This window comes from Capra hircus, chromosome 13 (genome assembly GCF_001704415.2).
Source record: "Capra hircus breed San Clemente chromosome 13, ASM170441v1, whole genome shotgun sequence".
In the NCBI taxonomy this organism is placed as follows: Eukaryota; Metazoa; Chordata; class Mammalia; order Artiodactyla; family Bovidae; genus Capra; species Capra hircus.
The window spans coordinates 319,615-463,793 of NC_030820.1; the positions used below are offsets into that span (position 1 = coordinate 319,615).

The window sequence follows — 144,179 nt, forward strand, 5'->3', positions numbered from 1 at the left end:
AATAAGTATGACAGTCAATACTCAAAAAACACCCTCCCCTCATCTATTTTCTCATGGAATGCTACTGATATCCTAAGAGTATGTTTACACAGCTCTGAAATCACAGGAAAACATGTTTGTTTGTTTTTTTAACCTGGGAATTAGAGCCTCATGGCAAAAGCAGTATTTTCGCCCTGTGAAAGCTAGATAGTTGCAGCCTCAAGCCTGCCAGAAAAACAATCTGGTTCATTTTTCTCTTAATTACAACAACAAATTTGGACAAGTATTTGAGTTTTCTGAAGAAAGAGCCTGAATGCGATTCTTGCTGGGATGTCACCTGACCGTAAGGTCTCACTTAGTTAGGGTAGCTGCAGGTGTGGTAGTCAACACTTACAAAACACTCTCCTTTGACCGTGGAATGGTACTGTGTTTCCCAGGTGTTGTTTTCCCAGCTCTGAAACTGCAGGGAAATGTTTTTATGAACCTGGAAATTGGGGCCTGATGGTAAAGCAATATTATCCCCCTGTGAAAGCTGGAGAGTTGCACCCTCAAAGCTGTCAGAAAAACATCCTGATCAATTCTTCATTACAGCAAGAACTTTGGTCAAGTTTTGAGTTTTTGAGTCTTTTGAAATAATCTGCTTACTTGGAACTTCTTGCTGGGAAGTCATTTGACAGTACAGTTTCATCTTATCTAGGTAACAGTTATGGGAGTCAACACATACAGAACACACTCCTGTAACTGATTTTCTCATGGAATTGTACAATTCCATGTGCCCTAGGCATGTCTTTACACAGCTTGAAACTGCAGGGGAATATGTTTTTCTGAACCTGGGAATTAGGGCCTGATGGTAAAAGCAATATTTTCCTTCTGTGAAAACCTGCAAGAAAAATACATTGATTCATTTTTCTCTTCATTACAACTCTTTTCAAGTATTTGATTTTCCTAAAAAACAGACTGCTTGCCACCTCTTACTGGGAAGATATTTGACAGTATGGTTTCACCTAATTAGCATAACAAGAGGTATGGCAGCCAACACTCACAGAACACTCTCTCCTAACCTCTTTTCTCACTGAATGCTACAGTTTATCCTAGGTGTGTTTTTTCACCACTCTGAGAATGTGAGAATCTATCACATGTTTTTGTGAACCTGGGAATTTGGGCCTCATAGTAAAAGCAGTATTTTCATCTGGTGAAATCTGGATAGTTGCAACCTCAACCCTGACAAAAAATATACTGGTTCATTTTTCTCTTTATTACAACCACAACTTTTATCACATAGTTTAGTGTTTTGAAAGAAACAAGCTGCTTCCCACCTCTTGCTGGGACATCTGACATTGCAGTTTCACCTTATCAGGGTAACAACAGGTATGGTAGTCAACACTCCCAAAACACACTCCCCTAACATCTTTTCTCATGGGGACACAATGTACAATTCTGTCACTGAGTGTCCTCACACAGTTCTGAAACTCTAGGGAAATATGTCTTTGTGAATTTAGGAATTGGGGCCTGATTGTAAAAGCAGTATTTTACTCTGTGAAATCTGGATAGAGGAGAGTGAAAAAGCTGGCTTAAAGCTCAACGTTCAGAAAACTAAGATTATGGCATCTGGTCCCATCACTTCATGGGAAATAAATGGGGAAACAGTAGAAACAGTGTCAGACTTTATTTTTTGAGGCTCCAAAACCACTGCAGGTGGTGACTGCAGCCATGAAATTAAAAGACGCTTACTCCTTGGAAGGAAAGTTATGACCAACCTAGACAGCATATTCAAAAGCAGAGACATTACTTTGCCAACAAAGGTCCATCTAGTCAAGGCTATGGTTTTTCCAGTAGTCATTTATGGATATGAGAGTTGGACGGTGAAGAAAGCTGAGCACCAAAGAATTGATGCTTTTGAACTGTGGTACTGAAGAAGACTCTTGAGAGTCCCTTGGACTGCAAGAAGATCCAACCAGTCCATCCGAAAAGAGATCAGTCCTGGGTGTTCATTGGAACGACTGATGTTGAAGCTGAAACTCCAATACTTTGGCCACCTCATGTGAAGAGTTGACTCACTGGAAAAGACCCTAATGATGGGAAGGATTGAGGGCAGGAGGAGAAGGGGATGACAGAGGATGAGATGGCTGGATGGCATCACCGACTCTATGGACATGGGTTTGGGTAGACTCCAGAAGTTGGTGATGGACAGGGAGACCTGTCATGCTGTGATTCATGGCATCACAAAGAGCTGGACATGACTGAGCCATTGAACTGAACTGAACTGAAGCCTCAAACCTGCCAGAAAAAGCACTGTGGTTCATTTTTATCCTCACTAAAAAAAACAAATTTGGTCAACTATTAGAGTTTTCTGGAACAAACAGGCTGTTTCACACTTCTTGCTTGGAAGTCATCTGACATTTCAGTTTCACCTAAATATGGTAACAACAGGTATGGCAGTCAGCACTCACAGAAAAGTCTCCCCTGACCTCTTTCCTCCTGGAATGGTTCAGTGTGACTTAGGAGTGTCTTTACACAGCTCTGAAACTGTACAGAAACCTGTTTTGTGAACCTGGGACCTGGCACCTGTTGGTAAAAGCAGTGCTTTTCTCCTATAAAAAGTGAATAGTTGCAGCTTCAAAACTGGCAGAAGAAAGCACAGTGGTTCATTTTCCTCTTCATTTAAAAACAACTTTGGTAAAGTATTTGAGTTTCCTGAAAGAAATAACTGCTTACTATTCCTTGCTGTGACGTCGCCTGACATTGCAGTTTCACCTGATCATGGTAACAAGTATGGCAATCAGTACTCACAAAACACACTCCCCGGACATTTTTCCTCCTGGAATGGTAGAGTGTGTCCTAGGAGTGCCTTTACAGAGTCTGAAACTGTGAGCACACATACTTTGGTGAAACTGTTAATTGGGATCTGATGGCAAAATTAGGATATTAACTTGTGAAAGCTGGATAGATGCACCCTCAAATCTGCCTGAAAAACAGTGGTTCATTTTTCTCTTTATTACAACAACAACCGTGGTCAAGTATTTGAGTCTTCTGAAAGAAAGAGGGTGCTTGCCACTTCTTTTTGGGAAGTCATCTGACAGTAAAGTTTTACCTATTCATGGTAACAATAGGTATGGCAGTCAACACACAGAAATCTCTTCTCTAACCTCTTTTCTCATGGAATGTTACAGTGTGTCCTAGGATAGTCTTTACATAACTCTGAAACTTAAAGGAAACATACTTGTAAATCTGGGAATTGGGGCCTAATGACAAAAGTCGTATTTTCCCACTGTGAAAGCTGAATACATACAGCCTGAAACCAGCAATAAAAACACATTGGTTCATTTTCCTCTATATTACAACGAGAACTTTGTTCAAGTATTTGAGTTTTCTGTAAGAAATAGGTTGCTCTTTGCTGGAAAATCATCTGACATTACAGGGTAATAACATCATCAGGGTAATAACAGGTAATGTAGTCAACACTCACAAAACACACTCCCCTGACATCTTTTCTCATGTAATGTCACAGTGTGCCCTAGAAATGATTTTAAACAGTCTGATACTGCAGGTAAATATGTTTTTGGAAACCTGAGAACTGGGGACTAGTGGTAATAACAGTATTTTCCTCCTGCAAAAACTAGATAGTTGCAGCCTCAAACTTGCCAAGGAAAAAAAATTAAAGCAGTGGTTCAGTTTTCTCCTCATTACAACTACAACTTTGGACAAGCATTTGAATTTTCTGAAAGAGATGGGCTGTTTTCCATTTCTTTGGGGATCTCATCTGATAGTATAGTTTCACTAAGCAGGGTAACAACAGGTATGGCAGTCAGTACTCACAGAACACTCTCCCTTCATTATTTTTTCCATGGAGTAGAACAATGTGTCCTAGGTGTGTATTTACACAGCTCTGAAAGTGCAGGGAAACACTTTTTTTGGATACTGGAAAATGTAGCCTAATGGTAAAATCAGTATTTTCCTCCTCTGAAAGGTGGATAGCTGTAATCTCAAACTTGCCAGAAAAACACACCGGTTCATTTTTCTCCTCATTACAACTACAATTTTGGTTAAGTGTTTGAGTTTTCTGAAAGAAACAGGTTCCTTGCCACTTACTGCTGGAACTCGTCTGACACTAGAGTTTCACTGATTAGGGTAACAATAGGTATGGTAGTAAACACTACAGAACACGCCCCTTGGCCTCTTTTCCCAAGGAAATGTACAGTGTGCCCTAGAACTGTTTTTAGACAGCTGTGAAACTTCAGAGACACGTTTTCTTGGAACCTGAGAATTGTGGCCTGATGGCTAAATTAGTATAATATCCTTGTGAAAGCTGGAAAGTTGAACCCTCAAACCTGCCAGATAAACACACTGATTTATTTTTCTTTTCATTATAACAACTTTCATCAAGTATCTGATTTTTCTGAAAGAAACAAGCTACTTGCCACATCTCCCTGAGAAGTCATCTGATAGAGTCTCACCTAATCAGGGCAACAACAATTATGGCAGTCAACACACAGAACGCTCACCCATGATCTCTTTTATCACAGGATGAAACAGTGTGTCCTACTTGTGTCTTTACACAGCTCTGAAAGTCCAAACATGTTTTTGTGAAACTTGGAACTGAGCCTGATGGTAAAGGCAATATTTTATTCCTGTGAATGCTAGATATTTGAAGACTTACTTGTGGGGAAAAAAAAATGCTGTCGTTTATTTTTCTCTCCATTACAACAACTGTGGTCATGTATTTGAGTTTTCTAAAGTAGCAAGCTGCTTGCCACTTCTTGTCAGATGGAAATTCATCTGACACTAGTTTTACCTAATCAGTTGGTGACAAGGATGGCAGTCAACACTCACAGAACCCTCTCCTACTGTGAGGGAATGTTTAATAGGAGGATTCCTATGTGCTGTTTCTCATAAGTCCTCTGTTCCTTATCAGTTTCTGGCAACATAAATGAGTGGAATGGCATGCCACTCCCAGGACTGAGGTCATAGGATGAGACAGGCTTGAATCTCCTTCAGTAAACATTCTCCTTATGACAAAGCTGTTTAGTCTCGATCCTCTTTCTTGAGATATGGATTGTCTCCTGACTCTGTGACAATTATTAATCCCTTGCTCCCTTGGTAATGGTTGCTGTATGTTTGGTTTTCTGATCTTTATCACTGCCGAAAGAAATTTCTTGTACAAAAGCCTATATATACTCACAGAAAGATCATTAAAGCACCCTTCCTCCACCAGAGGCTTGGGTCCCCATGTCTCTCTCTCTCTCTCTCTCCAGCTAATTCTCTGGAGTGTAGAAACCCGCCGAGCTCATTCTCCTGCCTGGGCTTCCAAGAGCTCCTCGAGAGGGCACCCTGTGTCTTCGTGAGTGGTACAAGCCCTATTCAAGGGTTTTATTGGTTCTCTGCATAAACCAGGGAATATTAGCTTCTTTCTCTCTTTCACTTTCTTATTGTCGACTCTGGACTGCCAGGTTCCAGTCCATTAAAGGACCGCAATATCCCACGACCACCTTTGTTATGAAATGATATAGTATATCCTAGGTGTGTCTCTACAACGCTGAGAAAGTGCAGGGAAGCATATTTTTTTGAACCTGGATTTGGGCCCTAATGGCAAAAGAAGTATTTTTCCACTGTGAAAGTTAAATAATTGTAGCCAGAAACCTGCCAGAAAAACATCCAGGTTCATTTTTCTCTTCATTACACTAATAACTTTGGTCAAGTTATTGAGTTTTTTAAAGATACAGGCTGTTAGCCACTTCTTGCTGTGTGTCATCTGGCAGTATAGTTTCACCTAATTGGTTTAACAACATTACAGAAGTCAACACATCGAAAACTCTCCCCTGACCCCTTTGTTCATGGAATGGTTCAGCGCATCCCAGGAGTGTTTTTACAAAGCTCTGAAACTGCAGAGAAACATGTTTTTGTGAACATGGGAACTGAGACCTGGTGACAAAAGCAGTGTTTTCACCTTATGAAAGTTGAATAGTTGCAGGCTAAAATCTGTCAGAAAAAAAAAAAAAATCGTTGACTTTACTCTTCATTACAACCATAACATTTGAGTTTTCTTAAAGAAACTGGCAAGCGAGAGGTGCTCACTACCTGTTGCTGGGTACTCATCTGATAATACAGTATCAGATGTTACCCTAATTAGGGTGACAACATGTATGGCATTCAACCCTCACAGAACACTCTCCCTGACCTTTTTTCTCATAAAATGGTACAGTGTGTACCTAGGAGTATCTTTACAGAACACTGAAACTGCCAAGAGACATGCTTTTTTGAGTCTGGGAATTGGGCCTGATGGGAAAATTAGTATATTCCCCCTGTGAAAGCTAGATAGTTACACCCTTAAATCTGCCAGAAATGCACACTGGCTTATTTCCCTCCTCATTAAAAGTACAACTTTGTTCATGTATTTTAGTTTTCTGAGACAAATTGGCTGCTTGATACTTCTTGCTGGGAACTCAAACAGTACAGTTTCTCTTAGTCAGGGTAACAACAGGTATGGCAGTCAACCCTCACAGAACACTCTCCTCTGACCTCTTTTCTCATGGAATGGCACAGTGTGTTCTAGGTGCATATTTACAAAGCTCTGAGGCTGCAGGGAAAACTTTTTTGGGGAATCTGGGAACTGTGTTTATTTTCCTCCTGTGAAAAGTGAATATTTGTAGCCTCAAGCCAGCCAGAAAAACACACTGATTTTTCTCTTCATCACAACAAAAATTTGGTCAAGTATTTGAGTTTTCTGACAGGAATAGGATGCTTGCCCATTCTTGCTAGGAAGTACTCTCACAGGACAGTTTCACCGAATCAGGATAACAAGAGTTACTTGTACACAGGTACACTTTCCCCTGACTTCTTTCTTATGGGTTCTTACAGTGTATACTTGGTATATCATTAAGATCTCTGAAACTGCAGGTAGCACGTTTTTATGAACCTGTGACCTGGGCCTAATGGTAAAAGCAGTTTTTCCCCCCATGAAAGCAGGATAGTTGCAGTGTCAAGCCTGCCAGAAAAATATACTGGTTCATTTCTTTTCTCATTACAGCAAATACTTTGGTCAAGCATTTGACTTTTGTGAAAGAAACTAGCTGCTTGTCACTCCTTGCTGGAAAGTCATCTTTTATTACAGTTTCACTTTATCAGGTAACAACAGATGTGGTAGTCAAAGCTCACGAAACACACTCCCCTGACATAGTTTTCATGGAATGGTACAGGGTATTTTAAGAGTGTCTTTACACAGTCTAAAACTGTAGCAAAATATGCTTTTATGAAACTATTAATTGGGATCTAATGGCAAAATTAGCATATTCCCCCTGTGTAATCTGGATAGCTGCAGCCTCAAACTTGCCAGAAAACACACTAGTTCATTTTTCTCTTCATTACAACAACAGCTTTGGTCAAGTATTTGAGTTTTCTGAAAGAAACAGGCTGGTTGACACTTATCGCTAACAAGTCATCTGACAGTACAATTTCACCTAATCAGGGTAACAACAATTATGCCAGTCATCACTCACAAAACACTCTAACCTGACCATTTTTTCCTCATGGAATGGTAGAGTGTGTCCTAGGTGTGTCTTTACACAGCTCTGAAACATCAGGGAAACACTTTTATTGTGAACAGGGAACTGGGGCCTGATGAAGGAAGCACTATTTTCTTCTTGTGAGAGCTGGATAGTTGCAGCCTTAAATCTGCCAGAAAAATACTCAGGTTTAGTTTTCTCTTTATTACAACAACAATTTTGGTCTATTATTTGAGTGGTCTGAAATAAACAGGCTGCTTGCCATTTGCTGCTGGAAAGTCATCTGACAGTACAGTCTTACCTAATCAAGGTAACAACAAGTATGGCAGTCAGCACTCTCAGAACACTCTCCCTTGATATGTTTTCTCATGGAATGGTACAGGATTTCCTAGGAGTGTCTTTACACAGTTTGGAAACTGCAGGAAAACAAGTTTTTGTGAAACAGGTAATTGGGGCCTGATACCAAAACACTATATCCCCCTTTGAAACCTAGATAGTTGCAGCTTTAACCCAGCCAGAAAAACACATTGGTTCATCCTTCTCTTCATTAAGCAGCAACTTTGATCATGTATTTGAGTTTTCTGAAACAAACAGGCTGTTTGACTCTCACTTCATTCTGGGAGTCATCTGACAGTACAGTCTCACCTCATCAGGGTAACAACAGGTCTGACAGTCAACACAGAGCACTCTCCACTGATCTCTTCTCTCATGCCATGGTACAGTATATCCTAGGATTATCTTTACATAGCTCTGAAATGGCAGGCAAACATGCTGCTGCGAGCCTGCGAATTGGGGCCTGATGGCAAAATTAGTATTTCTGCTTTGGAAGCTAGAAAATTGCACCCTCAGACCTACCAGAAAAATACATTGGTTCATTTTTATCTTCATTACAACAACTGGAGTCAAGTTTTAGAGGCTACTTGCCACTTACTACTGGGAAGTAAGCTGACAGTACAATTACACCTAATTAGGGTTACAACAGGTATGGCAGTCTGCACTTACAGAACATTTTTACTGAAAGGTTGTTGCTGAACCACGAAAGATGCTGGGATTCTTGGCCTCCAGAGGACAAGAATTCAATCCAGGGCCAGTGACGAGGATTGATCACTTAGAGATTTTGTGTAATAAAATTTTATTAAAGTATAAAAGAGATAATGCTTCTGACATAAATGCCAGAAGGGCGTCCCCCTGCTTGTCTTTAGCTGGATGTTATATAGCTACTAGCAGTCTGCTAATTAGAGAAAGAAAATGTCTCAAAACTCAGAGACTGGCACCAGGCCCCTCACCCACAACATGCATCTTGAGATAACATTGGCACAAAGTGAGTTGTCCAGGGCCATAATCTGATTGACATGAATCTTGAAGAAAGGCAGGTTGCCAAGCAAATACAGTCTCATTAACATAGCTTAAGAGAATATTTGCGAGTAAAACATACTGGTTTGTCAAGTTGGTTCTGAGTCTTAGGGAAGAGACTTGAAGATGGAGTCTAGGGTAAATAACATAGGGTTCATTAACAAAGCTTAAGAAAAACATTGCCATAAGAAAAAATGCATTGGTTAGCCCAAGGTTTGAGAAAAGTTAAGTTCAGGTGGAGCCAGGTGGCAACACAGAATTTTTAAGAGAAATCTCCTTTTAAATTTGTATAGCAAAGGGGAATAAATCTTAACACTTGTCGTTTGTTTCCTCCTGCTGCTTAAGAGAGACATAAAAAATGTCTGACGCTTAAGCCTATTTCCTCTGTTTGGAGACCCCTGGCCTTCCTGCTTGTTAACCTCTCATTACTTGATATTTTTTCTCATGGAATGGTACAGGGTCCTAGGGGTATATTTAAACAGCTTTGCAACTGCAGGGAAACATACTTTTATGAACCTAGTAACTGGGGCCTGATGGTAAAGCAGTAGTCTCCTCCTGTGAAAACTAGATAGTGGGTACTTCAAGTCTGCCAGAAAAACACCCTGGTCCATTGTTCTCTTCCTTTTCAACAACAGCTTTTGTCAAGTATTTGAGTTTTCTGAGTGAAACAGCTGCTTGCCACTCCTTTCTGGGAAGTCATCTGACATTCCATGTTCACATTTTTAGGGTAACTATGTATGGTCATCAATGATGACAAAACACACTCCCCTCATATCTATTCTCATGGAATGGTACGGTGTGCCCTAGGAGTGTCTTTACACAGCTCTGAAACTGCAGGGAAAAAAAATGTGTTTTTGTGAACCTGGATAAAGGGGCATGATGTTAAAAGGCATATTTTCCTCCTGTGAAAGCTGGTTAGTTGCAGCCTCATTCCTGCCCCCAAAATATCCTGGTTTATTTTTCTCTTCATTGCAACAATTTTAGTCATGTATTTATGCTTTCTGAAAGAAACTGCCTGCTTGAAACTTATTGCTGGGAAGTTATCTGAAAGTACAGTTTCACCTAATCAGGGTAACAACAGGTATGGCAGTCAACGCTCACAGAACACTCTCCCTTGACATCTTTTCTCATGAAATAGTACATTGTATCCAAGTGTGTACTTACTTAGCTCTGAAACTGTAAGGAACCATGTTTTTGTAAACCTTGGATTTGGGGCCTGATGTAACAGGCAGTATTTTCCCCCTGTGAAAGCTGGATGGTTGCAGGCTCAAACCTGCCAGGAAAACAGAGTTTCATTTTTCTCTTCATTAAAACATCAACTTTGGTCAATATTTGAGTTTTCTAAACAGTTTTCTAAAGAAATAGGCTGCTTACCACTACTTGCTGGAAATTTTCTGACATTACAATTTCACCTTATCAAGGCAAACAAAGTATGGTAGTCAACAATCACAAAACAACTATCCTGACATAATTTCTCATTGACTGGTACAGTGTGTCCTAGGAGGATCTTTACACAGCTCTTAAACTACAGGGAGACATACTTTTGTGAGCCTGTGAATTGGAGTCTGATGGCAAAATTGGTATATTCCCCCTATGAAACCTGAAAAATCATACCCTCAAACTTGCCAGAAAAACACAATTTTGATTCATTAAAACAATAACTATGGTCAAGTATTTGAGTTTCCTGAAGGAAACAGGCTGTCTGACACTTTTTGCTGGGATGTCATCTGACAGTACAATTTCACCTAATCACAGTAAAAATAGGTGTGGCAGTCAACACTCACAGAACACTCTCCCAACTTCTTTTCTCAAGACATGGTACAGTGGGTCCCAGGAGTGTCTTTATACCACTATGGAACTGCAGGGAAACATATCTTTGTGAATCGGGGAATTGAGGCCTGATACAAAAGCAGTTTTACCCCCTGTGAAAGCTGAATAATTGTCTCCTCAAACCTGCCAGAGAAACACTCTATTTGATTTTTCTTTTCATTACAACAACTACTATGGTCAAGTATTTGAGTAGTCTGAAAGAAGCAGGCTGCTTGCCACTTCTTGTGGGAAATCATCTGACAGTGGAGTTTCACCAAATCAAGGTAACAACAGGTATGGCAGTCAACACTCACAGAACACTCTCCCCTAACCTTTTTTCTCATGGAATGGTACAGTGTGTCCAAGATGTGTCTTTATGCAGCTCTGAAACTACAGGCTTGCTTTAGTGCTTGAAAGTTGCTCAGCCATGTCTACCTCTTTGTGACCCCATGGACTATACAGACCATGGAATTCTCCAGGCTAGAATACTGGAGTAGGTAATTTTTCCCTTCTCCAGGGGATCTTCGCAAGCCAGGGATCGAACCCAGGTTTCCTGTATTGCAGGTAGATTCTTTACCAGTTGAGCCACAAGGGAAGCCCTTCTCATTCTTATGGAATGGAACAGTGTCTGAAACTGCAGGAAAACATGTTTTTTTGTGAACCTGGGAATTGGGTCTGATTGTAAAAGCAGTATTTTTACTGGTGGTGAATTCTGGGGGATCTGGCTTCTGGCTGCTGTTGCGGGAGTTAACTTCAGAATTTTGAGCCACCAGAATAAAATAATTGCCCCCAGAACATTGTGAAATCTGTGGGAAATACCATGCCAAGGAAGGGTCAAGTGAAAAACATAGTTGTAATTTGACCATTCTACTAAAATGATACAAATATGCACAGACACAGAAATAGTGACATGCTATAACATCTAACATCTGACACCATGACTGACTTAGGAAGTCAGAAGCTATACAAGCTGCAATTAATGTAGAGTGGTTTTGTTTGAGAGGATGTGCCCATATGTGGCAGAAAGTATACCTAAGGTGGCCTGTCTGCCAAGGGTGATGGAATGAGGCTTGGCAAACCTCCTGGTTGGAACAATTAGGTGAGGGAGCAAAATTTGCTGGATTTAAATCTTAAAGCAAGAGCCTCATGAATTCTCTCTACTGGTGAAAGAGACCTAGGCTGAAGAGGATAAAGAAAGAATATTTATGGCCCTTAGGATCAGACCTAGTGGGGCTCATGCCAGAGGCCTGGAGTAGAATTAGGGAACTGGAAGTCACAGCAGGGATACTCCCTCTCATTGAAGTTTTCTCATGGAAGCATAAAAAAAACCCAAGTCCCAGGCAGAGATCCTGAAAGACAGCTCTTCTCACAGGGTGGGCACTAACGCGCTTCCAATGCAGTAGTTTTCCAACAGCAAGTGGAAACCAGAAAGAAGTCAGCAGGGGCGAGTCCACGCAGGGCTCACCCTCCGCCTCTGTGGTTGGACCTGGAAGGCCAGGTGTGCCCACTGCCCCTATCTGCCATGGAGGAGAGGGGCATCTAGTGGGGCCTCTGCCTCGAGGAGGTTTGTCAAATGAATCAGACTTCCCTATTTGAAGAATGGGCACTGGAGCAGAGGGCCTGAGATTCTCTGGGCAGGCAAGGGGATTTGTTACTCAATCTTATATGTTTCTAGAAATTCCATTAGTGAGTTTTCCCATTTTCTGCCTCCAGTGATGAATGTTGGCAGAAACTACTGAATTTGACAGTGTCTCCTGACAGAGACCCCTGACAGGGATTTTGATCTTCCTGGTATGAGCCAGGGAAGTTGGGGGCAGCAAATGGAAAGTGTAATCAGCACAGTTTCTTTTGACACAGGAGCTTGAATAGCCTCTCTCCCACTTCCCCTCACAATCAAGCAAAATTCTGGCAATGTCATTTTGGTATTTACAACTTTCCTGGACTACATGGCCTAACTGTACAGTGAAAGAAACTTAGGAGCTGAGATGGTGTATCTCTATCAGAAAGGATCTGTACAAAAAGGGTCTTTCTCCAGAAAGGGTAAGAAAGGAGAAATGGTAGGTGACAGGAAAGTGTAGGTGAGGTGAGATTGATTAATGCTCAGTCGTTGGGAATAGCAGAGACAATTATTTGGGGATAGACTAGAGATTAAAAGGAGGGAATAATGTTGGCTTGTGGAAGGGGATTGATTGCTTTGGGACTAAATGGGGCAGAGAAAGAAAGGAAATCAGAGTTTACTTTTGATTGCTAGATTATGGTCCTTTGAATGCAATAATCCACAGGGCTTTATGAGACGCAGGATTTATTTAGATCATGCAATCCTATCTCACAGCAAAGTGAAAAATGCAAGAGAGCTCTCCACTCTACTTAAGAACTAAGTCATAACCAATTTCTTCCTCCAAGGATTTGCATTTGCCTCTGAGTCACAGCATTCTGTTTTCAGGAACTGGATAGACCAAGGCTGTGCCTGCTTCTAGTTCATCCTCATTTCTACTGTTAGTCCTTTCAGAGATCCAGCCCAAACAAGGGGGTTAACAGGCCATCCTGTCTTTAGCCAGTCTCTGACTCCTCAGAGAGACTGCACTCTCAGAAAGATCACTCAGCTTCTTAACACACCTACCATCTCCACTTCTAGAAACAGCAAATGCCCTCAGTAGAAAGCTGTTTCTGTCTCCCTTAGATTGTCACCTGGGAATCCTTCATTAACTCATAAACTGTGATGCTCTTAAGCAAGATGTGTATGTGTGTATGTAAAACGTTTCTTACTATCTGAACATTTACATACACATAAGAATGGAATGGCTGCCCCTCCATTATTCTTGCCTGGAGAATTCCAAGGATAGAGGAGCCTGGCAGGCTATGAAGGGGTCACAAAGAGTTGGACACAACTGAGTGACTAACACTTTCATATGTATTCATATGCATGTGTGTATATGTACATGTATATGTATATACAAAGCAACTTTTCTAGTTGTCCTTATTGGGAGGATTGGTTAGAATTGTCTAGAATGTCATTAATGGATGTGAATGTCCCTTTACATACCCACTGTAATGATGAGGCACAGAAAAGTTAGATAACTTGCTTAAGTTCAAATCTTGGCAAATGGTGGACCTGGGATTCACCCCAGGAAGCCCTGCTCCAGTATCTGCTGCCTGCAGGGGTAAAATACATTGCTTTTTGGTGACATAAGAACAAATCTTGGAAAATCATGAGGAATATATTTCTGGTATTCATTCCAATATTTCTATCAAAGATAGTTGTTGTCGTTCAGATGCCCAGTCCTGTCTGACTCTTTGCGATCCCATGGATTGCAGCACACCAGGTCTCCCTGTCTCTTACCATCTCCCTGGAGTTTGCCCGAGTTCATGTTCATTGCATCGGTGATGCCATCCACCCATTTCATCCTCTGACGCCTTCTTCTCCTGCCCTTGATCTTTCCCAGCATCAGGGACTTTTCCAGTGAGTCGTTTGTTTGCATCAGATGACCAAAATACTGGAGCTTCAGCTTCAACATCAGTCCTTCCAGTGAATATTCAGGATTGATCTCCCTTAATTGACTGGTTTGATCTCCTTGCTGTTCAAGGGACTTTCAGGAGTCTTCTCCAGCACCACAGTTCGAAGGCATAATTTCTTTGGTGTTCTGCCTTCTTTACGGTCCAGCTATCACAATCGTACATGACCACTGGGAACACCGTAGCCTTGACAATACAGACCTTTGTTGGCAGAGTAATGTGTCTGCTTTTCAACACACTGTGTAGGTTTATCATCACTTTCCTGCCAAGAAGCAACTGTCTTTTGATTTCATGGCTGCAGTCACCATCCCCAGTGATTTTAGAGCTCAAGAAGAGGAAATTTGTCACTACTTTTAAGCCTTTTCCCCTTCTATTTGCCATGTAGCAGTGAGGCTGGATGCCATGATTTAGCTTTAATATTTAGTCTTAAGCCAGCTCTTTTACTCTCCTCCTTCACCCTCATCAAGAGGTTCTTTGCTTTCTGCCATTAGGGTGGTGTCATCTGTCTATCTGAGGTTGTTGATGTTTCTCCTGCCTATCTTGATTCTGGCTTGTAACTCATCCTGCCCAGCAGTTCTCGTGATGTGGTCAACGTATAGATTAAACAAACAGAGTGACAGCAGACAGCCCTGTCATATTTCTTTCTCATCCCTGTCATATTCCTTTCTCAACTTTGAACCAATCAGTTGTTCCATACCAGGTTTTAACTGTTGCTTCTTGACCCTCATACAGGTTTCTCAGAAGACATAAGAACAAACCTTGGAAAATCCTGAGGAATATATTTCTGGTATTCATTCCAATATTTCTACCAAAGATTACTATAATAGTAAAGTAATTCAGGAATATGTCATAGTCAGAAGATAACACAGGCCAGCCAAAAACTAGAAGTAGTCTGCATGTCTGTTAACAGAAGAATAATATGTTGCATATTCATAAAATGAAATACTACACACCAATAAAAAGGACTGAACTATTGATACCTGCAGCGTGGATGAAACTAAAATACATTATTCTAAGGGGGGAAAGTGCCCTCTTCTTTTATGTTTTAAAAGTTTTAAGTTTTCATCTGATATTATCTCAGGGATTAGTGCAAATCTAATCCTTGTGTCTGGTGAAAAGTCTCCTTATGTAATCTGTAATTTTGAGTTGTGAATTAATCTTTAAGTGGGCTTTATCAATGACATTTTTATGTCCGGTCAACAGTGATTTCAAGAGTACTTAGTTTTGTCCTCCTTTTGCTAGTATACCCTCCTGCCCCAAATTTATGAAAATTTTTTGACTGGGGGCCTTTTGAGACTATGAAGCTTATGTAAATCTGACTTAAATTTGTAAAAGTCAGGCCTGTGGTTATGATTTCCCAAGGAAGAGTACTGTTTTCTATACAGAGATGAGGCCAAGACAAATAAGCTTTCCCCATGTGCTAGTGAGTTGACTTTTTTGATTCACTGAGGATGTAATTGGGAATTTTACAGTTTTGGTTCCAACTTCCCACCTTGGTACTGTCAAGACCTTGTATCCCATAGCTATGTGGTCAAAAAACCACACACCCTCTGGTTACCTAGGGCCACAGCTTCCAACACTAACATCAACCCCACACCACCACCCCTACTAGGGCAGTCCCAGTACCAGGCCATGTTTATCTGCTTCATGGTTTTTGACCCCTGTGAATTTTCCCTTCTTTAGTGGCTAATTTTGCCTTTAAAAAGATGTCAGCTACAGTTTAGCCAAGATTTCTAGTTTTTGTGGTGGGAGAGTTTTCAGATTTTCTGTTCCCTCAATGTTGTTAATCAAATAAGTTTTAGAAATGCTAAACTCACCTCTTCCTTGGAGATTTTTTCCCTTCTTGTTCCTTGGAGATTTGCATCATTAACTTGCAAAGGACAAGTTAAACCTTTTTTGAACAATGTATGCTAAAACTTCTCTTGTTGTGGGTTTGCCCCTGAATCACTGTGTTGTTTGCATATGAATGAGGCAGTCTATTTCATGAGAAAGTTCATAGATGGTCATGGGCTTCACTGTTTCTTGCTGTCACTACTTTAACCTGTCAATAGGATTGTGTTGTACTCACAGGATGGAGGTGGGTAGGGAGGTTGCTTTCTGCTATAGCATGAAAACAGGTACCAGTTTTAAAACAAATGTCAACACTATTCATATGTGTTTGGAAGCACAGAAGAAAAAATCACCCTATTTTATGCCATTTAATAGGACAATTTGAATCTGTTAGGAGGTGACACTTTTCCAGAATCAGTGGAATAAAGGCTGTGAAGGAGGGTCAAAAAACCTGATGCCACAGTATAACTATAGCTTTGCCCACAGCTGCTTCCCATCTAAGAAGGAACCAAGGATGTGAAAAGTCTTAGAATACCCTGTACAATATTTTTATTAGTCAAAACAGTTGAAAGTCAATGCTTAATCCATAACCTGCTTGTTTCTAATGCTACTTATTAGATCAAGACTCATGCTCAGAATTTATTGCACAGAGAACTAGAGATTGAAGGACAATTCCATAAAGCGACAGCTCTGTAATTTTGTAAACTTGGCAGGTTGTTCCTCTGATTCTGGGTTTATCCTCTGAACTCTATCAAAGTAACTAATTATAATTTTAGGAATTATATGCCCCAACAGGGACAACAGAACACAAAGAACTTTGATGGTATAAAATTTTCCAAAGTATAATTTTTAAGGTTAACATGATTAATCAGACATCTATTAATTAGAAACCCATTTAGGAAGATTTATAAGTTACCGATTAGATATCAAAGATATAGAAATGGGAGAAAAATCTTATGCAAGGGTTAACAAGAAACTGTTCCTCTCTCATTCCCTAAAAAAAGGAAAATGAAATCCAGAATCCACTCTGAATACTTAAGAATCTCCCATTGAGATAAATGCTAATCCTGTTTTTCAATATTTGCAGCTTAAAAGTTGCTTGTGTTCATCAGAGGGGTTCCAAGTCCATATCTGCCTTAGAAACTCCTAATCTTTCCCTCCTGGTCACACATACCATTCAAACTCTCCACCCAGACTAGGTTCCTTTCTTATAAACTCACATAGCATCTCTTAATTCTTTTATTCGTCCTTCTTATTACACTCATTAATTTCCATCTCTCAAAACATGAACTCCATGAGAACATACCTCTAACATTCTGAAAACTCTGGTATCTTGAAGACCAACGATCGGAATGTTCAGAAGGAAGCCAGCCCTGGGCCTGCATGTGTTCTTCCCTCTCCGGTGACACTGACATTCATATTACTAACGTTTCTCAGGAGCTTACCTTTCGTGAGGCACTTGAGTTACAGATAAGTAAGATAAGTCACTGTGGCAGAGATGCTGGCTCGCAATGCTCACTTTTCTTGAGCACATGGCAAGACGACACAGCCCAACCCCACTGCAAGTTGGCTGTGACCTCTCCCAGGACGTGTGCACAGAAGGGACTCAGCCCAGCTCTAACACCCCCTGGAAGCACTCCTTGTGCTCTCACCTCCACAGCGACTGGGGCAGAGTGAACACAGCTGCCTCAGAAGCCACACATTACACAGCCGGAGTATCCCTTGACCTCGGTCGTGCAGAGGAAAACCTGCATGACAGACTCTGCTGTCTGGGACGGCTGAACTCGGTGAAACAGTAATAAAATTCTCCTTGTTCTGAAAGCCCCTGAGATTTGGGAGTCTGTTAACACAGGTTGTCTAGGATGGTCATAACTTTCCTTCCAAGGAATAAGCGTCTTTTAATTTCTTGGTTGCAATCACCATCTGCAGTGATTTTGGAGCCCCCCAAAATAAAGTCAGCCACTGTTTCCACATCTATTTGCCATGCAGTGATGGGAACAGATGCCATGATCTTCGTTTTCTGAATGCTGAGCTTTAAGCAGACATTTTCACTCTCCTCTTTCACTTTCATCAAGAGGCTCTTTAGTTCTTATTCAGTTTTTGCCATAAGGGTAGTGTCATCTGCCTATCTGAGGTTATTGATATTTCTCCTGGCAATCTTGATTCCAGCTTGTGCTTCATCCAGCCCAGTGTTTCTCATGATGTACTCTGCATGTAAGTTAAATAAGCAGGGTGACAATATAAAGCCTTGATGTACTCCTTTTCCTACTTGGAACCAGTCTGTTGTTCCATGTGATTTTTCCAGTGGTCATGTATGGATGTGAGAGTTGGACTATAAAGAAAGCTGAGCACCAAAGAATTGATGCTTTTGAACTGTGGTTTTGGAGAAGACACCTCTGAGTCCCTTGGACTGCAAGGAGATCCAACCACTCCATTCTAAAGGAAATCAGTCCTGGGTGTTCATTGGAAGGACTGATGTTGAAGCTGAAACTCCAATACTTTGGCCACCTGATGGGAAGAGCTGACTCATTTGAAAAGATCCTGATGCTGGGAAAGATTGAGGGCAGGAGGAGAAGGGGATGACAGAGGAAGAGATGGTTGGATGGCATCACTGACTCAATGGACATGAGTTTGGGTAGACTCCGGGAGTTGGTGATGGACAGGGAGGCCTCGCGTGCTGTAGTCCATGGGGTCTCAAAGAGTCAGACCTGACTGAGCAACTGAACTGAGCTAATACAGGCTAGACTGTCTAATCCTGTTTTAAGTTTCAAGAGGGTCACATGTCCTAAGAAGACATAACCTATTATTGTGGAATAGATTTCAAAGAACCTCGAAGACTGGAGCAAAGAAGTGGATTGCATCTCAGTGTTTGTTTCAAAAGCTGCAGGCTTTGCCGCAACCAAGCATGTATGACCAAGTTCAAGTAGGTCAAGATACCACATAGTGGATGTTCTTCCATTAGCATGCTGAGCGAGTTTCTCTAAGGACTTGGTCGTATGGAAGTTTACCCCTGTGTGCTTAGTTGTTTAGTTGTGTCCAGCTCTTTGTGACTCCATGCAGCCCGCCAGGCTCCTCTGTTCATGGAATTCTCCAGGCAAGAATACTGAGTGGTTTGCCATGCCCTCCTCCAGGGCGGCATCTTCCTAACCCAGGGATTGAATCCAGGTCTCCCACATTCCAAGTGGATTCTTTACCATCTGAGCCACCAGTAAAGCCCAAGAATACTGGGTAGCCTATGCCTTCTCCAGGGGATCTTCCTGACCCAGGAATTGAACCAGGGTCTCCTGTACTGCAGGCGGATTCTTTACCAGCTGAGCTACCAGGGAAGCCCACACATGTCCCAAACATCTTTCAAAAATGAAAACTCTAATTCCATTATTTCACCCCAGTCTCTGAGGGAATCTGTCCTTTGGGCTTTTCCACTGCTATATTGACAGGAAGGGTCAGGTGCAGTATTCTGAATGGCCCAGGAGACCAGGTCAGCTCAGTGTCACAAAGGGTTAGTAGCATCCCTTGCCATCTGCTCCAGTGCCGGCCACTTCCAAACCTCAGGAAAGAGGGGACCTGAGGGCAGCGAGTTTCCATAGGCAACACAACAACTACAATGAGGAGAAAGCCTTGGATCTTTACACTCATTCCTGAGTTTCTGTGAACCTCTCAAAGAAGCTAAAGCAAGGGTTCGGGATTCATCAAGTCAAAGAGGAAGAGAGGAACAATGAACAGACAGGATGGAGGATGGACACATATTACTTTTAACAAAGTAATATTTTTCACTGCCTAGGCAAATAACTTCTGTGAATTTCTTGTATGAAAAAGAACTTTTGTTTTCTTTTTACTTAGTTATCACCATCATTAGGTTTTGATGCAAGTGGAAATTTACAATAAAATGAAACAAATAGCATCAAGTTACAATTCTGTGATAAGGTGATCTGTAATTCAGGCAATGAACTGCTTGAGGCTCATATCTTGATCTCTTACTCCAGTTGCTGCTGATGCCATTTGAAGAAAATACAGATGAAGAGAAAAATAAGTATCACTAGGCTAAAAAATTAGACAATTACAAGAATATAAATAACAAATTTATAATGGATTGCAATACAAATAAATAGCATTTTTAGTATAAAGCTACATTTGCAGGAAGAAGCTACATTTGCACTGCTTAGTAACAAATATGATTAAAATACACCAGAAACATGTTAAAGTTGTATGAGTCACATATATATGTCACAGTTCACATGAAGTTTCACTGAGAATAAGCCATCTGAAGGCCATGTGTCCTGATCTGAAACTATCAAAGGCCTTTCAAGCAAACCTCATGGCTCAGAAAGATGTTCAAAAAGCTGCCCCATCCAGATCAATCTGACTTGACTCCACTTTTAGTTTTCAAGATAAGCTATAATCTTCTAAAGGGGATCATAATGTAGACTGATGTAAACAGATACTGAACAAGAAGAAACTTTTCTGCTGGCACAGAAGATTTACATCACCATTTTCCCAAATGTTATTATTTGAAAGGATGGGTGAACCACACATTTATAATACTGGCAGAAATGACACTTTAACACTGAGATAAAGGACATAGGAAACTACTGATACACATTTTAAAAAGCACCAGTCTCCCCTTCCTTTTCTTACTTCACGCCAATTTAAGGTTTTAGGCTAAAAGCTCAGGTACATCTTATTATCTCTATTCTTCTTTGGACTCTTTAATGTTTCTCATTCTGTAAATCAGGCTCCACTCTTAAAGGACTTGGTAATAAAAAGTCACATGCCAAGTACTAGCCTTAAAAGACACTTCTATCATCTACCCAAATCACACATACCCAAATCTTGTAGAAATACCACAGCTATCAACAAGGATTTGGGCCATAAAAGAGTCAAAATTTGGCTTCCTCCACCATCAGTGTCAGCCTGACCAAAGCTTGCTTGCTTTTTATCACAGTAGTAATTTTGGATTTCTTCTTGTAGTCAGAGAGGCTTGTGGCTAACTGGGACCTTGTGCCAAGATAAAGCAGCGGGTTTGTACTCACGGGTTCAAGCCATGTGAGTTGAATGAACCAGCTTCTCATCCATTCACACTTACAGTTTAATGGGAAAGAAAGAAGTAGACTGCCTACATGTTGCTTCAGAATGAGAACTCTAAGCAAGCTGGGGTCATTTGCCAAGAAATAAATAATAAAAGGAAGAAATCAAGGAAACAATAACTTGGAGGTTTCAAACTTTCCCTCTAACCAGTGAACAGACACTCTGCTCTCACTTCTCACACAGAAGGCTCTGCACCCATTCCCAAGTGAAGTTTATTTAACTTACCTAACTTTGATATTCTATTACTAAGTAACTGATACTGCAATACAGGGAGGTATGATAATTTATTTTTTGAATCAAAATCATATTTCTATGCACTTGACTTCTGGATTAAATATATTACCTACAGGAAAAATCTATCAACTCCTATTGAAATTTTAATCTAATTTTAAATTATTTGGGGTTGATATTTTCCTTTAGTTTTATATTCAGGAGGAACTTAAAATGAACTTAAAAGTTGCAAGTGGAAAGAAATTAAATTTGATTGTGTACATCTCTCATCAGAATATTAAAAAAAAAAAAACTGTAAAAACAGTCCCCATAGCAAATACTTCAACTTTTAATGAATCCACATCTCCAAACTATTTTCTCCTCTTCCTCTATTTTTTTTAAAGTATTGTTGAGAAAGAAAATATATTTTTCTTATTATATAATTAAATACTATCAGAAGTCCAACTGGAAATTGGCCTTATATTTATAAAAAGCCAAAGTAGATTTTATTTCTTCATTCCGTCCCCTTTAGTAAAATACTTCACTTACAGAAAAAGAATTATTTCAATATGAGGGAGGGGGCTTGGGGCGAAGTATCATACAGAAAAGCCAAACTATGAAGCCTTTCTTATTCCATACTGTTGGACTTGAATTCAATTATCTTTGAAAAATTTTTTTAGCTGATTAGAAAAGAAACAGAATACAGTGCCAGGAGGGCAGGTTCAGCTTGTCTCTGCTCCAGAAAGGCTTCCTGGTATCAGGGAGATGGAGCTGCCTCCCTGGAGGTACCACTGGAACTGGTGCTCTGGGTGAGGTGTCAGAGCCCCAGATGGTAGTCGGGCGAGAAGTGAGCACAAGTCAAGGTTTTCCCAGCCTGTGAGTTCTGTGATGGCCTCAAACTCGAGATTGTGTTGCTGTCTAAAGAGAAAAATTATCAGCAACTTTTAATGTCATCACACTGGGCGATGAGACTATCAGGTGACTAAGTGGGAAAGATGAAAAATAACCAACTCTAAAAACTGGATTCTGTCAGAATAAAAACTCCCTTTGCGTGAGGCTTACAATAGGCTCATTCAGCCACATCAGGGCAGAGTTTCAGAACCTCCCCCTCCTCCAGTGAGCCCATGTTCAGTTAATACAAGGTAAGGGTTATCTAAACAGCAGATAGCAGTGTACTGCATATTTCTTCTTAAAGATGACAGAGTAACATGGAAATTTACATTATCATATGCAAACTAGATAGCCAACGGGAATTTTCTGTATAGCCCAGGAAATTCAAACAGGGGCTCTGAATCAACCTAGAGGGGTGGGATGGGCAGGGAGATGGGAGGGAGGTTGAAAAGGGAGGGGGTATATGTATACCCATGGCTGATTCATGTTGAGGTTTGACAGAAAACAACAAAATTCTGTAAAGCAATTATCCTTCAATAAAAAATAAAAAGAAAAAAAAAATGACAGAAGCTTTTTGAATTCCATAAACCTGTACTATCTGGACTCAAAGGGTGTACAATAAACTTCAGACACCTTTCATAGCTTGGAATCTAATATTATGAAATTACTCTAAGACATAAATCAGATAGATGGATGGACTTTTTAAAGGACACTGGGCCCCCGGGTACTTTTAGCAGACTAAGTATTGAGACTTATAGCAGTAAAATTCTTTACAAGATTAGGGAAGAAGGGAACGAAATCACACCTTTCATTTTCAGATACACACTTTCGTTAGTTCTTTCATCAAAAGCATATCAGTGAAGGAAAGTCAGAAATGTTTTTTGTTATTATTAAACTGGTTCAAGAGCCAGGGAACCCCTTGAAATGGAAGCAAAACAACACAGTGTTCAAGTTTTCATCATAAGATTACCTTGTACTGGCAAGACGTAGGAGATTTCCAGCTTCAAAGAATATTGCTAAAGGAGCTTTTGGAAAACGTTTTGGCTAAAAACAACCAAACTCTCTCCTGTAAAACTGCTACTTCCTTTTGAATCTCCAAGGTTACATTGTGTTTGAGACGCTTGGCAGTCATGGCTTCATGGGCTGTGCTGCTTGATTATCTAAACCCTTAAGGCAGAACAAATATAGCTAATATTGAGCTAACTGCTGCCCGAGTCCTCTCACTTAGGAGGTGTTGCTCAGAGGGTGAGGAGCCCACAGGCCCATGGTGGGAAAACTGGAAATGTTAAAGGTAAGAAATAAAACACAAGAAGGGAGGTTCAGAGTTAGGAACATTTCCAAGCTTTTTTCTACAATAATCTCCAAGGCCCTCTCAACTTCTATTTCTAAAAAGTACCCCTGTATATGGCACCTGATGTTTCTTACAGTTTGACAAAAACCAATACTCAAACAAGAGGAAGCAAGATGTCTGCTACACTCAGGGTGCTCAGCTTGCCCTGCTCTCACAGCAAGGGCCTGCAGCCCTGTCTGTGCCCGTAACAGTGCTCCTGACGCTGGGGACCGCGTTCTCTGGTCAGAGCTCTGTAGCCCCGAGTAAACAAATGTGTGCTCACCTCGGCCCCAAACAGACCCTAGCACCGTGTTTGCTTTTCTGCATCCTGATTGTCATGCCTGCAAGATTCTCAAACATGCACGAGGCTTAACGCCATGAGACAAAATGGCTGAAGATTATTGTTTAAGAGAAGCTTGCTCATTCAAAAAGAAAATAAGAATTTGGTTTAAACTGCAGACAAAAGGGGAAGTTAACATATTCTTTTGGTCTGTATTCTTGGAAACAGTGTCCTTAGGCCGACGGTCCCTTATCAGCATGCTGACTTTTGCGCTGTCTCAATGAGTCTCCCAGCGCCTCTGTGCCAACTGGGCAGGGCTGCTCCAGGCTGTCATCTCCCACCTCACCGGACCCCTCGTCCTCCCGGGCCTCCCTCGGGGGCTCCGGGTCCTGGGCATCACTCTTCTCCACGTCCCCGCCAGCAGCCGGGCCGTCCTCCTCTTCCTCCTCTGCTTCCTCTTCGTAACCAAGGTCCTCTTTCTCGTCCTCGTCATCTACAAGGCTGTCCTTGTTCTCTTCTTCATTTGAATCATCCTTTTCCTCCTCCACATCCTGCAACTGTTCAGTTAAATGAATCTCCTCTGACCTGAGATTCTGCTCTGCAGAAGAAAGAGAAGGGAACATTCTCTGATTAAACAATGGGCATTCAAAATGCTTTCACTAGTATGTAGAATCTAAAAAAATAAAACAAATGAATGAATATTATAAAACAGAAACAGACTCATACAAACTAATGCTTTGTACCGACTCAACAAACTAGTGGTTACCAACCGGAGGGGCAAGACAGGAAGGGGAAAAGAGGTACAAGCTACAAGGTATAAAATCTACAAGATACAAGGATGTAATATACAGCATAAAGATAACCAGTATGATAACTTAAAATGGAGTATAACCTATAAAAATAATGAATCAACTCTATTGTATATTTGAAACATATACAACATTGGACATCAACTATACTTCAATTTTAAAAAGGTCATTCAGCAGTCGATTGCACTTTGCTGTGAAATGAAACAGTGAGGTAGAGGATGACTTTCTCCATCTTGAAACCATGTTACTGCAAAGGACAGATCTCTGGATGGCATCCTAGCCCCATCCAGGGTGTCTCTACCTCTCTCTGGAGACTCTCTGACCAAGCTGACTTGGGCACAGCCCAGGGGCATGGAGGGCAAAGGTTCCTCTGTACTCTGTGTTATGCACCTTGTAGAATGCTCAGCAGTTTTTAAACACTCACTGGTCATGGTGATTGGTTCAAACTCTGACTTAAGCAGAGCCAGTTGGGAGTCTTGTCCAGGAATTTTTGGCCAGAGTGAGGAGGAAAACTTTCTCTCCTTTTGCAGGGATTGTTAAACTGATGAAATGTGAGTTGGGGCTGTTGAAAGCCACTGAATCAGCTTCACAGAGACAGAAACCTATCATCTTTGGGCTGAGCATAAAACCAGAACATCCTTGGATTTTTCAGCTTTGTAAACTAATAGATGTTTCTTTTTTCCCCTCAGTTACTTTAAACTGGGATTCTGTTACTTTTAAGAATTCTAAGGAATATAACATAGTTTATAATTATATATGAAGTCTGAAAGCCTTAAAAACTTTAAGAATTTAAAAAGAAATATAAGCTTATTTAAAACTCATGTAAAAGTCAACAATTACAAAGTCTTATTAGTCTTCAACACTTCCCTGGTGGTCCAATGGTTAGGACTCTGCACTTCCCCTTCAGGAAGTGCAGGTACAATCCTGGTCAGGAAAGAAAGATCCCACAGGACACAAGTATGGCCAAGAAAACAAAGTCTTCCTGCAAACAACAGGAATAAAAGCATGGAAATCCAGGGGTATTTGTTCCCAAAAACAGTGTGAAGTAGTGAAAGGATTTGGGAAGACTGCTTTTATGGCTCAGAGTCATTATTGGTACACAGGAGAAACTCAGTGAGTGCCACTTCCTCTCCTGCCTTGCTCATCCCAGTTTGAATGAAGGAAAACATGTCAACTGATTAATGAAGGGCATACAATTCAAGGGAAAAAGTAATGGCCAAAATAAAATGTTCTTTAATGGAAGAGAGGAAATAAAAGAATTCTTGCTCAAATCTATCTAGAGAACACATTTCAAGGAATTTGGTGGTGGTGATGGTTTGGTCACCAGCAAACCACAGGGAAATTCACTATGAGCACAGAAGGGCATACCACAGACTTCTAAAGATACTCTATCTCATAAACTTGTCAAACTTACCAGAATGTTCAGATATATTCCTTGGAAGTGGCAAGTAGAAACATTCAGATATTACTACCAAGACCTGGAGGGAAAACAGTGATTTTACAGTGAGTGAATAGGACATTTATTACCAAACAACCTTAAAGTTAGGCCTTGCTTCTATAACCAGATATTCATATATAAATATAGAGCAATTGGTCAAAAGTCCAAAAACAAGGCAAGGGCAAAATTAAGAATTTTCTATTTTTCAAATGTGGATATAATGCTGGAAAACACTATTAATTTCAAACAGAGGTCACAAAGTCAAATGTATACACACAGTCCACTAAAAACAGATGAATTAATAAGCTAGTGTAAGAAAACAGACACTCTCAGCCAAGTCTGAAGTGATCCTTTAAAAAACCTTACTATGGCAAATGATACCACTGTCACGGCAGAAAGCAAAGAAGAACTAAAGAGCCTCTTGATGAGGGAAGATGGAGGAGGAGAGTGAAAGAGCCAGCTTAAAACTCCACATTCAGAAAAGTAAGACCCTGGCATCTGGTCCCTTTGTGAAGTGAAGTGAAGTGAACTGAAGTCACTCAGTCGTGTCCGACTCTTTGTGACCCCGGGGACTGTAGGCCGCCAGGGTCCTCCATCCATGGGATTCTCCAGGCAAGAATACTGGAGCAGGTTGCCATTTCCTTCTCCAGGGGATCTTCCCGACTCAGGGATCGAACCCAGGTCTCCCGCATTGTAGGCAGACGCTTTAACCTCTGAGCTGTCCCTTTACTACACAGCAAACAGAAGGGGAAAATGTGGAAGCAGTGACACATTTCCTCTTCTTGGCTCTAAAACCACTGAGGACGGTGACTGCAGCCATGAAATCAGAAGACAACTATTTCTTGGCAGGGAAGCTATGACAAGCCTAGATAATCGTGTTAAAAAGCAAAGACATCATTTTGCCAACAAAGATGCATATAATCAAGGCTATGGTTTTTTCCAGTAGTCATGTACTGATGTGAAAGCTGGGCAATAAAGAAGGCAGAGCACTGAAGAACTGAACTATGATGTTGGAGAAGACTCTTGAGAGTCCCTTGGACGGCAAGGAGGTCAAACCAGTCTGAACACTCTTTGGAAGGACTGATGCTGAAGGTGAAGCTCCAATACTGTGGCCATCCCATGAGAACAGCTGACTCACTGGAAAAGACCCTGATGCTGGGAAAGACTGAAGGCAGAAGGAGAAAAGGGCAACAGAAGATGAGATGGTTGGATAGCATCACTGAGTCAACGGACATGAACTTGGGAAACTGCAGGAGATGGTGAGGGACAGGGAAGCCTGGAGTGCTGCAGTCCATGGGGTCGTGTAGAGTCGGACATGACTTGGTGACTGAACAACAGTATGATAAATAAAATGAGTCTGTATATGGGTTGTCCCTCACCAGTGGGAAACTCCTGATTTTCTGGAAGAGTATTTCAGGGTGTAGAATTACTAAGAGTGTTGTAATAAATTACTAGAGGTGTACCGGCAGGACCCTGAGGGATGGGATGGGGAGGGAGGTGGGCGGGAGGGTCAGGATGGGGAGCACATGTACACCCATGGCTGATTCCTGTGACTGTATGGCAAAAACCACCAGAATACTGCAAAGTAATTAGCCTCCAATTAAAAAAAAAGCAGTGGGAAAATAATAATAATAAAAAGAAATTACTAGAGAGACAAACTGAGAAAACACATCAATGATGTGAACTAGATCTTATTTTAAAGAGTGACTGACTGGCTTCACCTCCAACCTTGATTGCAGCATTGACTCACTTTCTACTTACTACTAATAAGCTGTTTCCCTTGATAAACTACAAGCTTCCTAGAGGAAGGTTCATTCTGGCTCATGTTCCACACCTGGACTGTGGGCTGCGATGATGAAACTGATGGGAAGATGTGTGAAACTGGGCTGAGGTAGTCGGGGTCCCTCGCTCCCTACACCCTCCACACGGCCTCCACACAGTAGCGCGCAGCAGAGAGAGACCAGTGTGGGAGGAAGCCGCCCGCTGAGAAGGGCTGCACTGGCCCTCCTGTACTGAACTAACTCCTGGGCTTCACCTTCACTGTGAACAACTGCCCAATGTTTAAAACAGAACAGTACTTCATAAATTTAAGGGGTTCAAAAATTTTTAAACTCCAAAGTCATGTCCTTTTGATTCAATTTTATAAACATCAAATGAGTAACTCACTTTGACTATTACCACCTACATATTCATTTATTACTTTACTTAATATTTGGTTCATTACATTTAAGATATGTTAAAATCTGGGGGGAAGGGTTCAGAAAAAGATAAAAAAAGGAAGTTGTAAAGCAATATGTAACAGGGAACTCAAAAAATGAAGAAGGCTCTTTGATAGATACTTCAGAGATATAGAGACGACAATCAGTTCTGGGGGTGGGGAAGGATCCAGAATTACCACTTGAGAGAGACGGCCTTTGGGGCCCTGGATGTGGTTAGGAGAGGACGAGCACCACCAGCAGTCTGACTCATGTAAGCAGCACCACGCTGCACACAGAGGCTCTTGGATACAGTTGCTGTTCAGTCGCTCACTCATGTCCGACTCTGTGACCCCATGGACTGCAGCACACCAGGCTTTCCTGTCCTTCACTATCTCCCGGAGTTTACTCAAACTCATGTCCACTGAGTCGGTGATGCCATTCAACCATCTCATCCTCTGTCGTCCCCTTCTCCTCCTGCCTTTAATCTTTCCCAGCATCAGGGTCTTTCCCAATTAGTCGTCTCTTTGCATCAGGTGGCCAAAGTATTGGAGCTTGGATCCAGAGAAATGCCTAAATGACAGACAGAGGAAACCCATGTGCAGGGCAGTGGGATGCACGAAGCACCGAGGGTTGGAGAGGAGCAAGCTCCAAGCTGTTAAACTGATGTGAACAACAAAGAGGAAAACACTTCCACCTGAAAAGACAGAGTCTGAAAACCAAATGATAGCCACATGCTTACAGGAGCTATTCACTGAACATAATGCTTTTTTGTGACTTTCTTTTTCCTTTCTTAATACCAACTGAAGCGAAAATTTTTGGTTTGGTCACATTGCAAAGGAAAGAAGAAACACCTGCCAGTGACAAATAATTGGCATTTACAACAAAGCCTGGAAGGGAGTAAGTCCCACCTGTGAGATACCTGGGTCATTTAGAATGCTACGTAAGGGGACCTAGAAGAGACTTACAGGACACCAGCCTCAACCCTGTCAGCTGTATGACCCTGGGCAAGTCACTTAACTGTTTTCTCACTTGCACTCTACTCTCTCAAAAGGATAAGTCTGGGGTCAGTCTACCACTAAGGGCTGTTTCATGTCTCTAATACTAAATAACGCCATTACACCGTCATCCTTCCCAGAAACTGGGAGGAAAATCCTCTCGTTCCATCAGTTCAGGATCTTTTTTCCAGTCTAAAGAACCACTCTCTCGTGATGGGCCACTTTCTGAGCCACTAAACATGGCACTGTTTACAAAGAGGGCCTATACAGGAATGGCACCCTCCTCTCCTTCTTCCCTCTGACAGTTTGATTTTCTGGTTTCAGCTTAGCAGCCAGCCAGGCATCTAAAAGAGGAGAGCAGACAGATTTGACATCTTTCATAGAGAGTGAGAGCTACACCTCCTCATACTAGAGACCCTCTCTGTGGAAGCACTGTGCTAGGAAGCCGTCAGCAGCATATACTGGGTTGACCAAAAAAGTTCATTCCAGTTTTCCCACAAGATCTTGGGGAAAACCCAAATGAACTACTGGCCAACCCAATAGAAAAATGGTTCACCCAAGTTGCAAAATTCAGACAGTATCTACACCAACTGAAATGGAGACCAGATAAGAGACGCAAAAGTTTGCTGCCCATATATTCCATGGCTTTTCTGCCTGTCCGCAGCTTTACTGTTTTCCATCCTTCAAAGCACAGTTGCCAACGTCAGAAAGTGACGCAACCAGAGCCATCTGATGTACACTTACGGGCCTTCCCCATGTTGGTTTAAAGTGCAGAATATAGACTTCATTTCTAAAACTGAGCCCTTGGGTTACATGCGAAAAATAACATGGAATTAGTATAGCCACTATGGAGAACCGTGTGAAGGTTCCTTAAAAAAACTGGAAACAGAACTGCCATACAACCCAGCAATTCCACTGTTGGGCATACACCCCGAGGAAACCAGAATTGAAAGAGACACGTGTACCCCAGTGTTCATCGCAGCACTGTTTATAATAGCCAGGACATGGAAACAACCTAGATGTCCATCAGCAGATGAATGGATAAGAAAGCTGTGGTACATATACACAATGGAGTATTACTCAGCCATTAAAAAGACTACATTTGAATCAGTTCTAATGAGGTGGATAAAACTGGAACCTATTATACAAATTGAAGTAAGTCACAAAGGAAAACACCAGTACAGTATAGTAACACATATATATGGACTTTAGAAAGATGGTAATGATGATGCTATTTGTGAGACAGCAAAACAGACACAGATGTAAAGAACAGACTTTTGGACTCTAGGAGAAGGTGAGGGTGGGGTGATTTGAGAGAATAGCATTGAAATATGTTTATTACCATATCTGAAATAGATCACCAGTCCAGGTTTGAGGCATGAGACAGGGCGTTCAGGGCTGGTGCACTGGGATGACCCTGAGGGATGGGGAGGAAGGTGGGACGGGGGTTCAGGATGGAGAATACATGTACACCCATGGCTGATTCATGTCAATGTATGTAAAAAACCACTACAATACTGTAAAGTAATTAGCCTCCTTTTAAATTAATTAACAACAACAAAAAAACACTTGATAAAATATTTCAACCATTACTAGTCTCAATAAAGACAGCAAACAAAAACCAAATTAGCAGTCTTGCTTTGACTTCCCATCTTTTAAAATTATGGAAAAAAAAGAAAGACGTAATGGTGAGGCTTATGGGAAACAAAGACTTGATCAGGAAATCACTTCTCTATGGGAAACGTCGTGCCCTTCCTGGCCAATGCACATATTAACATTTCATGCAAAGATTGGCACAATAAAGGACAGAAATGGTATGGGCCTAACAGAAGCAGAAGACATTAAGAAGAGGTGGCAAGAATACACAGAACTATACAAAAAAAAATCTTCATGACCCAGATAACCACGATGGTATGATCACTCACCTAGAGCCAGACATCCTGGAATGCAAAGTCAAGAGGGCCTTAGGAAGCATCACTACAAACAAAGCTAGTGGAGGTGATGGAATTCTAGTTGAGCTATTTAAAAATCTTAAAAGATGCTGTGAAAGTGTTGCACTCTACGTTTCCCATAGAGAAGTGATTTCCTGATCAAGTCTTTGTTTCCCATAAACCTCACCATTACATCTTTCTTTTTTTCCATAATTTTAAAAGATGGGAAGTCAAAGCAAGACTGCTAGTTTGGTTTTTGTTAGCTGTCTTTATTGAGACTAGTAATGGTTGAAATATTTTATCAAGTGTTATTTTTTTTGTTAATTAATTAATTTAAGGTTGCCAGCAAACTTGGAAAACTCAGCAGCAGTGGCCACACGACTAGAAATAGTCAGTTTTCATTCCAATCTCAAAGAAAGGCAATGTCAAAGAAGGTTCAAACTACCAGACAACTGCACTCATCTCACACACTAGCAGAGTAATGCTCAAAATTCTCCAAGCCAGCCTTCAACAGTATAGGAACCATGAAAATCCAGATGTTCAAGCTGGATTTTGAAAAGGCAGAGGAACCAGAGATCAAATTGCCAACATCCATTGGATCATTGAAAAAGAGAATACCAGAAAAACATCTACTTCTGCTTTATTGATTACGTCAAAGCCTTTGTCTGTGTGGATCACAATAAACTGTGGAAAATTCTTAAAGAGATGGGAATACCAGACCACCTGAACTGCCTCCTGAGAAATCTGTATGCAGGTCAAGAAACAACAGCTAGAATCAGACATGGAACAACAGACTGCCTTCAAATTGGGAAAGGAGTACGTCAAGGCTGTGTATTGTCACCCTGCTTATTTAACTTACATGCAGAGTACATCACACAAAATGTTGGGCTGGATGAAGCACAAGCTGAAATCAAGATTGCCAGGAGAAATATCAATAACCTCAGGTATGCAGACGACACCACCCTTATGGCAGAAAGTGAAGAGGAACTAAAGAGCCTCTTGATGAAAGTGAAAGAAGAGAGTGAAAAAGCTGGCTTGAAACTCAACATTCAGAAAACAAAGATCATAGCATCCAGTCCCATCACTTCATGGCATAGATGGAGAAACAATGGAAACAGAGACAGAGTTTATTTTCTTGGGCTCCAAAATCACTGCAGACGGTGACTACAGCCATGAAATTAAAAGATGCTTGTTCCTTGTAAGAAAAGCTATGACCAACCTAGACAGCATATTAAAAAGCAGAGACATTACTTTGCCAATAAAGGTTCTTCTAGTTAAAGCTATGGTTTTTTCCAGCAGTCATGTATGGATGTGAGAATTGGACTACAAAGAAAACTGAGTGCCAAAGAATTGATGCTTTTGAACTGTGGTGTTGAATAAGACTCTTGAGAGTCCCTTGGACAGCAAGGAGATCAAACCAGTCCATCCTAAAGGAAATCATCCTGAATATTCATTAGAAGGACTGATGTTGAAGCTGAAACTCCAATACTTTCACCACTTGAAACAAAGAACTGTCTCATTAGAAAATCCCTTGAAGCTGGGAAAGATTGAGGGCAGGAGGAGAAGGGGACAGAGGATGAGATGGTTGGATGGATCACTGACTTGATGGATGTGAGTTTGAGTGAACTCTGGGAGTTGGTGATGGACAAGGAGGCCTGGCGTTCTGCAGTCCATGGGGTTGCAAAGAGTGGGACATGAGTGAGCGACTGAACTGAACTGAACTGATGACTCACAAAAGGAAGGAGACCCTCTGACGTCACCGAGATCAAGCTCCACATGACGACACCCATGCCTTGCTTTCAGTCCCCAGTTAAAGGCAAAGGTGACAGGGATCAGTGATCCTGAGACCTCACTGCAGGCAAAGCTTCTAGTTGTTGTGTCACTTGCAACACACACTACAGGTGCAGAAAATGCACGTTGAGCAGAGATCCATGCTTGCTGTTTTACGGAAATGTATTAATAGAAAACGTATGACTCTATTACTGCTTTGAAATTATTATTTCCTTAAATTACGTTCTCTTCCCAACTTCTTTAAAGGAACAGTATCACTTGGTCACTTGAATAGTCTAGAATCAACTCCCTTCTTCAGATCAAGTCTCTAATAACCTTCCTACACCGATAATTTGACTCAGTTTCCAAATAAACTTAGGGCCCAGACAGGCCTGACTTTTTCAACTTAAAGTCAACCTCAAAAATAAAATTCTAAACTATTCATGCTGAGAAGAGTTTTCAATGTTTGGACTTCCCTGGTGGCTTAGACGGGAAAGCGTCTGCCTATAATGTGGGAGACCCGGGTTCAATCCCTGGGTCGGGAAGGTCTCCTGGAGAAGGAAATGGCAACCCACTCCAGTATTCTTGCCTGGAAAATCCCATGGACGGAGGAGCCTGGTAGGCTACAGTCCCTGGGGACACAAAGAGTCGGACACCACTGAGTGACTTCACTTTCACTTCCAATAGGCCCATACTCAACTACATCCAGGATAACTCCATCTCAGAATCACCCAGGATCTCATATTGTTTCCCCTACAGAAGCCACACACTCATGCAGCTCCAGAGTAGACAGCAGATGGGAGAAATACATTGATATCCACAAAGTTATATCCAAAGTCAAATTATTTTAGGCCAGAGGACTAAGGACACGTTAATTAGCAATAAGATTAATACAGCAGAATGGAACATACCCAGGACTACTGAATTACCCAGGACTACTGAATTACCCAGGACTACTTAAGTTCTATCCCTACCCATGAAATTAACAACAGCAGTCAAATGACAAATACAAACCATATATGAGGTAAGCATACCCATGGCAAAATAAAATCAAGCCTCCTTGGCACCCTGGAATATGACTTTGTAGCACCAAGTTATGGCTTGCTATAAAGGTGACTGCTAATATTTTCCTTAAGTTTATTTTTTAAAAGACCATGCAAAAGAGCTAAAATACATTACAAAATGTAAGGACAGACTCTAAGACAAACTTACCTGAAGGGTGATCCTTTTTCTATAAATTTTTAGTCATTAATTATTCCTATTTATAATATAGTGTTTAAGAGCTATGTGATTAGTATATAGTATAATAACTTTTATGAACTTCTTGAGTTTAAAGCTCAAATTGATCAAGAGTAGGTAAAGAAAAAGATTTCAAAAATATATAACCAAGAGAAAAACACACTCAAGCATTTACAGTTCCCATATAATCAAGTATAAAGTATAAAATTATTCCAAGCCCTATCTAAAAGTCTAGGAAGAAAGTATACAGATACCTGATGGATAGGGATTTTCAAATTCAAAGAAGACGTAGTGATATGGTTTGCATCTCATTTTTTCATGTAACAATGATTGTGATTTTTTTTTAAATCCACACTATCTTACAAAATCTACCTTGGGAAAACTGGAGTATAAGAAGCTGGTCATATTTAGATTTTCAATTTGAGGATATAAATAGGAAAAATCATCTTGCTCAACAAGGAACAAATTCACAGCTTTGGCCTTATCACAACAGTGTTCTAATCAAGTAGGCAATGTGTGAATTCACAGCTGACTCAGTTGTCTTGGAAACTAACTTATCAACTCAAGTTAAGTCTCTATTTCTCTCTTCAACACTGCCTATATTTTGGGTGGCACATATCTTCAGAATATTTAACAGGGGGGATTGGGGGATAATAATTTAATGAATTTTCCATTATATCTCAAATCTCCATTGAAAGTAGTATCATACAAGCAAATGTTATTTAACTGCTTAGATTATACACAAAATGATGTTTGTTTATGTGCTTTTTCTTTCTTGGCGGCTTTCTAGTTTTGCATGAAACCAACTGGCTTTAAAGACAAGAAAAGAGATTCACGTTTTCTCTTACCAGACCCATGAGAAGGCCAAAAATCAAGGTGGCTATCACAAAAAAGAAGTAAGAACACCAAGCAGGAACTCCAAGGGTCACTGTGAAATAGTTGTGAAGATGCTGTAAACAGAAGAAAAAAGTAAAAGCAAAAATACATATTTATAAAGAGAACTAAAAATGTTTGAATCTCCCTCTTTACCACTTTACTCAAGTCTACAGTTCTATTTATATGAGCTCCCACAAAGATCATCCAGCGGATTATACATCTATATTATTTTTCAAGAGCAAGTCAGATTTTATAACACTGAGAATCTGAGAGTAAAAATCAAGGTCGTATCTAGTAAGAGTTATACTTCTTTGAAGTTAATGACCAAACAGAACTCTGGTAGGATTGTTTATCCTTCTTCCATCATGAGATTTTTTTTTGGTCACTATCCCCTAACAACTTATATAACTTAATGTTTACTCATAATATGATATCCATAAAAAATTAAACTTTTTTTTAATTGGGCCTTTATCAATTTTTAAGAAGAACTAAATTACTGCTTATGGAACATCAACCATTTAAATGTTTCCAAACTTCCTTTTTCTAGTCATATTCTTATTGCTCAACATCCAGCCATCCTTTACAAATTTCCTAATCACCATAAAATTTAGACATTTTTCAGCTAATTCATTATGAACAAATAAGATTTCATCAGTCTTTGAAGAAAGTGCACATTTCTTCTTGTTTACTATCCTCTGGGACTCTATTTTTCACTCAAACAGTAAAAAATGAGTGAGGAGATACAATCTGAGCTAGAAGTGTCACATGCTAAATCATACAGGAATTACAGATATGAACTAGCTAGTGTGGAATCAAAGCCCATTTAGACATGGACTTGAAGGAGCCATGTTGCCTCATGATGGCTTTATGATCATCTACTTTAGGCCCTTTTAGCTTCAAAAAAAGTGTTCTTGCCTGGAGAATCCCAGGGACAGAGAAGCCTGGTGGGCTTCTGTCTGTGGGGTCGCACAGAGTCGGACACGACTGACTCGACTTAGCAGCAGCAGCAGCTTCAAAAAAATTCACTAAAAAGCCAATAGTTTTATGATATTTTTATGTCTATAGACAGTTTATCTACAAAATTACGGGGCACAGGATGAAATGGCTCCAAACTAAATGCCACCAGCAAACAGAAATAATGACTTGCTCAGAACTGATGAGGTTAATGAAAACTAGTCCAAGAGTCTATTTAAATATTTCTCAAAACTGAAGTTACTCAAGTATCTCCCATTGGCTTCTCAGTTTGTAACTGTCAATACAATTAGATAATATATCTGTTTCTGGCTTAACTCAGAATAAACAAAACAGATTGTTAACTGGTCTAGAATAGTCTGAGATCTCTTTTCTCCAATTGTTTACTCAGCAATAGAGGCACATCTAAAGACTCAAGGTTTTAAATACTGACACATGTAATTAAAGTGTTCAATAAATATTTATTGAACAAATAAAATGCACTAGCAAACCCTTAAACTAGCCGCAGGAATGCACGCAACTCCTGACTTATAAAACTGCCATCTGCCTTCTGTTGATGGCACTGGTCATTGCTCTATCTTCAGCCAGGGCAACTGTCTAAGAATAATCTAGTACTCTGCAGCCCAAGTAGGCAAAAGAGATATTTAGGATATAAAAGGTTGTTTTGCTCACACTCTGTCAGTGGAAGTTTTAAGATGCATTGTACAGTTCTTTAGGAAATTTGGCATATTGAACATAGCTTATTTATGCTTGTCTTGATTATTCAATTTCATCATTAAAATTAAACTCTGAAATGTGCCAAGGAATTAGAAGACATGGAAAGCCAGTGTGCATTTGTGCTAACCCATGGACATATGAACTCTGTAACTTGCTTTATAAGTAGTATCTGCCCATATAGTTGGAATGAGTAACACATTATAAGTCCATCTGGACAGTGTCTTAAGCCCTTTTGCAAAATAAATGATTTAAGAAATGCTTATTCTAAGTTATTTTCTAGAATTCAGTAAATGATGTGCCTTTGAATCACTGCATTGAGTCATATTCTCAGTGCATTCAAAAACATCCTCTTACAGATTCCACTTCAATTTTCTTGTACTGCCATCCTCTAAGGAATTTGCTTGAGCTTCTTAGAGAAACTCTGCCATCTTGTGGTCTTTTTAGGTGATTACTAAAAAATTACTAAAGCCTCATTAATCAAGTTATGTTTTCAAAACTGTAGCCACAAATCATTATCGTTTACTTTGTCTGAGTCCACAACGGTTTCAAAATACCTTTAAGACTATTAGGGTTCCTGTACTAGGCACATGAAGTTTTTTGTATACATGTTTCCCAGTAATAACTGATTAAAACCGACCTATTTCAATTTTAGATTTCTGTGTTTGTTTCTTTGCCAGGGAAAGTAACTTTTCACTTGTGGAAAATACTGACCCGAGTTCAATATTATATGTGCTCATTACAAGGAAGCATCATATTATTTCCTTAAAATGCATGCAAATGTCATCTGCTGGGCCCAATACCTCATATTATTATGTTTTTGTAATAGCTGACTGAATTAGAGCTAATTTTTAGCTATAAACAGATCTGAATGAGAGGACTACATGAATACACTGTTTACAGCAGAAAAAAAGGAGGACATTCCAACCAGTGGTCAGATGGATTTGAGGAATGGAGCCAGGATAAGGTGTCCATCATTCAGAGGTGGAGCTTTTTATAAGATTCACTCAAAACATAACAGAAAGGTTGAAAGTTGAAAAAAACAATTCCAGGTAGGCACTAACCAGAAAGAAAAAATTATAGTATTAATATTAGAAAAAAATGACCTTATAGAATGTAAATGCAATTTCTATGTGTCAAATTTTACTATTACAAAATTAAACTCTTTTTCTTTAAAAAAAAAATCTGCAAAGTCCAAACATACATATATATACCATATATACTGTACTTCTCAATCACTAATAAGAATATATTAACTGGTTATTCAGAGATGAATCATGTTCTGTTCTTCAAACGGCCTTTTCTCCGCAGTCCAATGCATTCACACAGAATCCATCCATGCTGCTCAAGGCTGTGCCCTGTGCCTACAGAAGTAAAACATCAACTCCTGGCCTTGATGCTCCAAATGTCAAACACAGAAATCATTTGCATGACATAATGAAAAATGGCAACTCCTTGTTATCAGTCAAGCTATAAGTTCAGTTCAGTTGCTCAGTTGTGTCTTGACTCTTTGCAACCCCATGAATCGCAGCACACCAGGCCTCCCTGTCCATCACCAACTCTCGGAGTTCACTCAGATTCACGTCCATCGAGTCAGTGATGCCATCCAGCCATCTCATCCTCTGTCGTCCCCTTCCACTCCTGCCCCCAATCCCTCCCAGCATCAGAGTCTTTTCCAATGAGTCAGCTCTTCTCGTGAGGTGGCCAAAGTACTGGAGTTTCAGCCTTAGCATCATTCCTTCCAAAGAATACCCAGGACTAATCTCCTTTAGAATGGACTGGTTGGATCTCCTTGCAGTCCAAGGGACTCTCAAGAGTCTTCTTAAGCTATAAGAGGTTTGAACAATTATTTATTTTCCCTGGTACTGTCTTTGAAAAGAACACTACTTTATAACAATGTGTGAAGGTCACAATTAATTTCTATCTAATCTCTTTTTAAGGCTTCCCTGATAGCTCAGTTGGTAAAGAATCCTCCTATAGTGCGGGAGACCTCGATTTGATTCCTGGGTCAGGACTATCCGCTGGAGAAGGGGTTCCAGTATTCTTGGGCTTCCCATGTGGCTCAGCTGTTAAAGAATCCGCCTGCAATGCTGGAGACCTGGATTTGATCCTTTGGTTGGGAAGATCCCCTGGAGAAGGGAAAGGCTACCCACTCCAGTATTCTGGTCTGGAGAATTCCATAGACTGTACAGTCCATGAGATCGCAAAGAGTCAGACACGACTGAGCAACTTTCACAATCTCTTCTTAACCCTCAGAACAAATTCTCTCCTGACCTGCAGTTGTAGCAGATTCTGTGCTAAGCTTCTGAAGATTCCTGACACCTATTACAATTATCCTGTTGGTTTAGAAAGTATATATCTATAAGGTTTTCAAATAGCTATCAAAATATATGACTCCTAAATATATTTAGTGTCAAAATATAGCAACAGGCTGAATCCTTACTCTCAGTTCCTGGTTTGCAATGCAAAATTCTCAACCTTTGAGTAAACTTCTCACCAATAAAAGAAAATATCAGAAGAAAACCAAATGAAACTCAAAACTATATGAAAAGAGGACAAATGCTAGTTATTTTTTAATATGATATACAAATGTCAAAAAAAGACAATTAACAGAATTTAAACAAAAAAGATTAAGTTCAAGTCACCAATTTATTTTGTTGCTAAAAAAAAAAAAAACCTAAAGTAGGTATATCTCAAAAAGCAAAAACTATAATACAACTGAAAAACTGAGATGCAAAAGTTTTGTTAAAATTTCTCCAAACATATACTAATATGCACAAAAAGCAGAGCTTTCATGAGCTCCATGAACTGTTGTTGTTCAGTCACTTAGTCGTGTCTGACTCTGTGACTCCATGAACTGTAGCACACCAGGCTTCTGTGTCTTTAACCCAGTCCTACAGCTTGCTCAAACTCATCTCTATTGAGTTTGTGATGCCATCTCATCCTCTGTCATCCACTTCTCCTCATGCTTTCAAACTTCCCCAGCATCAGGGTCTTTTCTAATGAATCGGCTCTTCACATCAGGTGGCCAAAGTACTGGATATTCACCTTCATCATGAGTTCTTCTAATGAACACCCAGGGCTGATCTCCTTTAGGATGGACTGGTTGGATCTCCTTGCAGTCCAAGGGACTCTCAAGTCTTTTCCAACACCACAGTTCAAAAGCATCAATTCTTCAGCACTCAGCTTTCTTTATAGTCCAACTCTCATATCTATACATGACTTTGTATGGAAATACCATAGGCTTGACTAGACAGACCTTTGTTGGCAAAGTAATGTCTCTCCTTTTTAATATGCTAAGTTGGTCACAGCTTTTCTTCCAAGGAGCAAGTGTCTTTTAATTTCGTGGCTGTAGTCACCATCTGCAGTGATTTTGTAGTTGTCTGTATTCTTTCCCTGTCTATTTGCCATGAAGTGATGGGACCGGATGCCATGATCTTCATTTTTTGAATGTTAAGTTTTAAGTCAGCTTTTTCACTCTCCTCTTTCACCTTCATCAAGAGGCTCTTTAGTTCCTCTTTGCTTTCTGCCAAAAGGGTGGCATCATCTGCACATCTCAGGTTATTGATATTTAACCCGGCAATCTTTATTCTAGCTTGTGATTCATCCCGTCCGGCATTTTGCATGATGTACTCTGCATGTAAATTAAAGAAGCAGGGTGACAATATACAGCCTTGATGTACTCCTTTCCCAATTTGGAACCACTCTGTTGTTCCATGTCTGGATTTAACTGTTGCTTCTTGATCTACATACAGATTTCTTAGGAGGCAGGTAAGGTGATTTGGTATTCCCATCTCTTTAAGAATTTTCCCCAGTTTGCTGTGATCACACAGTTCAAGGTTTTAGCACAGTCAGTGAAGCAGAAGTAGATGTTTTTATGGAACTCTTGCTTTTTCTGTGACACAATGGATGTTAGCAATTTGATCTCTGGTTGTTCTGCCTTTTCTAAATCCAGCTTGAACATCGGGAAATTCTCGGTTCACTTACTGTTGAAGCCTGGCTTGGAGAATTTTAAGCATTACTTTGCTAGCATGTGAAATGAGTGCAATTGTGTGGTAGTTTGAACATTGTTTGGCACTGCCAATCTTTGGGATTAGAATGAAAACTGACCTTTTCCAGTCTTGTGGCCACCGCTGAGTTTTCCAAATTTGCTGGCATATTGAGTGCAGCACTTTCACAGCATCATCATTTAGGATTTGAAATAGCTCAGCTTGAATTCCATCACCTCCACTAGTTTTGTTCACAGTGATGCTTCCTAAGTTCCACTTGACTTTGCAATCCAGGATGTCTGGCTGTAGGTGAGTGATCATACCATCATGGTTATCTGGGTCATTAAGATCTTCTTTGTATAGTTCTTCTGTGTATTCTTGCCACGTCTTGTTAATATTTCCTTGAATATTAAGTTCCAAATATGACAAATGATGTATAATCATAATATAGAAAAGACAAATACAGGGAGGTAATCAGATCTAAAGATCTTTTGAAATACTTTAAAGATTTATATACTTAATTCCCTGGCAATTTTGTCAAATCTGGCAGGATTTAGATCACTGTACATGTAGAAAGGAGCAAAGGTTACGTGATACATTCAATATTATGTAAAAGTTCAGCATTTGAACCTAAATAACAGTTCTAAGTTACTGAGAAGACTCAGTGAAATGATACAATCACATATAGCAGCTTCCCAGGTGACACTAGTGGTAAAGAACCCACCTGCCAATGCAGGAGACATGAGACATGTGTTCGATCCCTGGGTCAGGAAGATCCCCTGGAGGAGGAAATGGAACCCCACTCTAGTATTCTTGCTGGAAGAACCCCATGGAAAGAGAAGCCTGGTGGACTACAGCACATGGGGTCCCAAAGAGTCAGACATAACACTGGGCCACATAAAAGGGGCTTGCAAATTTTTCCTTAAAGGGCTACATCATGAATATCTAGGCTTGTGGGCCATATGATCTCTGCCACAACAACTCATCTCTATCACTGTACTGTGAAAGTAGTCACAGAAAATAGGTAATAAGTGAATGTGACTATGTTCCAACAAGACATTATTAAACAAAACAGGCAGCCCAGGCCGCCCAACAAGCTGGTCTGCTGATCCCTAACAGATCTTTGATCTGTAGGGAGATTATGACAATGAGAAATAAGAGGAAGTGAAACCACAGAAGCCCTTTCAGCTTTGAGAAAGGGATTTACTACTGATCTATGAAAATATAACTTTGGTCTTTTGGCCCCTGTCCAATTTAAGTCCTTCTAAACAAAGACACATTCCCACTATGACTCCAGGTAAGAGTAGTTGTATGGCTTAAGAAGAAAAGTGAAATTATAAAACCTTTATAAGTATTCATTTTCCTACTATTTAGAAGCAACCTTCTCACTCTTAAAAACCCCTCTGCTGATATAATCATAAAGGGCCTTATTTACTCACCCATATCTTGCCAGAGATGCTAAAAAGACCAGCCATTCCAGACATCCTAAAAAAAAATAAAGGCAAGGAGAACCACTGGTGATGGATAGCATAATAAAAAACAAAAACAAAAAAACAAAAAAACCTCAAGCCACAAGGACTCCTCCTCCACTTTGTGCAAGACATCATGCTCTGTCCTGAATTCTCTTCCGTTCTGACAGAGCTTATACCCCAGGGCCAGGTTCTGGATTACTCAGGAGTAAACACAGTCAGGTCTGCTGGTCCTTTCTTGCTGCATGGTGCGTGCCTGGCAACATCCCTAACACTGAGCAGCTGCAGGTCTCAGGGGAAAAGTCGCACACTCTGCCCTCACGGTCACAAGCTCAGTGGGCACCTGAGAGGGCGCTGTCCGGCTGGAATCCTCTAGGCTTGTACCTGAGATGAGAGCTCATGTCCTTTCTCTGCCTTCAAACTGTACACACTCTCTCCACCCTGTGCCCTCAGCTAACACACACTCATCTGTCACTGTACAACCAGCAGCTGTCAGGAGGCCTTTCTCACCGTCTCAGCAGCATGTCTAGCCTGGAGTTCACCTGCTTCTTCTGTTCCGATGGAGGAAACTACCCCACCAACCACAGTCCAAAGTCTCCACTTGTGCCTTGGATCCCATCCCTTCTGTCTTGCTAAAGACTTGGTTTTTCCTTTCATCCCATTTTCTGCATCAGCTATTTCTCCCTCTCTGATGGATCATTTCTCTGCATGAAAACATGTTTTACTCTCACTCATCTTTTGAAAGGAGCATCACTGGACCGCAGATGGCCCTCCGACTCATCTTCTCAATCTCCAAAGAGGAGCCTACACTTGCTGCTCCTTCTTCCTCACCTTACCTTTAACCCACTCAGATCCAGCTTCTGCCCTCACTGCTGCACTCCCTGACTCCCTGTTAAGGCCACAATGACATCACATTGCTTCACTCGATGTCCTGTCTCAGACTTCATCTCCCCTAACCCCTTGCAGACATGAGACACAAGGGACTACTCTCTCCTTCGTGCACCTTCTACTTGCCTTTTAGGAAACCGCACACCCCTGCCTGCCCTCCTGCCTCCCTGGCACTCATTTCCAATTTCCTTCTGCTGACTCCTTCTCTACTCAGCTTCTTAACTTTGGAGTGTCTCGTGGCTCAGTCCCAAGCACTTTTCTTTTTCTCTCTCTCCAGGTGACCCCCTTCCTTCTAAAACTTAAAATACCATCTATATGCCTTTTGTGTTCCTGAATTCTCCATGGAGACCTATCTCCATGCATCCAACCTGGAAGTTCTACAAAGAAGTCTGCATCTCAAATTCAATATGTCCAATGCTGAACCCTTAATTTTCTCTTGCTCAAATTAGACCATCAAGTTCTCAAACCAAAATCCCAGGAGTTGTGTGTGTGAGTTGCATATTTGGAGTGTGTGTCTGTCTGTGTATGAATCTTCCCTTTCCTTCACCTTAGTGGAGTCTACCTTTAAAACCTATTTTATTTTTTAATAGTGAAACAAGTATTAAAATATTTTAAACTACATTTATACCATATACAAATCTAAATTTCTTTTAAAAGTATCAACTGATAGTGGTGTTGGATTCACATTAGCAATCATTACATGATCAAAGAGACTGCTTTCTTGTGCTTTATTACAAAATTTATTTTTATTGAGTTAACTACTCAAGTTTCAGAATGCTTTAATTTTTTCCCTAGGCATATTCCTTTCTTTAGGGCTCCTAAAGCTTCAAACAATTGATCCTTTCTATCTTTAAATTCAGTCCTGTCTCAGTTTAATTCAACATCTATTAAGAGACACTGATTTCAATTTTTTTCTTTTTAGCTGAAACAAAAGCCATCAAAGAAGCCTAACATTTATCAAGTTGTTTTTTTTTTTTTTTTTTTTTTTTGTAATTTGGGGCCATGATTAGCCCTGAATCTCAGTCTTCAGGAAAGAGCTGGGAAGGTGAGGGCTATGATCTCATCTCCATATAGAGACTGAGAAGCCTGAGTGATGCTAAGTCACTTGGTTAACTAGTGATTGAGACAGACCTCTCCCACTGGACGGTGGTTTTCCCTTGATAATGGCTAGGTCATTTGTGGGGTGATACACTGGCACCATGTGAATACCCCATTACTCCACAATCTTCCAGAGAAGGCAATGGCACCCCACTCCAGTACTCTTGCCCGGAAAGTCCCATGGATGGAGGAGCCTGGTGGGCTGCAGTCCATGGGGTTGCGAAGAGTCGGACACGACTGAGCAACTTCCCTTTCACTTTTGACTTTCATCCATTGGAGAAGGAAATGGCAACTCACTCCAGTGTTCTTGCCTGGAGAATCCCAGGGACAGGGGGGCCTGGTGGGCTGCCGTCTATGGGGTCGCACAAAGTCGGACACGACTGAAGTGACTTAGCAGCAGCGGCAGCAGCAGCAGCCACAATCTTCTAAGAGGTTGACATCCACAATGTCAAAGGCCCTGGTCTGCCATCAGGCTACTCTTACGCATCCAATCCGCACAGTTCCTATAACACTTAATTGGAAAACTGTGCCTATATTCAGTATTCAGAAGGCATCTGAAGTTGTATGACATTTAACTTTAAAGGCCTGTTCAGCAGTCATTTGTTAACAGCAGAACTGTAGTTTTATTAGCAGGAGCTTGTTCAGCTGGTAAAGAATCTGCCTGCAATGCAGGAGACCTGGGTTCAATCCCTGAGTTGAGAGGGATCCCCTAGAGAAGAGAATGGCTTACCCACTCCAGTATTCTGGCCTAGAGAGTTCCAGGGACAGGGGAACCTGACAGGCTATAGCCCATAGGGTTTCAAAGAGTTGGAAATGACTGAGTGACTTTCACAGAAACACCTGAGGCTGCTTGACCAGTACCAGCGCAGTCTCTAGGACAGTAGCCATGTGTGGGTAGTTTTCAAAAGTCCACAGGTGATTTCCCTGGGCAAGTGAGGATGCAAATCACTGCTCTCAATCATCGCAATGGCAATTCTTACCATTTCAAAAGGCTTCCCAGGTGGCACTAGTAATAAAGAATCTGCCTGCCAAGCAGGAGACATAAAAGACACAGGTTTGATACCTGGGTTGAGCAGACCCCCTGGAGGAGGGCACAGCAACCCACTCCAGTATTTTTGCCTGGAGGATCCCATGAATAGAGGAGCCTGCTGGGCTACAGTCCATAGGGTTGCAAAGACTGGGACACGACTGAAGTGACTTAGCATGTGCACACATGCACACCATTTCAAATTCAGAGAGGTTGAGTTTTGGTGAGTCAATAAGCTGACTTTACAGATTTCTGAAAATGTGAAGAAAGTGCAACACTGTCAGTTTTCACTAGAAAACTAGTGCTCTTGATACTCGTGCCTCCTTAAGAAGAATCCAGTATCACAGATGTAAGCCATACTGTATGATTTCTGGGAAATCAGGCCCACAATAGGGTATATTTTCTGCCCAGTTCTCAAAGAGATCACACTAATATTGTATAAGTGAATAAGAAGGCCCCAGACCTGGAATCCATGACTAAGAAATAAAGCTGATTAGTTTGTGGAGGGAGCAGAGACAGCTCTAATTTGGCCTACAGGGTCTACAACTGGCCTTAAGTAAACTTCCCTCAGAGAGAAAACTGACATCATCATGAAACACTAATGATACTCAGTTCAAATATATCCCTACACCATTTTTTTTTCAACCGGAAAAAAACATAAAATTTTCCAAACTATACAAATGTAAAAGTTTCAAATAAAAGCCCAAGCATTAGTCATGCCTGTCTTTCTGGCCAATGTCAAACAAATATCTTTACAATAGTTGGGCATTTCAAAACCATACCACAAGGCTATGTTACTAGAATTCTGTAAGACTCACTCCTTTAACTATTCCTGTGTTCTGCAGGTCCAGCCGGGAAGACTCTCGCCCAGCTGGCAGGTCATGTGCAAGAGTCAACACTCTGCACCCCCAACCTATTGATAACCGTCCCTGAGGCTGAGACGTGAGGCTGAGGTAAGAGGTGGGAGCAGACAAGGGCAGGGGCAGGGAAGTCTAGTTTGTTATAATAATGAGAGTGACACTCATGACAGTGGGGCTGCTCACAGTGGGGCTGTGAACCGTTTTGGTCTCAGCAAGATTAAAAACCCAGGAGTCTACCTGTGGGCCTGAGTGGGCAGCAGCTGGGAAGTGAGAGTGCCCTGGATCCCTCTCTACTCTTCTGCTCACAGCTCCCCACCCTAGCAGGGCCATCACGAGGCAGGGTGGTGGAGAGACACTGGATCCAAGGGTTCAGAATGGCAGGAACGCTGGGAGGGCACTGGAGTCGCACAGGGAGGCTCTGGGTGAGGAGTGAAAATGCAGAAGAGCCTCACAGGTGCTCTGACAAGAAGCTGTCAGAGGTCTCCAGGCCGAACCACAGGTACAAAGCCCTGAGCAAGGGAAGCTGACCCCTTGAACACAGTCAGAGTGAGGACTAAAAACACTTAATCCCTCCATCCGAAAAAAGTCACTGTCTCTTCAGCCTCCATGACTAAGAAGGAGGCCCAGTATGTTACTGGATTCTCAGTACTGGAAAAGAAATGCACACTTTCCTGGTTAAATGCATGCCTTTCCAGTCGGAGAATGAAGCACACACGGGTGTAAGGCTTGCTCCTGATATCTCAGTTTTGCAGGAAGGGCAGCAACTGTTCTGCAAGGAATCTCTCTCATTTCACCACCTGAAGCAAAGTTGCAACAGGGCCTCCATTAAGAGGCTCCCCTAATGCCTGAGGAAGCTCTCCTAAGTGTCACCAGTGTTGTGCAACAGAGTACTGCCACTGTTAAACTCAGCACCCACTCTGCACTGCCACCAGCAATGGCCCTGCTCAGCAGGCAGAACGCAAAGCCACTCTCACTGCAATAGGACGAGGCCAATCTGCATTATTGCCCTCAACCATGTCCCCAAGGAGGAAGCCAGAATCCTATTTCAGTCTAGTATTAAACTGTATATTAGTATTATAACCCACTCTAAACAGCTTAGTGAAAGTGAAGTAGCTCAGTCGTGTCCGACTCTTTGCGACCCCACAGACTGTAGCCTACCAGGCTCCTCTGTCCATGAGATTTTCCAGGCAATAGTACTGGAGTGGACTGCCATTTTTTTCTCCAGCTAAGCAGCTTAAAGCAACCTCTAATCTTTGTTGTCATCACCAATAATCACAGGAAGAACTGATGGGGAAAACCCACGCCCACTGCATGAGAGAGGCCACGCCCTTCCACCTGCAACACAGAGGGGCACAGGGCACTTCAGCTAGGTTTTGCAGCCCTCATTCCATTGGCGTGGGTAGGGTCAGATTTCATAATAATAGGGTATTATATTGATGATTTTTAAAGAGTTCTTACCTTTTATAGACACATACCAAAATATAATGATAAAATGACACATTTGGTATTTGTTTCAAAACAACTGATAAAACAAGCTATAATTTGATGGTCATAATAGGTGTGTGATATGTATACGGAGGTTTACTGTACTATTTTCTGTATTTTTATGTATATTAGAAAGTTTCTGTAATAAAAAGTGAAAAAAAATTTGAGTTCTTGTACAAAAATTTGGAACAAAGTGGCTCATACCATTATGATTTTCATATGATTTATATATATTACAAGCAAAATAACATGCTGCCTTAAAATACTACTGTAATAAGGAGAAGATGCAAATGGATGAGTTTCTAAAATTTCCACACATCCACTAGTAGCTACAATTTCCAACTTCAATACATCACTCCTAAGATAAGTTAAAAGACAAACATTTTAAAAGGAATGCCTTAAAACCATACATTTTACAAGGGATCATCTGCAAGTTTAAGAATTAATTCTAAGTTCTTTGCATCCTCAGAATTCATAAAGTCTCAAAAATCCTGTGGATCAGTCCCTTTTCCAGCTCACTTTCCAACCTTCTGTGGTATGAAACCTGTACATCATCCAGTGACACCTCCAATTAACAGCTGGGTTGCCATGCTACACTTTTCAGCTGAAGGCCCAGATTCCTGTCCAAACACCTTGGGCCACCATGGCTGCTTTTCAGCAAGCTCTGCAAAATACAGTGACTCAAAATTTCCCTCACGGTTTAGGCGAGCCGGTCTCACAATGACCCCGTGGGGATCCAAGGTGGGGGACACAGAGTGGCAGGGGTCCTGCCCATCAGCACAAGCTGCCTTCTAGCATGTGGGACTGAGGTTTAAACCTATTTTAAAACCACCCATGCTCTGCATCCCCACTGCCACCAGCCTGGTCCATATCACCATCCCTGGGCAAGGCCGCTCCACACAGTCCCCTTCAGCCTCTGCTCATGGCCTGCACTGCTCACACCCTGGCTTCTCACCAGCCACAGGCCTGACCGTCTGCCCCTGCCCTCTCTGTCCTCTGTTTACACTGCTCCCCCTTTTCTTTCACTGTGCCTAACCCTGGCCACCTGACTCTTCCTCAGTACACCAAGCTCTTTCCAATGAGGGACGTGTGAGAATGCTACCTCCATTCCTGGAACGGTCCTCACCTGCTCCTCACCTGGCCAGGCCCTGCGGCCCTGCAGACCCCATCCGCAGTGACCCCTCAGAGCCAGCTCTCCTAGTACCAATCTAACAGAAGCCCGTGCTCCCACAGTCAAGCCCTGACTTAGTAAGGGTTTGTTTTGTTTTGTGATTCTCTACATCCCTAATTTTTTCGTCATCTTACTGTAAGTCACCCTAGGAGACCAGAGGGGTCACATCTGTCATGTTGACTGCTAAACATCTAGCACTGAGAACAGAAGCTGCATAAAATCAATGCTCACTGATTTTAAAGAATGAAAATTGGTAGAATGAAACGTCAGAAGTGTGCTGTTTTTAGAATAAGCCGTGTATTTCTTACAGATGCTATCAGATCACTTATTTCTAAAACGTAACATGATTTGATCCTATTTCAGCAGGGATATTCCTTATGCTTATATATACCAACATAAAATCAATTACAAATACCACATTTCATTCCAAATGAAAACTGTGAACAAGGAATTATTGCTTGACCTTATCTGCCTCACCAAGCATTACACTATTTACCATCATGGCCAAAGGTTACCCCTGCAGTACTCTGCTAAGCACCCAAAGACACCATAGGTCTTCCTCTCCACACAGATGGGTACTTTAGCAATTCCTTCATGAACTCTAATTCAAGAAAAAGGTTCTCCTCTACCTTCTCAATAATTTATAAGGAAGGAGGCATGGTAAATGGTGTTCAATACCACATTTAATAAAGAGAAAAGAGGTGACGGTGCAAAAGTTGGAGAGCTCTCTGTAACCCACCTGAACCTGGATACTAAACCCTAGCATCCTAACAACCAGCTGAAACACACGGGGTCACAAAACCAGAAACACAACATGGGCCAAGCAGGGGCATGTGTCATCTGGGAAATCAGAAGTGAATATGAAAAGAAATGTAGACTTTCAAGGTCTATGGGTTGTTAACTTGAGACTGTCTGTTCTATTAGTAACACTCTGTCATTAAAAAAGCAAGTTACGTTAGAGAAGCTGGGGATTTCCAGCCAGTCAGAGGCTCCACAGATTGCCACTTCTTCTCCAAGATATAGTTCTGCAGGTCTTCGTAGACTCCTGGGCCACGGTAACGGCGGAATATCCCATCTTTTGCACTATAAATTATAAAAACAAAAAATAAACCAATTAAAATAACAAGCGTTACAGATAACAAAAAACGAAAATAAGTACTGGTTTTACAGGTGAACTCCACTCTGAATTTTAATGTCACTCAAATAAAAAAAAAAAGAAATATTATAGTTAGGCATAAATAAGAAAGCATGCACAAATACTTATTACAAATGACAAATTCCAAAGCAGAGAGAATTAAACATTCTATTTTATCACTACACAATTTGCAACTGTAAGCAAAGTCCTTGGCAGTGGCTAATCTGACAAGTTACTTTTTATTATTTTTGCTACAAATTATTTCAATTTTTCTCTTACATCAGCAAAATAGCAGTTGTTATTAAGTTTTAAAAAACTCTATCCACATTTCCAAATTGATATCATCCAAGTCCCTCCCCTGAAAACTGGGTCTCCCTGGTGGCTCAGTGGTAAAGAATTCGCCTGTCAAGGCAGGAGACCTGGATTTGATCCCTGGGTCAGGAAGATCCCCTGGAGAAAGAAATGGCAACCCACCCCAGTACTCTTGCCTGGAGAATTCCAGGGACAGAGGAGGCTGGCGGGCTACAGTCCATGGGGTTACAGAAGAGTCAGACATGACTTAGTCTAAACCACAAATGCTTTCGGTCTTCCCTCCCTCTCACCTTCCTAAGATTCCTAAGGGAGGAGTCTACACTTTTTCCTCTTACATTAACTCATTCACTACTCCTGCCATCGGGGGTCCTGCTTCCATGACTGCATGGAAACTGCTCATACTAGGGGTCTCCAATGACTCTTCAGTGCGGTGTCCCTGGAGCACTCTTCTGCCATTTCTCCTGTGTGTGTCCTGGACACTGTCCCTTCCTCCCTCCTTTCCCTCAGCTTTTCTGACATGAGCTCTCCAACTCTTCTCAGGTCCATGCTCCTTGTGTTCCTTTGCAGATGTCCTAATGGTGGTCACCGATCCTCAGCATGTTTCTTTTCCCACTGTGTCTATTCTCTCACTGTACGTATTTCAACTGTTATCTAATCCCTGGCATGTACCTCCAGTCCAGACCTTTCTTATGATCCTGAAATTAAACTATCACCTAAACTTCTCATTTGGAATTAGCATAAACCCTTCACACTATCTTTTCCATTCTGGTCTCTATCTTCCAAACTGCACTTTATTCTAACAACTTCTCAATAGCTTTGCTAGTTAAACAGGCCTGTCAGTAAGTCAGCACAGGGTTTCCCTTTCTTATAGCTAACCAGTCACCAATGATCCCACCTCCTCAGCATGTCTGGAAACCACCCCTGCCTGTCTCCTTCCCCCTCATGACCTGAGCCTCTCTAGCACCATCACCTGGGATGATCCATCTGTACCTCTCGGGCCACCCACAGAGAAATAGCTATAGTTCTCAGAAGGCATCTCCTTTTCTCCTGGGCTTTTCCATGATACATCCTCTATTTGGAAAGATCTTCTCTACCTTACCTGCTTCACATACTCCTGTTATCTATTAAGAATCATCCCATCTTTCATATCATCAAAAAACTCTCTTTGACCTCCTCACCTATTTGCTGCCTGAAATTAAATTCTCTGCAACACTTGGACACCCCTCTCTTTTAATCACTATCATTCAGTGCAGACCAGTCTTTCTCCCTTCAAATGGTAAGCTGAACAAATGAAGGATATGGACAACAACTTAAGAATCCCGGGACACACTTTTTACACACACACCTACTAATTTCCAATCATTACAAGACCAGAAAATTATTTGAACTTACTGGAAAAATGCTGGGAGGGTAGTGACAAAGAAGCGGCCACTCAAACCTACAAGAAGCAGAAACAAAAAAGTTATAAGCCAAACTCAGACTAACACAAGCATCTAACTTAGGTTGTAAGAACAAGCAGCCTTGATCTTGTTATTACAACCACATAAGTAAAATCGCTCCCATTACTGAATCACATTCACTATTTTTTAAAATAAAACTTTAACCATCTTTATTTACTCAATACTTTCCAGTCACTGACATAAAACTTGCTTATCTTCGCTGTGTTAAACTGGAGTTTTCTGGCTTATATAATACTAAGAACCATATGGTGGCTGAAAGGATAGGTTGTAAAGACATGCAACCTGGGTTAAATAACTAAATTCTCCACTTACTAGCTTTGTGTCCTTAGATAACTGACTTAATCTTTCTGATTATCAATTACCTCATATATAAAATGAAGATATAAAAGCCTAGCTGAATTGTTCTGAAGTTATCTTAGATCATTAAATTATTCAATAAATTATACATATTAAATCAGCCATATATTTAAAAATAATAATGAATGTGACATAAAATCATGTACAAAAACCTTTGCACATTCATAAATTTTGCAAGTACACTCAAGAAATTCTATGTACAGTTCAGCTCAGTTCAGTTCAGTTGCTCAGTTGTGTCTGACGTTTTGTGATCACATGGACTAGAGCATGCCAGGCCGCCCTGTCCATCACCACCTTCTGGAGCTTACTCAAACTCATGTCCATCGAGTCGGTGATGCCATTCAACCATCTCATCCTCTGCCGTCCCTTCTCCTACTGCCTTCAATCTTTCCCAGCATTAGGGTCTTTTCCAATGAGTCAGTTATTCGTACTAGGTGGCCAAAGTATTGCAGTTTCAGCTTCAGCATCAGTCCTTCCAATGAATACTCAGGACTGATTTCTTTTAGGATTGACTGGTTGGATATCCTTGCAGTCCAAGGGATTCTCAAGAGTCTTCTCCAACATCACAGTTCAAAAGCATCAATTCCTGGCACTCAGCTTTCTTCATGGTCCAACTCACACCCATTCATGACCTCTGGAAAAACCACAGCCTTGACTAGATGGACCTTTATTGACTAAGTAATGTCTCTGCTTTTGAATATACTGTCTAGGTTGGTCATAGCTTTTCTTACAAGGAACAGCATCTTTTAATTTCAGGGCTGCAGTCACCATCTGCAGTGTTTTGGAGCCCAAGAAAATAAAGTCTGTCACTGTTTCCCCACCTATTTGCCATGAAGTGAAGCGATCGGATGCCACGATCATTTTTTGAATGTTGAGTTTTAAGTCACCTTTTTTATTCTCCTCTTTCACTTTTACCAAGAGGCTCTATAGCTTCTCTTCGCTTTCTGCCATAAGGGCGGTGTCACTTGCGTATCTGAGGTTATTGATATTTCTACCAGCAATCTTGATTCCAGCTTGTGCTTCACCCAGCCCAGCAGTTTGCACAATGTACTCTGCATATTAGTTAAATAAGCAGGGTGGCAATATACAGCCTTGATGTACTCCTTTCCCGATTTGGAACCAGTCTGTTTTTCCATGTCCAGTTCTCACTGTTGCTTCCTGACCTACTTACAGATTTCTCAGGAGGCTGGTCAGGTGGTCTGGTATTCCCATCTCTTTCAGAATTTTCCACAGTTTGTTGCGATCCACACAGTCAAAGGCTTTGGCATAGTCAATAAAGCAGAAGCAGGTGCTTTTCTGGATCTCTCTTGCTTTTTTGATGATCCGTTGGATGTTGGCAATTTAATCTCTGGTTCCTCTGCCTTTTCTCAATCCAGCTTGAACACCAGAAAGTTCTCAGTTCACGTACTGTTGACCTCACTTAGAGAATTTTGAGCATTACTTTGATAGCGTGTGAGATGAGTGCAATTGTGTGGTAGTTTGAACATTCCTTGGCATTGCCTTTCTTTGGGATTGGAATGAAAACTGACCTTTTCCAGTCCTGTGGCCACTGCTGAGTTTTCCAAATTCGCTGGTATATTCAGTGCAACACTTTCACAACATCATCTTTTATATTTTGAAATAGCTCTGCTGGAATTCCATCACCACCACTAGCTTTGTTGGTAGTGATGCTTCCTAAGGCCCACTTGACTTTGCAATGCAGGATGTCTGGCTCTGGGTGAGTGATCATCGTTGTTACCTGGGTCATGAAGATCTTTTTTGTACAGTTCTTCTGTGTATTCTTGCCACCTCTTCTGAATATCTTCTGCTTCTATTAGGTCCATACCATTTCTGTCCTTTACTGTGCCCATCTTTGCACAAAAAGTTCCCTTGGTATATCTAATCTTCTTGAAGGATCTCTAGTCTTTCCCATTCTATTGTTTTCCTCTATATCTTTGCACTGATCACTTAGGAACGCTTTCTTATCTATCCTTGCTATTTTTGGAACTCTGCATTCAAATGGATATATCTTTCCTCATCTCCTTTGCCTTTCACTTCTCTTCTTTTCTCAGCTAATTATAAGGCCTCCTCACATAATCATTTTGCCTTTTTGCATTTCTTTTTCTTGGGGTGGTCTTGATCACTGCCTCCTGTACAGTGTCACAAACCTCCATCCATACTTCTTCAGGCATTCTATCAAATCTAATACCTTGAATCTATTTCTCACTTCCACCGTATAATCTTAAGGGATTTGATTTAGATCCTAACTGAATGGTCCAGTGGTTTTCACTACTTTCTTCATTTTAAGTCTAAATTTCACAATAAGGGGGCTTTCCTGATAGCTCAGCTGGTAAAGAATCCGCCTGGGAGACCTGGGTTTGATCCCTGGGTTTGGAAAATCCCCTGGAGAAAGGAAAGGCTACCCACTCCAGTATTCTGCCCTGGAGAATTCCATGGACTGTAGAGTCCATGGCGTTGCAAAGAGTCGGACACGACTCTTTTGCACTAAGGAGTTCATGATCTGAGCCACAGTCAGCTTCCAATGTTTTTGCTGACTGTATACAGCTTCTCCATCTTCATCTGCAAAGAATATAACTGAGCTGATTTCGGTATTGACCATCTGGTGATGTCCATGTGTAGAGTCATCTCTTGTCTTACTGGAAGGTGGGGTTTGCTATGACCAGTGCACTCTCTTGGCAAAACTCTGTTATCCTTTGCCCTGCTTCATTCTGTAGTCCAAGGCCAAACTTGCCTGTTACTCCGGGTATCGCTTGACTTCCTACTTTTCCATTCCAGTCCCCTGTGATGAAAAGGGCATGCTTTTTGGTGTTACTTCTAAAAGGTCTTGTAAGTCCTCATAGAACCAATCAACCTCAGCTTCTTCAGCATTAGTGGTTGGGGCATAGACTTGGATTACTGTGATACTGAATGGTTTGCCTTGGAAACGAACAGAGATCGTTCTGTCATTTTTGACATTGTACCCAAGTACTGCATTTAGGACTTTTTGTTGATGATGAGGGCAACTCCATTTCTTCCGAAGGAATCTTGCCCACATTAGTAGATATAATGGTCATCTGAATTAAATCTGCCCATTCTGGTCCGTTTTAGTTCACTGATTCCTAAAATATCAATGCTCACTCCTGCCATCTCCTGTTTGACCACTTTTAATTACCTTGATTCATGGACCTAACATTACAGGTTCCTATGCAATATTGCTCTTTATAGCATTGGACTTTACTTAGATCACCAGTCACATCTACAATTGGGTGTTTCTTTTCACTTTGATTCCATCTCTTCATTCTTTCTGGAGTTATTTCTCCACCCTTCTCCAGTAGCATATGGGCACTTGCTGCCTTGGGGAGCTCATCTTTCAGTGTCATATCTTCTTGTCTTTTCATACTGTTCCTGGGGTTCTCAAGGCAAGAATACTGAAGTGGCTTGCCATTCCCTTCTCCAGTGGACCACATTTTGTCAGAACTCTCCACCATGACCTGTCCGCCTTGGGTGGCCCTACAGGGCATGGCTCATAGTTTCACTGAGTTGACAAGGCTGTGGTCCATGTGATGAGTTTGATTAGTTTTCTGTGATTGTGGTTTTCATTCTGTCTGCCCTCTGGTGGATAAGGATAAGAGGCTCATGGAAGCTTCCTGATGAGAGGGGCTGACTGTGGGGGAAACTGGGTCTTGTTCTGATGGGCAGTGCCATGCTCAGTAAATCTTTAATCCAATTTTCTTTCAATGGGCTGTGATCCCTCCTGGTTGTCTGGCTTGGGCCAAACTATGGTAAGGGCAATGAAGATAATGGCAACCTCCTTCAAAGGATTTGTGCAGAAACTGTTGTATTCAGTGCCCCTGACACTGCAGCAGGCCACTGTCAACCCACACCTCCACTAGAGACTCCTGGACACTCACAGGTAAGTCAGGCTCAGGCTCTAGTGGGGACACTGCTCCTTTCTCCCAGCTCCTGGTACAGACAAGGTCTTCTCTGTACCTTCCAAGAGTCTGTTTCCCCAGTCCTGTCAAAGTTCTGAATCTAATCCCACTGGCCTCCAAAGTCAAATCCCTGGGGGTTCTCAGTCCCTTTGCCAGATCCCTAGGTTGGGAAATCTGTTGTGGGTCCTAGAACTTTCTTAACAGTCTGAGAATTTCTTTGGTATAATTGTTCTAAGTTTGTGGACCTCCTGCTTGGCAGCTCTATGGCTGAGCTAATGGTGACCTCCTCTAAGATGGCTTATGCCACAGGCTGCATGATCCAGGTCTGCTGCAGTCCAGGGCCCCTGCCCCCGCACCAGGCTACAGATGACCCATGCCTCTCTGCAAGAGACATTCAAACACTCAAAAGCAGGTCTGGCTCAGTCTCTGTGGGGTCTCTGGATCCTGGTGTGTACAAGGTTTTGTTTGAGTTATGTTTTGTCTATGTACATTAAACAGATTTTTTTTTCAATTTATTTGAGTAAACCTTTACTGAACACTACTTACACATTCAGAAAACTAAGATCAAGGCATCTGGTCCCATCACTTCATGGGAAATAGATGGGCAAACAAACAGTGGAAACAGTGTCAGACTTTATTTTTCTGGGCTCCAAAATCACTGCAGATGGTGACTGCAGCCATGAAATTAAAAGATGCTTACTCCTTGGAAGGAAAGTTAAGACCAACCTAGATAGCATATTCAAAAGCAGAGACATCACTTTGCCAACAAAGGTCCATCTAGTCAAGGCTATGGTTTTTCCAGTGGTCATGTACGGATGTGAGAGTTGGACTGTGAAGAGAGCTGAGCACCCAAGAATTGATGCTTTTGAACTCTGGTGTTGGAGAAGACTCTTGAGAGTCCCTTGGACTATAAGGAGATCCAACCAGTGCATTCTAAAGGAGATCAGTCCTGGGTGTTCTTTGGAAGGACTGATGCTAAAGCTGAAACTCCAGTACTTTGGCCACCTCATGTGAAGAAATGACTCATTGGAAAAGACTCTGATGCTGGGAGGGATTGGGGGCAGGAGGAGAAGGGGACGACAGAGGATGAGATGGCTTGATGGCATCACTGACTCGATGGACATGAATTTGGGTGAACTCTGGGAGTTGGTGACGGACAGGGACACCTGGCGTGCTGCAGTTCACGGGGTCGCAAAGAGGCGGACACGACTGAACTTACTGACTGAACTGACTTACACATCGTTATGCCAGATACACGCAAAGACAAAGAAAACCCTTAGTCACTCAGGAAATATTTACCAACCACTTTCTTTGTTCTGAGAACTGTGATAACTATTCAAGATACAGATAAGCAAAAACACATCTAGGCTTTGCTCTCACACAGTGTGCAGTCCAATGGCAGAAGGAAAAACTTAATCAAATAATCACAACTATGACTATAAATAGAGATCAATGGGATCAAGAAATGGGGCATACAACAAAAACCTGAATGAGACTAGAAGTAATGAGCCAAATGCTCTTTAAATGTTAGAAGTAAACAAAACTTATGTGGGCACAAACAGTGAGTAAGCCTGGTTTTGGCAAAGTGAAGCAATGCTGAAAGATGGCCCTGACCAGCTCTCATCACTTATGCTCTTCCCATTGAAGAACTAGCTGGATAAAATCAAGAATCTATTCAAATAAAGTGGCTCAAATTTTACATCTCTCTGGTCTCACTGGCAATATGAAACACTGCAGCTTTACTTTTAATAAAATGGGAAATTTGCTTATACCCATTCTATTAGTTAAAGCTATGTTCAGTAAACAGCTTCCCTTATAGCTCAGTCGGTAAAGAATCTGCCTGCAATGCAAGAGACCCGGGTTCCATTCCTGGATCGGGAAGATCCCCTGGAGAAGGAAATGGCAATCCACTCCAATATTCTGGCCTGGAAAATCCCATGGACAGAGGAGCATGGCAGGCTACAGTCCATGGGGTCACAAGAGTCAGAGACGATTGAGCAACTAAACCATATTCAGTAAAATAACTTATTAATTAATGATGAGTCTTCTGAAAATATTTTCTGATATCAAACTATGCAGACTCTAAAACATCCCTATGGCATTTAAAAGAAAATATTCTGAAGGTAATAAAAATCAATTTACAAAAAGAAACATTTACTACAAACTCCTCTCATGACACATCAGGAAAAAAATAAAGGTTGTACTGGCACTTACAAAACCTCAGGTGACCTTAGAAGTCCACTGAGGACTGTAACAAGCATGCTCATCTCAAATACTGTTTGGAAATCCAGCCCAGGAGGGGAACCAGGGTATCTCTTAATGACTTTCCAACTCTAAATTACTAGGGGAAAAAGCATTGCTTTAAGCTTCAAATAATTATTCCAGTTTCATATCTCATTTCTCTCCTAGCTAGAGATTCTTACAAACATCCAAATTTTTCTAAGGAATTACTGTATTAAGGAATTATGCTTTCTTCATATATGACCTTTTAAAACAGAATGAACAAATAGCATCCCCTCACTACCTCACATAGATTTTTTAGAATAAATAGAATGTCTAAAAAATATTAGGTATTACTGAAAGAAATACTTTTAACTTGTTTTTTAAAATCCTTCATGTACTCTTGGTCTTCATTGGCCATGGCAATTAATAAAATACATATAAACCTTAAAATGTGTTCATCAGTTCAGTTCAGTCACTCAGTCGTGTCCGACTCTTTGCAACCCCATGAATCGCAGCATGTCAGGCCTCCCTGTCCATCACCAACTCCCGGAGTTCACTCAGATTCATGTCCATCAGGTCAGTGATGCCATCCAGCCATCTCATCCTCTGTCATCCCCATCTCCTCCTGCCCCCAATCCCTCCCAGCATCAAAGTCTTTTCCAATGAGTCAACACTTCGCATGAGGTGGCCAAAGTACTGGAGTTTCAGCTTTAGCATCATTCCTTCTAAGGAAATCCTAGGGCTGATCTCCTTCAGAATGGACTGTTTGGATCCCCTTACAGTCCAAGGGACTCTCAAGAGTCTTCTCCAACACCACAGTTCAAAAGCATCAATACTTCGGAGCTCAGCCTTCTTCACAGTCCAACTGTTACATCCCTACACGACTACTGGAAAAACCATAGCCTTGACTAGATGGACCTTAGTCGGCAAAGTAATGTCTCTTCTTTTGAATATACTATCTAGGTTGGTCATAACTTTTCTTCCAAGGAGTAAGCGTCTTTTAATTTCATGGCTGAAGTCACCATCTGCAGTGATTTGGGAGCCCCAAAAATAAAGTCTGACACTGTTTCCACTGTTTGCCCATCTATTTCCCATGAAGTGATGGGACCAGATGCCATGATCTTTGTTTTCTGAATGTTGAGCTTTAAGTCAACTTTTTCACTCTCCTCTTTCACTTTCATCAAGAGACTTTTTAGTTCCTCTTCACTTTCTGCCATAAGGGTGGTGTCGTCTGCATATCTCAGATTATTGATATTTCTCCCAGCAATCTTGATTCCAGCTTGTGTTTCTTCCAGTCCAGCATTTCTCATGATGTACTCTGCATAGAAGTTAAATAAGCAGGGTGACAATATACAGCCTTCACGTACTCCTTTTCCTATTTGGAACCAGTCTGTTGTCCCATGTCCAGTTCTAACTGTTGCTTCCTGACGTACAGATTTCTCAAGAGGCAGGCCAGGTGGTCTCATATTCCCATCTCTCTCAGAATTTTCCACAGTTTATTGTGATCCACACAGTCAAAGGCTTTGGCATAGTCAATAAAGCAGAAACAGATGTTTTTCTGGAACTCTCTTGCTTTTTTCATAATACAGTGGATGTTGGCAATTTGATTTCTGGTTGCTCTGCCTTTTCTAAAACCAGCTTGAACATCAGGAAGTTCACGGTTCACGTATTGCTGAAGCCTGGCTTGGAGAATTTTGAGCATTACTTTATTACCATGTGAGATGAGATGAGTGCAATTGTGTGGTAGTTTGAGCATTCTTTGGCATTGCCTTTCTTTGGGATTGGAATGCAAACTAACCTTTTCCAGTCCTGTGGTCACTGCTGAGTTTTCCAAATGTGCTGGCATATTGAGTGCAGCACTTTCACAGCATCATCTTTCAGGATTTGAAACAGCTCAACTGGAATGCCATCACCTCCACTAGCTTTGTTTGTAGAGATCCTTTCTAAGGCCCACTTGACTTCACATTCCAGGATGTCTGGCTCTAGGTGAGTGATCACACCATTGTGATTATCCAGGTCGTGAAGATCTTTTTTGTACAATTCTTCTGTGTATTCTTGCCACCTCTTCTTAATATCTTCTGCTTCTGTTAGGTCCATACCATTTCTGTCCTTTATCGAGCCCATCTTTGCATGAAGTGTTCCCTTGGTATCTCTAATTTTCTTGAAGAGATCTCTAGTCTTTCTCATTCTGTTGTTTTCCTTTATTTCTTTGCATTGATTGCTGAAGAAGGCTTTCTTATCTCTTCTTGCTATTCTTTGGAACTCTGCATTCAGATACTTATATCTTTCCTTTTCTCCTTTGCTTTTCTCTTGTCTTCTTTTCACAGCTATTTGTAAGGCCTCCCCAGACAGCCATATTGCTTTTTTGCATTTTTTTCCATGGGGATGGTCTTGATCCCTGTCTCCTGTACAATGTCATGAACCTCATTCCATAGTTCATCAGGCACTCTATCTATCAGATCTACGCCCTTAAATCTGTTTCTCACTTCCACTGTATAATCATAAGGGACTTGATTTAGGTCATACCTGAATGGGCTAGTGGTTTTCCCTACTTTCTTCAATTTCAGTCTGAATTTGGTAATAAGGAGTTCATGATCTGAGCCACAGTCAGCTCCTGGTCTTGTTACAGTTGACTGTATAGAGCTTCTCCATCTTTGGCTGCAAAGAATATAATCAATCTGATTTTGGTGTTGACCATCTGGTGATATCCATGTGTAGAGTCTTCTCTTGTGTTGTTGGAAGAGTGTGTTTGCTATGACCAGTGCATTTTCTTGGCAAAACTCTACTAGTCTTTGCCCTGCTTCATTCCACATTCCATGACCAAATTTGCCAGGTGTTTCTTGACTTCCTACTTTTGCATTTCAGTCCCCTATAATGAAAAGGACATCTTTTTTAAGTGTTAGTTCTAAAAGGTCTTGTAGGTCTTCATAGAACCATTGAATTACAGCTTCTTCAGCGTTATACTGGTTGGGGCATAGACTTGGATTACCATGATATTGAATGGTTTGCCTTGGAGACGAACAGAGATCATTCTGTCATTTTTGAGATTGCATCCAAGTACTGCATTTCAGACTCTTTTGTTGACCATGATGGCTACTCCATTTCTTCTGAGGGATTCCTGCCCACAGTAGTAGATATAATGCTCATCTGAGTAAAACTCACCCACTCCATTTCATTTTAGTTCGCTGATTCCTAGAATGTCGACATTCACTCTTGCCATCTCTTGTTTGACCACTTCCAATTTGCCTTGATTCATGAACCTGACATTCCAGTTTCCTATACAATATTGCTCTTTACAGCATCGGACCTTGCTTCTATCACCAGCCACAATAAATTATACAAAGTCTTATAAGTAGTTCATAAAACATATTTAATTATACAACATGAATTTCCTAATTCACAAGCAGCTTGTGGCTTACCTTGGGCTAAACTCCACTTCTGCCTCTTATTAGTTTGTCCTATGAGACAGTTAATTTAAACACTCTAGGCTTTAGTTTTATTATAAATGGGCATCACAATTTCTATATGCAGTATTGTAATATTAAGTGGTTTTTGGAGCGGGTTGCCTTTCCTCCTCCAGGGCATCTTCCTGACCCAGGGATCAAACCCGGGTTCCTTTGGCTCCTGCACTACAGGAGGATTTTTTACTACTGAGTCACCAGGGTAATCCATATAATAAGAACTAAATAAATGCTATTATTTTCTTTATTTAAATCTTTGATTCAAAGTTAGAATAAAATAAGAGGATATACAAACACTAATTTAGTTGAGTGCTTTGGATATTGTGTATTATTTTGAATAACATAACTTAAAACTTTATAAATAAATGCAGTCATGAACATCAACGAGTACAGAGAAAATAAAAAAGAAACACAGTGATAGATGGTCTCTGAGATTTCTGAATCTTTCTCATTCAGGTTAGATGGTATAAGAGCACACTTGTTCCCCAATGGCTAGACTAAAGATTATAAAAAATTTACAGTTTTTGACATGAATGTCTTCTATCTATTAATACTGTATTATGAAACGTTAAGGGAGACTTTCATCACCTGAAAAGTTAAACCATAACCACTCTGGAATAGAGAAGCACCCTGTCAGGTTGTAGCTTTAGGATTTGAAAACAAATATGATTTTAAAGATTTATAACAGGAAAGCAGCTCATTTCAAAGTTTGCATAATGGTTCACTGAAACAAACTTCAGAAAGTATGGAAGAAACAAATGCACCTTTTAAATACTTAAAAAGATAAAGTCTGACCACAGGTGTCCCAAAACTTAGGCATACGTTTTATACCTTAAAGGCAACTTTTACCTTAAAATGAATATTAAACAATTAATTCCTTATTAGCAACCTTATCTTAAACACATAGAGCAAAAGAAAAAAAAGGAATTAAAGATTAGGGAAGTAAAAACACAGCAGGGAACACAGGTAAAGACACAACAGAAATTACCTAAATTCAATATGAAGAAAACTAGGACAGCTATTCAGTTTCAGTTCAGTTGCTCAGTCATGTATGACTCTTTGCAACCCCATGAACTGCAGCATGCAAGGCCTCCCTGTCCATCACCAATGCCCGGAGTTTACTCAAACTTCATGCCCATTAAGTTGATGATGCCATCCAACAATCTCATCCTTTGTCATCCCCTTCTACTCCCACCTTCAATCTTTCCCAGCATCAGGGTCTTTTCTAATCAGTCAGTTATTCACATTAGATGGCCAAAGTAATGGAGTTTCAGCTTCAGCATCAGTCTTTCCAATGAATATTCAGGACTAATTTCCTTTAGGATAGACTGGATGGATCTCCTTGCACTCCAAGCAACTCTCAAGAGTTTTCTCCAACACCACAGTTCAAAAACATCAATTCTCTGGCACTCAGCTTTCTTTATAGTCCAACTCTCACATCCATACATGACTACTGGAAAAAACACAGCTTTAACTAAACGGACCTTTGTTGGCAAAGGTCTCTGCTTTTTAATAAGCTCTCTAGGTTGATCATAACTTTTCTTCCAAGGAGCAGGTGTCTTTTATCATCATGGCTGTAGTCACCATCGGCAGTGATTTTGGAGTCCAAGAATATAAAATCTGTCAATGTTTCCACTGCCATCTATGTGCCATGAAGCGAAACGAAGAGATGTTATGACCTTAGTTTTCTGAATGTTGAGTTTTAAGCCTTTTTCTCTCTCCTCTTTCACTTTCCTCAAGAGACTCTAGTTCTTCTTCACTTTCTGCCATAAGGGTGGTGTCATCTGCATATCTGAGGTTACTGACATTTCTGCCAGCAATCTTGATTCCAGCTTGTGGTTCATCCAGTCCAGCATTTCTCATGATGTAATCTGCATATAAGTTAAATAAGCAGGGTGACAATATACAGCCTTGATGTACTCCTTTCCTGATTTGGAACCAGTCTGTTGTTCCATGTCCAGTTCTCACTGTTGCTTTCTGACCTGCATATAGGTTTCTCAAGAGGCAGGTCAGGTGGTCTGGTATTCCCATCTCTTGAAGAATTTTCCACAGTTTGTTATGATCCACACAGTCAACGGCTTTGGCATAGTCAATAAAGCAGCAGTAGATGTTTTTCTGGAACTCTCTCACTTTTTCAATGGTCCAACTGATATTGGTAATTTGATCTCTGGTCCCTATGCCTTTTGTAAATCCAGCTTGAACATCTGGAATTTCACAGTTCATGTACTGTTGAAGCCTGGCTTGGAGAATTTTGAGCATTACTTTGCTAGCCTGTGAGATGAGAGCAATTGTGTGGTAATTTGAGCATTCTTTGGCATTGCCTTTCTTTGGGATTGGAATGAAAACTGACCTTTTCCATTCCTGTGGCCACTGCTGAGTTTTCCAAGTTTGCTGGCATATTGAATACATCACTTTTACGGCATCATCTTTTAGGATTTGAAATAGCTCTGCTGGAATTCCATCACCTCCACTTGCTTTGTTGGTAGTGATGCTTCCTAAGGCTCACTTGACTTCTCATTTCAGGAGGAAAAACTCCAGGTGAGTGATCACACCTTCGTGATTATCTATATCATGAAGATCTTTTTGTATATTTCTTCTGTGTATTCTTGCCACCTCTTCTTAATATCTTCTTCTTCTGTTAGGTCCATACAATTTCTGTTCTTTATTGTGTCCATCTTTCCATGAAAATCTCCCTTGGTATCTCTGATTTTCTTGAAGAGATCTGTAGTCTTTCCCTTGCTATTGTTTTCCTCTATTTCTTTGCATTGATCACTGAGGAAGGCTTTCTTCTATCTCCTTGCTCTTCTTTGGAACTCTGCATTCTAATGAGTATATCTTTCCTTGTCTCATTTGCCTTTTGCTTTTCTTCTTTTCACAGCTATTTATAAGGCCTCCTCAAGTAACCATTTTGCCTTTTTGTATTTGTTTTTCTTGCGGTGGACTTGATCACTGCCTCCTGTACGACGTCACAAACCTCTGTCCATAGCTCTTCAGGCACTCTGTCTATCTGATCTAATCCCTTCAATCTATTTGTTACTTGCATTGTATAATCATAAGGGATTTGATTTAGGTCATATCTGAACGGTCTATTGGTTTTCCCTCCTTTCTTCAATTTAAGTCTGAATTTGGCAATAAAGATTTCATGATCTGAGCCACAGTCAGCTTCTGGTCTTGTTTTTGCTGACTGTATAGAGCTTTTCCATCTTTGGCTGCAAAGAATATAATCAATCTGATTTTGGTATTGACCACCTGTTGATGTCCATGTGTAGAGTCATCTCTTGTGTTGTTGGAAGAGGGTGTTTGCTATGACCCATGCATTCTCTGGGCAAAACTCTGTTAGCCTTTGGCCTGCTTCACTCTGTATTGCAAGGGCCAAACTTTCCTGTTACTCCAGTAGTTCTTGACTTCCTACTTTTGCATTCCAGTTCCCTATAATGAAAAGGACATCTTTTCTAAGTGCTAGTTCTAGAAGGTCTTGTAGGTCTTCATAGAACCATTCAATTTCAGCTTCTTCACCATTACTGGCCGGGGCATAGACTTGGATTACTGTGATACTGAATGGTTTGTTTTGGAAATGAACAGAAATCATTCTGTCGTTTTTGAGATTGCATCCAAGTACTGCATTTTGGACTGTTTTGTTGATTACGATGGCTACTCCATTTCTTCTAAATTATTCTTGCCCACAGTAGTAGATATAATGATCATCTGAGTTAAATTCACCCATTCCAGTCCATTTTAGTTTGCTGATTCCTAAAATGTCGATGTTCACTCTTGCCATCTCCTGTTTGACCACTTCCAATTTGCCTTGATTCATGGACCTAACATTTCAGGTTCCTAGGCAATATTGCTCTTTATAGCATTGGACTTACTTCCATCACCAGTCACATCCACAACTGGGTATTGTTTTTGCTTTGGCTCCGTCTCTTCATTCTTTCTGGAGTTATTTCTCCACCGATCTCCAGTAGCATATTGGGCACCTACCAACTGGCGAGTTCATCTTTCAGTGTCCTATCTTTTTGCCTTTTCACACTGTCATGGGGTTCTCAAGGCAAGAATATTGAAGTAGTTTGCCATTCCCTTCCCCAGTGGATCACATTTTACCAGAACTCTCCACCGTGACTGTCCTTCTTGACTGTCCCTACATGTTTCATTGAGTTAGAGAAGGCTGTTGTCCATGTGATTAGATTGGGGCAGCCATTAGCTTTTATTAATTAACTTCGCTGAGCCTATTTCTGAGTAATATATAAATAGTTTGTTCTTCACAGGATTGTAATGATGCTCAAATGTAAGTGCTCAACACAATTACAGACTGAAGTAAATGCTTACTAAATGTTAGTTATTATCACCAAAGAGAGAATTAGAAGGAAAAAAAAATTTTTAAGTAAAACTAATCTTACTTTCAAAACTGAAATGAAGTTGTCAATATAATAGAATATAAATAACTAAGTTTTATTATTATAAAACTAAAATGTCAACACTGACTAAACTGTAGTAAACTAAACTAGTTTCTATAATAAATTAGTGACTTTAAGGACAATGCTTACTCCTGGCCATGGTTTTACCTCTAATCTAGTGCAACAGCCATGGATGTTTTCTGAGCAGCTGCTGTTTTCTGTCTTGGACTACTAAGCTCATCCACATAAAACAGAAGGTTCAAGTAGACACTCATTAAATTTAATTTTCCAAAGTCAACTCAACTGAAACATCACCTGGTCTACACAATATTAAATAGGCAGCATTACGTAATCTAAGGCCTGTGCTCTCTTTGACTTCTACATCTCAGGTGTAAAAATGCAATGTGTTTATAATCTCCAGTCTTTATAACCCTGAAATCTTACTTTCTACTTAAACTACCTAAAAAAAAATCTCTTATTAGAAACACCAACAGTTGAGTTACAGGCATAGCTAAAGAGTATGCATAAACACTTCAAAAATTCTTGCTTTCCCTTCTTTTAAAAAAGAATGAAATTATCCCTTACTAGCATTCCTGCATATGGCAACCCTGGTGAAAGTTACAGTAATGAAGATTTGCATCCAAACCTTCAACTGTACACAGAAATATCCAATGAACATCTCAAATGTGGAAAAAATAATATCATTGCAATGGTTTCCCACTGCTTATTCAGGAGATAAGATTTTGTAAAAATGAAGCAAATACTTGCTTCCAAGAATACAGACAAGATGTCCCGGAGGTTTGCCCATGAGTCAGCACCACATAAGACACTCTCTCTTCATTCGGCTTCCAGGACTGCTACTTCTCTATCTCCTTCCTACCTCACTAGCCTCTCTTTTTCAACTTTTCTCCTTTCAGCTTCTAAATGTTAAGAGTACCCCAACTCTCAATTCTGAAATCACTGCTCTGCACATATTCCCTGGTGTTGGTGTTTAGTCACTCAGTTGTGTCCAACTCTTTGCAATCCTACGGACTGTAGACCACCAGGCTGCTATGTTCATGGGATTTCCCAAGCAAGAATACTGGAGTGGGTTGCCATTTCCTTCTCCAGGGCCTCTTTCCGACCCAGTGATCAAACTCGAGTTTCCTTCTTTACCACTGAGCCACCAGGGAAGCACACATTCCTTAGGTAATCTCAATTTGTCCCTTTGCTTAAAATACCATCTACCCGATAATTCTTAAATGTCTTTCTCTAGCTCATCTCTATTTGGATTTCTACTAAACATCTCAAAGCTAAACCCTGTTCCAAACCTGATCCTCTTTTAGTCTCTTCCATCTTCACTCTTTTCACAAGTGTTGCAACCAGTCTATCAGGAAATCCTTCTGGGTATTCCAGCCAAATGCATATTTTCAATCCACCCACTTAACACTGCTGCTTCCATCCAAGCCCTTATCCCTCCACCCTAGGCTACTGAACTGACCTCTGAACTTTTCTTCTAGCTTATACGTCTGACCTCTTACAGACAAATTTTCACATAGCAGCCAAATGAATACTTCTAAAAACATGAATCAAATCATGTAACTCCCCCACAAAAAACCTTCCAGTTAGCTTCCTTTCTATCATACTTGATATTAAACCTAAACACTTTACCATGGCCAACAAGAGCCTACACGATCTGGTCTCTAGCACCTCTCCAGTCCCATTTGTCTCAAGGACCCCACTGGCTATATTGTTTCTCAGATAAGCCAAGTACCCCCACCTGCACACACTGTTTGCTCCATCTGGAATGCTCCTCTCCTAAACCTCATTGAAATTCATTTCCTTAATCTGTCAAGACCTACAGTTAAAAAGTCCTTCCCTGGACATCCTATTAAAACAGTGGCTCCCATCATTTTTTACATTTTTACCTTGCTTTCTTTTTCATTACAGCCCTTACCACCCCCAGACATTATTTCCCATTTTACTTTTCTGACTGTTTATCCCCTTCACTAGAATGTAAACTCAATGCAGAACCACGTTTTTTCTTCTTATTCATTTGCATCTTTATTTACCTGCATCATTGATCTTATCACTGGTATACAGAACAGGGCCTGGTGCATGATACCAACTCAAAAATTTGTTGAAGAAACACATTATTTCTAAACTCTATTAAAATATTATTTCAAAGCATTACATTTGTAATTTAAAGTACAATTACAAGCATAAAATAATATAATCTAAAGTGAAATATTATCTAGGCTACACAGTCATGTGTGTGAATTTTTTATCCTAATTTTTTTAAATCAATTACAGATTCAGTAGCTACCATTTAAAAAAATTCTAGAGTTTCTACTTTAAAAATCCTAAGACATAAAACAACCACATTTTGATTTTTTTGGTCTTTATATCTTCCCTGTTTTCATGGAACACTAGACCAGTGACTTTTTTCCTTCTCCAAAGATGCATCATATTTATATTAATACTATGAGTCAATGATGAATTTGCTTTTAAAATATTTTGTCATAGTCAATTTCTCTTCTTTCATTATACATTTAATCCATTCACAAGGGAAAAATAGCTGTAAGTCTGCATTTTAGAAGGAAAGACTATATTTATTAATAATTACATTTTAGAACTATGAATTCATCACAAAACTGTTTAATTTGTTTAATTCAAACTATGCTGTGAATTTCCAGCAGGTAACCCAAAAGGCTGAAATGAGAATATGCCAGATGCTGCATTTCTAAGAAACTCATCATAAAATGGGTCTGGTATTCACAAATTAACAAGACTTACACCTGACTTCACTGGACTCAAACTTTTAAAAACACAAAAACAAGTTTACAGCAGATATGTAATTGTAATGATTTGATCTCCAAATATAAAAACTCATTAAAATAGCAGAAAGTCAAAGTGAAAGTCGCGTCCATTTCTTTGCGACCCCATAGATTATACAGTTCATGGATTTCTCCAGGCCAGAATACTGAAGTGGGTAGCCTTTCCCTTCTCCAGGGGATCTTCCCAACTGAGGGATCGAACCCAGGTCTCCCTCATTGTGGGCTGATTCTTTATCAGCTGAGTCACAAGGGAAGCCCAAGAATACTGGAGTGGGTAGCCTTTCCCTTCCCCAGTGGATCTTCTTGACCCAGGAACGGAACGGGGGGGATTCTTTACCAACTGAGCTATTAGGGAAGCCCATATAATAGCCCAAATCATCAACTAATAATGAAAACTGTTAGAGAAGGCAATGGCAACCCACTCCAGTTCTCTTGCCTAGAAAATCCCATGGGTGGAGGAGCCTGGAAGGCTGCAGTCCATGGGGTCACTAAGAGTTGGATGCGACTGAGCGACTTCACTTTCACTTTTCACTTTCATGCAATGGAGAAGGAAATGGCAACCCACTCCAGTATTTTTGCCTGGAGAATCCCAGGGGTGGAGGAGCCTGGTGGGCTGCCATCTATGGGGTTGCGCAGAGTCAGACACAATTGAAGCGACTTAGCAGCAGCAGCAGCAGTCCCTCAGTTGTGGCCGACTGTTTCCAAACCCATGAACTATAGCCTGCCAAGCTAATTTATCTAAGGAATTCTCCAGACAAGAATACTGGAATGAGTAGCCATTCCCTCCTCCAGGGGATCTTCCTGGTCCAGGGATCAAACCCGTGTCTCCTGCCTTGCAGGCAGATTATTTACTGTCTGAGCCACCAGGGAAGCCCAAAAATGGTAATTGTCCATCTCTAAATAGCAGATAGGCATTAGTGGTTTTGGCTTAAATGCTTAAAAATGTGGAGGCTTAAGGACTCACAGCTTGTAACAGAAATCTCTCTCCATGTGTTTGTCAACACATAGATATTAAATGACACCATTCATTTTGTTGTCCATGTAACTGGTAATTCATTATTTTGTGATTGTTAGACTCACAGCTATTACAGAGAAGGAAGAGCTATATTTCCACATCTACTATCTTTTTCTTTCCTGTGAAAGGATACAACAGGTAGAAATTAAATGTAGATAGGAAAAAAATTACTTATACAGTTTGAAAATTGTCAAATTTGAGATTTAAATCATAAAAACCCAACTTTTCTTAATTTACATATATTACATAGTTATTTTTAAACAATAAATACAAATTTATGGTATCTTTTCAGAATTCAAGTCTCTATCTCCCTCTTGAAAAATTGTATCACTATAATTTTTTCATTATTATTCATTTCCATTATTCATTATTTCATTATCATTTAATTTTCATCATTAACAACTAATGAATGTAGTTGGTGAAAGAATTAGAAATTTACCATTCTGGAACTCTTAATAAAACATCTTGTTCAAGTAAGGTCATCACAGATCTTAAAACCCCAAAGTATCGCCCCATAGATTACCTGCAAGCTATAAAGTGTGGCCTTTCTTTATAATTGAGATGTGTAGTGTCATCACCTTAACCAAGTGCTCAAACTCAGCACCACTAATAGTGACAGTACATGTCTTCTGATGGGATACAATATAAAGTCACAGCATCACTCCTCTGTAAGTGTTTAACTCAAATCATCCCTTTAGATAGAAGTTCAAGTTTACAGAATATGCAGAAAATATAAGAGCAAGTTAAATGTCACCATAAAGAAACATCTAGGAAAATCCCTAGCTTGTTCTCTTCAAAATAACAACGGCATGGAAAAAACGGAGTATTCTAGATTGATAGAGACTAAAAACATTTAACAACGAAATGTAACTGGTGAACCTTGTCTGGATCCTGGTTTAGAAAACTATAAAAAGACATGGAAAATAATTAAGGACACATTAATATGCTGAAGTATTGAAGGGTGAAGTCTCACGATGTTTGTAACTTATATTCAAACGACTTACCAAAAAAAAATCATAAAAATATATACACACATCTGTATGTGTAAATATGAATACACAAACAGATACTTACATGCAAAAATATTACTTGTTGATTTTAGGTAGTCAGTTTATGGTAATCAATATTCCAGTCTTTAAACTTTTCTGCATGTGTGAAAAAATTCAAATTAAAAGCAACAAACTTTTGTATTTAATGTTCAACATTTACAGTACCTGGTTCTTGAATGACATCTACCTTCCCCACACTGATCTGAAGTATTTCACCATTCTTTGCAAATGTCTCCCATTCTGAATCAGTCTGCTGACAGGATGGACACCAAGGGGCATAACTATAAAAGAATAATAGCTATTCAATATACATAAAACATCAATAAAGCAAAATAGAGAAATAGAGTATTTAAACTGACAAAATAAATTCTTAACTAAAAGAAGGCACAAAAGCAAATTTTTCCCAAGTTACTTGATACAGAAGTATATTTCCCCCCTAGAATTTAATTTTATGAATATCAACTTCCTAGGGAAAAATTCACCAAGTTTTAAGATTTTTCACAATTATTATACACATAAAATACTTTATTTCAATGTTATTGCTATAATCAACAAAAATTTTATCACTTTACAGATACTTTTTGATATTCGAGGGTGAACATTGTTTTGAAAGTGCTACTAAAGAAGGATAATTAGAACTGGACATGGAACAACAGACTGGTTGCAAATAGGAAAAGGAGTACGTCAAGGCTGTGCATTGTCACCCTGTTTATTTAACTTATATGCAGAGTACATCATGAGAAACACTGGACTGGAAGAAACACAAGCTGGAATCAAGATTGCCAGGAGAAATATCACTAACCTCAGATATGCAGATAACACCACCCTTATGGCAGGAAGTGAAGAGGAACTAAAAAGCCTCTTGAAGAAAGTGAAAGAGGAGAGTGAAAAAGTTGGCTTAAAGCTCAACATTCAGAAAACGAAGATCATGGCATCCGGTCCCATCATTTCATGGGAAATAGATGGGGAAACAGTGGAAAGTGTCAGACTTTATTTTTTGGGGCTCCAAAATCACTGCAGATGGTGACTGCAGCCATGAAATTAAAAGATGCTTACTCCTTGGAAGCAAAATTATGACCAACCTAGATAGCATATTCAAAAGCAGAGATATTACTTTTCTGATTCAGGTCCACCTAGTCAAGGCTATGGTTTTTTCAGTAGTCATGTATGTATGTGAGAGTGGGACTGTGAAGAAGGCTGAGCGCCGAAGAATTGATGCGTTTGAACTGTGGTGTTGGAGAAGACTCTTGAGAGTCCCTTGGACTGCAAGGAGATCCAACCAGTCCATTCTGAAGGAGATCAGCCCTGGGTGTTCTTTGGAGGGAATGATGCTAAAGCTGAAACTCCAGTACTTTGGCCACCTCATGCGAAGAGTTGACTCATTGGAAAAGACTCTGATGCTGGGAGGGATTGGGGGCAGGAGGAGAAGGGGATGACAGAGGATAAGATGGCTGGATCGCATCACCGACTCGATGGACGTGAGTCTGAGTGAACTCCGGGAGTTGGTGATGGACAGGGAAGCCTGGTGTGCTGCGATTCATGGGGTCGCAAAGAGTCGGATACGACTGAGTGACTGAACCGAACTGAACCATAAACTAGCTAAACCAGTTTCAAATCCATCAAAGCATAAATGTGATGAGCAAAGACCAGAAGACTTGTTGCTAGTTGGTCCCCAGAATGTGAGTCACTTCCAAAGCTCTGTGACAGTTCTGAAAAGCATTTTGAGAAAGAAAGTATAAGCTATAGCTAAATCAACTCTGATACTAAAGAGTTAGAGAAATACATGTCTTTAATTAGAACTCTGCTATTTACATTTATTTTTTTCATTCAATAAACATGAACCGAGCACCACCTTAGAAGCTGAGGCTACAACTCTGGAGAAGACTAATGCATCTCCTTTCCTTATGGATTTTACAGCCCAAGGAGGTCATTAGAATCCCAGAGGCAAATGTGAGTACAGAAAAGATGCTGTAGAGACCCTCAGAAGCTGGGTGATTTCAGAAGAGTCCAAAGAAAAAGAACATCTGTGCTAAAGTAGGAGTTAGCAGCCAGAGAGGGATCAAGAATGTCCTCATCTAAGCAGAGTAAACAATATACGTGAAAGTGCAGACAAATGAGCATTTTAGAGTTGTGTAAGGGGTCAGCACTCTATTTGAAGCTCTCTGGTTAGCCCTAAGGAGGTAAGAGAATTATGATCAGATTTACATTTTGTAAAAATCACCCAGCAGTTCTGTGGATAATGGATCAGGGAAGAATAAGATGGAAGCAAAGAGAAGAGGTAGAAGGCCAGCCCTGCCTATTTCCATCTTTAAAAAAAGACCAGTAGAGCCAAGTCCAAGATCATTCTAAGTCACTAATCATGCTATTACAGTTCACTGTCCAAGCCCTTGTGTTTATGCGACAGGGACCAGAGAACATAGTCCCAAGAACAATCTGCCGACAGGACATCTTTGAACGTGGATTTTTCTATAAGCACTTTTATCCCTACATTTCCAAGGCAAAATACATCCTGGCATACAGTCAGTGCTCAATAAATGTTTACAGAATAAGCAAATGAGCCAACTTTAAAGAAAGTTATATTCTTCACCTGAGAAACTTTGTTATTTTCTAAATATCCAAATGGCAGACTAGATTGGGGTAAACAACTGGTAAACTCTAGGTGATAATTCTCTTGGTGGTAAAACCATGACCACTAAAACTCTTTGTATCAGGTAGCTTTTGGTCTAAACTGCTGTGTAACAAATTGCTCACATATCCCATAGCCTGCAATAGTAACATGTCTTTCTCTCGGTCACAGAGTGGCCGAAGTGCTGAAGTGGCTTTAAGTCAGGCTGTGGGTTAATAGATCTTGGCTTCAGAGTATGGGGTTAGGTTTGGATCTGTTCTGTTTATTTCTTCTTTCTTTGACTAGCAGCTACTCTGGCATTTTCTTCTGATGGTGCATCAATCAAGCGCACCAGACTGCAAAGGCAAGCCAGACTGCAAAGGCAAACCAGACTGCAAAGTACATAGAAACCTCTGTTTGTGTCTTGTCATCCTGCCCAAAGCAGGTCGTGTGGTCAGATCCAACATTAACGGTGCACGGAAATATACTGTATCCATATCAGAAAAAAGAAAACTATAAATGTACAGGGGAAAGGGCATGGATGTATAATTTTTATGCAGAGATAGCATGAAGAAGCATGAGGCATGGTTTAGTCCACCATACTCTGTTAGGTTCTGTAGGTCCATCCATCCATTCATCCGTCCGTCTGTCCTCCCTCCTTCTCTTTCTTTCTTTTTTTTGTGGTAAAATATATATAAATCTGGACTTCCTGGGTAGCTCAACTTTTAAGAAACCCACCTGCAATGCAGGAGACCCCAACTCGATTCCTGGGTTGGAAAGTTCCCCTGGAGAAGGGATAGGCTACCCACTCCTGTATTCTTGGGCTTCCCTGGTGGCTCAGCCGGTAAAGAATCCGCCTGCCATGCGGGAGACCTGGGTTCCATCCCTGGGTTGGGAAGATCCCTTGGAGGAGGGCATGGCAATCCACTCCAGTATTCTTGCCTGGAGAGAGGAGCCTGATGGGCTACAGTCCACAGGGTCGCAAAGAGTCAGACACAACTGAGCAGCTAAGCACAGCACAACACATACATAAATCCATAGTTCTTTATGTGGCATTAACGACATTCATGTTTTTGTGAAGCCATCACTATCACCCAGAACTTTTCATCTTCCCCAAGTGAAAGTCTGTGCCCATTAAACACCAACACCCCATTTCTTCTTCCCCCCAGCCGCTATCAACTTCCCTTCTATATAATGTCTGTATGAATTTGATAATTCTAGGAACCTCAAGTAAGTAAAATCACCTAATATTTGTTATTTTGTGACTTGGCATAATGTCTTCAAGATTCATTCATGTGCTAGCATGTGTCAAATTTTCCTTTCTTTTTAGGGCTGAATAATACACATATACCATATTTTGTTTATCTAATCATCTTTCAGTGGATAGTTGGATTAATTTCATTTTTCTGATTCTCTGTCACTGATTTTCCATTTTTCCCTATGGCTGGAGTCATCTGACTTTGTCTAATAATCCTTTCCACTCCAGAACCTGTGTTCATTCTTGTTCATTCATTAATTCAACAAATATTAACCGCCAGTACGTGCCAGCAGTTTTCCTCAAGCATCCTAAAATTTCTCAATAGACAGAGTTGTGTTCTCCTTTTTGGTAGCCAATAGTTACATGTGGCTATTTAAATATAAATCAAAGTGAAACAAAATTTTTAAATGTGCTTCTTCACTTGCAGTAGCTGTCTTTCAAAGGATTAATAGCCATATGTGGTTAGTGACTACTATATTGAATGATGCAGATATAAAACAGCTCTCTCCTTCTGGAAACTTTTTCTTCTAAACCACAGACCTGTCAAAGTCACCTTCTGAGTGCAAGGTGGCCATATTTTATTTGTCCAGATCTGAGCAACCAGCTAGCCAGTCAGAGCCCTTCCTCAGCATTTCTGAAAGTAAACTGAGCAAATAATTTAGATTTCCCTAGGTCAGTGATGGAGAAGGCAATGGTACCCCACTCCAGTACTCTTGCCTGGAAAATCCCATGGACGTAGGAGCCTGGTAGGCTGCAGTCCATGGGGTCGCTGAGAGTTGGACACGACTCAGTGACTTCACTTTCACTTTTCACTTTCATACATTGGAGAAGGAAATGGCAACCCACTCCAGTGTTCTTGCCAGGAGAATCCCAGGGACAGCGGAGCCTCGTGGGCTGCCGTCTATGGGGTCGAGCAGAGTCGGACACAACTGAAGCGACAGCAGTAGCAGCCGGGTAAAAAGGAACATTTTATTATTAAGTCCATTTCAAGAGGCATTTCAATATTTTGGATAAGAATTCTGCTGGAGGAATCAGAAAGACCAACTACAAATTAAGCATGTGACTTTGAGCAAGTTAATAATCCCTCCATGCCTCAGCTTTCTCAAATGTTAAATGAGATCGTAACAGCAGCTACCTTAGAAGGTTATTGAGAGATTAGATGATGCATGTAAAGCAAACACATATGAAGAAAATCAGTAGAGTAAGTGACATCTGTAATAAACAGTTTGGTTTCAGAGACATTTTTATGGTGCATTAGCAAGCTCATCTGAACCTTACAATAAAAGGAGAAAGAGAAAAACAATAGAATGGGAAGGACTACAGATCTCGTCAAGAAAGTTGAGACACCAACAGAACATTTCATGTAAAAATGGGCACAATAAAGGACAGAAATGGTATGGACCTAACAAAAATAGAAGATATTAAGAAGAGGTGGCAAGAATACACAGAAGAACTGTACAAAAAAGATCTTCATGACCCAGATAACTATGATGTTGTGATCGCTCACCTAGAGCCAAACATCCTAGAATGTGAAGTCAACTGGGATTTAGGAAGCATCAGTACAAACAAAGTTAGTGAAGGTGACAGAATTCCAGTTGAGCTATTTCAAATCCTGAAAAATAATGTGGTGAAAGTGCTGAACTCAATATGCCAGCAAATTTGGAAAACTCAGCAGTGGCCACAGGACTGGAAAAGGTCAGTTTTCATTCCAATCCCAAAGAAAGTCAATGCCAAAGAATGCTTAAACTACCACACAATTGCACTCATCTCACACGCTAGTAAAGTAATGCTTGAAATTCTCCAAGCCAGGCTTCAACAGTACATGAACCGTGAACTTCCAGATGTTCAAGCTGGATTTAGAAAATGCAGAGGGACCAGAGATTAAATTGCCAACATCTGCTAGGTCATCGAAAAAGCAAGAGAGTTCCAGAAAAACATCTACTTCTGCTTTATTAATTACACCAAAGCCTTTGACTGTGTAGATCACAACAAACTATGGAAAATTCTGAAAGGGATGGGAATACCAGACCACCTTACCTGCCTCCTGAGAAATCTGTATGGAGGTCAAGAAGCAACAGTTAGAACCAGACATGGAACAACAGACTGGTTCCAAATCAGGAAAGGAGTACGTTAAGGCTGTATATTGTCACCCTGCTTGTTTAACTGATATACAGAGTACATCATGCGAACTGCCAGGCTGGATGAAGCACAAGCTGGAATCAAGATTGCCAGAAGAAATATCAATAACTTTAGATACACAGATGATACCACCCTTATGACAGAAAGCAAAGAAATAAAGAGCCTCTTGATAAAAGTGAAAGAGATGAGGGAAAAAGCTGACTGAAAACTCAACATTCAAAAAACTAAGATCATGTCATCTGGTCTCATCACTTCATGGCAAGTGGATGGGGAAACAATGGAAACAGAGACAGACTTTATTTTGCGGGGCTCCAAAATCACTGTAGTGGCTGCAGACATGAAATTAAAAGATGCTAACTCCATGGAAGAAAAGCTATGACCATCCTAGACAGCATATTAAAAAGCAGAAACAAAGGTCTGTCTAGTCAAAGCTATGGTTTTTCCAGTAGTCATGTAGGGATGTGAGAGTTGGACTATAAAGGCGGCTGAGGGCTGAAGAACTGATGCTTTTCAACTGTGGTGTTGGAGAAGACTCTTGAGAACCCCTTGGACTGCAAGGAAATCCAACCAGTCCATCCTAAAGGAAATCAGTCCTGGGTGTTCATTGGAGGGACTGATATTGAAGTTGAAACTCCAATACTTTGGCCACCTGATGTGAAGGCCTGACTCACTGGAAAAGACCCTGATCCTGGTAAAGTTTGAAGGCAGGAGGAGAAGGGGATGACAGAGGATAAAATGGTTAGATGGCATCACCAACTCGATGTACACGAGTTTGAGCAAGCTCCAGGAGTTGTTGATGGACTCTGAAGCCTGGCATGCTGCAGTCCATGAGGTCGCGAAGAGTCAGACACGAATGAATGACTGAACTCACTGAACCTTACAACCTCACTACTGTAAGGCCACAAGACAGATTCAGAGAGACTTATTGAAGGTCACTAAGACCACACAGAGCAAGAACCCAGATGGAGGTATTCCTGTGATAAAAGTGTTCAAGGAAAATAAGATCCAACAGAGAGACAGACACACAGACAACAGGAATAAGACATACCTGGTGGCTCAGACAGTAAAGAATCTGCCTGCAATGCAGGTGACCCAGGTTTGATTCCTGGGTTGGGAAGATCGCTTGGAGAAGAGAATGACTACCCAGTCCACTACTCTTGCTTGAGAAACTCCACTACAGAGGAGTCTGGCAGGCTACAGTCCATAGGGTCACAGAGTTGGACACGATTGAGCAACTAAGCATATGCATTTATATATATACACATTATATATATATATATATATATGACGTTCTGAAGTACAATTTAATGAATGCTAGACTTTTTTTGCTTTGTTTCCCTAGACCTGTTTTTGCATACAACTCATGGATACCTTTGCTATATCAGTAATCATTAAATGAAACAAATTTCATCATCTAATGAAATCCTAGTGCCTAATCTCCAGATAAATTATTATATAAATCAGGATTTGGGTGAAACTGACCCTCAAATATACAAATACCATTGAGATAATTTTAGATACTCCATTTTCTTTGTAGCTGCTACCCAGTGGTTTGTGGCACTTTAATGCTATTACTTCTTAGATTTAATCAGTTTATTGTGTTGGAATTTCCCAAGGTCATCCATTAACCTAGTGTGTTCTTTGCTAATGGAGTTAAACCATCCCTGAATCTTAGATGAGGTAACTGGTCTACTGTTGTTGCAACTTTTAAAGTTACTAATATTGTTTTGTATCTAAATGACCCCATTTAGAATCTGTTGCTCACTGTTCAGTTGCTAAGTCGTGTCCATCTCTTTGCCACCCTAAAGAGCACGGTGCGGTCTACAGTACACCGAGCTTCCCTGCCCTTCACCATCTCCCGGAGCTGGCTCAAACTCATGTCCACTGAGTCCATGACGCCATCCAACCATCGCATCCTCTGTCGTCCCCTTCTCCTCATGCCCTCAGTCTTCCCCAGCATTAGGGTCTTTTCCAATGAGTCAGTTCTTCACATCAAGTGGCCAAAGTATTGGAGCTTCAACTTCAGCATCAGTCCTTCCAATGAATACTCAGGACTGATTTCCTTTAGAACTGACTGTTTTCATGTCCTTGCAGTCAAAGGGACTCTTAAGAGTCTCCTCTAGTGCAATTTCAAAGCACCAATTCTTTGGTGCTCGGCCTTCTTGATGGTCCAACTGTCAAATTCATACATGACTACTGGAAAAACCATAGCTTTGATTATACAGAACTTTGTTGGCAAAGTGATGTCTCTGCTTTTTAAGCTGCTGTCTAGGTTTGTCATAGCCAAGAGACTTTTAATTTCATGGCCGCAGTCACCATTTGTAGTGATTTTAGAGCCCAAGAAAGTAAAATCTGTCATTGTTTCCTCTTTTCCCTCTTCTATTTGCCATGGAGTGATGGGGTTCAATGCTATTAGCTTTCTGAATGCTGAGTTTAGAATCTACTACAAGATTCTATAAGATTTTATTTTCTTGGGCTCTAAAATCACTGAAGATGGTGACTGCAGCCATGAAATTAAGAGGCTTGCTCCTTGGAAGAAAAGCTATGATGAACCTAGACAGCATATTAAAAAGCAGAGACATTACTTTGCCAACAAAGATGCATCTAGTCAAAGCTATGGTTGTTCCAGTAGTCATGTATGAATGTGATAGTTGGGCCATAAAGAAAGCTGAGCACCAAAGAATTGATGTTTTTGTTTTTTTTTTTTTTTTTTTTTTTTTTTTTTTAGAATTGATGTTTTTGAACTGCGGTGTTGGAGAAGACTCTTGAGACTCCCTAGGACTGCAAGGAGATCCAACCAGTCAATCCTAAAGGAAATCAGTCCTGAATACTCATTAGCAGGACTGATGCTGAAGGTAAAACTCCATTACTTTGGCCACCTGCTGTGAAGACCTGACTCATTTGAAAAGACTCTGATGCTGGGAAAGATTGAAAGCGGGAGGAGAAGGGGATGACAGAGGATGAGATGGTTTGATGGCATCACCAACTCCATGGACTTGAGTTTGAGCAAGCTCTGGGAGTTGGTGATGGACAGGGAAGCCTGGCGTGCTTCAGTCCATGGAGTCGCAAAGAGCTGGACACGACTAAGTGACTGAGTGAGTGAGTGAAGTCGCTCAGTCGTGTCTGACTCTTTGCGTCCCCATGGACTGTAGCCTACCAGGCTCCTCTGTCCATGGGATTTTCCAGGCAATAGTCCTGGATTGGATTGCCATTTCCTTCTCCAGGGGATCTTCCCAACCCAGGGCTCGAACTCAGTTCTCCCTCATTGTAGACAGACGCTTTACCATCTGGGCCACCAGGGAAGTCCCAAGTGACTGAACTGAAGTATAAGTAAAATACCTCCAGGGCCCAGATGAATAAAAAGAAGGAAAAGCACATGATCCTAATGATGTTTCTCTTTTCTCTCCCTCTCCCTCTTCTCCCCTCCCCTCTTCTATGTCTCTTCCTCGTTCCCACCCTCCCTTCCTCTCCCTCATTATGCATAGATAAATGTAATTTGTTTAACGACATACACATGAATAAGACTAATTACAATGGACTGAACACATTTATATTAAAAAACAGCTCATAGTGGCAGTCTTCTAAGAACTATAATAGAGTTGACCTGCTCTAATTTTGTCGTTTACATATAAATTAATCCTTTGATTTAAAAATTTCCAAGAGGAATTAGTACCTTTATAGTCATGGAAACTGTAAAAGAGTATTTTTAAACTTTTTGAAGGTGACAGTGGCTTGTAACATTAGTACACTTCATAAAGACATCTGAAGTAGTCTATTTTCCAGAAAGCAAAATATTGCTAAATCCATGAACTTAGGTGTTAGTCTAGTGTTTTTAACCATTACTGGGAAACAGAATTCAATAGCAAGCTTTTGTCTCTATACTGGTATTCACGTACAAATCACACATGTACATCTGCTACATGTAAGGTGGCTGAAGGCCCTAGTCTCTGACTGCATGAACTCACTGAATTTTGTATGACATTTCATTAAACATACTAGAAAAAATTAAATATATTTTCTAGAAATAACATTTCATGAAAAATAATTTTTATTCCCCAATAATAATCAATTTTTTTGTCTTGACTTAAACTTTACCAGTGTTTCCAAGTACATTCTCGTATCTTATCCTTGCAGACATGAGATGAACCATGACAGATACAGTTAATTTTCACTTAGAACTTACTTTGACCAACATACTCAGAAGAATCTGTAACAATGAAGACAACGTCGGTATACTAGGTTCATCTTTCTATGACTTACTATATAAAACCAAATCACAATGTCAACAAATAATGGCTTAACTACAAGTGCTATTCTTCTTTCTGGAAAATCTGGATAAACTCTTATTACCCAAGAGTTGAAAGTATTATGCTCAATTCTCTTTCTTAGAAGATCATTTCTAAGACATGATATCATAAAATGTAGAGAGAAAAAATAAAAATTGAGAGCTCTGTGAAAACCATGACACCTGCTAGAGAAATTTAATAATTTAACTAGAATTAATACTCCACAAAGGCAACAACTGGTGCCTTGCTTGTACCCTAGAACAGAGCCTGGCACATTCCAGGTCACAACAAATATGTATTATATCAATGAACAAAGGAAAGATGATAGTGAGTATCAAAGATACCAGGAAACCACTGTTTCTTCAGTGATACACTAGCTCTTAATTAAAGATTAAAGTATATTATTTGTTCATTCACTGAGTCAAAAGTATTTACTGAACACCTAGAATATGACAGTTATTAAGATTTTGTAGATAAACAGGAAAAAGAAAAACTCTGTTCCTCTACTTAAAAGCTTATCATCTACAGGAGGAATAAGACAAAAATCAAGTACAAAAACATATAAATTAATTTATGAATTGTGAAATAAGGCCACAATAGATACAAACAAGGCACAGTGAGAGAGAAGTTTTCCTATTGGTTGGGGTACAGGGAAGTTAGGCACCTGTCTGAATGGTGAGGTGTCAGAAATGAGCTCAAAGCAATGCTCTTCATTTGCAGAATTTAGAGAGATGGTAAATCCATAGGTGGGCCTCTGAATCCTTTAGGAAAAAGGCTTCCCCTTACATGGGTGAGGTACTGAGAGCCTAAGCACAAGTCAGCCAGGCTCTGTGCCTTCCCCCAGGTTTCCCCACGGCATAGCTACTCTCCTCTGCTTGTACCGGGGATTGCAAAGCTCAGGCGTACATTCTAGTCCTGGCCATACCCACCACCTATCAAAGATATGGCTTACAGCTTCAACCTTCCCAGTTTTAATTCCTCGGTTAATGAGAATGAGAATAATGGTACTGCACCAGATTACTGTAATGCTCAAATTCTGAGACAGGGCATTCTGAACATGTGATGTGAACAATGTAACTGTTTACTGTGATTGAAATGACAATCATGACAATGGAGATGATGTGGAAACAATCTGAAATCAAATGCTGATACTTCTATGTTAGCCTATAAGCTTCTCTTTTGCATGTTTATCCATAACTGTACCCAGGGCAGTGGTTTCTAACCAGAAGCACTTAGAAGTGTGTATAGGGGATGGACTAAAACTTTGTTGATGTCACATGACTGCTAGGATATCAGGGGATACCAGGGGTACCAAAGGTTTTGCAGTATGTGAGCCATCCTCACATATCAAACAGCTGTGCAGGCCAAAGTGTCAATAGTACCTGGAGAGAATTGCTGAGGAACACTCAACAGAAAGGAAGCACCCATTAAATATTTGCTAAAGAAGTGCTACCTATGCTACTTATCTCCTTCACACACAGTAGACTGACAGTCACCTGAAACTGAGAAATGTAATTCATTCCAAAGTCCCCAACTTTAAATGTGACACATAACAAGCATCTAATGACTGTCTCTTCTACATTCAATCAACAAATCATGACAATCGATGAAACTGCAAGAAATTATAACTATCTAACATGGGTAAGTTAAGGCAACGATGTTCTGACCAAGTATAAGAAGGACACTGGAAAAACAACGGTAAATCCAACTGATCCTAGGGAAATAAATGAGGGTTTCCTCCATCACCAGACTCACTAGTTTCCATTCTGAAACATGAACATAAATTAATCTAACAAAAAGACTGATTTCTCCTCTGGATATCCGTTTAAAGTAAATGGGTCAAAATTAAGCTTTACGGATGTCTATTGATGTCTTTGGGGAAAAAAGCTACCAGAAGAGTATACAAAATTGTATTATACTGCATACTTTCGTACTTCAAAAAAACAAAAGTAGTATTTTCAAGAACTTGTATGATGGGGACGAAGCAAGTGTTTACAAGAGAACACACTGCTCACAGCAAACACCACTTTCCAACAACACGAGAGAAGACTCTACACATGGACATCACCAGATAGTCAACACTGAAATCAGACTGATTACATTCTTTGCAGCCAAAGATGGAGCACTGGTGATGGAATGAAACACCAACACTGCAGAGTGGTTTGAATCTTTATATTTTAACACTTGCTTCTTACAGCTGCTTTATTTTATATCCCTTGCACAACAACCTACAGGGCAAGTTGCCAAACACTATGATTCAGAGACTATACAGTGCGCAGGCGCAGGGCGAGATAACCTTTACCTTGACTTATTTACTGCAGCTAAGACTTTGTTTTGGGGAACTTCCTTATCAACTTAGAATCCGTTTTGTCCCTGGGTCTGTTCCTTTTGAGGAATCAGAGAAACATCCTTGTGTGCAAGAAATGTTCTTTTCCCACAGGAACAAACAGAGGATTCTTAGCTGAACATCTCGTTTGCAAGAATGTTCAGCCCTGGTTGAGAGTCTCGTTTGCAAGCACTTCTCAACCTTCCTTATACCTAGTTCCCTACAATGGAGAAGCTCTATACAGTCAGCAAAAACAAGACCAGTAGCTGACTGTGGCTCAGATCAAGAACTCCTGATTGCCAAATTCAGACTTAAATTGAAGAAAGTAGGGAAAACCACTAGACCATTCAGGTATGACCTACATCAAATTCCTTAGGATTAAACAGTAGAAGTGAGAAACAGATTGAAGGGACTAGAGCTGATAGATAGAGTGCCTGATGAACTATGGACGGAGGTTCGTGACATTGTACAGGACACAGTAATCAAGACCATCCCCATGGAAAAGAAATGCAAAAAAAGCAAAATGGCTCACTGAGGAGGCCTTACAAATAGCTGTGAAAAGAAAAGAAGTGAAAAGCAAAGGAGAAATGAAAAGATATAAGCATCTGAATGCAGAGTTCCAAAGAATAGCAAGGAGAGATAAGAAAGCCTTCCTCAGTGATCAATGCAAAGAAATAGAGGAAAACAACAGAATGGGAAAGACTAGAGATCTCTTCAAGAAAATCAGAGATACCAAGGGAACATTTCATGCAAAGATGGGCTCAATAAAGGACAGAAATGGTATGGACCTAAAAGAAGCAGAAGATATTTAAAAGAGGTGGCAAGAATACATGGAAGAACTGTACAAAAAAGATCTTCACAACCCAGATAATCACGATGGTGTGATTACTCACCTAGAGCCAGACATCCTGGGATGCGAAGTCAAGTGGGCCTTAGAAAGCATCACACAAACAAAGCTAGTGGAGGTGATGGCATTCCAGTTGAGCTGTTTCAAATCCTGAAAGATGAGGTTGTAAAGTGCTGCACTCAATATTCTAGCAAATTTGGAAAACTCAGCAGTGGCCACAGGACTGGAAAAGGCCAGTTTTCATTTCAATCCCAAAGAAAGGCAATGCCAAAGAATGCTCAAACTACCACACAATTGCACTCTTCTCACACGCTAGTAAAGTAATGTTCAAAATTCTCCAAGCCAGGCTTCAGCAATACGTGAACCATGAAATTCCTGATGTTCAAGCTGGTTTTAGAAAAGGCAGAGGAACCAGAGATAAAACTGCCAAGATCCGCTGGCTCATTGAAAAAGCAAGAGAGTTCCAGGAAAACATTTATCTCTGCTTTATTGACTATGCCAAAGCCTTTGACTGTGTGGATCACAATAAACTCTGGAAAATTCTGAAAGACATGGGAATACCAGACCACCTGATCTGCCTCTTGAGAAACCTATATGCAAGTAAGGAAGCAACAGTTAGAACTGGACATGGAACAAGAGACTGGTTCCAAATAGGAAAAGAAGTCAAGGCTGTATATTGTCACCCTGCTTATTTAACTTATATGCAGAGTACATCAAGAAATGCAGGGCTGGAAGAAGCACAAGCTAGAATCAAAACTGCCAGGAGAAATATCAATAACTTCAGATATGCAGATGACACCACCCTTACGGCGGAAAGTGAAGAAGAAATAAAAAGCTTCTTGATTAAAGTGAAAGTAGAGAGTGAAAGATTTGGCTCAAAGCTCAACATTCAGAAAACTAAAAACATGGCATCTGGTCCCATCACTTCATGGGAAACAGATGCTGAAACAGTGGAAACAGAGTCACACTTTATTTTTTGGGCTCCAAAATCACTGCAGATGGTGACTGCAGCCCCGAAATTAAGACACTGACTCCTTGGAAGGCAAGTTATAACCAACCTAGATAGCATATTAAAAAGCAGAGATATTACTTTGCCAACAAAGGTCCGTCTAGTCAAGGCTATGGTTTTTCCAGTGGTCATGTATGGATGTGAGAGTTGGACTGTGAAGAAAGCTGAGCACCGAAGAATTGATTCTTTTGAGCTGTGGTGTTAGAGAAGACTCTTGAGAGTCCCTTGGACTGCAAGGAGATCCAACCAGTCCGTCCTAAAGGAGATCAGTCCTGGGTGCTCATTGGAAGGACTGATGCTAAAGCTGAAACTCCAATACTTTGGCCACCTCATGCAAAGAGTTGACTCATTGGAAAAGACCCTGATGTTGGGAGGAATTGGGGGCAGGAGGAAAAGGGGACGACAGAGGATGAGATGGCTGCATGGCATCACGGGCTTGATGGAAATGAGTTTGAGTGAACTCCGGGAGTTGGTGATGGATAGGGAGGCCTTGTGTGCTGTGATTCATTGGGTTGCAAAGAGTCGGACATGACTGAGCAACTGAACTGAACTGAACAAGGCAAATGAATGGACAATATTATGAAGCAATGGGAATAGAGAAAAGAAAACATCAGAAGGCCATTTCAAGATTAGATAATCATCCCTAACCCAACAAAGAACAAACTCTTCAAAAGAGGTTAAGAGAAAGAAAGCATAGCAAGCCAGTCATAGAGACACGGCAGAAACAGGAGTGAAATGTTAAAAAAGAATATATAAAATTAAATACAAACAGAAAAACTGAATGTACAAAAAGTCCACAGCATTAAAGAAAATGTTAGTATACTGTATTGGTGTTTTTCTTCCTGGCTTACTTTACTCCAGTTTCATCCACCTCATTAGAACTGATTCAGATGTATTCTTTTTAATGGCTGAGTAGTACTCCATTGTGTGTATGTACCACAGCTTTTTTATCCATTCGTCTGCTGATGGACATCTAGGTTGCTTCCATGTGCTGGCTATTATAAACAGTGCTGCAATGAACATTGGGGTATATGTGTCTCCTTCAATCCTGGTTTCCTCGGTGTGTATGCCCAGCAGTGGGATTGCTGGGTCGTATGGCAGTTCTATTTCCAGTTTTTTAAGGAATCTCCACACTGTTCTCCATAGTGGCTGTACTAGTTTGCATTCCCACCAACAGTGTAAGAGGGTTCCCTTTTCTCCACACCCTCTCCAGCATTTATTGCTTGTAGACTTTTGGATTGCAGCCATTCTGACTGGCGTGAAATGGTACCTCACTGTGGTTTTGATTTGCATTTCTCTGATAATGAGTGATGTTGAGCATCTTTTCATGCATTGTTAGCCATCTGTAACACCAATACGGTATACTAACACATATATACGGAATTTAGAAAGATGGTAATGATAATCCTGTATGCAAGACAGCAAAGAGACACAGATGTATAGAACAGTCTTTTGGATTCTGTGGGAGAGGGCGAGGGTGGGATGATTTGGGTGTGAAACGAATCGCCAGACTAGGTTCGATGCATGATACAGGATGCTCGGGGCTGGTGCACTGGGATGACCCAGAGGGATGGTATGGGGAGGGAGGTGGAAGGGGGTTCAGGATGGGGAACATGTGTACACCCATGGCAGATTCATGTTGATGTATGGCAAAACCAATACAATATTGTAAAGTAAAAAAAAAAAAAAAAATTAATGGGAGAATTTTTTAGGTTTTAAAAAAGGTTTCAGAACAGAAATGGTAAATTACAACAAATATAGTTTTAGTTGACATTTTTCTTTAACAGAGAAGTGCGTTTTTAAAAACTGAAAATTCAACTGCAAGGACAGAAAAAATTGAATGTTTGAAAGACAAAGAAAACACAAGAAATTAAATTTTACAATAGGGGTTTTTTGGGTCTTGGAGAAAAAAAAATGCTAAGTTCTTAAAAATAAATTATTGACACTGATCTAACCAGGAATTGTGTTATAGGAGCTTGGTACGAATTGGGACAGAAAAGAAAAAAATTCCCAGAGGAGAGGTAGCATATAAACAAATGAACAAACTGTCATTCAAAGTAATGTTAAAATTTCAATACTGGGTTGGGCCATTCTGAACAAACTTTTTCGCCATCCCAACATTATCAGAAAGCCTCCTAATTTTCTTCTTTAGAGATATTAAATATATCACCAGTGGATACTTAACAATCTCCATTTATTATGACCAGTTCATCTAAACAAAGTGATAACTTATTGGATGTTTGAAAAAATTCCTAGAAATTTATAGTAGGTCTATAATAGTACTGAAGTTAAATTTTATTTTTTAAAGTGTTGAATTTTGTCAAAGGAATATCACAAAGAGCCAAATTTTCTTCAGGATGAGCACATAGATTCTTGAATTTGGATATACATAATGGTTTAAATCCTCTTTCCTTTATAGCCTCACTTTGTATTGACCTATTCTGAAGTGAACTTGATGGAAAGAGAACTTCTAAAAAGATCTCAAGTGTCTATATAGCTTACAAGTGTCATCCTGAATCAGAGCCCAAACATTCTCCATGTCCAGCTCTATCTGTTGTATCTTGACCTGCATACAGATTTCTCAGTAGGCAGGTCAGGTGGTCTGGTATTCCCATCTCTTGAAGAATTTTCCACAGTTTGTTGTAATCCCCATAGTCAAAGGCTTTGGAATAGTCAATAAAGAAAAAGCAGATATACTTCTCAGAAAAGGCATTGGCACCCCACTCCAGTACTTTTGCCTAGAAAATCCCATGGACGGAGGAGCCTGGTAGGCTGCAGTCCATGGGGTCGCTAGAGTCGGGCACAACTGAGTGACTTCACATTCACTTTTCACTTTCATGCATTGGAGAAGGAAATGGCAACCCACTCCAGTGTTCTTGCCTGGAGAATCCCAGGGATGGGGGAGCCTGGTGGGCTGCTGTCTACGGGGTCACACAGAGTCAGACACGACTGAAGCAACTGAGCAGCAGCAGCAGATATATTTCTGGAACTCTCTTGCTTCGATGAACCAACAGATGTTGATCTCTGGTTCCTCAGTCTTTTCTAATCTAGCTTGAACATCAGGAAGTTCATGGTTCACGTACTGTTGCAGCCTGGCTTGGAGAATTTTGAGCATTACTTTGCTAGCATGTGAGATGAGTGCAACTGTGTGGTAGTTTGAACATTCTTTGGCACTGTCTTTCTTTGGGGTTGGAATCCTAAATGCCATTGGACTTTTCCAGTCCAGTGGCCACTGCTTAGTTTTCCAAGTTTGCTGGCATATTGAGTGTAGCACTTTAACAACATCATCTTTTAGGACTTGAAATAGCTCAACTGGAATTCCATCACCTCCACAAGCTTTGTTCTTAGTGATGCTTAAGACCCTCTTGACTTCGCATTCCAGGATGTCTGGTTCTAAGTGAGTGATCACACCATTGTGGTTATCTGGGCCATGAACATCTTTTTTGTATAGTTCTTCTGTGTATTTTTGCCACCTCTTTTTAATATTTTCTGCTTCTGTTAGCTCCACACCTTTTCTGTCCTTTATTGTGACCATTTGTGTATGAAATGTTCCCTTGGTATCTCTAATTTTCTTGAAGAGATCTCTAGTCATTCCCTTTCTACTGTTTTCCTCTTTCTTTGCACTGATCATTGAGGAAGGCTTTCTTATCTCTCCTTGCTATCCTTTGGAACTCTGCATTCTTAAAGGGGTATATCTTTTCTCCTTTGTCTTTCACTACTCTTCACATCTATTTGTAAGGCCTCCTCAGACACCTATTTTGCATCTCTTTTTCTTGGGAATGGGCTTGATCAGTGCTTCCTGTATAATGCCACAAACCTCCATCCATAGTTCTTCAGGTACTGTGGGCAAGAATCCCTAGAAGAACTGGAGTAGCCCTCATAGTCAACAAGAGTCCAAAAGGCAGTACTTGGATGCAATCTCAAAAATAAACAGAATGATCTCTGTTCATTTCCAAGGCAAACCATTCAATGTCACAGTAATCCAAGTCTATGCCCTGACAAGCTGAAGAAGCTGAAGTCAAACGGTTCTACGAACACTTACAAGGCGTTCTAGAACTAACACCCAAAAAAGATCCCCTTTTCATTATAGAGGACTGGAAAATACAAAAGTAGGAAGTCAAGAAATACATGGAGTAACAGGCAGATTTAGCCTTGGAGTACAGAATGAAGCAGAGCAAAGTCTAATACAGTTCTGCCAAGAACGCACTGGTCACAGCAAACACCTTCTTCCAACAACACAAGAGAAGACTCTACATATGGACATCACCAGATGGTCAATACAGAAATCAGATTGCTTATATTCTCTGAAGCCAAAGATAGAGAAGCTCTATACAATCAGCAAAAACAAGACTGGGAGCTGACTGTGGCTCAGATCATGAACTCCTTAGTGCCAAATTCATACCTAAATTGAAGAAAGCAGGGAAAAACCACTAGACAATTCAGGTAGGACCTAAATCCAATCCCTTAGGATTTCTGTTCCCCTTCACCCCCTGGGTAAACCGTTTACCCACCGCGGCCATAAAGCACTTCCTCCCAAAGCAGCGGAGAAGCCAGGCAGGGTGACGACCTGCACCCAGGGGCCCTCATGGGGCAGGCCAGACAGGCCTGCGCGGCAGGGAGGTTGGGCTCAGCCAGGCCAGGCAAGTCCCTGGCCGCGCGGGTCTGAGCCCAGGTCGAGACCATGGGCAGTGCTGGCTTGGGAGCGGCGCCTGCAAGGACCGTGCGGCGGGGTCGGGCAGGTACACTCACAATTTCAGCATCCACTCGCCCTCCATCACCAGCGTCCAGTTGGAAGCTGTCATGGGCCGCACTAGGCTCTGCTCCGGCGGCCGCGCGGCCTGCTCCCGGTCGGCCTCCGCCTCTGCCACCGCCACGACCCAAGCGGCCAGGAACGCCGCGAACAGCGGGCCGCGGCGCCCTCCCGCCATACCGGGACGCGGAGCCGGGCTCTTCCCGGGGCTACGGAGAAGGGCGCGGCAGGCCCGCCGACCCGGCCTTCCCAGGTGGTGCGCCAAAAGGCCTGCCCGGCCCGCTGCGCCGGCGGCAGCCCGCCTCTTACAGGCCCGGGCCACCGAGGCCACGCCCCTTCCGCCTAGACTCGCCGTTGCCCGGGGCGTCGGTTGCCTTGGCAACGGCCGTCCTTCCTTCCAGACGGCAGTGTTGAAGATAAGCTGTGACCCAATGTTGCATAATCAGAGCCTGACAGGCTAGTGCCAAGTAACCACAAGTAACAGGTTGGCGCATGTGGTTTCTTTCTAAAGAGAAAAGTGGCCAGTAATTAAAATATGCATCCTTTACTCAATGATAGCAAAAATAGCAACAGTGGACTGCAAGTAAACTGTTTTACTGTAATGAAAAAAGAAGGGATGGGTTGGGCATCCCTTACTGAAAAGGAGAGGAAATTTTAAGTACTCTTTGCATGTGTATAATGAAGTAGCACTGCCTAATAGTAAATAATGAAACCAGACCATGCAGTTTTAATTTTTACAAATTGTTTAAAGCATGGATGCTAACAGATAAAATGAATCAGTTTATAGGAATAGTGCCAGCTGCAATAAAATGGACCTCGAGCTCCTCTTGGCTACACATTTGTCAGATCTAAAATGAGAGTAACCTTAAATTATTTGCAGATCTCTTTCCAGATACACGTTTCATGCATCTGTACCTTGAGATTACCACACTCAAGAATGTATGACAATTACAATTAGAGTCCGGGTGTGCTGTTACACGGAGAAGGCAATGGCAAACCACTCCAGTACTCTTGCCTGGAAAATCCCATGGATGGAGGAGCCTAGTAGGCTGCAGTCCATGGGGTCGCAAAGAGTCAGACAGGACTGTGCGACTTCACTTTCACTTTTCTCTTTCATGCAGTGGAGAAGGAAATGGCAACCCACTCCAGTGTTCTTGCCTGGAGAATCCCAGGGAGGGCGGAGCCTGGTGGGCTGCCGTCTATGGGGTCGCACAGAGTCGGACACGACTGAAGCGACTTAGCAGCAGCAGCAGCAGTGCTTTTACAAAGTTTGGTTTAAAAGAATTTATTGCATATGTAAAGCATAGTGTGGTCCACTTGTTATGAAAAACAGTAATTTCTGTCCTGGGCTTAAAGACAACTATACGACTAAGAGTACTGCAAGGAACATGAGATCAGTATCCAATCTGTACTTACAGGTGAGAAAAAGAAAGGTGAATTTTGCCTGCAGAGACAATCATACTCTAGTTCAGTTCAGCTGAGTTGTTCAGTTGTGTCTGACTCTTTGCAACCCAATGGACTGCAGCATGCCAGGCTTCCCTGTCCATCACCAATTCCTGGAGCTTGCTCAAACTCATGTCCATCGAATCAGTGATGCCATCCAACCATATCATTCCCTGTCATCCCCTTCTCCTGCCTTCAATCTTTCCCAGCCTCAGAATCTTTTCCAATGAGTGAATTCTTCACATTAGATGGCCAAAGTACTGGAGCTTCAGCTTCAACATTAGTCCTTCCAATGAATATTCAGGACTGATATAATTTAGGATGGACTGGGCCACATTTTTCACAGAACTAGAACAAATAATTTCAAGATTTGTATGGAAATACAAAAAACCTCGAATAGCCAAAGCAATCTTGAGAAAGAAGAATGGAACTGGAGGAATCAACTTGCCTGACTTCAGGCTCTACTACAAAGCCACAGTCATCAAGACAGTATGGTACTGGCACAAAGACAGACATATAGATCAATGGAACAAAATAGAAAGCCCAGAGATAAATCCACACACATATGGACACCTTATCTTTGACAAAGGAGGCAAGAATATACAATGGAGTGAAGACAATCTCTTTAACAAGTGGTGCTGGGAAAACTGGTCAACCACTTCTAAAGGAATGAAACTAGATCACTTTCTAACACCGCACACAAAAGTAAACTCAAAATGGATTAAAGATCTAAATGTAAGACCAGAAACTATAAAACTCCTAGAGGAGAACATAGGCAAAACACTCTCAGACATAAATCACAGCAGGATCCTCTATGATCCACCTCCCAGAATTCTGGAAATAAAAGCGAAAATAAACAAATGGGATCTAATTAAAATTAAAAGCTTCTGCACAACAAAGGAAAATACAAGCAAGGTGAAAAGACAGTCTTCTGAATGGGAGAAAATAATAGCAAATGAAGCAACTGACAAACAACTAATCTCAAAAATATACAAGCAACTTGTGCAGCTCAATTCCAGAAAAATAAACGACCCAATCAAAAAATGGGCCAAAGAACTAAATAGACATTTCTCCAAAGAAGACATACGGATGGCTAACAAACACATGAAAAGATGCTCAACATCACTCATTATTAGAGAAATGCAAATCAAAACCACAATGAGGTACCACTTCACACCAGTCAGAATGGCTGCAATCCAAAAATCCGCAAGCAATAAATGCTGGAGAGGGTGTGGAGAAAAGGGAACCCTCCTACACTGTTGGTGGGAATGCAAACTAGTACAGCCACTATGCAGAACAGTGTGGAGATTCCTTAAAAAATTGCAAATAGAACTACCTTATGACCCAGCAATCCCACTTCTGGGCATACACACCGAGGAAACCAGAATTGAAAGAGACACATGTACCCCAATGTTCATCGCAGCACTGTTCATAATAGCCAGGACATGGAAACAACCTAGATATCTATCAGCAGATGAATGGATAAGAAAGCTGTGGTACATATACACAATGGAGTATTCCTCAGCCGTGAAAAAGAATTCGTTTGAATCAGTTCTGATGAGATGGATGAAACTGGAGCCGATTATACAGAGTGAAGTAAGCCAGAAAGAAAAACACCAATACAGTATACTAACACATATATATATGGAATTTAGGAAGATGGCAATGACGACCCAGTATGCAAGACAGGAAAAAAGACACAGATGTGTATAACGGACTTTTGGACTCAGAGGGAGAGGGAGAGGGTGGGATGATTTGGGAGATGACATTCTAACATGTATACTATCATGTAAGAATTAAATCGCCAGTCTATGTCTGACACAGGATACAGCATGCTTGGGGCTGGTGCATGGGGATGACCCAGAGAGATGTTATGGGGAGGGAGGTGGGAGGGGGGTTCATGTTTGGGAACGCATGTAAGAATTAAAGATTTTAAAATTTAAAAAATAAAAAACTAAAAAAAAAAAAATAGGATGGACTGGTTTGATCTCCTTAGGACTCTCAAGAATCTTCTTCAACAGCATCCATTCTTCAGTGCTTAGCTTTATTTATAGTCCAACTCTCACATCCATACATGACTAGTGGAAAAACCAAAGCTTTGACTAGGCGGACCTTTGTTGGTAAAGTAATGTCTCTTTTTTTAATATGCTGTCTATGTTGGTCATAGCTTTTCTTCCAAGGAGCAAGCATCTTCTAATTTCATGGCTGCAGTTACCATCTGCAGTGATTTTGGAGCCCAAGAAATAACGTCTGTCACTGTTTTGTTGTTTCCCCATCTATTTGCCATGAAGTGATGGGACTGGATGCCACCATCTTCATTTTTTGAATGTTGATTTTTAAGCCAGCTTTTTCACTCTCCTCTTTCACTTTTCATCAAGATGCTCTTCAGTTCCTCTTCACTTTCTGCCATAGGGTGGTGTCATCTGCATATCTGAGGTTATTGATATTTCTCCCAGAAATCTTGATTCCAGCTTGTGCTTCATCCTGCCCAGTGGTTCTCATGATGTACTCTGCATATAAGTTAAATAAGCAGGGTGACTGATAGGACCCACATGGGGTCTCATTGATAAAATAGCTCATTATGTCAACCACGCAAAGAATAAATCACAGTGTTCTGTGAGACTGACCAAATTACCCAAATGGCATCATGTTATCGCACTGGTGCCTAACTTCTTAAAGCTTCGACAGCACCAGACTCCAGATCTCCAGCTATGTGACCATTCCTTCAAAGAATTTTCATTGGTGGGGTATAAGAAGGACTCTGTCAGAAATGGAGAATGCTGGTTCTCCTTAAGAGCCAGTCACCTGCTCTTTTCCCTCTAATAAATTTCCTTTTCTTGCCTGACTGCCCGACTCACTCTTTTTCTTTCTGCACTAACCTTACAGCAACAATACAGCCTTGATGTACTTCTTTCTCAATTTGGAACCAGTCCACTGTTCCATGTCTGGTTCTAACTGTTGCTTCTTGACTTGTATACAGATTTTTCAGGAGGCAGGTAAGGCTGTCTGGTATTCCCATCTTTTGAAGAATTTTCTGCACTTTATTGTGATCCACATGGTCAAAGGCTTTGGCATAGTCAATAAAGGAGAAGTAGATGTCTTTCTGGAACTCTCTTGCATTTTCGATGATCCAATGGATGTTGGCGATTTAATCTCTAGTTCCTCTGCTTTCTCTAAATCCATCTTGAACATCTGGAAGTTTTTGGTTCACAGACTTTTGAAGCCTCACTTGGAGAATTTTGAGAATTACTTTGCTATCATGTGAGATTGCTGCAGAAACCAGTACTATGAGAAACCAAGCACCACACTCGGAGAGTTAGAGATCTCAGGTTTATTATGCCGGAAGGCCCAGAGGAGTTCACACTCCAAGCTCTGAGCCCCAAACAAAGGAGTTATACAGTTTTTACACATGAACAGGCATAATTAAGCAGGTTTGTGGGTCTGCAGGTGCTGGGTGATTGCAAAGAGCAGGACAAGGGTGAGTGAAATAAGCTCTAGTTCCTGGTACTGTGAGTCCCCATTTTCTGAGACTTATGTGATCCAGGCTTTGCAAGGAGCAGGCTGAGTTATAGAGGCAGAAGCAGCAGGAGGTTATGTAAAATTTTAACTTTTCTTCTTCAAGATGAGTGCAATTGTGTGGTATTTAACTTGCTGATATATTGAGTGCAACACTTTCACAGCATTATCTTTTAGGATTTCAAAGAGCTTAACGGGAATTCCATCACATCCACTAGCTTTGTTCCTAGTGATGTTTCCTAAGACCCACTTGACTTCAGACTCCAGGATGTCTGGCTTTAGGTAAATGATCATACCATTGTGGTTATCTGGGTTATTTGGCCTCAGGCCAACAAACAGGGAGGAAACACAGCCCCACCCATCAAAGAAATTTGGATTTACTGAGTATGGTCCCGCCCATCAGAACAACACCCAGTTTTCCCCACAGTTAGTTTCTCTCATTAGGAAACTTCCATAAGCCTCATCTTTATTCATTACAGGGCAGACGGACTGAAAACCACAATCACAGAGAACTAACCAAACTGATCAAATGTACCACAGCCTTGTCTAACTCAGTGAAACTCTGAATCATGCTGTGTAGGGTCACCCAAGACAGACGGGTCATGGTGGAGATTTCTGACAAAACGTGGTCCACTGGAGAAGGGAATGGAAAACCACTTCAGTATTCTTGCCTTGAGAACCCCATAAACAGTGTGAAAAGGCAAAAAGATAGGACCTGAAAGATGAATTCCCCAAGTCAGCAAGTGCCAATATGCTACTGGAGAAGGGTGGAGAAATAACTCCAGAAAGAATGAAGAGAAGGGGCCGAAGTGAAAACAACACCCAGTTATGAATGTGACTGGTAATGGAAACAAAGTCCGACGCTGTAAAGAGCAGTATTGCATAGGAATGTTAGATTCATGGGTCAAGGTAAATTAAAAGTGGTCAAACAGGAGTGGCAAGAGTGAACATCAACATTTTAGGAATCAGTGAACTAAAATGGACTGAAATGGGTGAATTTAATTCAGATGACCATTATATCTACTACGGTGGGCAGGAATCCCTTAGAAGAAAGAAATGGAGTAGCCATCATAGTCAACAAAAAGTCCTAAAGGCAGTATTTGGGTGCAATCTCAAAAATGACAGAATGATCTCTCTTCATTTCCAAGGCAAACCATTCAATATCACAGTAATCCAAGTCTATGCCCCAACTACTAATGCCGAAGAAGCTGAAGTTGGATGGTTCTGTGAAGACTTATAAGACCTTCTAGAACTAACACCAAAGAAATTATGTCCTTTTCATCATAGGGGACTGGAATGCAAAAGTAGGAAGTCAAGAGATCATACCTGAACTAGGTGTTAATTGTAGTTGCTCAATTCTATGTGGAATCAGTCCTTATTCTCAAAATATAGGACCCAGTTTTACAAACCATTGTAAATTTGGATGAAGTCCTTGAAATAAATGTTACCAAAAATCAGCTATCTTTTACAGATCAATCATATAAACTCAGTGGAAAATATTTTGTTTTTAAAAAGAAATAGCATACACAGAAATTCTATTATTCTTTTCAGTGTCCCTTATATATGTAAGGGGCTTCATTGGTGTCTCAGATGGTAAAGAGTCTGCTTGCAGTGCAGGAGACCTGATTCAGTCCCTGGGTTGGGAAGATCCCCTGGATAAGGAAATGGAACCCACTCCAGTACTCTTGCTGGAAAATCCACAAGACAGTGGAGCCTGGCAAGCTATAGTCCATGGGGTCATAAAGAGTCAGACATGAGTGAGTGATTTCACTTTCTTTCTTTTGTATATGTACATGACTGGCAAAATTTTTTTTTCTTAAAAAGATCTGATATTAGGAAATTACTATTAATTTTGTTGGGTGTGATAAGTGTTATGACTATATCTTATGAAGTCTTTATTAGTTACAGATAGTGAATTATTTATGAGTAAAATGATATGATGTCTAGAATTCACTTTAAAATATCCCAGAAATAAAATTCAGGGGGTTGGAAGGAAGATGCATGAAACAAAAGTGGCATCACATCAATCAAAGCTGAATCTAAGCTCATTTTTGCTATTCTCTCTACCCTTGTGTAGGCTGGAAAATTTGCAAAGTGAAAGAGAGTATCATGGCTAAAGTTCTTTCTTGTTAACACAAATGACCTTCAGACTAGAGTCAGTAGGAAGGTGTCTAGCAAGAATGTGTGGGCAAATGAATGTGGTGGGGTGGCACAGATGAGAGATAGCACTGGCCTGATCCTTCTTACCTTTGTGACTTGGAGCTAAAATCATTTAACACCAATTTTCTGTTTAAATGCAGGTAATAATAAAGCCTACTGTAGATGGTGGCTGTAAGATTAAATGAGATAAATAAAATGCCAGGGTTCAATCCTTCTTTGCATTTAAAGCATGGGATCACAGTTTATAGAAGATTGGTACATGGTAATGGGGAAAAGAGTTTTTGTCCCTAGCGTAGTTTCCAATGATGGCACTATGAGGCAGCTATGCTTATACAAAAACACATGGTTCCTAATAGGAAAAGAAAGTGAAGTAACAAATAGTCCAATAGTAGAAAGTTCAAATACATGGTAATGAACAAAGACCTTGGTAAAAGGTAAAATTGGTAATATTGGGCTTAATATTATGAAGATAATCAACGAGGGTTGAGGAGACTGTATTCAGATTGTAAACTCTGTAATAATAGGGCATAGAAGTAATGCGCAGTGGATTTCCTAAGAGGATGGGGAAACTGGCATGGAGATACTAAAGAAGCTACACAGTGCTGTCAAAATTAGCCCATAAAGTCATAATAGCACAGGAGTTTAATTACACACAGATTTGCTAAATGCCTTATAGGAACAAGAGGGAGAATTATTAAATAGGACACTTCCTAGAACAGATAGTAGAAGAAGCCATACATGATTCAAATAAACTGAGTTGTCCCAAGCTAGTGACTAGAAATGAACCCATAAGGAGCCTTGATAGGCCTCTAAGAAACAGCAACTCCTGGATGACCTCTTGGGGAAATCAATTAATTTTTTTCAGAACTAATAAGTGACTTCAGGGAAAGTTTCATACAACAGAAACAGACACAGATCAATTCTCTTCTTCTATACCAGTAAGAATTAGTTTTAAAATGTAATATGGACAAACATCTCATCAACAAAATCTTTAAAACTACCTAAAGAAAGAAGGAGAGAAAAATGCAAGACATACGAAGAAAGCTAGAGGATTTTGTCGGAGAAGGCAATGGCAGCCCACTCCAGTACTCTTGCCTGGAAAATCCCATGGACAGAGGAGCCTGGTGGGCTGCAGTCCATGGGGTCGCTAAGAGTCGGGCACGACTGAATGACTTCACTTTCACTTTTCACTTTCATGCAGTGGAGAAGGAAATGGCAACCCACTCCAGTGTTCCTGCCTGGAGAATCCCAGGGACGGCGGAGCCTGGTGGGTTGCAGTCTATGCGGTCGCACAGAGTCAGACACGACTGAAGCGACTTGGCAGCAGCAGCAGCAGCAGCAGCAGCAGCAGCAGTAGCAGAGGATTTTGTATGGTGATGTCGATTTTCCCAAATTAATCTATAAATCCAACGTAATAGGATTCAAAATGCAACCAAGTTCTTTTACGTAGCATTCTAAAAATTTATATTAAAAAGCTAATGCTTAAGTCAAACTAACAGAATTTTTTTTTAAAACTGATATAGGTCTTGCCTGAGTATTAAATCTACTATAAAGTTACAGTAAAGCAGGGAGGTATTGGTATAAGAAAAAGCAAACAGATAAATGGATCAGAGTAAAGACTCAAGAAATGAAACTGTATGTATATGGATATTTGTATATGTTAAAGGTGGTATAGTTAACAGGATAAGGTAGACTTAGGTTGCCTTAACAAACAACAAGCCTCCCAAATTTCGGAGGTTTGACTCAAAAAGCTCCTTTCTATGTCGTGTAAAATCCACTTCTGTCTAAGAGACTCTGGGGAAACTGAACATTATGCAAGCTCTACCCAATCCAGGCTGCTTCACTCTCACAGCTCTGCCATCTTGATGCAAGGCCTTCTCCGTGATTACAGCAGGGAAAGGGAAAAGAAAAAGCTGCAAGGAGCTTCTGGCTTCCTTTGCCCAGAAGTAGCACATCCTGGTTCAGCTCATGATTCACTGGCCAGAATTAATTATCACTGCCTCACTTGTAGGATGTCCTTCCCAGGTGGTGCTAGTGGTAAAGAACCTGCCTGCCAATGCAAGACATGTAAGAGACTGCAAGTTCGATCCCTGGATCAGGAAGATGCCCTTGAGGAGGGCATGGTAACCCACTCCAGTATTCTTGCCTGGGGAACCCCATGGACAGAGGAGCCTTTTGGGCTATAGTCCGTAGGGTCACATAGAGTCAGACACCACTGAAGCATCTCAGCATGCACTTATACTAAGGGTGGTCATGCATGAGAATTTGAATATTGATGCACACTAATAATGTCCAGAAATGGCATCTCAAATCTGTGGGAGCAATTGGTTGAATTCACAATAGTGTTAGGACAATTTCCTCTCCTTCAAGAAAAAAATAAATACCTCTGACTCAATCTATATACCAAAATAATTTTCAGATCCACTAGTAAAAAAGCATACTATAATAAATGTTCCTGGAAAAGTTTTGGGATGATATTTTATGATCATCTGATGGGGAAAGCCTTCCTGATTAACAAAAGAAACACTGAATCCATAAAGGAATTCTGGTAAATTTGCTACCCAGTTAGACAATTTTAAGTAAAGCCAAACTGTAAATTGACCTGAAATATTTACAACACATAAAGGTTTAGTATCCCTGAAATTCAACAAATTCTAAAAGTAATTAAGAAAAGGATATATAGCTCAATAAGTAAAACAGAAAAGAATATGAATGCAGATAAGAAATCCAAATGCCAGATGAATATGAAAAACGTAGATACACACTGCAGGTCAGAAAAAGAGTGGCCAATGCAGTTTATTTGATGATTTCCTGTGACTTCCCTTGGAGTACAGACTGCTGTGATGAAGACCAGCCACCCCAAAATTATTTAAAAAAATCTTCAGTGAACTCTAAATACAATAGCTCCCTTTCTATAACTACTTGTCCCCTCACTGTATGAATATATTCTCTGATTACATGCTATTTGGGAACCTGGCAAGCATGTCAGTTTTAAAGTAAGGTTAAGTGGAAACTGGAAAAGAGAGGGGCATAAATTTTAGTCAAAGCAATTGTGTGCTACAAATCTGGCAAATTGTACATGAAAAGGAAAAACAAAACTGTTATGAATCAAGTTTAGATATTATGTGTGATGTTGGGTAGTCTCTAATAATAATCAGGCCCTAGATATTGGAGTATACCAGCTGATGTCTTCATTTCAGTCAACAAATTTTGTGGAGCATGTATTGTGTGCAGGCCTCATGCTAGGTTCCATGAGATCAATAAAAGTGTGCCACCACTCTTAAGGAGCAAGGCATTAATAACATTAAATGGTAATGATTGAAATAATGCTCAGAAAATATTAAATATTCAACAGTCTAGAGCATTTTGAGTATATCTTTCCTTTTCTCCTTTGCCTTTAGTGTCTCCTCTTTTCTCAGCTATTTGTAAGGCCTCCTCAGACAACCATTCTGCCTTTTTGCATTTCTTTTTCTTGAAGTCGGTCTTGATCACTGCCTCCTGTACAATGTCACAAACCTTTATCCATAGTTCTTCAGCTACCCTGTCTATCAGATCTAATGCCTTGAATCTATTTGTCACTTCCACTGTATAATCATAAGGGATTTGATTTAGGTCATACCTAGTGGCCTAGTGGTTTCCCTACTTTCTTTAAGTCTGAATTTGGCAATAAGGAGTTCATTATCTGGAGGTAGCCCTAAGATGGCAGAGAAATAGGATGGGGAAACCACTTTCTCCCCCACAAATCCATCGAAAGAACATATGAACACTGAGCAAATTCCACAAAACAACCTCTGAATGCTGGCAGAAGACAGCAGGCACCCAGAAAGGCAGCCCGTTGTCTTCAAAAGGAGGTAGGACAAAATACAAAAGATAAAAAGAGAGACAAAAGAGGTAGGGATGGAGATCCGTCCCGGGAAGGGAGTCTTAAAAGAGGAGAAGTTTCCAAACACCAGGAAACACACTCACCAGCAGGTCTTTGGAAGAGTTTTGGAATCTCAGAGGGCAACATAACCGGGAAGAAAAATAAATAAAACCCACAGATTACGTGCCTAACAGCAAATCCCAGCACTCGCAGCCACCGCCAGCAAGCTGGGGCTGAACAGGAAGGCGTGGGCTGCATTGCTTAGGGTAAGGACTGGGCCCAAATGCCCTTAGGTCAATCTGAGGGAGCTAATGTGAAATAGCAACCCAAATTGTGGGATAGCCAGAGAGGGAGAGGAATTCACGGTCTGAGCCACAGTCAGCTCCCAGTCTTGTTTTTGCTGACTCAATATAAACTTTTCCATCTTCAGATGCAAATATAATCAATCTGATTTTGATACTGACCATCTGGTGACATCCATGTGTAGAGTCATCTCTTGTGTTGCTGGAAGAGGGTGTTTGCTATGACCAGTGCCTTCTCTTGGCAAAACTCTGTTAGCCTTTGCCTTGCTTCAATTTGTTCTCCAAGACCAAACTTGCCTGTTACTGTAGGTATCACTTGACTTCCTACTTTTTGCATTTCAGTCCCCTATGATGAAAAGGACATCTTTGTTGGGTATTAGTTCTAGAAGGGCTTGTAGGTCATCATAGAACCGTTCAAATTCAGCTTCTTCAGCATTAGTGGTTGGAGCATATACTTGGATTACTATGATAGTGAATTACCTTGTGATTTACCTTGGAAACGAAGAGAGATCATTCTGTAGTTTTTGAGATTGCACCCAAGGACTGCATTTTGGACTCTTGTTGACTATGAGGACTACTCCATTTCTTCTAAGGGATTCTTGCCCATAGTAATAGATAAAATGATCATCTGAAATAAATTTGCCCATTCCAGTCCATTTTAGTTCACTGATTCCTAAAATGTTGATGTTCACTCTAGCCATCTTCTGACTGACCACGTCCAATTTACCTTGATCCATGGACCTAACATTCCAGGTTCCTATGCAATACTGCTCTTTACAGCATCAGACTTTACTTCCATCACCAGTCACATCCACAGCTGGGTGTTCTTTTCACTTTGATTCCATCTCTTCATTCTTTCTGGCATTATTTCTCTACCCTTCTCCAGTAGCATATTGGCACTTGCTGACTTGGGGAGTTCATCTTTCAGTGTCATATCTTCTTGACTTTTCATACTGTTCCTGGGGTTCTCAAGGCAAGAATACTGAAGTGGCTTTCCAGTGGACCACGTATTGTCAGAACTCTCCACCATGACCTGTCCTTACTGGGTGTCCCTACATGGCATGACTCATAGTTTCATTGAGTTAGAGAAGGCTTTGATTCATGTGATGAGTTTGGTTAGTTTTCTGTGATTATGGTTTTCATTCTGTCTGCCCTCTGATGTATAAGGACAAGAGGCTTATGGAAGTTTTCTGATGAGAAACTGATGGTAGGGGTCTTGTTCTGATGGGTGATGTCATGCTCAGTAAATCTTTAATCCAATATTCTGTTGGTGGGAGTCGGGGGAGTACTCTGTTCCTCTATGTTGTTTGTCCTGAGGCTTAACTATGGTAGAGTTAATGTTGGTAATGGCGACCTCCTTCAAATGGACTTATCCATTTGAATACAATGCACTATTGTATTCAGTGCCCCTGACCCCACAGGAGGCCACAGTTGACCCACACCTCCTCTGGAGACTCCTGGAGTCTGGCTCACAGGCAAGTCTGGCTCAATCTCTTGTGGGGACACTGCTCCTTTCTTCAAGCTCCTGGTGCACACAAGATTTTCTTTGTGCCCTCCAAGAGTCTGTTTCCCCAGTCCTGTCTAAATTCTGTAATCAAATTCCCCTGGCTTCCAAAGTCAAATCTCTGGGGGTTCTCAGTCCCTTTTCTGGATCCCAGGGTTTGGAAATCTGTTGTGGGACCTAGAAATTTCTGAACAGTGTGAGAATTTCTTTGGTATAATTGTTCAGCAGTTAGTGGGTCATCTGCTTAGCAGCTCTGTGGAGGGGCTAATGGCTACCTTCTGCAAGAAGGTTTATGTCATACTGTGTGTACCAGGTCTGCTACAGCCAGAGGCTCTGTCCCTGTAGCCGACCACAGCTGATCCATGCCTCTGCAGGAGACATTCAAGCATTCAAAGGCAGGTCTGGCTCAGTCTCTGTGGGGTCTCTGGGTCCTGGTGTGCACAAGGCTTTTTTTTTTTTTTAAGCCCTCTGAGCATCTCTGGAGGGAGTGGGATTAGATTCTAAAGGTGATTTTGCCCCTGTCAATGGTTTTTCAGCAGAGAGCTGCAATTTTGGAGTTCTCCCAAGAGGAGATGAGTGCAAGTCTTTCTTCTCAGAAATGGTGTGGACCTAAAAAAAGCAGAAGATATTAAGAAGAGGGGCAAGAATAAACAGACGAACTATACAAAAAAAATATTTTATCAGTTCAGTCACTCAGTTGTGTCTGACTCTTTGCAACCACATGGGCTGTGGCAAACCAGGCTTCCCTGTTCATCATCAACCCCCAGAGCTTACACAAACTCATGTCCATTGAGTCAGTGATGCCATCCAATGATCTCATCCTCTGCTAACCAAACTTCTCCTCCTGCCTTCAATCTTTCCCAGCATCAGTGTCTTTTTCAATGATTTAGGTCTTCATATCAGGTGGCCAAATTACTGGAGCTTCAGCTTCAGCATCAGTCCCTCCAATGAATATTCCGCACTGATTTCCCTTAGGATTGACTGGTTGGATCTCCTTGCAGTCCAAGGAACTCTCAAGAGTCTTCTCCAACACCACAGGTCAAAAGCATCAATTCTTCAGAGCTCAGCTTTCTTTGTAGTCCAATTCTCACATCCATATATGACTACTGGAAAAACCATGGCTTTGACTAGACAGACATTTGTTGGCAAAATAATGTCTCTTTTTTTTTTTAAAAATATGCTGTCTAAGTTGATCATACCTTTTCATCCAAGGAGCAAGCAACTTTTCATTTCATGACTGCAGTCACCATCTGCAATGATTATGGATCATTGCAGAGTGAGAAAGAGGAGAGTGAGAAAGCTGGCTTAAAACTCAACATTCAATTTTCCCAAGAAAATAAAAGCTGTCACAGTTTCCATTGTTTCCCCATCTGTTTGCCATGAAGTGATGGGGCCAGATGCCATGATCTTTGTTTTTTTAAATTTTGAGTTTTAAGTCAGCTTTTTCACTCTCCTCTCTAATGACCCAGACAACCATGATGATGTGATCCGTCACCTAGAGCCAAACATCCTGACATGTGAGGTCTAGTAGGACTTAGGAAGCATCAGTACAAACAAAGCTAGTGAAGGTAATGGAACTCCAACTGAGCTATTTCAAATCCTAAAAGATGATGCTGTGAAAGTGTTACATTCAATATGCCAGCAAATATGGAAAACTCAGCAGTGGCCACAGGACTGGAAAAGGTCAGTTTTCATTCCAAACCCAAAGAAAGGTAATGCCAAAGAATGTTCAAACTACCACACAAATGCACTCATCTCACATGCTAGCAAAGCAATGTTCAAAATCCTCCAAGACAGGCTTCAACAGTATGTAAGCCAAGAACTTCCAGATGTTCAAGCTGGATTTAGAAAAGGCAGAGGAACCAGAGATCAAACTGCCAACACCCACTGGATCATCGAAAATGCAAGGGAGTTCCAGAAAAACACCTACTTCTGCTTTATTCACCATGCCAAAGCTTTTGACTGTCTAGATCACAACAAAGTGGAAAATTCTTAAAGAGATGGGAATACCAGACCACCTTACCTGCCTCCTGAGAAATTTGTATGGCGGTCAAGAAGCAGCAGTTAGAACCAGATATGGAACAATGAACTGGTTTCAAATTGGGAAAGGAGTACATCAAGTCTGTATATTGCCACCTTGCTTTTTAAATTCTCTGCAGAACACATCATGAGAACTGCCGGGCTGGATGAAGCACAAACTGAAATCAAGATTGCTAGGAGAAATATCAATAACCTAAAATGTGCAGATGACACCACCTTATGATAGAAAGCAAAGAGGAACTGAAAAGCATCTTGATGAAAGTGAAAGAGGAGAGTGAGAAAGCTGGCTTAAAACTCAACATTCAAGAAACGAATATCATTGCATCTTTTCCCATCACTTCATGGCAGATGTGGAAACAATGGAAACAGTGGGAGACTTTATTTTGGGGGCTCCAAAATCACTGTAGATGGTGATTGCAGCCAGGAAATGAAAAGATGCTCTCTCCTTGGAGGAAAAGCTATGACCAACCTAGACAGCATATTAAAAAGCAAAGCCGTTACTTTGCTGACAAACGTCTGTCTAGTCAAAACTATGGTTTTTCCAGTAATCAGAATGCATGTGAGGGTTGGAGCATAAAGAAGGCTGAGTGCCAAAGAATTGGTGCTTTTAAACTATGTTGTTGGAGAAGACTCTTTTTTTTTTTTTTTTGGAGAAGACTCTTAAAAGTCCCTTTCACTGCAGGGAGATCCAACCAATCAATCTTAAATGAAATCAGTCCTGAATATTCACTGGAAGGAAGCTGAACTTTCAATACTTTGGCCACCTCATGCAAATAACTGACTCATTGGAAAAGACCCTGATGCTGGGAAAGATTGAAGGCAGGAAGAGAAGGGGACGATAGAGGATGAGATGGTTAGATGTCATCACCAACCTGATTAACATGAGTTGGAGCAAGCTCCAGGAATTGGTGATGGACAGGGAAACCTGGTGTGCTGCAGACCATGGGGTCACAAAGAGTCAGACACAGCTGAGTGGCTGAACTGAACTGATTGGGAGCATTTTGTAATAGGAAGACTTAAGAATATGCCATATTGCACTTTAGAGCTACTCGGATACGAAGACAGGAAAAGAACAGATAAAGAAGAGAAACAGAAAATCCCAGATGGAGATAATGTCCTGATAATAAGAAAATATTAGAACCTCCAAACTCTCAACCTTAAAGAGAAAAGCTAAAAATCTAAGCCATGTTTATTATGAACAAATATCTGTTGTCTTTTGTATTTGAAACCTGGGAAATCAGGAACTAATTATATGCATGCACTTAACACATTTAGTCAAGATATGTTTTTATTCTAAAGAAGAAATTGGAAAGCAGCAAAGATGTCCTTTGAGTTTATTTTTTGGCTCCAAGGCAAGAAAACCTGTTAATTAAATCATCAGTTCTTGGTATCGATACAAGAATTCACTTTACAGATTTAATTTTGGTGAATATTTTTGATATTTGAACCAGATATTTCCCAAAGGCTTAATTCCTGTATTTAGAAAGTGTTTCCTTTTGTTTTGTTTACATTTCAGTGAAGGTAAAGAGACAACTGCTCACCATTTAATAAACTTTATATTCCTAAGTATAATTTTTGCCCTTATTTCAAACTCCTCTCTGTCTGTCATTATGCACAATTTCAAAATCCAAAATTAGAAACAGATAAGGACTTTCCTGGTCATCTAGAGTCCAGCTTCAGTCCCTGGTCAGGGAACGAGATCCCATATGCCACAACTAAAATCAGTTCAGTTCAGTTCAGTTCAACTCAGTCACTCAGTCATGTCCGACTCTTTGCAACTCCATGAATCACAGCACACCAGGCCTCCCTGTCCATCACCAACTCCTGGAGTTCACTCAAACTTGCATCCATTGAGTCAGTGATGCCATCCAGCCACCTCATCCTCTGTCGTCCCCTTCTCATCCTGCCCCCAATCCCTCCCAGCATCAGAGTCTTTTCCAATGAGTCAACTCTTCGCATGAGGTGGCCAAAGTATTGGAGTTTCAGCTTCAGCATCATTCCCTCCAAAGAAATCCCAGAGCTGATCTCCTTCAGAATGGACTGGTTGGATCTCCTTGCACTCCAAGGGACTCTCAAGAGTCTTCTCCAACACCACAGTTCAAAAGCATCAATTCTTCGGCTCTCAACTTTCTTCACAGTCCAACTCTCACATCCATACATGACCACAGGAAAAACCATAGCCTTAACCAGACGGACCTTGACTAGACGGCAAAGTAATGTCTCTGCTTTTCAACATGCTATCTAGGTTGGTCATAACTTTTCTTCCAAGGAGTAAGCATCTTTTAATTTCATGGCTGCAATCACCATCTGCAGTGATTTTGGAGCCTCAAAAAAAAATAAAGTCTGACACTGTTTCCACTGTTTCCCCATCTATTTCCCATGAAGTGATGGCACCAGATGCCATGATCTTCGTTTTCTGAATGTTGAGCTTTAAGCCAACTTTTTCACTCTCCTCTTTCACTTTTATCAAGAGGATTTTAAGTTCCTTTTCACTTTCTGCCATAAGGGTAGTGTCATCTGCATATCTCAGGTTATTGATATTTCTTCCGGCAATCTTGATTCCAGCTTGTGTTTCTTTCAGCCCAGCGTTTCTCATGATGTACTCTGCATATAAGTTAAATAAGCAGGGTGACAATATACAGCCTTGATGGACTCCTTTCCCGATTTGGAACCAGTCTGTTGTTCCATGTCCAGTTGTAACTGTTGCTTCCTGACCTGCATATAGGTTTCTCAAGAGGCAGGTCAGGTGGTCTGGTATTCCCATCTCTTGGAGAATTTTTCACAGTTTATTGTGAGCTTATCCACAACTAAGATCAGGTACAGCTAAATAAATTACTAAATATTTTTAAAATTAGATACAGACAGGCATTAAAGTATTAGATAATGCAGGCCAAGTGTTGAATGTTTTGCTTTTTACCTAACAAAATAATCTAGGGTATTTGAAAGATGATAGTGAAAGTCACTCAGTCGTGTCTGACTCTTTGCATCCCCGTGGAATATACAGTCCATGGAGTTCTCCAGGCCAGAATAAAGGTGTGGGTAGCCTTTCCCTTTTCCAGGGAAACTTCCCAACCCCAGAATCGAACTGAGGTCTCCTGCACTGCAGGCAGACTCTTTACTAACTGAGCTATCAGGGAAGCCCCTAGGATATTTACTAGACAGTAATTTATATGTTACTGATAGGAGCTGAGAAAACAGGGTACATTCTATAAAGGAGAAAATACAACTAAAATTTGACTAAAGCAAAAGTTTACATTTCACAAAAATTAGTAGCAGTACCACTAAAGCATTAACATTAAGAAAGAAAGTGAAGTCGTTCAGTCATGTCTGACTCTTTTTGACCCCATGGACTGTAGCCTTCCAGACTTCACCGTCCATGGAATTTTCCAGGCAATGATACTGGAGAAGGTTGCCATTTCCTTCTCCAGGGGCTCTTCCCGACCCAGGGACCACATTGAAGGCAGACTTTTTGCTGTCTGAGCCACCAGGGGAGCACAAAAAAAGATCCTAACGACCCTGATAACTATTGTGGTGTTATCACTCACCTAGTGCCAGACATCCTGGAATGCATCACTACAAACAAAGCTAGTGGAGGTAATGGAATTCCAGTTGAGCTAGTTTAAATCCTAAAAGATGATGCTCTACAAGTGCTGTACTCAATATGCCAGCAAATTTGGAAAACTCAACAGTGGCCACAGGACTGGAAAAGGTCAGTTTTCATTCCAATCCCAAATAAGAGCAATGCCAAAGAATATTCTAAGTACCATAGAATTGCACTCATCTCACACGCTAGCAAAGTAATGCTCAAAATTCTCCAAGCCAGGCTTCAACAGTACATGAACTGTGAAATTCCAGATGTTCAAGCTGGATTTAGAAAAGGCAGAGGAACCAGAGATCAAATTGCCAACATCCAATGGATCATCAAAAAAGCAAGCAAGTTCCAGAAAAGCATCTACTTCTGCTTTATTGACTATGTCAAAGACTTTGACTGTGTAGATCGCAAAAAACTGTGGAAAATTCTTAAAGAGATGGGAAAACTAGACCTCCTTACCTGCCTTCTGAGAAATCTGTATGCAGGTCAAGAAGCAACAGTTAAATCCAGACGTGGAACAACAGACTTGTTCCCAATCAGGAAAGGAGTATATCAAGGCTGTATATTTTCACCCTGCTTATTTAACTTATATGCAGAGTACATCATGCGAAATGCCAGGCTGGATGAAACACAAGCTGGAATCAAGATTGACAGGAGAAATATCAATAACCTCAGATATGCAGATGACACCAGCCTTATGGCAGAAACTGAAGAGGAACTAAACAGCCTCTTGATGAAAGTGAAAGAGGAGAGGCAAAAAGCTGGCTTAAAACTCAACATTCAGAAAATGGGCTGGTGCAGTGGGACGACCCAGAGGGATGGTATGGGGAGGGAGAAGGGAGAGGGGTTCAGGATAAGGAACAAGTGTATACCTGTGGCGGATTCATGTTGATGTATGGCAAAACCAATACAATATTGTAAGGTAATTAATCTCCAATTAAAATAAATAAATTTATATTAAAAAAAAACAAAAGCACACATCTAGACATTAACTTCATGCTGTATTTTATATTTCAAATATAAGCTTGATGTTTAAAGTTATCTATTCTTTTTAAAAGAATGTCTTTATCATCTAAGCTTCTAATTATATCTTACATAAATCTGAAAAAAATAAATGAAGATCACGGTATCTGTCCCCATCACTCCATGGCAAGTAAATGAAAAAACAATGGAAATAGTGACAGACTTTATATTCTTGGGCTCCAAAATCACTGCAGACGGTGACTACATCCATGAAATTAAGACATTTGTTCCTTGGAAGAAAAGTTATGATCAATCTAGACAGCATATTAAAAAACAGAGACATTGCTTTGCTGACAGAGGCCTGCTCTAGTCAAAGCTATGGTTTTTCTGGTAGTCATGTATGAACGGGAGAGCTAGACTATAAAGAAAGCTGACCCCTGAAGAATTGATGCTTTTCAACTATGGTGTTGGGAGAAGACTCTTGATAGTCCCTTGGACTGCAAAGAGATCAAACCAGTCAATCCTAAAGGAAATGAGTACTGAATATTCATCAGAAAGACTGATGCTGAAACTCCAATACTTTGGCTACCTGATGCCAAGAACTGACTCACTGGAAAAGATCCTGATGCTGGGAAAGATTGAAGCCAGGAGGGGAAGGGGAAGACAGAGGATGAGATGGTTGGATGGCATCACTGACTCGATGGACATGAGATTGAGCAAGGTCTGGGAACTGGTGATGGACAAGGAAGCCTGGAGTGCTGCAGTCCATAGAATTACAGAGTCGGACCGAATGAGTGATTGAACTGATACAGTGGACTATTAGCTATATAAAAAGAACAAAATAATACCATTTATAATAACAAGGATGGACCTAGAGATTGTCATGTAGATTGAAGTAAGTCAAACAGAGAAAGACAAATATCATGTGATATCACTTATATGTCAACTCTGAATCAGACACACCTATGCGGTACTGGGAGCCACAGCAGTTTGTTGGTGAGAACAGGGCCAAGCACAAAGGCACCTCCCGCCTGAGACAGAGTCACGCCGGATGATGCCCACATCAATCCTCAAATCAAACTGTGCAGCAGGCACAGCACTTTCCAACCCCCCGACATCGGCCTGCCAGCTTTCAGATGTTCCCCACCAGCGAGCAGGAGGGAGATACTTCAAAATTACAGACTTGGTATGATAGATTCTGTGTAACACCATTTAGCGCAATTGTCAGTGATTTGATGGATCACTGACACTGCTAATCACTTGTAGGATTAACAACCCACATTCCTGAGGCTGGGAAGCTCAGATTAGTTGAGTTTGCCAATTTCTGTGTGGTAACTACTCCCACATGATTGATTTCAAATTGCCAACTTGATGCCCAAGAACTAGTCGCATTTCAGAAAATTGATCAATTGGCTCTTACAATCTCATGCAAGACGCCTTCAGAAGCCCACTACAAGCACTGATAATACTATGCTATCACTTAATACAATGCTTATACTTTGTTGTTCTGAATACTATAGAGGTGGATGTAAATGAATATAGGTATGTGAATGTGAGAACACATGAATATATGTTTTGCAGATTTGTGATCTTAAAATACTACACAGGATTCAAGTCTGTGCTTTGAAGCATTTATTAAATTTGTTTTTTTTTCAGTGATTTTAAAACATAACTAAAGAACACATGTTTTTAGGTGAACTGTGAAAGCTCTTAAAAAATGTTTTTAAGTGAACTCTTCAGTTCAGTTCAGTCATCAGTCGTGTCCAACTCTTTGTGACCCCATGAATTGCAGCACGCCAGGCCTCTCTGCTCATCACCAACACCCGGAGTTCACCTAAACTCATGTGCATCGAGTCGGTGATGCCATCCAGCCATCTCATCCTTTGTCGTCCCCTTTCCCTCCTGCCTCCAATCTCTCCCAGCATCAGGGTCTTTTCCAATGAGTCAACTCTTCTTATGAGGTGGCCAAAGTATTGGAGTTTCACCTTCAGCATCAATCCTTCCAATGAACATCCAGGACTGGTCTCCTTTAGGATGGACTATTCGCATCTCCTTGCAGTCCAAGGGACTCTCAAGAGTCTTCTCCAACACCACAGTTCAAAAGCATCAATTCTTTGGCACTCAGCTTTCTTCACAGTCCAACTCTCACATCCATACATGACCACTGGAAAAACCATAGCCTTGACTAGATGGAACTTTGATGGCAAAGTAATATCTCTGCTTTTTAATATGCTATCAAGGTTTGTCATAACTTTCCTTCCAAGGAGTAAGCATCTTTTAATTTAATTGCTGCAATCACCATCTGCAGTGATTTTGGAGCCCCCCAAAATAAAGTCTGACACTGTTTCCACTGTACCCCAACTGTTTCCCATGAAATGATGGGACCAGATGTCATGATCTTCGCTTTCTGAATGTTGAGCTTTGAGCCAACTTTTTCACTCTCTTCTTTCACTTTCATCAAGAGACTTTTTAGTTCCTCTTCACTTTCTGCCATAAGGGTGGTGTCATCTGCATATCTGAGATTATTGATATTTCTCCCAGCAATCTGATTCCAGCTTGTGCTTCTTCCAGCCCTGGGTTTCTCATGATGTACTCTGCAAATAAGTTAGATAAACAGGGTGACAATATACAGCCTTGATGGACTCCTTTTCCTATTTGGAACCAGTCTGTTGTTCCATGTCCAGTTGTAACTGTTGCTTCCTGACCTGCATATAGGTTTCTCAAGAGGCAGGTCAGGTGGTCTGGTATGCCCATCTCTTTCAGAATTTTTCACAGTTTATTGTGATCCACACAGTCAAAGCCTTTGACACAGTTAATAAAGCAGAAATAGATGTTTTCTGGAACTCTCTTGCTTTTTCAATGATCCAGCAGATGTTGGCAATTTGATCTCTGGTTCCTCTGCCTTTTCTAAAACCAGCTTCAACACCTGGAAGTTCACGGTTCACGTATTGCTGAAGCCTGACTTGGAGAATTTTGAGCATTACTTTACTAGCGTGTGAGATGAGTGCAGTTGTGCTGAGGTCTAAGCGTTCTTCTTTTCACAGGTATTTGTAAAGCTCCCCAGACAGCCATTTTGCTTTTTTGCATTTCTTTTCCATGGGGATGGTCTTGATCACTGTCTCCTGTACAATGTCATGAACCACAGTCCATAGTTCATCAGGCACTCAATCTATCAGATCTAGTCCCTTCAATCTATTTCTCACTTCCACTGTGTAATCATAAGGGACTTGATTTAGGTCATACCTGAATGGTCTAGTGGTTTTCCCTACTTTCTTCAATTTAAGTCTGAATTTGGCAATAAGGAGTTCATGATCTGAGCCACAGTCAGCTCCCAGTCTTTTTTTCTCTGACTGTATAGAGCTTCTCCATCTTTGGCTGCAAAGAATATAATCAGTCTGATTTCAGTGTTGACCATCTGGTGACGTCCATGTGTAGTGTCTTCTCTTGTGTTTTTGGATGAGGGTGTTTGCTACAACCAGTGTGTTCTCTTGGCAAAACTCTATTATCCTTTGCTGTGCTTCATTCCATATTCCAAATCCAAATCTGCCTGTTACTCCAGGTGTTTCTTGACTTCCTACTTTTGCATTCCAGTCCCTTATAATGAAAAGGACATCTTTGGGGTGTTAGTTCTAAAAGGCCTTGTAGATCTTCATAGAACCATTCAACTTCCGCTTCTTCAGCATTACTGGTTGGGGCATAGACTTGGATTACTGTGATATTGAATGGTTTGCATTGGAAACGAACAGAGATCATTCTGTCGTTTTTGAGATTGCATCCAAGTACTGCATTTCGGACTCTTTTGTTGACCATGATGGCTACTCCATTTCTTCTAAGGGATTCTTGCCTGCAGTAGTAGATATAATGGTCATCTGAGTTAAATTCACCCATTTTAGTTCACTGATTCCTAGAATGTTGACGTGAAAAGAAGAGAAGTGAAAGAAAAGGAGAAAAGGAAAGATACAAGCATCTGAATGCAGAGTTCCAAAGAATAGCAAGAAGAGATAAGAAAGCCTTCTTCAGCGATCAATGAAAAGAAATAGAGGGAAACAACAGAATGGGACAGACTAGAGATCTCTTCAAGAAAATTAGAGATAGCAAGGGAACATTTTATGCAAAGATGGGCTCGATAAAGGACATAAATGGTATGGACCTAACAGAAGCAAAATATATTAAGAGGTGGCAAGAATACACAGAAGAACTGTACGAAAGAGATCTTCACGACCAAGATAACCACGATGGTGTGATCACTCTCCTAGAGCCAGACATCCTAGAATGTGAAGTCAAGTGGACCTTAGAAATCATCACTACAAAGCTAGTGGAGGTGATGGAATTCCAAGAGCTATTTCAAATCCTGAAAGATGATGCTGTGAAAGTGCTACACTCAATATGCTAGCAAATTTGGAAAACTCAGCAGTGGCCACAGGACTGGAAAAGTCAGTTTTCATTCCAATCCCAAAGAAAGGCAATGCCAAAGAATGCTCAAACTACCGCACAATTGCATTCATCTCACATGCTAGTAAAGTAATGTTCAAAATTCTCCAAGCCAGACTTCAGCAATACGTGAACTGTGAACTTCCAGATGTTCAAGCTGGTTTTAGAAATGGTAGAAAAACCAGAGATCAAATTGCCAACATCCGCTGGATCATCAAAAAAAAACAAGAGAGTTCCAGAAAAACATCTATTTCTGCTTTATTGACTATGCCAAAGCCTTTGACTGTGTGGATCACAAAAAGTGTGGAAAATTCTGAAAGAGATGGGAATACCAGACCACCTGACCTGCCTCTTGAGAAACCTATATGCAGGTCAGGAAGCAACAGTTACAACTGGACATGGAACAACAGACTGGTTCCAAATAGGAAAAGGAGTCCATCAAGGCTGTATATTGTCACCCTGCTTATTTAACTTCTATGCAGAGTACATCATGAGAAATGATGGGCTGGAAAAAGCACAAGCTGGAATCAAGATTGCCAGGAGAAATATCAATAAACTGGGATATGCAGATGACACCACCCTTATGGCAGAAAGTGAAGAGGAACTAAAAAGCCTCTTAATGAAAGTGAAAGAAGAGAGTGAAATAGTTGGCTCAAAGCTCAACATTCAGAAAGCGAAGATCATGGCATCTGGTCCCATCACTTCATGGGAAACAGATAGGGAAACAGTGGAAACAGTGTCAGACTTTATTTTGGGGGGCTCCAAAATCACTGCAGATGGTGACTGCAGCCATGAAATTTAAAGATGCTTACTCCTTGGAAGGAAAGTTATGACCAGCCTAGATAGCGTATTCAAAAGCAGAGACATTACTTTGCCAACAACGGTCCATCTAGTCAAGGCTATGGTATTTCTAATGGTTATGTATGGATGTGAGAGTTTGGCTGTGAACAAAGGTGAGCACCGAAGAATTGATGCTTTTGAACTGTGGTGTTGGAGAAGACTCTTGAGAGTCCCGTGGACTGCAAGGAGATCCAACCAGTCCATCCAAAAGGATATCAGTCCTGGGTTTTCTTTGGAAGGATTGATGCTAAAGCTGAAACTCCAGTACTCTGTCCACTTCATGTGAAGAGTTGACTCATTGGAAAAGACCCTGATGCTGGGAGGGATTGGGGGCAGGAGGAGAAGGGGACGACAGAGGATGAGATGGCTAGATGGAATCACGTAATTAATGGACGTGAGTTTGACTGAACTCCGGGAGTTGGTGATGGACAGGGAGGCCTGGTGTGCTGCAATTCATGGGGTCTCAAAGAGTCGGACATGACTGAGGTACTGAACTGAACTGAACTGAACTGAACTGAACTGAACTGAACTGAACTTGAGCATTCTTTAGCACTGCCTTTCTTTGGGATTGGAATGAAAACTGACTTTTCCAGTCCTGTGGCCACTGCTGAGTTTTCCAAACTTGCTGGCATATTGAGTATAGCATTTTCACAGCATCATCTTTCAGGATTTGAAAGAGCTCAACTGGAATTCCATCACCTCCATTAGCTTTGTTCGTAGTGATGCTTTCTAAAGCCCACTTGACTTCACATTCCAGGATGTCTGGCTCTAGGTGAGTAATCACACCATCATGTTTATCCAGGTTGTGAAGCTCTTTTTTGTACAGTTCTGTGTATTCTTGCCACCTCTTCTTAATATCTTCTGCTTCTGTTAGGTCCATACAATTTCTGTCCTTTATCGAGCCCATCTTTGCATGAAGTGTTCCCTTGGTATCTCTAATTTGCTTGAAGAAATCTCTAGTTTTTCCCATTCTATTGTTTTCCTCTATTTCTTTGCATTGATCACTGAGGAAGGCTTTCTTATCTCTTCTTGCTATTCTTTGGAACTCTGCATTCAGATGCTTATATCTTTCTTTTTTCCTTTGCTTTTATCTTCTCTTCTTTTTATAGCTATTTGTAAGGCCTCCTCAGACAGCCATTTTGCCTTTTTGTGTTTCTTTTCTATGGGGATGGTCTTGATCCCTGTCTCCTGTACAATGTCACGAACCACATTTTTATAGCTATTTGTAAGGCCTCCTCAGACAGCCATTTTGCCTTTTTGTGTTTCTTTTCTATGGGGATGGTCTTGATCCCTGTCTCCTGTACAATGTCATGAACCACAGTCCATAGTTCTTCAGGCACTCTGTCTATCAGATCTAGCCCCTTCAATCTATTTCTCACTTCCACTGTATAATCATAAGGGATTTGATTTAGGTCATACCTGAATGGTCTAGTGGTTTTCCCCACTTTCTTCAATTTAAGTCTGAATTTGGCAATAAGGAGTTCATGATCTGAGCCACAGTCATCTACCGGTCTTGTTTTTGCTGAGTTCATAGAGCTTCTCCACCTTTGGCTACAAAGAATATAATCAATCTGATTTCAGTGCTCACCATCTGGTGATATCCATGTGTAGAGTCTTCTCTTTGTTGTTGGAAGAGGGTGTTTGCTTCCTCTCTTCCTTCAACAAGGGCCCCTCCAGTTACAGATTCAGTCGTAGATGAGAAAGAAAGTGAGACTGAAGGAGACGTGGCTGACTTCACAGAGCAAAAAAAGGGGAGAAAAATAGAAAGTCAGTGATAAACTGTGAGCTTTCTGATATGCGTTGAGAGACCCTCCCATTTTAAAAGCCAATGACAATCTGCTAACAAGAGCAACTATATGTACATATGTAGTAATTTTAATTTACATTTTTTAAATTTTCTAAGAAAAATTTCCTGTTTGATTTGTTTTCTTTCAGTGGTATACCTCTCAGTTTTCTATGGAGTACTTTTCTATGGAATTTTTTCAAAATATACTGGTTTTTTAAAGTATAATTTAGTATTTAAATACCTTTCATATATTTTTTTTTTTCAATCACCACCTTTGAGTGACTTACAGATGTCCTTGCCTGTTGTTGTTATTTATCAGAGGCCAAGTCCTGTCGGACTCCTTGTGACTGACTCCATGGACTGCAGCACCCCAGGCTTCCCTGTCCTTCACCATCTCCCAGAGTTTGCTCAAACTCATGTCCATTGAGTCGTTGATGCCATCCAATCATTTCATCCTCTGTCATCCACTTCTCTTGCCCTCAATTTTTTTTTCAGTATCAGGGTCTTGTCCATTGAGACATCCCTTTGCATAAGGTGGCCAAAGTATTGGAGCTTCAGCTTCTGCATCAGTCTTTTCAATGAATATTCAGGGTTGATTTTCCTTAGGATTGACTAGTTTGATATCCTTGTAGTCCAAGGGACTGTTGAGAATTTTCTCCAGCACTATAATTTGAAGGCATCAATTCTTTGGCACTCAGTCTCCTTTATGGTCCAATTCTCACATACATACATGACTACTGGAAAAATCATAGCTTTGACTATATGTAACTTCGTCAGGAAAGTGATATCTGCTTTTTAATACTCTGTTTTGGTTTGCCATAGTTTTTCTTCTAAAGAGCAAGCTTCTTTTAATTTCATGGTTGCAGTCACTGTCTGCAGTGATTTTGGAGGCCAAGAAAATAATCTGTCACTGCTTCCACTTTTTCCTCATCTATTAGCCATGAAATGATGGGACTGGATGCCATGATCTTAGTTTTTTGAAAGTTGTTTTAAGCCAGCTTTTTCACTGTCTTCTTTCACCCTCATCAAGAGGTTCTTTAGTTCCTCTTCACTTTCTGCTAAGAGTGGTATCATCTGCATATCTGAGGTTGTTGATATTTCTGCTGGCAGTGTTGATTCCAGTTGATGATTCAGCCAGCCCATCATTTGTCATGAGGGACTTTGCATATAAGCTTAATAAACAGGGTGACAATATATAGCCATGTCATATTTCTTTCCCAATTTTGAATCAGTCCATTGTTCCATGTAAGGTTCTCACTGTTGTTTCTTGACCCACATACAGGTTTCTCAGGAGACAGGTAAGTTGGTCTGTTATTCCCATGTCTTTAATAATTTTCCATATTTTATTGTGATCCACACAATCAAAGGCTTTAGTGTAGTCAGTGAAGCAGAAGTAGATGTATTTGTGGAATTCCCTTGCTTTCTCTATTATCCAACAAATGTTGGCAATTTTATTTCTGGTTCCTCTGGTTTTTCTAAGTCCACCTTGAACATCTTGAAGTTTCAGTTCATGTAGTGCTGAAGCCTAGCTTGAAGGATTTTGAGCATAACCTTACTAACATGCAAAATGAGAGCAACTATACAGATAGTTTGAACATTTTTTCACATTGCTCGTCTTTGATACTGGAATGAAAACTGAACTTTTCCAGTCCTGTGGCCACTTCTGAGTTTTCTAAATTTACTGGAATATTGAGTGTGTAACCTTAACAGCATCATCTTTTAGAATTTGAAAGAGCTCAGCTGGAATTATATCACTTCCATTAGGCTTAGAGCTATTACTGCTTCCTAAGGCCCTCTTGACTTCAGATTCCAGTATGCCAAGCTTTAAGTGAGTGATCACACTATCATGATTATCTGGGTCATTAAGATCTTTCTCATATTGTGCTTTTGTGTATTCTTGACATCTCTTTTTAATCTCTCTGCTTCTGTTAGGTCCTTTCAATTTCTGTCCTCTATCATGCTCATCTTTGCATCAAATGTTCCCTTGGTATCTCCAATTTTCTTGAAGAGATCTCTAAGTTTTCCTATTCTATTATTTTACTCTATTTCTTTGCACTGTTTAAGAAGGCCTTCTTATCTCTCCTTGCTGTCTCTGGAACTCTGCATTCATTTGGGTGTATCTTTCCCTTTCTCCCTTGCTTTTTGCTTCTCTTCTTTGCTCAGCTATGTGTAAAGCCTCCTCAGACAACCACTTGCATTTCTTTTTCATTGGCATGGTTTTCATCACTGACTTCTGTATAATGTTATGAAGCTCTGTTCATATTTCTTTAATATCTTGAATCTATTTGTCATATCTATTCTATAATCATACGGGATTTTATTTAGGTCATACTGGAATGGCCTAGTGATTTTGCCTACTTTCTTCAGCTTAAGCCTGAATTTTGCAATAAGGAGTTCATGCTCTGAGCCACAGTCAGCTCCATGTCTTGATTTTGCTGTATGAGCTTCTTCATCTTCAGGTACAAAGAATATAATCAATCCGATTTTAATATTGACAATTTGGTGATGTTCATGTGTACAGTAGTCTCGTGTGCTGTTGGGAAAGGGTGTTTTCTGTGAGCGGTATGTTCTCATGACAAAACTCTTCGCCCTGAGTCATTTTGTACTCCGAGGCCAAACCTGCCTGTTACTCCAGGTATCCCTTGACTTCCTGCTTTTCCATTGCAGTTCCCTATGATGAAAAGGATATCTGTTTTTGGTATTAGTTCTAGAAGATCTTGTAGGTCTTCATAGAACCATTCAACTTCAGCTTCTTCAGCATCAGTGGTTGGGGTATGGACCTGGATTATTGTGATGTTGAACGGTTTGCCTTGGAAACAAACTACAATCGTTCTCTCATTTTTGAAACTGCACTTATTTAACTTCTATGCAGAGGACATCATGAGAAACCCTGGGCTGGAAGAAACACAAGCTGGAATCAAGATTGCCGGGAGAAATATCAATCACCTGAGATATACAGAGGATACTACCCTTATGGCAGAAAGTGAAGAGGAGCTAAAAAGCCTCTTGGTGAAAGTGAAAGAGGAGAGCGAAAAAGTTGGTTCAAAGCTCAACATTCAGAAAATGAAGATCATGGCATCCGGTCCCATCACTTCATGGGAAATAGATGGGGAAACAGTGGAAACAGTGTCAGACTTTATTTTGGGGGGCTCCAAAATCACTGCAGATGGTGATTACAGCCATGAAATTAAAAGACGCTTACTCCTTGGAAGAAAAGTTATGACCAACCTAGATAGTATATTCAAAAGCAGAGACATTACTTTGCCGACTAAGGTCCGTCTAGTCAAGGATATGGTTTTTCCTGTGGTCATGTATGGATGTGAGAGTTGGACTGTGAAGAAGGCTGAGCGCCGAAGAATTGATGCTTTTGAACTGTGGTGTTGGAGAAGACTCTTGAGAGTCCCTTGGACTGCAAGGAGATCCAACCAGTCCATTCTGAAGGAGATCAACCCTGGGATTTCTTTGGAAGGAATGATGCTAAAGCTGAAACTCCAATACTTTGGCCACTTCATGCAAAGAGTTGACTCATTGGAAAAGACTCTGATGCTGGGAGGGATTGGGGGCAGGAGGAGAAGGGGGCAACCGAGGATGAGATGGCTGGATGGCATCACGGACTCGATGGACATGAGTCTGAATGAACTCTGGGAGATGGTGATGAACAGGGAGGCCTGGAGTGCTGCGATTCATGGGGTCGCAGAGTCTGACATGACTGAGCGACTGAACTGAACTAAAGTGCATTTCAGACTCTTTTGTTGACTATAAGAGCTTCTCCATTTCTTCCTAAGGATTCTTGCCCACAGTAGTAAATATAAAGGTCATCTGAATTAAATTCTCCCACTCCTGTCCATTTTAGTTCACTGATTCCTATGATGTTGATGTTCATTCTTGCCATCTTCTGCTTGACCATGTCCATTTTACCTTGATTCATGGAGCTAACATTCCAGGTTCCTGTGAAATACTGTTTTTTACATCATCAGACTTTACTTTCACCACCAGAGACATCCACAACTGAGCATTGTTTCCACTTTGGCCCAGCTGCTTTATTTTTCTGGAGCTGTTAGTAGCTGCCCTCAGCTCTTCCCCAGTAGTATATTAAACACTTTTGGACCTGGAAGGCAGGTCTTCCGGTGCCATATATTTTTGCCTTATCATACTTTCATGGCGTTCTCAAGGCAAGAATGCTGGAGTGATTTTCCATTCCCTCCCCCAGTGGACCACATTTTGTCAGAACTCTTAACTATCACCTATCCATGTTGGGTGGCTCTGCAAGGCATGGCTCATAGTTTCATTGAGTTATGAAACTATGACAAACTATGACAAACTTCACTTTGCCATGACAAGACTGTGTTCCATGAAGGGCATGTTCTTGTTTAAACTGTACTAAATACTAAAATCAGTAGGTGCGGCATATAGCCTGTTGTCAACCATCTGAAAGACACTTAGAAAGAGTTTGTGGCTTTAATTTATTAGAGGCCATTGTCACATTGAGCCATGTGCATTTATAGAATAGTTTCAACCTCACACATATTACATTATAAACCCTTCACAAGCTCAGATTTGTAAGTGCGCAGCTGATATTTTAGTAAGAAAGACACAGTGAAGTAATTTTCAGTTAATTTGTTATCAGAAAGTTATCCCTGACCCTATATTGCAGATGGGAACTATTTTTGAATATTTAAAATACAAAATTTGTAACATGTACAAACACTTCTATTTGTTAAAATGGGATTTTATTCCAGAATGACCAACTGTGAATTCATAAGCAAGTCAGGAGAAAGGATGTAGAGATTCCCACAGGCTTTGTAAAGTGAGTTTGTTCATTTTGTGATAATTCATTGGGTTATACTCTTCTGTTTCATGTGCTTTATATATATATATATATATATATATGTTGCATTGTTGTTGTTGTTTTTGTTTTATTTATTTGTTTGTTTATTTTTAGGCCATGCCATGTGGCATGCAGGATCTCAATTTCCTGACCAGGAATCAAACTCATGCTCCTGCATTGGAAATGCAGAAACTTAACCACTGGACCTCCAGGGAAGTCCCTGTATACTTTTATATATGCATGTATTTCTGTACCTGAAGTATTAGAAATTTTCATATTCTTAAGTTTGTTTAACATATAACAATGTTGATCATGTTGGAAAATCAACACATTAGGTAGGTTATAAAATACCAGAGTAGTATAATACCATGTTGGAAAAATACACAGGCATGTTTGTGCACTCATAAAAAACTGAATATATATTCACCAATGATTTTTTAGCTGTTAGTGAATAGTGTGTAGCTACAACTAGTCTAGTTATATAGATAGTGCTACATTAGTATATAGGAACAATCAAGAGTTCCTTGATTTTTTACCACTTCAGTATTTATGTATAGTTTCAGTTTTCTGTTGATGACATTTAGTTTATTTCTAAACTTTACCCTCTTAACACTGTTGCAATGAATAATCTTTTACACATAATGTATTGCCTGAGTGCAAGTCTATCTATAGAAGAGTTACCTAGAAATAGAATTGCTGACTTAAGGATATATGCATTTGTATCTTTAACAGCCATGGCCCAATAGTCTTTCAAAGAGATAGTTTAAATTTTATGCTTCCACAAACGATACACAATCACACTATGTACAAAAGTACTTTCCTGTCAGTGCCATTTGTTTGTATTCTGTTCTCCACTCCCCAAAATTTGCTTAATGCAGAAAATATTAAAGCTACACAACAAATAAATACTTTGGATGGTATTATAAATGATCACCTACCCCCTATTTTTTGCTTTCCTTTTTTCTTAAATTTTCAAATTAACAAGAAAAAATCAAGCTACAGAAGAGTATGCATAATATACTACCATGCGTATAAAAATATTAAAAAATTATATTAGTATGTATTTATGCATGTTCAGAGAAGTTCTCTAGAAGTTGAAATAGTTCATAAATTCCCATGAATCAAAGAGTTATTTCCTAGTCCTGAGCTTTGTTAAGTATGTCAAGGGCATATACAACCGAAATGCTGAGATGAAGCAGACTTCTACTTCACATCAGCTGGAGCTTCATTCTCACTGTGGGATCCCCTCCCACAGTGGGAGCATTTAATTAGAAAGCATCTCCATTTTATACCTAGATATAGCCCACCTGACATTCTCCCTAAATGCCCATCTCTATGAAGCTGGGTTACATTTACTACAGGCTTTCCTTAGCCAGGACCATCCACCAAGGGCCTTTAAGAAACAGTGCCTCTGCCTTCCAATAGGAATCAGTAACTCTGCTTACATGGAGGTCCAGGAAAGTAGGTCCCTTATCTGCCTTTCCCATGGGGGTAAATCCTCTGTAAAGGCATGAGCGGATCTCAGGCAATTGATTTAACTCTTTCTTCCTGAAGGATACAGTACCGTGCCTTAAAAAAGTTGAATAGCTGGGAATAGGAGGTTTTAAAATGAATATCTTTTTTGTCCATATAAATGTATTACCTATTAAATGATCATATAAATACAAATAGCAAAAATAGTAAATTAGAAACATCCAGTTTATAACCATGAGAATATGATATTTCTGGATCTTTATTTTGTCTGTACTCTTGGAAAATATTTCTATGTTATGTTTAAACATCACTAATTTAATTCTGGTAATGGAATATTTGACACAGGAAACTTTGAGAATGAGAAAGAAAGTGTAACAAGATTAAACTCTTTTGGCTAAGAACAGTACAGATCCTTGTGTTTGGATTTGAAGTTTTGCCTAATAACTTATATTTTCATCCTAAACTATATTAGTGGATTTTATGGGCACTCTGGTGGATTAATGACATTTCAAATTTTAAGGGTGACCATTGTATTTTATTGTGCTTTCTTAAGTAATGGTGAGGCTTCAGGACATTCTACTAGCACTGTCCTTGTAACTTTATTGCCTTAGCAAAGCATAACTTTTTGTCTTAGATGCAGATGTAATATGTTACAGACCTAGAATTTGGGCCACTTCTTATTTATATGACTTCAAAGTTATTCAGCTTCTACAGGTTTCACTAATATTCTTCCCATCTGTAAAATGGGAAAGTCAATGACAACTGTCTCAACCCAGATCCCTAGAAAACAAAGCCTGGGGCCAGATCAAAAGCAATGATGCTTAATGTGTTGGGTGCATGAAAGTCTGAGACAGTACAAAGTCAGGAGGTACGGAGTCATTAGCAGATGCGTCCACCTGGCACAGATATCCTGGATAATAGGAAAGAGTATCCTTGCACCAGATGAGTTCTTCAGAAGGAGGAAAAAGAGGGATGTTTTGGCTAGGTGTCACATATCTCCTCTTTCCCACTGGAAAAAGTTCCTATAAAATGGACTTCAATGCCCTTCACTGCCATGTGGCATCATTTGGCCCTTTCAGCTGCCTCTTGGGATGCTGTAGCCCAAGTCCTGTCGTGTAATATTTTATCAAAATCCTCAAGTGTCTGGAGGAATCAGAACTTTAGATGGCCTGCCTGGCTACAAATTATATATTTCATCACAGGTTATATTTTTTGGAGATATCTATTCTCAATTCTCCTACATCAAGTCAGATAAGATGAAATTCAATGTTTTGTGAGAGAAATATTATTAGATTATATTTTAAAACCTATGGCTTTACTATCATAATTAAGCCCAATATCTATACATTTTCACAGCCCAGCTGTGTTCTATAAAAATAAGCTATTAATAATGAAAATGACTATATCTTTCAAGTTTTTCTGTAGGCCTTTGATGTAATTCTTTCAATTATTTGTCTATCCATTAACTTAGTTGTCTCTGAAGAATAAGAAATGTCTGCTATGATTTATTTTAAAATAGTAAAATCATTTAAAAATAATAATTCTCAACAGTTCATAAATACTTTGCTATATTTTCAAGCTATTTTGAAATAGCTGACTGAATACACACTTTTTATTGTTTCTCTAAAATAGATTTCATCCCATTAGAATGCTGAAAAGTTCAATCTCTGTCTCTCTCTCTCTCTCTCTCTCTATATATATATATATATATACATACATACATACCATTTATATGTACACATAGCATTTCTTTCTAAACATTTGAGGTAGCCCAAGTCATATAGCTATGTTTCAAGACTAACTCTGGAGAAGGCAATGGCACCCCACTCCAGGACTCTGGCCTGGAAAATCCCATGGATGGAGGAGCCTGGTAGGCTGCAGTCCACGGGGTCGTGAAGAGTCGGACATGACTGAGCAACTTCTGTCTTCCCCTTCTCCTCCTGCCCTCAATCTTTCCAGCGTCAGGGTCTTTCCAAATGAGTCAGCTCTTTGTATCAGGTGGCCAAAGTATTGGAGTTTCAGCTTCAACATCAGTCCTTCCAACGAACACCCAGGACTGATCTCCTTTAGGATGGACTGGTTGGATCTCCTTGCAGTCCAAGGGACTCTCAAGGATCTTCTCCAACACCACAGTTCAAAAGAATCAATTCTTCGGCGCTCAGCTTTCTTTATAGTCCAACTCTCACATCCATACATGACTACTGGAAAAACCATAGCCTTGACTATGTTAACAAAGTAACATAGGACCTGGACCTTTGTTAACAAAGTTATGTCTCTGCTTTTTAATATGCTGTCTAAATTGGTCATAACTTTCCTTCCAAGGAGTATGCGTCTTTTAATTCATGGCTGTAATCACCATCTGCAGTGATTTTTGGAGCCCAACAAATAAAGTCTGACACTGCTTCCACTGTTTCCAAATTTGCTGGCATATTAAGTGCAGCACTTTCACAGCATCATCTTTTAGGATTTGAAATAGCTCATCTGAAATTCTATTACCTCCACTAGCTTTGCTCATAGTGATGCTTCCTAAGGCCCATTTGACTTCACATTCTGGGATGTCTGGCTCTAGGTCAGTGGGGGTGATAATAAGCTAGTCACAAAAAGGCAAATTAGTATGATTCTAGTTATATGAGGTACTTAGAGCAGTAAAATTCATAGAGTAAAAAAGTAGAATGGTGATTGTCCATGCTGGGGGAGAATGAAAATGGAGGTTATTGTTTAAGGCTGTATAGTTTCAGTCTTGCTAGATGAAAATTCTCTACTTAATGCACAGGACTGCGCACTTAAAATTTTTAAATGATGACTTTCATGTTTTATGTATTTTATTACAATTTAAATAATTATATGAAATAAATACAAATGCAATTTCCAAGAAATTGGAACACATGTACATTGTGGTTGAAAATGTAAAATAATGCAGTTGCTGTGAGAAACAGCTGGGTGGTTTCTCAGCAAGGTAAACAGAAAATTATCAGATGACTCAATTACACTTATAGGTAAACACTCAAAAGATTTTAAAACAGGGACTAAAATAGATATTTATGCAAATTATCACAAAAGCACTATTCAAAGAATCACAGATGGAAACAACCCAACTGTCCAGCAACAGATGATTAATAACCAAAAGATGGCATTAACATGCCATAGAATATTCTCCAGCCATAAAAGGAATGCAGCTCTGTGAACTTTAAAAGCAATAAACGTCCCAAGTGGCTCAGTGGTTTAAAAAAAAAAAAAAATCTGTCTGCCAATGCAGGAGATGCAAGAGATGGCCGTTGGATCCCTGTGTCGGGAAGATCTCCAGGAGAAGGAAATGGCAACCCACTCCAGTATTCTTGCCTGGAAAATACCAGGGACAGAAGAGCCTGGCAGGGTACAGTAAATGGTATTGTAAAGAGTCAGACATGATTGACCAACTGAGCATGGATACACAAGTGAAATAACCCAAACACAAAAGGACAAATATTGAAAGGTTTCACTTTTATGAAATATCTACATCAGAAAATTCATAAGGACAGAAATGATTAGAAGTTACCAGAAGCAGAGGAGGAAGGAAAGGAATAATTGTTTAATGGGTTGCTGTTGTTTTTCAGTCGCTCAGTCATGTCCAACTCTTTGCAACCCCATGGATTGCAGAATGCCAGGCTTCCCTGTCCTTCACCGTCTCCCAATGATAGCTCAAACTCATGTCCATTGAGTCAATGATGCCATCCAACCATCTTGTAATCTGTCGTCCCCGTCTCCTCCTGCCTTCTATCTTTCCCAGCATCACAGTCTTTTCCAATGAGTTGACTCTTAACATAAGGTGGCCAAAGTATTGGAGCTTCAGTTTCAGCAACAGTCCTTACTATAATATTCAGTGTTTATTTCCTTTAGGATTGACTGGGTTTGATCTTGCGGTTCAAGGGACTCTCAAGAGTTTTCTCCAACACCATAAATCAAAAGCATAAATTCTATGGCGTTTATCCTTCTCAGGTTCAGTTCTCACATCAATACGTGACTACTTTGCTGGCAAAGTAATGTCTCTGCTTTTTAATAAACTGTTTAAGTTTGTCATCGGGCCTCCTTGGCGACTCAGCTGGTAATGAATCCACCTGCAATGTGGGAGACCTGGGTTCAATCCCTGGGTTGGGAAGATCCCCTGGAGAAGGGAAAGGCTATTCATTCCAGTATTTTAGCCTGGAGAATTCCATGGACTGTATTGTCTATAAAGTTGCAAATAGTCGGACATGACTGAGTGACTTTCACTCCTAGGTTTGTCATAACTTTTCTTTCAAGGAGCAAGTATCTTTTAATTTCATGGCTGCAGTCACAGTCCTAAGTGATTTTGGAGCCCAAGAAAATAATGTTTTTCACTGTTTCCATTGTTTCCCCATCTATATGCCATGAAGTAATCAGAATGGATGCCATGATCTTAGGCTTTGAATGTTGAGGGTTTTTTAAATTTTTAATTAAGTGATTTTTTATTGAAGTATAATTGCTTTACAGGATTTTGTTGTTTTCTATCAAACCTCAACATGAATCAGCCATATTTATACATATATCCCCTCCCTTTTGAAGCACCCTCCCATCTCCCTCCCCATCTCAACCCCTAGGTTGATACAGAGACCCTGTTTCAGTTTCCTGAGCCATACGGCAAAATCCTGTTGGCTATCTATTTTACATATGATAATATGAAATAGATTTCCATGTTTCCAAAAGTTTCCATGTTGCTCTTTCCATACATCTCACCCTCTCCTTCCTTCTCCTCATGTTCATAAATCTATTCTCTGCGTCTGTTTCTCCATTCAGTTCAGTTCAGTTCAGTTCAGTTGTTCAGTCGTGTCCGACTCTTTGCAACCCCATGAATCGCAGCACGCCAGGCCTCCCTGTCCATCACCAACTCCCGGAGTTCTCTCAGACCCACGTCCATCGAGTCAGTGATGCCATCCAGCCATCTCATCCTCTGTCGTCCCCTTCTCCTCCTGCCCCCAATACCTCCCAGCATCAGAGTCTTTTCCAATGAGTCAGCTCTTTGCGTCAGGTGGCCAAAGTATTGGAGTTTCAGCTTTAGCATCATTCCTTCCAATGAACACCCAGGACTGATCTCCTTTAGGATGGACTGGTTGGATCTCCTTGCAGTCCACGGGACTCTCAAAAGTTTTCTCCAACACCACAGTTCAAAAGCATCAATTCTCACGGACCTTTGTTGGCAAAGTAATGTCTCTGCTTTTTAATATGCTGTCTAGGTTGGTCATAACCTTCCTTCCAAGGAGTAAGCGTCCTTTAATTTCATGGCTGCAATCACCATCTGCAGTGATTTTGGAGCCCCTAAAAATAAAGTCTGACACTGTTTCCACTGTTTCCTCATTTATTTCCCTGAAAGATGATGCTGTGAAAGTGCTGCACTCAATATGCACAAACTTGGAAAACTCAGCAGTGGCCACAGGACTGGAAAAGGCCAGTTTTCATTCCAATCCATTCCAAACCCTTTGGCAATGCCAAAGAATGCTCAAACTACCACACAATTGTAGTCATCTCACATGCTAGTAAAGTAATGCTCAAAATTCTCCAAGTCAGGCTTCAGCAATACATGAACTGTGAACTTCCAGATGTTCAAGCTGGTTTTAGAAAAGACAGAGGAACCAGAGATCAAATTGCCAACATCCACTGGATCATCAAAAAAGCAAGAGAGTTCCAGAAAAACATCTATTTCTGTTTTATTGACTATGCCAAAGCCTTTGAATGTGTGGATCACACAAACAGTGGAAAATTCTTCAAGAGATGGGAATACCAGACCACCTGACCTGCCTCTTGAGAAACCTATATGCAGGTCAGGAAGCAACAGTTACAACTGGACATGGAACAACAGACTGGTTCCAAATAGGAAAAGGAGTCCATCAAGGCTGTATATTGTCACCCTGCTTATTTAACTTCTATGCAGAGTACATCATGAGAAATGATGGGCTGGAAAAAGCACAAGCTGGAATCAAGATTGACAGGAGAAGTATCAATAACGTAAGATATGCAGATGACACCACCCTTATGGCAGAAAGTGAAGAGGAACTAAAAAGGTTCTTGATGAACGTGAAAGTCTAAGATCATAGCATCTGGTCCCATCACTTCATGGGAAATAGATGGGGAAACAGTGGAAACAGTTTCTCCAATACTGCCCTGTAATCAAATTCTTCAGTATCAGTTTTCTAGATTCCATATATATGCATTAGATTACGATATTTATCTTTCTCTTTCTGACTTACTTCACTTTGTATAATAGGTTCTAGGTTCATCCGCCTCATTAAAACTGACTCAAATACATTCCTTTTTATGCCTGAGTAATATCCCATTGTGTATACGTACCACAACTTTTATCCATTCATCTGTCGATGGACATCTAGGTTGCTTCCATGTTCTAGCTTTTGCAAATAGTGCTGCAGTGAACAATGGGATACATGTGTCTTTTTCAACTTTGGTTTCCTCAGGGTATATGCCTAGGAGTGGGATCGCTGGGTCATATGGTGGTTTTATTCTTAGTTTTTAAGGAATCTCCATACAGTGAAGAAAGCTGAGTGCCAAAGAATTGATGCTTTTGAACTGTGGTGTTGGAGAAGACTCTTGAGAGTCCCTTGGATTGCAAGGAAATCCAACCAGTCCATTCTAAAGGAGACCAACCATGGGTGTTCTTTGGAAGGAATGATGGTAAAGCTGAAACTCCAGTACTTTGGTCACCTCATGAGAAGAGTTGACCCATTGGAAAAGACTCTGATGCTGGGAGGGATTGGGGGCAGGAGAAGAAGGGGACGACCGAGGATGAGATGGCTGGATGGCATCACCGACTCGACGGACGTGAGTTTCAGTGAACTCCAGAAGTTGGTGATGGACAGGGAGGCCTGGCGTGCTGCAATTCATTGGGGTCGCAAAGAGTCAGACACGACTGAGCAACCAAACTGAACTGAACTGACTAATACAGTCTTCCATAGTGGCTGTATCAATTTACATTCCCACCAACAGTGCAACAGCATTCCTTTCTCTCCAACATTTATTGTTTGATGATGGGCATTCTGACTGGTGTGAAGTGATATCTCATGACAGTTTTGATTTGCACTTCTCTAATAAAAAGTGATGTTGAGCATCTTTTCCTGTGTCTGTTAGCCATCTGTATGTCTTTGAAAAAATGTCTGTTAGGTGTTTTCCCCACTTTTTTATTGGGTTGTTTGTTTTTCTGGTTGTATGAGCTGCTTGTATATTTTGAATTTAATTATTTGTCAGTTGTTTTATTTGGCATTATTTTCTCCCCTTCTGAGGGTTATCTTTTCACCTTGCTTGCAGTTTCCTTTGCTGTGCAAAAGCTTTCTGTTTAACCAGGTCCCACTTGTTTACTTTTGTTTTATTTCCATTACTCTAGGATGTGGGTCATAGATTATCTTGCTTTGATTTATGTCATCGAAAGTCCTGCCTCTGTTTTCCTTTAAGAGTTTTATAGTTTCTGGTATTACATTTAGGTCTTTAATCCATTTTGAGTTTGCTTTGTGTATCATGTTAGGACGTGTTCTAATTTCATTCTTTTACATGTGCTGCTAAGTCACTTCAGTCGTGTCTGACTCTGTGCGACCCCATAGATGGCAGCCCACCAGGCTCCCCTGTCCCTCGGACTCTCCAGGCAAGAACACCGGAGTGGGTTGCCATTTACTTCTCCAATGCATGAAAGTGAAAAGTGAAAAGTGAAAGTTAAGTCGCTCTGTCGTGTCTGAAATTTAGAGACCCCATGGACTGCAGCCTTCCAGGCTCCTCTGTCCATGGGATTTTCCAGGCAAGAATACTGGAGTGGGGTGCCATAATTGTCCAGTTTTCCCATCATCATTTATTGAAGAGGCTGTTTTTACCCCATTCATATTCTTGCCTCCTTTGTCAAAAATAAGATTCCTATTAGGTGCATGGGTTTAATTCTGGGCCTTCTATCTTGTTCCATTTGTCTATATTTCTGCTTTTGTGCCAGTATCATACTGTCTTGATGACTGTATGTTTGTAGTATAATCTGAAGTCAGGAAGGTTCATTCCTCCAGCTTCATTCTTCTTTCTCAAGACTGCTTTAGCTATTCATGGTCTTTGTGTTTCCAAAAGAATTGTGAATTTTTTTTGTTCTAGTTCTGTGAAAAATGCCATTGGCAATTGGATAGGGATCACACTGAATCTGTAGTTTGCATTTGGTAGTATAGTCATTTTCACAATATTGATTCTTCCTACTCAGGAATATCATTTTAATTCTTCTCCTGCTGCTGTTGCTAAGTCATTTCAGTCAGGTCTGACTCTGTGCGACCCCATAGAGGGCAGCCCATCAGGCTCCCCTGTCCCTGGGATTCTCCAGGCAAGAACACTGGAGTGGGTTGCCATTTCCTTCTTACCCAACTCTGTGAATCTCTTTGTGTGTTCTGGATAGTGGAGAACACTTAGGGAACTGATTATCAGCTGGATCTGTCTCTCTCCTTTTGATTCCACCCCCTTATCCTCCCGGCCATCTCTGTCTCCTTCCTCCCTCTTCTCTTCTCTGTGTAACTCCATAAACATCTCTGAGCGGTCCAGACTGTGGAACATACATAAGGAAGTGATTACTGGCTAGCTTGCTCTCTTCTCTTTTGATTCCACCTCATCTCATTTGGGTTACCTCTATGTCTCTCGTCCCTCTTCTCTTCTCCATGTAACTCTGTGAACCTCTAAGTTGTCCCTCACTGTGGAGAAATTTTTCATCTTTAACCTAGATGTTTTATCAATGGTGCTGTATAGATGGAGAAGTCTTGAGGCTACTGTAAAAATAAAACTGAAAACCAGAAGCAGGAGGCTTAAGTCCAAATCCTGAGAACACCAAAGAACTCCTGACTCCAGAGAACATTAATCAACAGGAGCTCATCAAATGCCTCCATACCTACACTGAAACCAAGTACCACCCAAGGGCCAACAAGTTCCAAAGCAAGACATACCACACAAATTCTCCAGCAACACAGGCTGCCCAAAGTCACTCCAAACTTATTGACATCTCATAACTCATTACTGGACACTTCATTGCACTCCACAGAGAAGAAATCCAGCTCCACCCACCAGAACACCCACACAAGCTTCCCTAACCAGGAAACCTTGACAAGCCACCTGTCCAACCCTACCCACAGTGAGGAAACTCCACTATAAAGAGAACTCCACAAACTGCCAGAATATAGAAAGGCCACCCCAAACACAGCAATATAAACAAGATGAAGAGACAGAGGGATACCCAGCAGGTAAAGGAACAGGATAAATGCCCACCAAACCAAACAAAAGAGGAAGAGATAGGGAATCTACCTGATAAACAATTCTGAATAATGATAGTGAAAATGTTCCAAAACCTTGAAAACAAAATGGAATCACAGATAAATAGCCTGGAGACAAGGATTGAGAAGTGCAAGAAAGGTTTAACGAGGACCTAGAAGAAATAAAAAAGATTCAGTATATTATGAATAAAGCAATAAACAGTATCAAAAACTCTCTGGAGGGAACAAATAGTAGAATAACGGAGGCAGAAGATAGGATTAGTGAGGTAGAAGATAGAATGGTAGAAATAAATAAATCAGAGAGGAAAAAAGAAAAACGAATTAAAAGAAATGAGGACAATTTCAGAGACCTCTGGGACAATGTTAAATGCTCCAACATTCGAATTATAGGAGTCCCAGAAGAAGAAGACAAAAAGAAAGACTATGAGAAAATACTTGAGGAGATAATAGTTGAAATCTTCCCTAAAATGGGGAAGGAAATAATCACCCAAGTCCACGAAACCCAGAGAGTTCCAAACAGGATAAACCCAAGGTGAAACACCCCAAGACACATATTAATCAAATTAACAAAGATCGAACACAAAGAACAAATATTAAAAGCAGCAAGAGAAAAACAAGAAATAACACACAAGTGCATTCCCTTAAGGGTAACAGCTGATCTTTCAATAGAAACTCTTCAGGCCAGGAGGGAATGGCAGGACATACTTAAAGTGATGAAAGAAAGTAACCTACAGGCCAGATTACTGTACCCAGCAAGGATCTTATTGAAGTATGAAGGAGAAATCAAAAGCTTTACAGACAAGCAAAAGCTGAGAGAATTCAGCACCACCAAACCAGCTCTCCAACAAATGCTAAAGGATACTCTCTAGACAGGAAACACAAAAGGGGTGTATAAACTCGAACCCAAAACAACAAAGTAAACGGCAACAGGATCATGCTGCTACTGCTGCTAAGTCGCTTCAGTTGTGTCCAACTCTGTGCGACCCCGTGGACGGCAACCCACCAAGCTCTCCTGTCCCTGGGATTCTCCAGGCAAGAACACTGGAGTGGGTCATACTTATCAATAATTACCTTAAATGTAAATGGGTTGAATGCCCCAACCAAAAGACAAAGACTGGCTGAATGGATACAAAAACAAGATCCCTATATATGTTGTCTACAAGAGACCCACCTCGAAACAAGGGACACATACAGACTGAAAGTGAAGGGCTGGAAAAAGATATTGCACGCAAATAGAGACCAATAGAAAGCAGTAGTAGCAATACTTATATCAGATAAAATAGACTTTTAAAACAAAGGCTGTGAAAAGAGACAAAGAAGGAAAAAGGATCAATGCAAGAAGAAGATATAACAATTATAAATATATATGCACCCAACATAGGAGCACCACAATATGTAAGACAAATGCTAACAAGTATGAAAGGGGAACTTAACAATAACACAATAATAGTGGAAGGCATTAATACCCCACTCACACCTATGAATAGATCAACTAAACAGAAAATCAACAAGGAAACACAAACTTTAAATGATACAATAGTTCAGTTAGACCTAGCTGATATCTATAGGACATTCCACCCCAAAACAATGAATTTCACCTTTTTCTTAAGCACACATGGAACCTTCTCCAGGATAGATCACATCCTGGCCCATAAATCTAGCCTTGGTAAATTTTAAAAAATTGAAATAATTCCAAGCATCTTTTCTGACCATGATGCAGTAAGATTAGATCTCAATTACAGGAGAAAAACTATTAAAAATTCCAACATATGGAAGCTGAACAATACGCTTCTGAATAACCAACAAATCACAGAAGAAATCAAAATATGCATAGAAACGAATGAAAATGAAAACACAACAACCCAAAACCTGTGGGACACTATAAAAGCAGTGCTAAGGGGAAAGTTCATAGCAATATAGGCATACCTCAAGAAACAAGAAAAAAAGTCAAATAAATATCCTAACTCTACACCTAAAGCAACTAGAAAAGGAAGAAATGAAGAACCCCAGGGTTGGCAGAAGGAAAGAAATCTTAAAAAATAGGGCAGAAATAAATGCAAAAGAAACAAAAGAGACCATAGCAAAAATCAACAAAGCCAAAAGCTGGTTCTTTGAGAGGATGAATAAAATTGACAAACCATTAGCCAAACTCATCAAGAAACAAAGGGAAAAAAATCAAATCAATAAAATTAGAAATGAAAATGGAGAGATCACAACAGACAACACAGAAATACAAAGCATCATAAGAGACTACTATCAGCAATTAAATGCCAATAAAATGGACAATGTGGGAGAAATGGACAAATTCTTAGAAAAGTACAATTTTCCAAAACTGAACCAGGAAGAAATAGAAAATCTTAGCAGACCCATCACAAGGACAGAAATCAAAACTGTAATCAGAAATCTTCCAGCAAATGAAAGCCCAGATCCAGACTGCTTCACAGCTGAATTCTACCAAAATTTAGAGAAGAGCTAACACCTATCCTACTCAAACTCTTCCAGAATATTGCAGAGAAAGGTCAACTTCCAAACTCATTCTATGAGGCCACCATCACCCTAATACCAAAACCTGACATAGATGTCACAAAAAAAGAAAACTACAGGCCAATATCACTGATGAACATAGAAGCAAAAATCCTCAACAAAATTCTAGCAATCGGAATCCAACAACACATTAAAAAGATCATACACCATGACCAAGTGGCCTTTATCCCAGGGATGCAAGGATTCTTCAATATCTGCAAATCAATCAATGTAATTCACCACATTAACAAATTGAAAAATAAAAGAGATATGATTATCTCAATAGATGCAGAGAAAACCTTTGACAAAATTCAACATCCATTTATGATAAAAACTCTCTAGAAAGCAGGCATAGAAAAAGCTATATATGACAAACCCACAGCAAACATTATCCTCAATGGTGAAAAATTGAAAGCATTTCCCCTAAAGTCAGGAACAAGACAAGGGTGCCCACTTTCACCACTACTATTCAACATAGTTTTCGAAGTTTTGGCCACAGCAATCAGAGCAGAAAAAGAAATAAAAGGAATCCAAATTGGAAAAGAAGAAGTAAAACTCACTGTTTGCAGATGACATGATCCTCTACATAGAAAACCCTAAAGACTCCATCAGAAAATTACTAGAGCTAATTAATGAATATAGTAAAGTTGCAGGATATAAAATCAACACTCAGAAATCCCTTGCATTCCTATACACTAATAATGAGAAAATAGAAAGAGAAATTAAGGAAACAATTCCATTCACCGTTGCAACGAAAAGAATAAAATACTTAGGAATATATCTCCCTAAAGAAACTAAAGAGCTATGTATAGAATACTATAAAACACTGGTGAAAGAAATCAAAGAGGGCATAAATAGATGGAGAAATATACCATGTTCATGGATCAGAAGAATCAATATATGGAAAATGAATATACTACCCAAAGCAATCTATAGATTCAATGTAATCCCTATCAAGCTACCAACGGTATTCTTCACAGGGCTAGAACAAATAATTTCACAATTTGTATGGAAATATAAAAAACCTTGAACAGCCAAAGCAATCTTGAGAAAGAAGAATGGAACTGGAGGAATCAACCTGCCTGACTTCAGGCTCTGCTACAAAGCCACAGTCATCAAGACAGTATGGTACTGGCACAAAGACAGAAATATAGATCAGTGGAACAAAATAGAAAGCCCAGAGCCAAATCCACACACCTACGGACACCTTATCTTTGACAAAGGAGGTGAGAATATACAATGGAGAAAAGACAATCTCTTTAACAAGTGGTGATGGAAAAACTGGTCAATAACTTGTAAAGGAATGAAACTAGAACACTTTCTAACACCATACACAAAAATAAACTCAAAATGGGTTAAAGATATAAATGTAAGACCAGAAACTTTAAAACTCCTAGAAGAGAACATAGGCAAAACACTCTCCGACATAAATCACAGCAGGATCCTCTATGATCCATCTCCCAGAATATTGGAAATAAAAGCAAAAATAAACAAACGGGATCTAATTAAAATTAAAAGCTTCTACACAACAAAAGAAACTATAAGCTAGGTGAAAAGACAGCCTTCAGAATGGGAAAAAAAATAGAAAATAAAGCAACTGACAAAGAATTAATCTCAAAAATATACAAGCAACTCCTGCAGCTCAATTCCAGAAAAATAAACGACCCAACAAGAAATGGACCAAAGAACTAAACAGACGTTTCTCCAAAGAAGACATACAGATGGCTAACAAACACATAAAAAGATGCTCAACATCACTCATTATCAGAGAAATACAAATCAAAACCACAATGAGATATCATTTTATGCCAGTTAGAATGGCTGCTATCCAAAAGTCTACAAGAAATCAATGCTGGAGAGGGTGTGGAGAAAAGGGAACCCTCTTACACTGTTGGTGGGAATGCAAACTAGTACAGCCACTATGGAGAACACTCTGGAGTTCCCCCCTCCCCTTAAAAAACTGGAAATTGAACTACCATATGACCCAGCAATCCCACTGCTGGGCATACACACCGAGGAAACCAGAACTGAAAGAGACACCTGTACCCCAATGCTCATCGCAGCACTGTTTATAATAGCCAGGACATGGAAGCAACCTAGATGTCCATCAGCAGATGAATGGATAAGAAAGCTGTGGTACATATACACAATGGAATATTACTCAGTCATTAGAAAGAATACATTTGAATCAGTTCTAATGAGGTGGATGAAACTGGAGCCTATTACACAGAGTCAGAAAGAAAAACACCAATACAGTATACTAACACATATATATATGGAATTTAGAAAGATGGTAATGATAACCTTGTATGAGAGACAGCAAAAGAGACACAGATGGACTCTGTGGGACAGGGCAGGGGTGGAATGGTTTGAGGAATGGCATTGAAACATGTATAATATCATATGTGAAATGAATTGCCAGACCAGGTTCGATGCATGATGCAGAATGCTCGGGGCTGATGCACTGGGATGACGCAGAGGGATGGTATGGGGAAGGTGGTGGGAGGAGGTTCAGGATGCGGAACACATGTACATCTGTGGCAGATTTATGTTGATGTATGGCAAAATCAATACAATATTGTAAAGTAATTAGCCTCCAATTAAAGTACATAAATTTATATTTTAAAAAATTTAAAAAAATGTGACTGAGGGGGAAGAAAAAGCTTAACAGTGTAATTGGATTTCATAGTGCCAATAAAATCGACAACTACAACAGAGGGGGAATAATAGGGGGAAGAAAGAAAAAATGCAAAAGAATATACAGAACAAGTCAAAACATAAGAATAATAAAGGTTTTTCTTGAGTCACTGCTCTCAGAGTCCTTTCCTTCTCTGGGAGTCATAGTCGACCTCACCTTCCTAGGATGTCCTCCACCACTGTTCTGGTCTCAGGGCCTGCTGTGTGGGGGCAGCTCAGATTCTAATCAGGTCCTACTCCTCTGTGTTCTAGCCATCAGAACTACTGCGTTTTCTTTTGTGGGAGCTCTCAATGACCTTTTATATATTCCATAGACACAGAGTCTGCCTAGTTGATCATGTGAATTTAATCTGCAGCTTGTGCAGCTGGTTGGAAGGTTTTGGGTCTTCTTCCTTAGCCGCAGTCCGGGATGGCTGGGAAAGCCAGCAGGGAAGGTGGCTCAGGGGCCTCATCGTCCCCTTGTCCCCCTCTCTCTCTGGAGTGGGGGGCGGGGTACTGTGGGGGCAGGCCCACCCCCGAGTGCTACAGCCCCCAGCAGCAGTGTTCCCCTAATCTTGGGGCTGAGAGAGCCAGACCTGTTGCCACACTCGCCCTCCTCCCAGCGCTTACCACTTCAGGGGCGCTCCTGCGAAGGGGCATTCCCCATGGGGACGTGCGGGTGTCCCCTGGCCTTGGCCAGGTTTTATTTGGGGGGGGGGGCTCCCACAGCACGACCGTGGAAGTGGGTTTCAATTGTGGTTTTATTTCCACCTCTTCATGTGGGTCATCCACTGGGGTTTGCTCCTGAGGCTGCCCTGGAGGACTTGGGTTGCCCCTGTGAGGGCCAGGTGTGGAGGTGGTGCAGCTGCTTGGGTTGCAGCATTTCTGGCAGCACCAGGTACTCAGGGGAGTTGGAGGCTAGGGCAGCAGGAAATACAGTGCTCTAGAAGGGTATGGCAACCAGTATTGGCCAATACGCTCTAGTATTCTTGCCTGGAGAACTCCCTCCCTGACAGAGAATCCTGGCAGGCCATAGTCTACAGGGTTGCAAAGAGTCAGACACGACTGAAGCGACCCTGTGCGCATAGATGCAAGACATTTTTTGCCTGTGGCAGCTCTGCCCCAGTGAGGGTTGAGTTTGAAGGTGGCACAGCTGCTTGGCTTGTGGGGACCCTGGCGGAATCTAGCGTGCAGGGACACGGACTGCCTCTGCCACAGGAGTTATGCCCCTATCAGGGTCTTTCTTTGAGCCTCTTGTAGCTGGCAATCAGAAGGCCTCTTTGGCCAGTCTTTCTCCATAACTCTGCCAGTTCGGGCACTTAAAGGGCTCCCTTGCCTGGTGTCCTTTTCTATTGTTCAGTCCATTGGGAACATAGAGACCTACTCCCTGGGTGGGGTTCTACACTTCAGATCAACACATCAGTCACTTAAGGGAGCACCCTGGGTGGGGTCCTACTCTGTGGTTCAGTGCATCAGGCATTTGAAGGGCCAGCCTCTCTATTGTTCAGCTGCCAATGCTGGTGTGTAGGGAGAAAGACTATGGTGATAGCTCCACCTCCTACGCGTGACTCAGCAGCCTTGCTTCCATGGCTGCCTGGCTTTCCTCCACAGGCATTTCCCATCACAGTCTCCTCCCTCACATCCCCTCGATCTGTCTCTCCACAGTCAACAGCAGCCCTCTCCCTGGGATCACTCCACAATCCCCAAACTCCAGCTCCGAGCTGCTGCACTTTCCAGGGGACCTGCATCCCTGTCTGGGGTATGTAGGGCTGCGGCAAGGGCTATCTGATTCTCGTTACATTTAGGCTCCCACAAATCAGCTGTTTCACTCTCAGTCTTAAATGACTTCTCCTCTGACTTAGACAACTCCCCTGATGTGGGGATCAGACCTCTGCTTCAGTTCCCCCAACCCACTGAGGGCAGGTCCAGGAAAACACTCTTGTTTTCCCCCAAGTTCCTTTATCCTACTGAGTTTTGCGTGATTCTATGTATTCTTTTCTACTGGTCAGGTATTCCTGTCTGCTCTCAGCTGGTGTTCTGCATGCACTTCTGTGCCTGAAAGTCTATTCCTGATGTATCTTTGGGAAAGATGTACTCAACATCCACCTACTCCTCTGCCATCCTGCTCCCCCCAAATGTTGAGTTTTAAGCCAGCTTTTCCACTCTCTTCTTTCACCTTCATCAAGAGGCTCTTTCATTCCTCTTCATGTTCTGCCATAAGGGTGGTGTTATCTGCATATCTGAGGTTATTGACATTTCTCCTGGCAATCTTGATTCCAGCTCGTGCTTCATCCAGCCCAATATTTCACATGATGTACCCTGCTTATAAGTAAAATACACAGGGTGACAATATACATCCTTGACATATTCCTTTCCCAGTTTTTAATCAGTCTGTTGGCTATGTTCAATTCTAACTGTTGCTTCTTGAGCTGCATACAGGTTTCTCAGGAGGCAGGTAGGGTGGTCTGGTATTCTCATCTATTTAAGAATTTTCCACATTTTGCTGTGATCCACACAGTCAAAGGCTTTAGTGTAGTCAATGAAGCAGAAGTGGATGTTTTCTGGAATTCCCTTGCTTTTTCTATGATCCAACGGATGTTGGCAATTTGATCTCCAGTTCCTCTGCCTTTTCTAAATCCAACTTGTACATCTGGAAGTTCTTGATTCACATACTGTTGAAGCCTAGCTTGGAGGATTTTGTGCATTACCTTCTGTTTAATGTGTAGAGTTTCTATTTCTGATGATGAAGTTTTGGAAATAGATAATGGTAGTGACTGTACAACATTGTCGGTGTTACTAATAGCATAGAATTATACACTTTTAAAAAAGTAGAAAAAATTTAAATATATTTTAGTATAATTTTAAAATATATTAAAAAAACAAAAAAAAGTATTAATACAGTTCTTAAAATTGGTTTTTAGGAAGTGAATGAGGGAAGGAATTGGTGATCACCCTAAGATTTCGTGGGATGTGAGGCTACTCATGCTATCAAAACTGAACCCATAGAAAGATGAGGGATGAAATTGTGAAAATTACAAAGAATCTGGCATTTTGATGATGCTGAATCTGAGATGGTACAGTGGAGAAATGACTATTTGGAAATCATTATGATTTAGTGGTAGCTGAGAAAAATAACATGATAATTAAAACGTGAGACAGTTTCAGGAAAACGTAAGCTTCTCTTCTAGTCTAATAAATATTATTGCATTTTACTGGGAAAAAAAACTAATAGAAAACAGCTTCCTTCTTAATGACAATCATAATTCTTTTCTCAACTGTTCTCAGAATGGAAAAAATCAGAGTAAATATTATTATACTACTTCATAGCAACAACCTAACTTGATTTTCTTTTGATTACTGCCAAAAGTTTAATTAGATACATAATCCATGATCATTAATAGTCTTTATTCTAGAACCATGGGCTTTTGAAGGTTGATTCTGAGAACTATCTTACTTAGACACTCCCTTGCCCTCTGTGGTAGTACAGACTGTTGCTGAGACCCCTTAGATATATGAATTTGAAGCAAAGATTAATAGACTCTATCCTGGAATGACTTCACATTATAAAACCCCGAAACCAAGATTCAAATGGTGTAATGAGTGAAAAAAATCTTGAGAATAGTTTAAAGTTCTGTATAAAAATTATTCATTATTATTATTATTATTATGATACAATAAGGCTGAGTAGTTGATCAGATTACATCATCAGTATAAACATGTTAAGAAGGAATAAGTATGATGATTTTTTTATGTGTGTAAAACTAGCTGGGTTTATGACTTAAAAACTCTGATTTGGTACTTCAAATAGTTCCTTAAAAAAACATACATTTAGCATGTTCAACAGCATTGGCATTTTGGACCAGACAATTCTTTTGGGGTGGGAGGCAGTGTTGTCCTGTACACTGCAGGTCATTTAGCAACATCCACAGTCTCTGTCCAACTAGATGAGGGTACCATCTCCCCCAGTGCTGACAATCATTAATATTTCCAAATTTGCCAAATGTTCCCTGGGAGCCAAAATTGCCTCTGCTTGAGAACCCCTGCTTGTAATACAGGTATGTACATCTTAACTCATTTATAATAATAAATGTACATAGTATTCAAAATAGAGCTCTCATATTACATAATTGAACTACTGCCTTTAAGAAATGCTAAGGAGAAATGCTTAACTACTCGGAGCAAAGGAGTTATCCTAAGTACAGCAGTAGATAGCAGGTGCCTGAAAACACAGGCAGTCTTTGGAGCCACTAAGCATAGCCACTGAATAGTGATTAGGTGAAGAATTTCCCTCCTCCCTGGAGGCTTTTGTACTCTAATCTCTAGCTTCACTTTCTTAGTCCCATCCCTCTCCCATCATACCAACCAGCACAACGGTACCACTGTCATAGAATAAATCACCCTGGGAAGAGAATGCAGTTTGCCCTGCTCAGGAAGAGATGGGAAATTTCTTTCATTATTTTTCTTATCAGTTTCTGAGAAGTCAATAGAACATCAAGGCAGTCATAAAAATTTGAAATAATAACCTCTTGGTTCTCTGGTGTAAGCAAGAAAACATATTGTGCATTTATGGGTAATATATAAGCTATTTAGAAAGTCTGTGTTTTGTTGCTGTTGCTTTTAAAGTACAAATGTGGAGTTCAGCTTAAGGTACATAAAAAACTGAGGAGTCTTTTCTTTTTAGTAAATAAAAAATAATACGAGCTAACACAAGCACAGAATGTAAGTCCAAGAAAGAGAAAACTAATGTTTAATATAGACACATACATATAGTACATCAAAATTTATAGCTTTTAATTTTGAAAAGATTTTAGATTTGCAGAAAAATTATAAAAAGAAGACAGTTCCCATTCACCCTTTATCCAGATTTCCCTGATGTTAACACCTAACAATGATCAAACTTGTGTTAGCCACTCAGTCGTGTCTGACTCCTTGTGACCCCATGGACAGTAGCCTGCATTTCAAGCAGATTTTTTGCCATCTGAGCTACCAGCGAAGCCCCTTGGATGGAACTTGGTTATGAGACAATTATTTTCTGCAGCTGAGCCGGGGGAAGAAGGGAAGGAGTCTAAAGGTTCTGGGGTACCCTGAGAAGAAGATCACTCCAGGAAAGCCAAAACAGAGGTGGAGAGGGGCACTGAGCCTGTGACATCCCTGAGCTCCCAGATCTGAATGGGTCCTCCCATCCCTTGGCTTTTCATACGTGAAGCCCATCATAAATGATTCTGTCCTCACCACCTCAAGAGCTGATGGGACTCCAGATACCCTGACTTTGGCAGCATCAAGACCAGGGGCTGTACACTTGCAGACATTGACACTTGTGGACATGGGAGGCAAGCAAGCTCTCCCCTGGGCCTCCATCAAAACCAGGATATAAACAATTGGTACAATATTATTTGCTATGCTGCTTTATTTGAAGTTCATCACTTTTCCCACTTATGTCCATTTTCCTGTTGCAAGATCTAATTGAAATCACTAGAATATATTTATTTAGCTGCCGTGTCTGCTTGTTCTCCAATCTGTAACCATACTACAGTCTCTCCTTGTTTTTCATGACCTTGGCAGGCAGAATATTTCTTGATTTGGGTTGACTTGGTATTTTCTCAGGGTTATCTTGAAGTTCTGCGTCTGTATCTAGAACAGCACACAAGAGATGCTGTACCCTGCTCAGGGCATCTTATCAGGAGGGTGAAACGAAAATATGTATTATTATCAGTTATCCCTGTTCTCTTGGTTGAGGTGTTGTCTGCTATGCTTCTGCTCCATAAAATTACCAAATTAATATCCTGGGGAAGACTCTTTGAAACTGCACAAAACCTGCTTGTCAAACTTTGCCTACTATTTTCAGAATTTATGTTGGTGACTCTTGCCTGCAAAAATTATTTCTCCGGTGTTTGCCTTGTCATGACCTATTCCCTCATTCCTTCTATATTAGAGTCTTTCTATAGATAGAGCTTTCTGTTCTCTCCCACATATTTATTTATTTATCTATTTGTTCTATCAGGAGGAATACAGGGACATTTCCTTTATTCTGTGGATTAGAAGCCAATACATATTCTCATTATTTACTTTTTTGCTCAAAATGATGTAACTTTTGGCCTCTTTCAGTTGAGGCCTATGTCCTCTCAACATGTCCACATCCTTTTCTGATCACTTTCTAATTTTTTGGCACCAAAGGAGATTCTTAGCTCATTTTGTAATTTTAAAATGAGAACTTCTCCTTTTTTTTAATTTAAAATAAAAACAATTTTCATGCAGTTAATAAAAATGACTGGGATTTACAAAAGCCAAATAATTATCCTGGAAGAAAAGTGATTTAATTTCCATACAGAAAAAAGATGGTAGGTTGTAAGAGAAAAGGAAGGAAGGAAAATACAGAAGAGAAATGCAGATGATACTTAAGAAAACAGAGAAACTTGAGAAGAGAAAAAGAGTGAGTGGAAAAAAGAGAAAGACTTTTTAAAAATTTTAAATGACTCTAAAGCATAGAAAACTCTAAAGACTCCACCAGAAAATTACTAGAGCTAATGAATGAATATAGTAAAGTTGCAGGATATAAAATCAACACACAGAAATCCCTTGCATTCCTATACACTAATAATGAGAAAGTAGAAAGAGAAATTAAAGAAACAATTCCATTCACCATTGCAATGAAAAGAATAAAATACTTGGGAATATATCTTCCTAAAGAAACTAAAGAGCTATGTATAGAAAACTATAAAACACTGGTGAAAGAAATCAAAGAGGACACTAATAGATGGAGAAATATACCATGTTCATGGATTGGAAGAATCAATATATGGAAAATGAGTATACTACCCAAAGCAATCTACAGATTCAATGTAATCCCTATCAAGCTACCGACGGTATTTTTCACAGAGTTAGAACAAATAATTTCACAATT

The 144,179-nt window shown here is 40.5% G+C and overlaps 1 protein-coding gene across 1 annotated transcript; it reads right to left on the reverse strand.

Annotated features, from left to right (window-relative positions):
• Window positions 20,041–90,388, reverse strand: TMX4 (thioredoxin related transmembrane protein 4). The gene is made up of 8 exons (XM_005687805.3): window positions 90,061–90,388; window positions 71,007–71,122; window positions 51,548–51,593; window positions 49,663–49,791; window positions 42,150–42,195; window positions 35,008–35,109; window positions 26,003–26,066; window positions 20,041–24,377 (listed from the first exon to the last, which is right to left on the reverse strand). The coding sequence occupies exons 1-8, from the start codon at window positions 90,237–90,239 to the stop codon at window positions 24,013–24,015; spliced, it is 1,047 nt and encodes a 348-aa protein (XP_005687862.3). The 5' UTR covers window positions 90,240–90,388; the 3' UTR covers window positions 20,041–24,012.

Bases quoted from the DNA above. Each gene is read 5' to 3' on its own strand.
- TMX4 (XM_005687805.3), bottom strand. From the start codon at position 90,239: ATGGCGGGAGGGCGCCGCGGCCCGCTGTTCGCGGCGTTCCTGGCCGCT. The intron at 49,792-51,547 runs GTAAGTTCAAAT...TATAATTTATAG, and splicing joins ACCCTCCCAGCATTTTTCCA to TGCAAAAGATGGGATATTCC. The intron at 35,110-42,149 runs GTGAGTAAATAA...TTCTGTTTACAG, and splicing joins GCATCTCTGGCAAGATATGG to CATCTTCACAACTATTTCAC.